This window comes from Pongo abelii, chromosome 8 (genome assembly GCF_028885655.2).
Source record: "Pongo abelii isolate AG06213 chromosome 8, NHGRI_mPonAbe1-v2.0_pri, whole genome shotgun sequence".
Classification (NCBI taxonomy): domain Eukaryota; kingdom Metazoa; phylum Chordata; class Mammalia; order Primates; family Hominidae; genus Pongo; species Pongo abelii.
This window is the reverse complement of record NC_071993.2, coordinates 4,458,736-4,602,914: the sequence shown is the minus strand read 5'-3', so window position 1 is coordinate 4,602,914 and position 144,179 is coordinate 4,458,736. Positions and strand designations below refer to the sequence as shown.

Sequence of the window (144,179 nt, the reverse complement as noted above, 5' to 3'; positions counted from 1 at the left end):
CCAACAATTCAGAGTCACCTAAGCTTTGCAATATAGGCCAGCACCTCAAAGGGTCATTTAAAATTCTGTAATAAGAGACAACTCAGGTCTTCTTGATTTTCATCAACTATTTTCTAAAATGTGGTGGGAATCAATGACTTTTAGAAATTGTGGTATAAGGGGAAGACGTGATACATAAATACAGGGAAGAAAAGACAGCAATCAGGCATGGAAACATAAATTTGAAGAAGACACATACTAATGAACACACCAACAAATAAAATACTTTTAAGACAAATATACTAAAGACATAGTTTTATCCCATTGAATAACCTAAAATATGCAAGGATAATTTTTAGATATGTTTCACAGGATGATATGCTGTTATAGACTCAACCAGGCTGCAGAATGAGATCTGGGTTTTAGATCCAGGTGCGTAGCCCTGGGAAATCACTGCACCTTCCTGGCATTTGATGTGATGTTCGGTTTCTGTGAGTCCTGGAAATGTCTTTAAGGTTTAAAATATTGATCTTCCAATGAAATAGTTCTCATTGGTACAAATACAATTTCGGATATCACTTTTTTAATGGGTGAACTATTTCCGCTTTTGGTGTTATTACTACATCATCGTAACATTACTGCTCCCACCAAATTTAGGAAAATTAAAATTGCCACCGATGGATGGAGTGGTTATTTTAGAAAAACTTCTTCAAGTTAACCATGATTTACAAAAAAATAATTTTGAATTTGTTATCTGTTTCAAGAATTTGCATAAAGTATTTTAGTTCAACAATGGATATTATATAAAATGTACAACGCAGCAAATCTTCTCACTTTCTTCCAGTTATCCACGTACTATATTAAGCTACGTAATTCACACCCCAATTGACAGCTACAAAATAAACTGTTCTAGAAATCTGAAACCTTTGTCTAATAATTCTCGCCATATGTTTCTGGTAAATAAATAACGGAAGCTGAAAAGAAGTGCCATCTTTGCTCTTGTATCAAAAGAACAAAGACCTAGTATCCTTTCTGCTTCTTAAAAAAAGTCCTTCGCATCATAGATCAAGTCACTTACATTCGAAGAAAGCCAGTATTAATATTTCCTTTTCATTTTATAGTGCTTAGAAAGTAATTCAAAGGATTTCCACACATCTGCAACTTAGATGTAGATACACCACGGCCCCTAAAAATGCAATCCTAGCATTCTCATGCTTTAAAAATTATCCAAAGGACTGTCAACCAACTGTTTGTCCTAAATCATCTGGCTAACCGACCGATGACATCAGCCCAAATTAGTAAAAAGAGAAGTTAAAATCTGGCTTTGCCGTTTAACAGTAAGAGCAATAATGATTTTCCCACAGTCTTTTCGGCTATTTCTTTAAAAAGCTCACCTAAATTATGAGAAATCTAGGCAAACAATCTAAAACATAGCTTAACTTTTTCGTAAGTCAACAAATGATAGGACACACACACTGCAACTCAGGTAAACAGAAGTAGAGGCATTAGGTGGGTTCATTTTCTTTTCTTTTTTTAAAATAAATTATCTTTTTAAAAAAATTATACTTTAAGTTCTGGGATACGTGTGCAGAATGTGCAGGTTTGTTACATAGGTATACATGTGCCATGTTGATTTGGGGCACCTACCAACCCATCATCTAGGTTTTAAACCCTGCATCCATTAGGTATTTGTCCTAATGCTGTCCCTCCCTTCACCCCCCACCCACCGACAGACCCTGGTGTGTGATGTTCCCCTCCTTGTGTCCATGTGTTCTTATTGTTCAACTCCCACTTATGAGTGACAACACGCGGTGTTTGGTGTTTCTGTTTGTGTTTTAGTTTGCTGAGAATGATGGTTTCCAGATTCATCCATGTCCCTGCATCATTTTTCTTACCCACTCCAAGCACACCCAGGTTGCATCGTCCCTGACAATTATACTCGAAAATATCTTCCCTGATGAAAAAACAAAAACAAAACAAAGCAACAACAAAACTCAAACATGAACGTGTTGGAACTTCAGTTCTCTGTACATAAAATAAAAAAAAAATATGCATTATGCAGGTGTATCTCTACTGGGAATAATTTTTGTTAATGTAAGAAGAATATCTGCCTGAGTGATGATACTGGCAAGCCCCACAGGCTGTGCATGCATTTGCTCGTTTTCTTCCCAGTGACGTCATGGAGCACCGTTTGTCAGCATTTCGTGTTTCTCATTTGGCAGTAATAATCTTTCTAAGTTTGACAAGAATTAAGTCGTTTCAAATGGTTTTCAAGGCTCACTTTCAATTCATGTTTTAAATTGCAGTATATGAAGCATGTAAAACACTTGTTTCAATGAGAACATGATGCTTGCATTTAGTATTTACACAATATGAAATAAATCATGTCAGAATTAATAAGGTCTAATTCTATTAAAGTCAGAAAAGATTAACGTAGGTTCCCTCTTCTAGGCAGACTCACCCGATACTCTGTGAATTATTCTTGACAGTGTTAAAATTAGGCTAAGCCTACAAATAAAACAGACCAGCAAGTACATTGAAGTAATAAATTAAGATATTGTGTAAATAAAGGTGTCTGTGGTAGAAGAAGCCAGATTTGATTGAAAATCCTTACTAGATTTGTTACTAGGAACATACTTATGACTGTTTCTCCTGATAATCTCAGTTGCCTCTGAACTGAGCTTGTTTCTTGACATGCGTTTTTTATTAAAATGTAATATTTATACATGGGATATAAAAAAAAGTAGTGGTAACTAGGAGAGACTATGCCACAGCAAGTGAGCATGATTTAATAATATAACAAAAGAGATTTTGCTTGTCAGGTTAATTAACTTGATCAGAAGTAGCTACATGCATATTAGCTAAATGCATAACTTCATCAGTTTGTATAGTTAGTGAAAATGTGGATGGGTGATTTAACTTGAATTATCCCTTTTATTTCCACATTTACTTTCATTTGTTTTCTTGTGTGGATTAGTACTCAGGGGATCTGTTTCCCTAGAAAGAAAGAAAAACAAAATGTCTGTTTAATTTAACTTTTCACTGAATGTTTTCTATGAGGCACACAAAAATGTTATTTTAAAATATGCTTATTATTCCAATTGGTAATAAATGATATTATTCCTAAATTTCATTAAAAATATTGATCAAGTTGGGAGGACTGGGAAAGAAGGAAGAAAAAGTAAATGTATCTGAAATAATGAGGAACAATATAGGAATTTTACCATGTTATTAATAGGCAAAGTACTTAAACGGTATTATAGATATTATCTTTATGATTTACATATTACATATACATTACTCAAAGCTTAGTGTGTATGTTTTTATTTAAAATCTCTGAAATATTTTATGTAAAATTCATTATAATCCAAAAAAATGTAGTTAACTCACGGTAGAAAAGTTCGTAAGTAACTATAAATAAACCGTGATTTTATTTTCCCCCAAAGAGCATGCTTTGGAAGCCATGGGTTAATGCATGGCTTTAAACATTAAATTGAGAAGAATAAAATGAGGAAATATGTAAGACTATAATTGCAAGGCTTATGAGGAAGTTGCTCGTAGTTTACATTGTAATCTCATAACATATCTGTAACATAAAATATCTCTGAAGGATTCAAGTAACACTTTGTAGGAAAATGTGAGGGAGACCTACAGGACAAGTGGATGAAAGTCAGAGAAATACTCTTCCCCCCAGAGTGGTGTGCAAAGCAGAGGATACATGACATATTTTTTAAACAGTTGGTAGTTAGGATATGGCTGCTTCAAGGACTATAAGGAATATGGAAAGTATAAACGACATTATCAATGCCCTCACTAAGTTTGTACTCTAATATGACAGGTAAGATTTATTGCCTACAAATTAGTGATGGCGATTAATAAGATGACTAAATAAGTCAATGCTAAGCATCAAGTGTTGAAATCAGTTGTAGTTGGGGATTTTCAAGGCTGAGTGACTTTGGGCATTATGGTAATATTAGGGCATTAGAGTACAGAGGTGGGGAGGGAACCTGAGAAAACCCCTATGAACAAGTATTTAACATCAATAAAGTAAAAAATGCTTCCTAAATGCACCTCTGTGTATGTAAAGAGATGTCCCACAGATGGCAGTTCATAATAAGGAAAGCTTGGAGACAAACTTGACTTTCAATAACAGAGAAATAATAAATAAAAGGAAATGTTAATCCATATCAAGTAATTAGCTAGAAGTTGAAAATTATACTTTCCATGTTAATACTATTCAGTTCTTTGGGGCAAATTGTATTACCTATGCTAAGTGACATTAAAAACCAGGGTTAAAAACTTTGTGTGGAGCATAACATTTTTTTGTTTTAGACATGTGAAATTACTTCTGGGTCAAGATGTCAAGTGAGCTCTACCTGCAACTGCTCTTCTCCACAGCAAATGTCCACACCTGCACGTTCACACCTGCATACACAGGCACACACACAGCACACATGCATGCCTGTTGTTGTGATGGCTGCAGAACTCAAAATGGAAGACTTACATGGAGCAGAATTCAGGAAAGGAACATCAACATTGAATAGGGCTGAACTGACAGGGCCATGGGTAGCTTCTGAGAGTGATAAAGGCATCAAAGTTAGAGCTGTGTTTCACTTATCTGTTACCAAATTAAAAGCCACTCCAAACTTCGTGGCTTAAAGCAACACCCTAGTGTCTGACAGCTGGAAGTAGGCTCAGGTGGAGATCTCTCTGGTCTCACTGGTGTCTCTCAGCTGGCTACAGATGCCCAACTGGGCCTGAATGACCAGGGGTCCACATTTGTGTGTCTAATAAAGGTGTTGTTGGTCTGCTGGGTTACATGTCTCCAGCAGGCTGGGGCTGACTTCACGTCATGATGGTCGGGCTCAAGAGCAGCAAGAGGGAAAACATGCCCCAATCCACAAGTACATTTCAAATGCCTGCTTGTGTCACATTTGCTAATATCCTGTTGCCAAAGCAAATGCCAGGGCTGTGTCAGTTTTGGAAGGGAATGCAGAAGGGCAAGGATACAGAGAGGTGTGACTCACTGGGAACTATGAATGTACCAGGAAATTCCAGATCCCAGGGAATATCTGATGTTGCTGTAACTGCCCAGAGTAAGATCTAGGAAGAGCCTCTGTGGTACGATTTGACTAGAGACCAGCACTGTGGAGGGCAAAGTTTGGCCCTTCTAAAATCACCGTAAATAAAATTGAGCACATTGGGAGGGGAACACTTTGCTGTTATATGTGTCATGAAATAAAAATTATAAAATATCTTAGTGAGTTTAATATAATAAAGCCTACAGTCCAAAACAGTACAGATTACATATCTGAATGGAAACAATGGAAAAATGTGAAAATGATTTTAAGTCAAGAACAGTCATAGTACCCAAAGATGTAAAGGAAAGAATAGTAACCATGAATACAACAACAGCTATATACAAAAATACCAGCTGAGAGCTGGCACGGTGGCTCACACCTGTAATCCCAGCACTTTTGGAGGCCAAGGCAGGTGGATCACGAAGTCAAGAGATACAGACCATCCTGGCCAACATGGTGAAACCCATCTTTACTAAAAATACAAAAATTAGCTGGGCATGGTGGCACACACCTGTAGTCCCAGCTACTCAGGAGGCTGAGGTAGGAGAATTGCTTGAACTTGGGAGGCAGAGGTTGCAGTGAGCTGAGACTGTGCCACTGTGTTCCAGCCTGGTGACAGAGCGAGACTCCATCAAAAAAAAAAAAAAAAGTTGGAAATCTTAAAGTATCACCACAAAAATACAAACTTCAATGAGTGCCATAAAGAGTCATTTTGGCACAACAAACAGAAATAATGAACAAGAAATTAGAGAAACATGAGAAAAAAATCAAAAAGACCCAATATATATCTTTTAGGCAATCCAGAAGGAGATAATAGATACAATGGGCAAGCAGTCGTATTGAAAGAAAAAACATGCTTGAAAATATTCCAGAATTTAAGAAATAAATGATTTTTTTGGCTGAATAGCCAACTGAGGGCCAAGAAGCGTTGAAAAATTGTGTGCTTGTGTGTGTGTTTGTGTATGTGTCTATGTAACTAAAACTAGAAATGAACGTAGCAAAACACAAGTGGCAAATCACTAATTACATGAGCTAACATTTTTTCTTTATGTATGCCACATTTTCTAACACTTTATTATGAGTATATGGTGCTTTCATATTCATAAATATATAATTTAAATATAAAAATACTAATGCCAATGACATTTGGCAGGAGGATGAGGAATAAATGAAATTTGAATGGGGAAGAAATCTATGTTAGGACCTATGTTAGTCTCTGAAGGTGTTGAACAATTTGGAAAAATGAACCCAACAGCACTAAATGAAATAAGACTTTTTTTTTGGTAGTTGAGCATCTTCTAAAATTATAGAATCCTATCAGTTTCTAATAATATAAAATCAAATCATACATTTCTCAATGTAAACCACCACTTGAAACTCACAGAGGCCCCAAGCCTATTGATAAAACAAATATAACCCTGGATTTTCCCCTTTGTAAATCTTATAATACCTGAAAGGGCATAAAGGTACTTCCATTTATCAAAAGAATTTTATTAGCAGCTAATGATGAACATGCTCCTATCTCTTCCAAGGAATGAGGCAGGACATAGCTTTTCTGTTATTGATTGCCAGCTTTGGGACCTACTTAAGATGAGTATTTAATGTTTTTCCACTCTCATTTTTCCTTGGTGATAATTTTGGTTATTGTGCAGCTAATATTCATTCCTGGCACCTTCCACTCTGGGCAGAGTATACCTCTCCAAACCACTTTTGTGTGTAACCACGTAACTTACCTTGGCCAATGCAGCGTTAGGAGATGTGGTGGAAGCAGAAGATGTACACGCGTTTGCATGGTATGGCTTTGCTCTTGTGCTCTGATGGTGTGCCATGGGAAGAAAATGCGTAATTGGATACTACACCACCTTCAGCCTTAATGCACCACTAGCACACATGGAACAGATCTGAATCAGGTCTATAGCTTGCAGCCAGTCCTTGAACCAGCAGCTCAGACAAGAACTGTCCAGTCAGGCATGAGCTGGATCAAATAGTGCTCTACCTGAAGACCCTCAATATGAAAACATATGCTTATTGTTGTAAGCCAATTTTGTGGGATTTTTTTGTACATTATTATGACTGTAGCTGACTAATAAATCCTTTCTCTTCTCTTTCCTTTATCTGTCTCCTATATGGACTTTATTATTAGAAAAAAACAACAAACAAGATCCGAGCTGAAATTAAACGAGGTAAAAGGATATTGCACTTCATGGAAAAATGAGCTTAAGCAAAAGTGAATGTCAGACATGATTGAGTATATAGGTGCTGAGATACCATTATTCTCTGCTTATCTGGACACATTGAGTCTGTCTGTGTCACCCAAGTCCAAATTGTTTTGATTCAGTAATGAAACTGGAAAGACTTATTAATGCCGTATGCTAAAAACTATTTCATATTTTGCTTTCAATGCTGAGGTCTTCCACAGTTAGGGAAATCCATCTAGTCTTTCAAGGTGCCTGCAGACATAATTTTTTCTTTTTTTTTTTTTTTGAGACAGAGTCTCCCTCTTTCCCCCAGGCCAGAGTGCAGTGGCGCGATCTCAGCTCACTGCAAGCTCCGCCTCTTGGGTTCACGCCATTCTCCTGCCTTAGCCTCCGGAGTAGCTGGGACTACAGACATCTGCCACCGCGCCTGGCTAATTTTTTGTATTTTCAGTAGAGACGGGGTTTCACTGTGTTAGCCAGGATGGTCTCGATCTCCTGACCTCGTTGTCCGCCCACCTCGGCCTCCCAAAGTGCTGGGATTACAGGCGTGAGCCACCGCGCCTGGCCCGGACATAATCCTATACTGGATACATTGCTATGTCATGCCGGTTTGAAAGTTGAGGCACCCAGATGAAGGTCTGTAGGTGGAGTCTTGGCCTCCTGGTGCCATGGTACCAGTCCCTCCAGGCCCTATGACTTTCTGAGTCAATAATTGCTAGGAAGGGTTTTCAATCTATTCCTTCCCCACTGACTCCTTCTCCAGCCCCAACCTTAAACTACCAATTAATACATGCATGATTGTTACTTCATTGGGAGTAGGTGAATTCCCTCCTTACTCACCAATCATCAAATGGATTAAAGACATCAAGACAAATTAAATCAACAGCTGTGGCACTAACATCTGTGCTTCACCTTATTAGCTAGTAAGGATGTTATGAGACTGTCTAGCTGAGACTGACTCATGACCTCACAGCAGTACCTTCTCACTCAAGAATACAGCCCTTAATTCCTCATCTGAATGTCATGGTATCTTCCGTAAATACTCTCTGTATCCTGAAATGTCACAACCACCAGTGTTAAATGTCTTAACATGTGCCCTTTGGTTTGTCTGCATACTATATTGGGCTATTTCCATCTACTCACATGACAATTATTACAAAGCATCTGGCTTTACTCTTTCTCATAGATGTTTTAAGTAGGAAATTCAGGTACCAGCTTCAAACTTTCTCTCTTCTGAGGAAGAGAGCCCAGTGTGTTAGTAAAGTTTAAAAATCTTTCCTTTGGGGCAATCCCAGTGACAAGAACCAGTGATATACTGGGAGTATGTCCCATGAGCTTCTCTCCTTAGCTTATTTTAATCTGGATCACTTGGCTGTAATACATAATAACCATAAGTGTAACTGCTTTCGGGCAGTTCTGTGAATCTTTGTAGGAAATTATTCAACTCCAAGGGTGGTCTTGAGGACCCCAAATTTACAAATTTTGTAAGATGTGAGATGGTCTTGGGACCCCCACATTTTTCAATTGGTGTCAGAAGTGAGAGTCCTCTTGGAAACTCCTTAACTCTACAGTTGGTGTCACGAGTGAGATTGTCAGAAGGAGATGCAGGGCTGGCTTACATGCCTTCTTGCGTGTGTGCTCACACTCAACATGAAGTGTTTGGAAGGGAAGCTTCCTACTAGATAGATCCCTCCAACTCTGTGGGTGATCTTGGGAAGAGGGGGTGGGAAAAATGCTGGTATGATTATACAATGATTTCCCACATCACCCCAACTTTCTTTTCTTCTACCTAATGCAGCGGTCCTGAGACTAGGGCTGCAAATCTGGATGCTGGCAGCATGGATTATCCTGTAGCAAGAAACTGAAACTATATTTTTCTTTTATACCAGAATTCTAAGGGACTGATGGGGTGGACTGTGCATTGATCCCTTCTGGGAAAACTGGGATTGATAAAGAATATAGCAATATTGTGTGATTGAAATAGCTCGCTAATTCTGTACCTCTGTAACCCTAATGTACACAACTGAGCATGGATTGAGTGGACTTGCTAGATTGGAATTACTGCAGGCTATCTAGACCAGTACAGTCATCAAATTCAATGATCCTTCCAAAAATGGATGTTTGGGTAAATGTAATGATAAAGGAGAAAAGGAGGAATAACTGGGTTAGGCAGTGAGGCAAATCTAATACTATATTGATGTCTCCTGAGAGGTTCTGATCACGAGATGATATTGTCTTTTAGCTCAATTATCCTGGATGTCTGAAAAGGTGAGACCATATATTGTTAAGAGCACTCCTGATCCTGGAATTGACACGGTGAAATGGAAGCCTAGAATCTGGGTGGCATCCCTCTGGGAGATGTTGTGGCTATGTAATATCACAAGAAACTGGAGTGATTGTTAACAGTGGAGTGAGACTCTACCAATGGACCAGTAGCTTTTGACTTACTTTTCAAGTTACATTTACTACCACAGTGTGATACATTATAACACTGGTTTTGCTGGTAAGAATCTAATACAGATATTGATAATAAAATGTATTGGGAAATAGAATTAAAGCCTTCACAGGAGAAAATACCAAAAAAAAAAAAAAATGACTGGCCTGGGGAAAAGCTGAATTTAGCTAACCATCATCTAATTTCTATGTTAAGTAATTATGAACGAGTTTGTTGTAAACTTCAAATAGCAATAGATAGAGAAGAACAATGAGTTATCAAATTATTACAAAAAAATGAAAATTTATGCCATGGCTTTATAGGATGAATTAATTGCTTCTACAAATCTGTTCTTGCCCAATACTGATTTCTCCAAACGTTAGCCATATTCAGATGGATACTATTGATATCAATGTTACACTAAATGTAGATGCTCAAACAGATATGGTTGTTTTGTTGTAAAAGGACCTTGGCCAAGGGACATGGATAGTAGTAAAAAAGCTAGCCTTTCCCAAAGAGAGGCCTGTTCTTTGCCTTTGCCACCCAGGAGGTCATCTCTAAGCCCTCAGAATGTCCTGTCTGATAAAAGTGTCTTTTGTACCTGGGAGTCTTGGTCCACACCAGATTGTCTAACAGTGTGATTTTGGGTGTTGCTTTGGGCCATGCAGTGTCACCTCAATGTTGGGAGGGGTTGGACTCTGAAGATGAGCCAATCAGTTGTTGGTCAATGATGTGTATGTGGCCACTCTAGACACAAGGCTTGGGACCTTCCTTGGTTGGCAACGCTTCATGTAAATCATACCCATCATTTCTTAGAGAAAGCACTGCCCGTAATCCCACTGGCAGAGGGCTGCTGCATACCTGGGACTCTCCTGGACTCTGCTCCATGCACCTCTTCCTTTGGCTGACTTCGATTCATGTAATTCTGCTGTAATAAACTGTAACTGTATCACAGCTTCCAGTGAGTTCTGTGAGTCCTTCTAGGAAATTATCAAACCTGAGTGTGGTATTGGTGACTCCCTAACTTCACAGAAGTATGCATAATTACGTATGGAGTACTGCTGCCAAAAAACACATACTTGAATCTAATTATGAGAAATAATTGACAGTTCCTGAATGTGGAACGTTTTATAAAAACAATTCGCTGGAACTCTTAATTATGCCAAAAATCTGAAATGAATAAACCAAAGAGGTGGAAAGATTTTTTCTAGTATAAAGAGTTATAACATTCAGAAGAGAGAAAACTGCTTCTCCTAAACACAGAATAAAAGTCTTTCTGTTCAGATAGTTTAGGCCAATGTAGGTCACATGCCCACCCTTGGACCAATCAGATGCACCAAGGGGTGGCTGTGCATCACCTGGCATAAGCCTGAGTTTATGAACCACTCCTGGTAGAGTTAATGAGGTTGTTCTGGTTTGCTCAGCCCATACAGAGACTACCCTGGGAATTGAGGCTGGAGTCATGTTTCCTTATCACATACACTATAAGGAGGAAAAGAGCATAGGCAACATCTCTATCCAAGGCATACCCACACTTTATTCTGATTTTAGGTTCAAACACACAGAAACAGCCAATGTCCACTTTCTTCTAAAACAAGTGACACTACAATCATAGAGGTATGTTATGATACTTGGACTCCAACCACAGAGACCAAATTTTAATATAGATCAACATAAACCAAATGTTATTGTGACAACGAAAGATGAATAATAGCTATTTAAAAATCATTAATTAACATGGCTTGGCAACGGACAGTTTTTGTCTAAGATACCACTGGTATTGATTAAAAATATCTGTAGCCCTTAGTAGCATGCTTCACCATGGGTAATTTCCCTCCAGTTCACTCATATATATATTTTTTCCTAACAGTTGGCAGGTAAGAGCAAGTTTGAGATATGTTTTAAATTTCTAGATTCAATTTAACTGAGAAATATCAACTCATTGTCTTGTATCAATTTCTTTAAAAGTCGTACTCCCTTGAATCCTTTTTTTTTTTTTTTTTTTTTTTTTAAGATACAGGGTCTCTGTCACCCAGGCTACTGGAGTGCAGTGGTGCCATCAAAGCTCACTACAGCTTTGAACCCTTGGGTTCAACTGATTCTCCCACCTCAGCCTTCAGAGAAGCTGGGACTGACTATGGGCATGAGCCACCATGTCTGGCTATTTTATTTTATTGGTAGAGATGAGGTCTCACTATGTTGTCCAGGCTGGGCTTAAACTCCTGGCCTTAAGCAATCCTGCAAACTCAGTCTCCCAAAATGCTGGGATTACAGGCTTGAGACAGCATGGCCAGCCCCCTTCTATTTTTAAAATCATTTTTAGAATCCTTGAATTTTAGCATTAGAGGTCATCATAATGACTATAACAAATCAGGATATGGGCAAAACACAAGTCAAATCAATTGTATACCATTCTACTGGCATCAGAGGCTAAGTGTAGCCTTCTCCATGAACAAAACCTGAGAGGTGGTTCACAGAGTAGGAATTTACTCAGGTTTGCCCTGGGCCGTGACCTGCCCAGGGTACATAGAAATGAATCTAAACCTCAGTGGTGGGGTTTAATCTGGCCATAATTTTCTTTCAGCCTACAAGCCAGTCTTGATGGTTGCTGTCCTTTTATTTCTCTTCATGCAACGTAGAGTTTGACAGTTTAATTGATCCATCTGTATTTCTCAGGTCAAAGAGATATTCCATTGCTAGAACATTTTTTAGAAGTTTTAATACACATTTCTATATTGTTTTCTTTCCTTGACCCTCCACCCTACAATCTTTTCTTTTACACAAAAAATGAATACATGAATTAAAATTTTGATTAACAAACCAACAAATAGTAAAAAAAAAAGAATAGTGCCTTTTCTTAGGCAACAGATGGTGCAATCCTTGTAAGATTGCTTTCTTGGGCTGTGAGCTCAGGACTTGCCTGTGGACAGGCTGGGCTTTTGACTGTAGAATGATTTACTCCGAAATGACATGCACGCACGGGCTTGTTCCACTTCCCTTCAACCACATTTTATTTACCTCACTCTTTGCAGCATATAATATGGCATGTTGGAATTCCAAAGAATACCTGTCTCTGTATAGCCTGCAATAAATTTTCGTGAGGCATCATTCTGAAAAGATAAATGTATATGCTGATAACACAGTAAATGTGCAGTGCCTAAGAAACAGATTGGAGGCTTGGATTTGGCATATATGTTGTCACATGTATGATATTTCCTGATTTGTTATAGTCACGAAAATGACCTCTGATTCTAAAATTTGATGATTTCAAAAAATAATAGAAGAAAATAGAAGTGATTCAAGAGAGTATAACTTTTTAAAAATTGGGTGAAAATAAATAGATGAGATGTTTCTAATGTTTAGGTTGGACCTAGAAATTAAAAACACATCTGAAACAAAATAATATTAAAAACAAAAGTAAAAGTAGGACTTAGAAATGCACATTAAAATAAACTAGGAACATCTTAGTTTAAAGAATTCAAATATATGATTGGAAAATACTAAAAAAAAAAACCATGAGATGATTAGCAAATTAATATAAAGTTTTAAATTACATGAACCTAGGACTACAGCCAGGAACGATGCAGTTGCCACATGGGGTGAAATGCTGAGACCAGAAATGATAGATTTGTTGCCAGCTGAAATGACTCCAACAGCTTTTAAAAATTTTGCGATACTCACTTAATAATATAAAAATAAAAACGACTATTATTTTGAAACATTTTATTAGAAATAAATTCTGTTAGCAATCCTACTATTTTGAGTAATTATGGCTCTGATTAACCCAGAAGAAAATATGCACACTAAACTGGTTTTATTTTTAATGATAAAAAATGTTTTTTTGTTAAGATAAAAAATTTAAAGTCATCAAGCTTTAAAATATTGTCTGAAATTCAAACATTAGGAAAACAGACTAAAATACACCATGAAAGTGGCTCGTTTTCTTTTATTGGGGGATTATACATTCTCTATAAATCCTCAAAATACAAGTAAATGTCAATTTGTAATAGTTCTTTGCTACAAAATGGAAGACTGGTCATAAAAGAAAATGAAACACAGATATCTAGTGTTTCCAGGGGAACACTTGAGTAATATGATGAATAATGTTAGTGAAATCCATTCTGGGAAGCGTTTTGTAACCTGATTTTCTCAGTAAACATAAAACATTGACTTCTCCATCTGACAAACGCTCCTATCAATGGATTAAACACACCATGTGCTCCCATCGTAGCCCTGATAGCATGACACAAAACACAAAAAAGGTGAAAATACTTTCAATCTTTATGGGAAAGGATCAACTGACTTTTAACCTGCTCAATCCTCTCACTGATATTCGATAACAATTTATCCTTTAAATACTACTTAATTTAGACTTAATTTATTTTCTGGCAGATGACTCCAGGCAAAGAGCAAGCTTGAATTCAATAAGAACCCATTTTTCCTTCTTGACTTTCATCCTTTCAAAGAATAGATAGCACAAATTGGTGGAGAGTTTTTAAACTTTATTTGCCATGTCATTTCACAAAGATGATTAGAAAATCAAGCCAAAAGTGTAGATCATCTGTTCTCAAAACATGTCAGACTTCTGGTGATGGTGGAAACGTGAAGTAGTAATGTGAACAATTACAACATAAATACATTGTAAAAATACTTATTTGAAGATGCTACAGATAGCACCTTTATATCTATATTTAGATACATAAATATATATATATACATATTACACACATGCACACACACACACACACACACACACTCCTATGTAGATGGACAGGTATAATAAATATCCTAAAGCAAGGAGGAGAAGGGAGATTGAACTTGACAACTTCTCAAGTTCTTGGAACTTGAGGAATGATTTTGGAAGAAGGAAGAGATGAAAGTTGTGACTTCCCAGGACACTTCTACTCAATTTTTGTAGCCACAACTGCAGACAAATAGTGCTGGGCAAAAACCACAGCCTCCTTGGTTCAAGGTGCCAGACAGATTTCAGGACTGGAAATGAAGCTAGAAAATTTAAAGATAAAATCCAGGGCTGCACGAGAACCATAAGAGCAAACAAATCTATAATTGATAAGCCCAGAAGATTAAGAGGAGATTTTGCATTTACCAAATAAAAATAAGATAGCAAGAGCAGGAAAAAATCATAGCACATAAAAGATGTTGTGGGAGTTTCAAATAAAGATAGCAGAAATGGTGACTGATTACAAGGGTGAAAAGATAAAGTTAAGAAAAACTGGAGGGGGAGGAGCCAAGATGGCCGAATAGGAACAGCTCCGGTCTACAGCTCCCACCGCGAGCGACGCAGAAGACGGGTGATTTCTGCATTTCCATCTGAGGTACCGTGTTCATCTCACTAGGGAGTGCCAGACAGTGGGCGCAGGTCAGTGGGTGAGCGCACCGTGCGCCAGCCGAAGCAGGGGCGAGGCATTGCCTCACTCGGGAAGCGCAAGGGGTCAGGGAGTTCCCTTTCCAGGGGTGACAAACGGCACCTGGAAAATCGGGCCACTCCCACCCGAATACTGTGCTTTTCCGACGGGCTTAAGAAACGGTGCCCCAGGAGAGTATAGCCCGCACCTGGCTCAGAGGGTCCTACGCCCACGGAGTCTCGCTGATTGCTAGCACAGCAGTCAGAGACCAAACAGCAAGTCGGCAGCGAGGCTGGGGGAGGGGCGCCCGCCATTGCCCAGGCTGGCTTAGGTAAACAAAGCAGCCTGGAAGCTTGAACTGGGTGGAGCCCACCACAGCTCAAGGAGGCCTGCCTGCCTCTGTAGGCTCCACCTCTGGGGGCAGGGCACAGACAAACAAAAAGACAGCAGTAACCTCTGCAGACTTAAATGTCCCTGTCTGACAGCTTTGAGGAGAGCAGTGGTTCTCCCAGCACGCAGCTGGACATCTGAGAACGGGCTGACTGCCTCCTCAAGTGGGTCCCTGACCCCTGACCCCCGAGCAGCCTAACTGGGAGGCACCCCCCAGCAGGGGCAGACTGACACCTCACACGGCCGGCCAGGTACTCCAACAGACCTGCAGCTGAGGGTCCTGTCTGTTAGAAGGAAAACTAGCAGAAAGGACATCCACACCAAAAACCCATCTGTACATCACCATCATCAAAGACCAAAAGTAGATAAAACCACAAAGATGGGGAAAAAACAGAGCAGAAAAACTGGAAACTCTAAAATGCAGAGCACCTCTCCTCCTCCAAAGGAACGCAGTTCCTCACCAGCAACGAAACAAAGCTGGACGGAGAATGACTTTGACGAGCTGAGAGAAGAAGGCTTCAGACGATCAAATTACTCCGAGCTACGGGAGGATATTCAAACCAAAGGCAAAGAAGTTGAAAACTTTGAAAAAAATTTAGAAGAATGTATAACTAGAATAACCAATACAGAGAAGTGCTTAAAGGAGCTGATGGAGCTGAAAACCAAGGCTCGAGAACTACGTGAAGAATGCAGAAGCCTCAGGAGCCGATGCGATCAAATGGAAGAAAGGGTATCAGCCCTGGAAGATGAAATGAATGAAATGAAGCGAGAAGGGAAGTTTAAAGAAAAAAGAATAAAAAGAAATGAGCAAAGCCTCCAAGAAATGTGGGACTATGTGAAAAGACCAAATCTACGTCTGATTGGTGTACCTGAAAGTGACGGGGAGAATGGAAACAAGTTGGAAAACATTCTGCAGGATATTATCCAGGAGAACTTCCCCAATCTAGCAAGGCAGGCCAACATTCAGATTCAGGAAATACAGAGAACGCCACAGAGATACTCCTCGAGAAGAGCAACTCCAAGACACATAATTGTCAGATTCACCAAAGTTGAAATGAAGGAAAAAATGTTAAGGGCAGCCAGAGAGAAAGGTCGGGTTACCATCAAAGGGAAGCCCATGAGACTAACAGCGGATCTCTCGGCAGAAACCCTACAAGCCAGAAGAGAGTGGGGGCCAATATTCAACATTCTTAAAGAAAAGAATTTTCAACCCAGAATTTCATATCCTGCCAAACTAAGCTTCATAAGTGAAGGAGAAATAAAATACTTTACAGACAAGCAAATGCTAAGAGATTTTGTCACCACCAGGCCTGCCCTAAAAGAGCTCCTGAAGGAAGCGCTAAACATGGAAAGGCACAACCGGTACCAGCCACTGCAAAATCATACCGAATTGTAAAGACCATCGAGACTAGGAAGGGACTGCATCAACTAACGAGCAAAATAACCAGCTAACGTCATAATGACAGGATCAGATTCACACATAACAATATTAACTTTAAATGTAAATGGACTAAATGCTCCAATTAAAAGACACAGACTGGCAAATTGGATAAAGACTCAAGACCCATCAGTGTGCTGTATTCAGGAAACCCATCTCACGTGCAGAGACACACATAGGCTCAAAATAAAAGGATGGAGGAAGATCTACCAAGCAAATGGAAAACAAAAAAAGGCAGGGGTGGCAATCCTAGTCTCTGATAAAACAGACTTTAAACCAACAAAGATCAAAAGAGACAAAGAAGGCCATTACATAATGGTAAAGGGATTAATTCAACAAGAAGAGCTAACTATCCTAAATATATATGCACCCAATACAGGAGCACCCAGATTCATAAAGCAAGTCCTGAGTGACCTACAAAGAGACTTAGACTCCCACACATTAATAATGGGAGACTTTAACACCCCACTGTCAACATTAGACAGATCAACGAGACAGAAAATCAACAAGGATACCCAGGAATTGAACTCAGCTCTGCACCAAGCAGACCTAATAGACATCTACAGAACTCTCCACCCCAAATCAACAGAATATACATTTTTTTCAGCACCACACCACACCTATTCCAAAATTGACCATATACTTGGAAGTAAAGCTCTCCTCAATAAATGTAAAAGAACAGAAATTATAACAAACTATCTCTCAGATCACAGTGCAATCAAGCTAGAACTCAGGATTAAGAATCTCACTCAAAACCGCTCAACTACATGGAAACTGAACAACCTGCTCCTGAATGACTACTGGGTACATAACAAAATGAAGGCAGAAATAAAGATGTTCTTTGAAACCAACGAGAACCAAGACACAACATACCAGAATCTCTGGGATGCATTCAAAGCAGTGTGTAGAGGGAAATTTATAGCACTAAATGCCCACAAGAGAAAGCAGGAAAGATCCAAAATTGACACCCTAACATCACAATTAAAAGAACTAGAAAAGCAAGAGCAAACACATTCAAAAGCTAGCAGAAGGCAAGAAATAACTAAAATCAGAGCAGAACTGAAGGAAATAGAGACACAAAAAACCCTTCAAAAAATAAATGAATCCAGGAGCTGGTTTTTTGAGAGGATCAACAAAATTGATAGACCACTAGCAAGATTAATAAAGAAAAAAAGAGAGAAGAATCAAATAGATGCAATAAAAAATGATAAAGGGGATATCACCACTGATCCCACAGAAATACAAACTACCATCAGAGAATATTACAAACACCTCTACGCAAATAAACTAGAAAATCTAGAAGAAATGGATAAATTCCTCAACACATACACCCTCCCAAGACTAAACCAGGAAGAAGTTGAATCTCTGAATAGACCAATAACAGGATCTGAAATTGTGGCAATAATCAATAGCTTACCAACCAAAAAAAGTCCAGGACCAGATGGGTTCACAGCCGAATTCTACCAGAGGTACAAGGAGGAGCTGGTACCATTCCTTCTGAAACTATTCCAATCAATAGAAAAAGAGGGAATCCTCCCTAACTCATTTTATGAGGCCAGCATCATCCTGATACCAAAGCCTGGCAGAGACACAACAAAAAAAGAGAATTTTAGACCAATATCCTTGATGAACATTGATGCAAAAATCCTCAATAAAATACTGGCAAACAGAATCCAGCAGCACATCAAAAAGCTTATCCACCATGATCAAGTGGGCTTCATCCCTGGGATGCAAGGCTGGTTCAATATACGCAAATCAATAAATGTAATCCAGCATATAAACAGAACGAAAGACAAAAACCACATGATTATCTCAATAGATGCAGAAAAGGCCTTTGACAAAATTCAACAACCCTTCATGCTAAAAACTCTCAATAAATTAGGAATTGATGGGACGTATCTCAAAATAATAAGAGCTATTTATGACAAACCCACAGCCAATATCATACTGAATGGGCAAAAACTGGAAGCATTCCCTTTGAAAAGTGGCACAAGACAGGGATGCCCTCTCTCACCACTTCTATTCAACATAGTGTTGGAAGTTCTGGCCAGGGCAATTAGGCAAGAGAAGGAAATCAAGGGTATTCAATTAGCAAAAGAGGAAGTCAAATTGTCCCTGTTTGCAGATGACATGATAGTATATCTAGAAAACCCCATTGTCTCAGCCCAAAATCTCCTTAAGCTGATAAGCAACTTCAGCAAAGTCTCAGGATACAAAATCAATGTACAAAAATCACAAGCATTCTTATACATCAATAACAGACAAACAGAGAGCCGAATCATGAGTGAACTCCCATTCACAATTGCTTCAAAGAGAATAAAATACCTAGGAATCCAACTTACAAGGGATATGAAGGACCTCTTCAAGGAGAACTACAAACCACTGCTCAAGGAAATAAAAGAGGATACAAACAAATGGAAGAACATTCCATGCTCATGGGTAGGAAGAATCAATATCATGAAAATGGCCATCCTTCCCAAGGTAATTTACAGATTCAATGCCATCCCCATCAAGTTACCAATGACTTTCTTCACAGAATTGGAAAAAACTACTTTAAAGTTCATATGGAACCAAAAAAGAGCCCGCATCGCCAAGTCAATCCTAAGCCAAAAGAACAAAGCTGGAGGCATCACGCTACCTGACTTCAAACTATACTACAAGGCTACAGTAACCAAAACAGCATGGTACTGGTACCAAAACAGAGATATAGATCAATGGAACAGAACAGAGCCCTCAGAAATAACGCCACATATCTACAACTATCTGATCTTTGACAAACCTGAGAAAAACAAGCAATGGGGAAAGGATTCCCTATTTAATAAATGGTGCTGGGAAAACTGGCTAGCCATATGTAGAAAGCTGAAACTGGATCCCTTCCTTACACCTTATACAAAAATTAATTCAAGATGGATTAAAGACTTAAATGTTAGACCTAAAACCATAAAAACCCTAGAAGAAAACCTAGGCAATACCATTCAGGACATAGGCATGGGCAAGGACTTCATGTCTAAAACTCCAAAAGCAATGGCAACAAAAGCCAAAATTGACAAATGGGATCTAATTAAACTAAAGAGCTTCTGCACAGCAAAGGAAACTACCATCAGAGTGAACAGGCAACCTACAAAATGGGAGAAAATTTTCGCAACCTACTCATCTGACAAAGGGCTAGTATCCAGAATCTACAATGAACTCCAACAAATTTACAAGAAAAAAACAAACAACCCCATCAAAAAGTGGGCAAAGGACATGAACAGACACTTCTCAAAAGAAGACATTTATGCAGCCAAAAGACACATGAAAAAATGCTCACCATCACTGGCCATCAGAGAAATGCAAATCAAAACCACAATGAGATACCATCTCACACCAGTTAGAATGGCAATCATTAAAAAGTCAGGAAACAACAGGTGCTGGAGAGGATGTGGAGAAATAGGAACACTTTTACACTGTTGGTGGGACTGTAAACTAGTTCAACCCTTGTGGAAGTCAGTGTGGCGATTCCTCAGGGATCTAGAACTAGAAATACCATTTGACCCAGCCATCCCATTACTGGGTATATACCCAAAGGACTATAAATCATGCTGCTATAAAGACACATGCACACGTATGTTTATTGCCGCATTATTCACAATAGCAAAGACTTGGAAGCAACCCAAATGTCCAACAATGATAGACTGGATTAAGAAAATGTGGCACATATACACCATGGAATACTATGCAGCCATAAAAAATGATGAGTTCACGTCCTTTGTAGGGACATGGATGAAATTGGAAATCATCATTCTCAGTAAACTATCGCAAGAACAAAAAACCAAACACCGCATATTCTCACTCATAGGTGGGAATTGAACAATGAGAACACATGGACACAGGAAGGGGAACATCACACTTCAGGGACTGTTGTGGGGTGGGGGGAGGGGGGAGGGATAGCATTGGGAGATATACCTAATGCTAGATGACGAGTTGGTGGGTGCAGCGCACCAGCATGGCACATGTATACATATGTAACTTACCTGCACGTTGTGCACATGTACCATAGAGCCTAAAGTATAATAATAATAATAATAATAATAAAAAAATAATAATAATAAAAAAAAAAGAAAAAAAGAAAAAAAAAAAAAGAAAAACTGAATTAGTATAAAAATGAAAAGAAAATAAAAATGGTTAAAATATATGAATACAATAAAATAAGAGTTTTGATCTATTATTTCCAAAATGCTTCTTGTGTGTTTGTGTAATTAAGGAGATAAATTAATCAAGAAAATACTACATAAAATTGCTAGAATGGAATAACTTAAAAATGCCATATTAAAATTGTGCATCCAGAATCCAGCAAAATGAATGCAATGATCTCAATAAAAGCACATTTTTGTGAAATCTGAAAATACTGAGGATGAATAAGACTCTAATAGCTTACAGAGAGAAAATTTAATTTTCCTTTAAACAAATAAAAATAAAAAATAAATTCATACTTCACTTCCACTTGAATTGGAAGAGAAATTAAAGTTAATTCACACTCCCCGTACTTCAAAAACACTGGTAGCCAGAATTCAATGGAATATGTCCTTCACGTTATAAGATAATATTTTTTGAGATAGGATATTGTTCTGTTTCTCAGGCTAGAGTACATTAGCGCAAGCATGGCTCATTGCAGCCTCAACCTCCTGGGTTCAAGCAATCATCCAGGCTCAACCTCCCGAGTAGCTGGGACTATAGGCACCCACCACCATACCTGACTATCTTTATTTTTATTTTTTGTACACATGGGGTCTCACTACATTGCCCAGGGTAGTCTTTAACTTCTGGGCTCAAGCAGCTTTCCTTTCTCAACCTCCTGAAGTGTTGGGATTAGAGACATGAGCCACTATGGCCAGCCAGAAAATAATTTTCATCTTGGAATTTTCTGCTCAACAAATCTGTCAAATGAGGAGAGAATAGAGGTATGGTTAGACATGCAATGCCTTTTCAACCCTTCTTGGGAAGCCGTTTACATCGTCGTCCTTTTTGCCTTCCACCTTACTGAGTCCTCTTTATGTTACTTCCAAAATACATTTCTTGTCAGTCAACTTTCGCTGTCACTCTCTCCATTCCATGCCACTTTTCTCTCTGCACCCTACCTAGAAACCCCCTTTTTGTTTCCACAGAGCGTCTCTCACTCCTTTTTCATGTAGCATTGTGCAGCTTTCTAAATATACTCATATTCACTCATCTCACTAGGCTACCCCAGAACTTTTAACAGATTCTTACTGTATTTGGGATATTATCCTATGTTTAATGTAGTTAATAATGCTCTGGTAGTATGGTTAGAATCTTCAGGGGTGGAACCTACTTTTCCGGAATCACTTGATTCTGTTACCCCCACCTCCGTGTCTTCCAAACATGGAGGCCTAACGTTTTCTTGAGCACATAAAACTCTTTCCTTCTATAGGATTGTATCCCATTTTCTCTACTCAATCTGATTGACTCCACCCCTAATTTGTAATCTTGTCTAATTCTTGCTTATTCAAACTTCATGTCTGCCAGTGTGCTGGGCTTTTGATTAAAGCAGTTCTTACACACACGTTTGACATGTAGCATCGTACCAGGTGCAGAGTGGATGCTCAATAAAAATTGGCTGAATAAATACATAAATTATTTTGTTTCTTTAAAATCAAGACTGCTCTGTCTGCCTGGCCATGGTGGCATGGTGGCTCATGCCTGTAATCCCAGTTCTTTGGGAGGCTGAGGCGGGAGGATGGCTTAAAGCCAGGAGTTAAAGATGAGGTTGGAAAACATAGTGAAAGCCCATATCTTAAAAAAAAAAAAAAAAAAAAAAAAAAAAATTAGCCAGTTGTGGCATTATGCACCTGCAGTCTCAGCTACTCCAGAGCCTGTGGTGGGAGGATTATTGAAGCCCAGGGGCTGGAGGCTGCAGTGAGCTGTGTTCATGCCACTGCATGCACTCTGAGATTCTCTCTAAAAATAAAAAATAAATAGAAGATAAAAACATGAAACAAATATTGCTGTCTCTGAAGGAATAAAAAACAGGATGGGTATTTTTCATATGTATTAAAAAAGGTAGTTAGCCCTGGGAAGCTTATGGCTAATTTGAACAACATATTGGCAAGACTGAAAGCAGTTCAATGCCACTAGAAACACACTTGAACTTTATTATTTCCTCTTTGGTTTCTTTTACCCATTCCCTTTGTCTTCTTTCTTTTGATTTTTCTGGCATTTAAAAAATTTAATCATTATAAACAGATTTGGCTCTATCTCAAGTAACTTAGATAGTTAATGAGATTTAGGTTAAATTGGCCAACAATATGATCATTCCAACTTTATAGGATTTATAACAAGTACGTCACATTCCAACTCCCAGTACAGTGAGGATTTTATAATGGCAGCATCTCCTTTTCTATTTCTAGCACTAGCTTCTTCCAGGGAGTGAGTGGCAAGTGCAGTGTGGTAGGTAGGGAGCAGAAGCCATCTGTATAATATTTATGTATAGTAATATCAGTAGACACTTTTAGTTGAATACTCATTATAATGATGAAAATAAATTGTATACTTTTTATTAAAGAAATTTCAAAAGTACAGACTAGTTACAAAAATGGTACGATGAACCACTGTGTATTCTTCACTGAGATGTATTGTTTATTTCTCTTTCTTTCTGAATGTTGTTTTTAATTTTCTTTTCTTCCCCTTCCTCCTCCTTAATCTCCTTTTTTGTAGTATCATTCTCATTGTTTTATCATTGCCAACTCACTAGAAAGTAAGTGGCAGACATCAAATTCCTCCAACTGTGTAGACTTCATCATCAGTCTCCTAATAACAAGGCCATCATCGTAACCATCTACAATATAAGTATCAGATTCAGAAAATATATCATAAATGCAAGTTCTCTTCAGTATTGTGTCATTCAATTTTATATAACATTCATATATAAAATAGATCTTCCCTAAATTAGTTTTCTTAAGTTTCTTTGTTCAAAATATTGAACTAATGGACTTGGGCTCATTAATCCTGAGTGTTGTGATACTATTTTCTAGATAAGTAGTGCTCACAGTACAAAGTCCAATTTCCAGTTATCAAGAGAAATTCCTTGTTCTTCTTTTTGTATAGTTAATCAATTACTTTTCAGCCACGTTGTAAAAATTAAAAAGACAATTTATCATGATCTAATAGTATACATATTATAAACTCCATATTCATATTTCACTAAATACCCTATTAAGGTTGCAACTGAAGATGCAATCTAATATCACTATTTTTTTAACCTACTATGCCTCCTTAACCATTTTCTGGAATACCTCCTCAATCTTACTTTGTCTTTTATGACATGTATGTTTTTTCAGCAGTACACATCAATTGAAACTTCAAACTGTCCCTTCATTTGTGGATTTCTGATTGCTTCCTTATGACTAGATTGAGGTTTTCGTTGCTTTATTGTTGGTAGAAATACTATGTGAGTTATGCACTCTCAGCCCACCACATCAGGAGAAAAATATTTGTCCCATTCTTGGAATGTTAATTTTAATCACTGGGCTATTGTCATGCTATGGCTTGATGGTTTGGATGTATTCCCAAAGCTTATGAGTTGAAACCTTAGTCCCCGATGCAGCTGTGGAATAGGTGGGACCTTTAAGAGGTGATTAGGTCATCAGAGCTCTACCATCATGAATGGATTAATACTGTTATTGTGGGCGTGGGCTTCTGGTGAATTTATAAGTTTGCCCTCCCTTTACTCTCTGTGTCGTGTACTCCCTTGCCCTTCCCCCTTCTGCCATAGGAACACCCTAGCCAGATGCCAGTGTCATGCTCTTAGACTCCTCAGCCTCCAGGACCATGAACCAAACAAACTTCTTTGTAAATTGCTCAGATTATGGTCTTCTGTTATAGCAGCACAAAGTGGATTAGGATAGATGGTATCTGTCAGATTTCTACACTGTAAACTCACCTTTTTTCTGCATAATGAATTAACAATCTTTGGAGAAATATTTTGAGGCTGTTGAAATATCCTGTTCCCATCAGACTTTGTACTAAATGGCTTTAACATTTGCTGATGACTTTGGCCTAAATCAATTATTACTATTGTGCTTGCTAAATGGTGATTTTACTGCCTCCGTCATTCCTTTTACATTTATTAGTAGGCATTACACCACAAGTAAGGCTTTTCATCTCCACTACTACCACTTTTTGAAGTTAATTTAATCCTGTATCTTGAAATCAGCATTATAAATATTAAGCTATGGCAAAACCAGGACAGAATATATATCTGGCATGTAATATATTGTGTGGTCCACTGGAAAGAAAACAACCAGAGTTTATTTCTTATTTTACTAAAAACTTGAATTTTTAAAAATCTCTTCATATATTTAATTTTTAGTTTTTACACCTACCCAGTAAAGATTTTATACCATTTAATATCTAAGTTTTCTTTCAGTTTTAATGGTCTTTAACTCCTAGAAAAATTCATTCTGTATTTATGCACCTTAAAGGAGCCAAATAAAATTTTTTCTTTTCAGTCTTATTAATAACCAAGTTGATTAATTGCAATTGGCTAAAAACTGTCAAAAAATTCCCTAACCCCATTAACTTATTTTGGATCTCATTAAACTTTTAAATTCTCTTGCTTTCCCTTTCCCTTGTCTATTTTGAGCTTGTTTTCAGCAGTGTTTCTTCTCTGGCAAGCATATTTGGAAAATGCACAGATTGAGCACCAGTGTGGGAGGAATTATACAGCTAAAAAACATCCCACGAAATGATCATGGGTATTTCAATTTGCCTGAGGATTAATTATAGCCCTATAATCCCCATATCAAGGCAGTCTGTGAGTTAGAGGCTGGGCTGAGAGAGTTGTCATCCTAGTAATGACATTTAAGGCGAGTGATTTACTAAAACAAAATCTGTACCAATTTCAACCTAAATTTTAAAACAAGTCATCTAAGTACTAAGAAAAATGGTCCCAGACGCACTCCTAGCAAATTATGTACTATAAATTGTAAGCCTATGAGAAAATGTGGTTGAAAGCTGAGGGTTGACAAAATGTATAACTTAGGGAACCATTTAGGAATGATAATTTTAACATCATTACTAATACTTCGCAAGAAGCCAGAGAGCAGAATAAAACATCATTCTGGGGATAATACAAGGAATATAAAATAGTTAAGCATATATTAAAGGTTTAAAATGTTAATCCCTTAAACATCAATGTATTTGGCTGTTTCTCTTGACATTGTTCAAACAATAAATTACATATGTACAAAACAATTTGTTGCTTTCATGACTGTCATTTTTTAAACTGTAAATTTTACATCAAAAAGCATTACAGACAGTTTACAATTTCACTGTGATTTTCCTAGAAATAAAATATTCAAAAAACTTGTGATAAATGGTCACTCTGTTTAATCTATCATCTATGTTTGATATGTATATGCATACATGTGCATAAATATATCTCTATAAATATATGAGCATAATAAATCATTTTTATTGAGTATTTCCTTGAAAGAGGTGCTGAGCACTTCACAGGAATTATGATTTTATATAAATTATGCCCTTTAGTCTTTTTAATATGTGTATGAGATACCTATGATTGTTGTTTCATTTTGAGTCTAGGAAACCAAATTAAAAAGTGATTAAGTAAGTTGTTCAGAGCCAGATCAAACTGTAGAACCCACTGGGATACAGGTTATTTGTGGTCAAATTTCATGTCTTTTGTTCTTAAAATTTATTTAATCAAATGGCTTCATATGGACAAATTTCTTTTTTTTTCTTCCAAGGCATACTTACACCATATATATGCAAAATATACAATTTGCATTTGTTTTTACATTTACATATATCTATATTATACACCCACAAAAAACATTATGTACATCTACATTTACTGTTTGTTTCTTCAACAGTATGAGGAGGCCAGACGGCCCATGTGGGCTGCCCTATACACAACTTGATGAAACCATGGAGATATTCTCTAGGCAAAGCCTTGCGCTCTAGGTCACTATGACCTTCAAACTCTATTAGCTCAAGCTTGTGGGAATAGGAAGGAAAACATTTCTCTGTGGTCTATTAATGTGAAAATGAGAGGGGCTGACTCTACCTCTGTCCTGTGTTTCCCAGTTCTTATTGTGATGTCACTAGCACAATATATTGCTTGTGAATTAGAGGTTCAAACAGTATTCTTTAAGACAACAACCCAAAAGCAACAAATGTTGTCTCCTAGCTGGGATTACAATGCAGTCTTCAGTAGGTCATTGTATTATTCCATCAAGCCAGCTGTTCCACAGTGACAAGGTACCTGGCAATACCAATAAATTTCATGGGTGTGAGTTCTCTATTGCACTTTCTACTGCTATATAATGAGGTATGTGTTAGTAGTAATTAACAAGACTTTTCGAAAGTCGATGAATAGTAATTCTGGTAGACGTGTTGCAGAAAATAAAGGAAAATCTCTATTAACATGTGTAAAACCAAGGACTTCTCTTTTCATAATTAAAAGAGTTTGCTGTAATCAACTTGCCACCAGGTAGATGGTTAGTTCTTCATGGAATAGTGCTATAAAGGATAATTAGTAACCATCTCTCCTTTAAAAACTGAGCCCTCAGCAAGGGCAATAACCCAACAACCTTGGTGGTAGTATTCTATTTTATTGACCCTACACAAAGCCTCTAATCCTGCTGCCATGATCACTTTGTTCATGAACTATTATGTAATTGTGGGTAGCTTTGATTGACAGGCATATTCTGTGTTACTTTTCCACCTGATTACTGAGAACTCCTCTGCAGAGAATGCTTTCTGTTAAGCATTTACATGAAACAGATTTCTTTCCATCCTTCGCCCACTTCCAAAGGGCCAACCAAGCTGCCTCTTCCAGAAATATTCTTGTTGCTAGTTTTCTTATCTTTGCTAAGACTGTAGTAACATGACTACCCCATTAACCATGATCTAGGGGTCATTGGAGATTATTTCAAGTAATTTAACTTTATACACAAAATACACAACCAGATATAAAATCTGAAGTTGTACTCACTGAGAGGCTTTCCTTTCACTACCATTTTGAGTGCCACTTTTAACTGAAGTTGTATTTGACATTCATTTTCTGCTAGTATCAGCGTAACAGATAGAGCCATCTCTACAGCAGGGCTTTTCCTCTTCTGTTAACTGATCATTGGAAACTCCCTGTGATGCCAAAGATTGCAACTGGACAAAAGTGGCAATGAAATTCCTATGTATTTAACTATTTTGGTTCTCATTTAACTTGTGTTGTTGAATTGGTGTAATGGTTGAGGGAGCAAGAGGCAGTAAAGTGGAAGGCACAGGTATCATGAGAGCACTGAGGCACCAGGCTATGAGGTTTACTTGTATCTTTCATGTCTGTTCTCAGATCGCATTATACATACGATTTCCATTGAAACTTGGAATTCTGCTGTGCACATACAACCTTATGATTGCAAAAGACGATGCTTACTTCATGATATTGGTTTTAGGATCAAAGTCACTTCAGGTGACACGGCCAGGTGTTCAGTCTTCATTAGAATTGTCAGTAGCAAGCCCAAAGAGTACTTGCTGGTAGCAGAGTGTATGGTCTTATACCAAAATCCTGGGGTTATGAGAGCTTCTTAGAAAACCACATAACATCTGTGTCTGTCATGAACATCTCAAATGAAAAGTAGCTTACACTGGACCTTAGAGCCGTTTCTAAGAGAAGACTTTTATCACTCCATGCCTCTCTTAAAACTGTGGGTACTACTAGTAACCCGGTTAAAGGATTGGTACACAGAAACAAATGCAGCTTGTGTTGCCTTCAAAATCCAGATGCCCCATAAGATTAGCTCCTTTTTCTTTCTTCATGAGCTGTACAAATCAAAGCAATAGGTGTCTAGTTTTAGAGATAAATTATTGTCATACTCAAGAACTGTGGACACTAGACACTTCACAAGTATTGCAGGTTTCTGAATTTCCATGAGTTTGATCTTTTGTCCTCGGGCATGCAAGTACCTTACTAAAATATGCAGGGCACTTGCTATTTCCTGCTCAATAGATTTAGTTAGTATAGCTACCATGAACTCAATGGATTGGTGTAATACTCTATGAAGTAAGGCAAACAATGTCCTCCCAAACAGTATTATAACAAAGAGAAAGAGAACTGACAAACTTCTAAGGTGAAACACTGAAATGCATCTCTGTCATTGCCATGTGAATGTGAACTGCTTTTGAATATCTTTGCTGATGGGAATTAAAGTATTTACTAGGTCAATAGCTATATACCTGGTATTTATCTAGTAAACATACCATATCCTGAACCTTGGCTGCAATGGACTTCCTCACCTATTTATGTTTACAAAAATTTACATTCAGTCTCCAAGATCAGCACCCAGCAAACAAATCATTTAAATGTGGATGCTGTAAAAACTACAAATGTTGTGGCTTTCCAGTATGTGGTGGTGGCACTAATTCTGCAATTCTAGCAAGACACAGTTCCAGTTTTGACTTGCTATTCACATAGGCTGCATCCATTCAGGGACTTATTTCTGGCCTTTCCTACCCAATACTTCTTGCTCCACTGATCCGGAAACCAAGATGAAGATTCTGCAGGTTTCAGTCTCCTGATTTGGGTTTGCACGCTCACTGTGAAACATGCTGGACCAAGTCTCTACCTCTCATCTGACCTCTGTGAGCCCCTGCTCTGACCAGTGACTACTGTGTTTTGTTTGGTTTTGACTTTGAGTATTAACATCAGTTCAGAGCTAGTATTTAATATTCAATGAAAAATCATGGCATTTTCTCTACGCATCACATACTGACACTTTGGTGCATGACAGCCAATCCCACGGAGAAGGCTTAGAGGAAGAGTCATAATACACACATGTGGCTGTTTTGCAGGGATCTTTGTCAAAGAAGACATAGAAATGCCTTCAATCAAGGTGCCAGGTCTGTCAAGTGGATGTTAGTCTTGAAATTCCCACAATGATAATAACTGAGTTAGCTTTCTGCCCATTAGACTCAAAATGGTCCCGCTCATATATCTTAACAAAGCTCCCGATTATTTCATTCTTGGGACCTGATCATCAATTTCCCATCACCACAGACCCTTCCACTTATCATGGTTAATGTATCTACCTTGCTTCTGATGGAAGAGCAGCCCTGCCTGGCCTTTTCAACGACAAGATTGGGTTATTTCCTTCAGATCCAGGTCCCATGCAGCCTCTTACAACTTCATCCGCAGGTTACAGAGGACAGCAACCCTGGAGTTCTTCCAGGATGAGACGTAATTCACTTTCAAATGTGCCTCTTTTGACTTGATTATGAGAGGGTCTTGTTGACTGTGGCCTACCACTGAATCTGAACTTCCATAACAAACCTAGCATGTTATTAAAGCTAACTGCTGTTACAGTACGTCCTGAATCTTGTGATAAATGCACTGATATGAGTAAATATGAACCAATCCAACATTATGTTGCATTTCTTTAGCCTAATACCTTTAGAATATACTCTTATGCATTCATTTTAGACTCTTAAACTTCTCAGTATATACTTGTCTATCTGGAGGAGTTGGGATCCAGCTTTCATTATAACACGCAGGAAAATGACCATTTTGAAGACTATAGATAGATAGATACACACATATCGTATATATACACATTATGTATATATACATATTATATATCTTTTCTGAATCTTATTAGCCATCTCTATAAAAATTTATTAATATTTTTAAAGTAGTTGATTGATAGATCAAGAATAATTATGGGTGTATGTCTATACCCATAATATAATTATGGGCTTGTGTGTGTGTGTGTGTATATATAAGAGAGAGGGAGACATATAACCATATATCTGTGAGTATACGTCTCTCTCACAATGTGTGTATATATATTATATATATTATATATGTATATATAGAGAGTTAATTGATAGATACAGACTAATTATGGATATAGACACAGTTCTTTTTAATTTAAAATTATTAGTAAAATTTTATAGAGGTAGCTAGTAAGATCCAGAAGAGATGTACAATATGTCCAAGTATTCATAAATGTAATTAGTATGGATGGGATTCAGATTCAGTTCTTGCTCAAAACATTGTGCTACTCACCACTAAATGAGTAGTGGTGGTCTCATATGAAAGTTGATTTCCTCCATTTTCAACATAATGATAGGAGCAGATTGTATCTGATTTAAAACCTTAGAGATAGATTAAAAAAAACAAAATATCAACATAAAATTAGCATTGACTATACTGGATCATAAGTGACAAATTGTCTGAAAAGTGCAGAATTGTTCCTAGTGTTTGAAAATAGAAAACTAAAATTCTGATAATAAATACAACTGTGCCAGCATTGAGAACTATTTAAATTGGAACAAATCAGATGATCCTTCCTAGAATTCATAGTTGAAACCTCATGTGTTGAATCAGGCTAAAAGATGGAAAAAATAATCTCTCAAAACATAAAATATTTAGAAAAGGAAGAAGAGAATTATAACATAATTTCATAATTTGGCTACTCAGACAATGTAGCAAATCATGGCAGGAACAGCCAATCATTGGTTGTCAAAGGAATCAGTGAAAAAATCTCAAGAAATACTATCCACGTTCAGAAATAAATGCTTAATACCCTGGGATTATAAATAGCACAAATAGACTCCTCTAGTCGGTTTTATTTTTTGCATTTTTTCAATTTTGATAAGGAATTTCAGACTCAATTTGGTTTTATTCAGCAAAGACTTAAAAAAAATGTATACATATTACAAGGCTATGCCAAGAGTCGTTGCTCCTATCTCATGGAGACATGTGTTGGGAAATATAGGGTCTCTCTGGACATTCTTGTGAATCATTATATTGATGACATAATCAGAGTGAAGGGTGTTGGAAGGCTGTGGAAATATTGCATCGTATTATCCAAATCAGGAACAATGAATTCATGCATAATAGAAGGAAAAATTATCTTAAATGTTAGCAAAATGTTATGAACCATTGAAGCACTTAGAAGATAAAATACCAAGAAGAATTAAGTAAAATAATTTTATTGTGATAGCTTTCCAAAATAAAAGTAAGTAATGTGTGTAAGAGAATTTTTTTCCCATTTTTAGTAATACTGCTTGAGTTAATAATGAAGTAACTTGAAAAGCAAAGATTTTGCTTAGGAAGCACAACACTAGAGTCGGGGCAATTAGGAACAGGTGCACAGCAGCACATAACTTTAGTAGTCATCTCACTAAAATATGACTCACTCTCCATGTAACATTGGTCACCAGGACCATCATATCGCAGTCTATCATATCGCAAGTGATCCCTGCAAGGTCAGAAACAGACAAGTGGCAAAAGAAGCAATTCGGTCAATGATTTACCTGCATCCCAAAACTGACCCCATTAAACACAGAAAGTGTAAACAGATTAATTCCTATGGAGAAGAATGTATTCCAGGAACTATACAAAGCCAAAGCAAGCAAAACAACAACAACAAACAAACAAAAACAACAACAAAAAAACTAAAACCTCACCAGGGCCGGGTGATTTCACGGGGGCAATATTCTAATTCCTCATATATCAGCTAGATTCTATTCCTGAGAAACTGTATCTGCATTACTGTTTAACAGCGTACCAGAGGTATTAGTCAATGAAATTAGGCAAGATAAATTAATCAGAGGATTGATAATTGATAATAGCAACAAGAAAAACATTCTATATATGCAGATAAAATGATAGTATAACTGCAAAATTCGATATAAGGAATGATAAAACCAACTCAAACAATGAAAGAATTTAGTAAGTATTACAAATAATAGCTTCCATATCACAAAAAAATAAGTTAAAAAGATACAATAGTAGAGACTACACAATTTACAATCTCAATAACGATGGTTCTCCTTGAAAATAAACTTAGTGAATTTGCTAATAAACTTTTTAAAATGTGCAAAAGTAGCAGGAAGAAAATTTAAAATCATCCCTGAAAAACATAAACGTAGATTTGAACAAACAGGAAAACATTTATTATTCTCAAAGAGAAAGACTCCACATTATATACCTGTTAATTCTATGAAAAGTTAAGTTACAAAGTTAACACAATCTCAATAAAAATACAAAAAAGCCTTTTTAAAAGTTAGAAAACAGGCTTCTGCTTCTTCTAGAATTTTGCTTACTGGAAAAACTAGAGTAGAAATACTTTATCTTTCTAAGTGTAATAAAAAATCTTGAAACATATACATACATATTTTTTATGTAAAGATTCTAAAGAAGAAATGGAGAGAACAAATCAGGCAGACCCAGGACCTCGGGAACTGAGGAACTTCGCAGTGGTGGGTGTATCTGTCCATTTTTACACTGCTATAAAAAACTGCTGGAGACGGAGTATTTTTGCCAAATACTTGTCACCTCAATGTAATCATGAGAAACCATCAGACACATTGAAATTGAGGGACAATCTACAAAATAACTGACCAGTACTCTTCAAGAGTGTCAGGGTCATGACACACAAATAAATCTGAAGAAATTCTCCCAGACCAATGAAGACTAAAAAGACATGAAAACTAGGGGATGGTGAGTTAAGGAGACAAAGGGTAAAGGTGAAAAGATGTGGTTATCTCAGATGAATGTCTAGAAAGTGAATGTAAACCATGAGTTAAACAGGTAATAAATGAAGTTAGTAACATTGTATTGTGTACTGAAAATTTGCTAAGAAAGTAGATATTGAATATCTTCATTGTAATTATCTAATATCTTAGTTATTTATCTGTTTATTCATGTGCTAGAATAAAATTTCAATGGGAAAGGAAATCTAATCTATCATTTTTACTACTATGCCCCAAATCCTAGAAAGTGAAGGTTGTAGTAATTGCCTATTGAACATTTTTAATTCATCACAGAAGGTGAATCCACTTTTGGTAGCATTGTATACTTGTACAATTAAAAAATAAAAAGAAAATAAGTGCAGGTGCAGGAAGACTTGCAGATTTGGTGACTGAAGAAAAACACAGCTCCCATCTCACGGCAAAGTCATTAATGAATCATAATGCAAGGGAAGAGAAGTAGAAAATTTGGAAAAAGACATATTATGAAATAGCACAGAAAGCCTGCGAGGGTTAGCTGACTATAATATAATATTGAGTGACCATTTTGTTTTGAAATTTATGAATATATGGTGACACTTAGCTGCCAAATTTAATGATGTTATGCAGTATTGGTCATTATAAGCACAATGAAGACAGATTTCTGAATCATCTAGGATTAAAGTGTTTCTAGGAAGAAAAGGAGGGAATGGAAGTGAGAATATTTCCAAGGGGATAGATGTATTCATGAACCAGGCAATATAAACCAGATAAGTCAAGAAATAAAGATAGAAGTAATTGATAAAGAGAAAATGAAGGGTCTGTATGAGGTTGCACTTTTTTATGTGGCACTTAAGCAAAGGAAGCAAAGCAGTAAGAGATGATTGTGATTGGAGAATGGGACAACTGGATTTTTCATATAAGAGTGTTAGCAAATTCAGGTAATTTCTATATGTTGGTGGCTCAGAAATTGTGGAGGAAAGTCATGACCATGAGCACATAAAGGAAGAGATAGTGCAACATTTCAGAGAGGCGTGGCAAGAGCACTGAAGTCTCTAAGAATGAAATGAAGTGTTGAGACGGTGAATCTAAATCATTAGGGAAATGAGTTTTTGAAGAATAGAAGAAATGAGCTGAAGCTTATTTAATGACAGAAAAAGTAGAAACTCTGAAAATCTGTAAAACCAGATGTCATAATTTCAAAGGAGCAGTAGAAGCTTTGGAGATCGGTGTGGAAGGTGACACTGAGCATCAGGGAGGACAGGAGACCCACCTCTGGAACTGAGGTTCTGGGATGCAGGAAAACATGCAGCTTCCTGCGAAAATGGCTACCAAGGATGCTGAATCTCCATCATGCTTCCTGGTTGCAGTTAATGCCAGGAAGTGCAGGGAAATTCTGAGAAGAGATTGCAGGTATAGGGATTGTGCTGATCTTCAACCAGAGTGTTGCTCCTGGAATTTTCTTGTTAAATTCTACTGCTAAAAGACAATTGTAATGGCAAACGCCCAGGAGAATCCTCATAGAGAAGCCATGACAGCAGAAAGTAAGGTTAAAGACACACCCAGTTACCACTGTTATTCCAGTGCAAGATACGAATCCTGAGAGAAAGGGTCTTAAATGCATAAAAGGGAAAGACCTTCATTACATGTTCTATATATTTTTTTGATTCCTTTATAATCTCTGCTTTAAAGCCAAGTAAAGGACAACTTGGTACTTTTATTGTCTGTTACCCTAACACTGCATATGATAGAATAAATATACTCCTTTAGCATTCATGTTTTAATTCATATTAGCCCTATTATAGCAACAGATTGTTCAATGTAGTGGATGAAATAACTCATAGTTAATTAGTGGTAGAAACAGAGTAGAATCCAACTCCCCCCCTTACCTCACGGCCTCTTAGAACACTGCCCCAGTCATTGTATCTCACTTAAAACTTGAACCGATTTTTACAATTACAACTTAATGACTCACCTTTGAGTAAAAATTCAAAATCAAACTAATGTTTCAATAACTACAGTAACTCTAGTTAGAATTAACTAGAATTATTATAGTTATTAAAGCTGTCAGAGATAATTAAAATTTCTGGTATAAATGTCTAATTAACTTCTCATATGCATGATATTGCTTTAATACTTTAACCACTAGTAAAATTCTGATAGCCCCAAGGGCTAAGATTCAGGTTGAAAAATAACTGAGGAGGTGAACCACCAAAGAGAATTTGGCAACGATTGGTTGGTGCAAAAGTCATTGCGGTTTTGCCATTAAAAAGCTATGGCAAAAAATATATATATATATATACAATTACTTTTGCACCAACCTATAGAACCAGGTTATTGAATGGATGCTGAGTGCTTCTTAAGCATCTGAATTCACTCATTCAACATGTACCTATGGAGCATCTGCTTGGTGCCAGGTCTGCTGCAGGCACTTGGAATTCATCTGCATTTGGATCAAAGACCTTTGCTCTCAAGCAGTTCATTTCTAGCAGGTCAGGAGAGGACCCAGGGAACCCTGATAACAAGTTCTGAATATTTTAGGAAAATGACAGGGCACATTAGAAGGTGGCCAGCCATGTGTGAAAAAGACAACCCCGAGCCAAGAACACAGATGGGGGAGAAGCCAACGAGGTATGAAGGAGGATTTTGCAGGGTATATTCAGGATAGGTCTTACTGAGCTCTCGAGGTTTTAGCAAATAGTTGTGTGATAAAGAGGCTGACTCCATTTTTTGCTGCTTGAAAACATTTAAGCCTCACTGGCCAAATGTTGGTCCTGGGCCTCTCTTCAGCTTGTCCCACATCTGGACAAGCTGAGAAGAAAGCCCAAGTGCTCCCACTTTGACACTGGCAGGAGATTCAGATCACACAAGCCCCCAATCTGGGCACCTCTACCCAACCCCACCCCCCTGCTCACCACAGTAAAACCCCCAGCTATGCACCTTTCCTTGCTCTTTCACACCGTTTGAGATCTGCTTAAGAGGTTCGCCCTGTTCTGCCATTATGTAAATACACCTTGTTACACGTCTTGGTGTGTGTGTGTGTGTGTGTGTGTGTGGCATCATTGCTCTCAACATTGAACCAAATTTTGGGGCCGCGAGTCCACCCTGTCTTTGCAGGGGTTCTTAACAAGGGACAGCTAGGGGGCGAGGTACCTGGCACATTCCTGGAACAGTGCAAATTGGCATCTGCCTGAAGTGAGGGGAAAAATAACCAGATAAAGAATCAGATTGTAAATGATGGGGATGGGGGATGTTAGATCACAGGAAGCTTTTTGGCTTTTTTAACAACATAGATTTTACTCTGAATGGAATAAACAACCATTGAGGGGCTTTGAGCGGAGGATGAGCATGGTTTGCTTTTGTTTACTTAGTTTACAGTAGCTGAATTGAGATATAATTCATATGCCATAAAATGTATTATTTTCAATGCCTACAATTCAGTGGCTTTTGGTATATTGATAAAAATATGGAATGTCCCATGAATTTCCATGTCATGCTTCCGCAAGGGCCAGGTTCCTCTTCTCTGTATGTTCCAGTTTTAGCAGATGTGCTGCTGAAGTGAGCACCTGAGGTTGGCTTGTGCGGCGACCCTCTCACTGCTGCGGAAGGAGCCAGGCTGTGGAGCAGGGGAGCCGGAGGGTGCGTGTGCGAATCCAGTGACAGAGGACGGTGTTTCCAGCTGCAATGGTGAGTAGCTGGGAAATAGTAACAATCCATGAGGTTCTGGATCTTCCAAAGGCAGAGACAACAGGATTTCCTGATGGGTTGTGTGTTGCAAGTGCTGTTTGTTCTGTTCAAAATTAGGACGTCCTAGACGGGACACGGGAACTGAAAGGGCAGCCAGTTACCGCCCACGGACGCAGAAAAAGGAAGAGCTGTTTTCTGCTTCTAGTGACAGGAGAAACTTGATACGGTGCAGATTTTGTGAAACGAAGGAAGGTCTCCAACTTCCAGGCCCGAAGTCCCTAGACACACATAGAGCCGAGGGGTGGAGCCACTAAATTTCCCTGAGAGAGAGTACCACTAGCCCAAGAACCAGATAGAGACTATGTCCACAGCAAGCCACTCAGTACAAAGGGAAGCAACAGACAAATGTCCAAAAACCAGTACATAGTGATGACCAAATAAATGTATGGCTACACACCGTTTTAGGAATTTATACTGTGTTACTGCACTGCTGCTCTATTTTGCTTTTCTCTCCCTATCTGTTGCTCTCTCTCTATTTTTCTGTCTCTCTATTCCTCTCTCTCCATTTCTCCCTTTCTATTCCCTCTTGCTATCTCTCTCTGTATCTGTCTCTCTCCATTTCTCTGTCTCTTTATATCTTCCTGTATATTTCTTCCTGTCTATTCTCTCCCCTCCAGCTTTCTCTCTTTCCCTCTGTGTGTGTGTATCTGCTTGTCTGTCTCTGTTTCTTTCTCTTTCTCTCTATATATATTTATTTCGCTCTCTTAATTGTTAAAGCACTTCTTTGAAGGCTGTCTAACATTATCTCGGCTCAATAAAAGAGACAGGAGAGTTTCCACACCACAGTAGGTATTGGTGGGAGGATCAGACCTCCTGGATTCTCTGTCCGGCCATGGCAGCGCCAGGTTTGCGGGGTGCCATATACCCCCAGGAGTTACTGAAATGGCAATGAAGTTGGAAAGTGAAAAACCAACAAGGAAAATTTGAGGACAACCAAGGTGGACAACCCCCCCGCCATAACGAAGGTGGACAACCCCCCCCAACCAAGGTGGACAACCCCCCCCAACCAAGGTGGACAACATCCCCCCCAACATTTTTTTTAGGGCTTTTGATTACCACAGGCCTTATTTTATATTGCAATTAAGAAGACTTGAAAAGTACCTCATCAAGGCCAGGCATGGTGGCTCATGCCTATAATCCCAGCACTTTGGAAGGCTGAGGCAGGTGGATCACGAGGTCAGGAGATCGAGACCATCCTGGCTAACACAGTGAAACCCCGTCACTACTAAAAATACAAAAAATTAGCTGGGCGTGGTGGCAGGCACCTATAGTCCCAGCTACTTAGGAGGCTGAGGCAGGAGAATGGTGTGAACCCGAGAGGCGGAGCTTGCAGTGAGCCAAGATTGCGCCACTGCACTCCAGCCTGGGTGACTGAGCAAGACTCCATCTCAAAAAAAAAAAAAAAAAAAAAAAATAGAAAAATGTCTCATCAAACAAGCATGCATAAATGAAAGCATTGGGGAGTCAATTGGGTATAGTTAATTTTTATTTACACTCTCTCTCCACTCTGGCTTTATTTATCGGCAAGCAGCTGGAAGGGTACAATCCACTAGAGGGTAAATCACTAGTTCTGTGTGAACAGGAATATCTTTCTAGTACATTGTTCAAAAATAGATCACAAGTGAGATTGACACAATTCAGAGCAGCTTGTTTTCCTCCTTAAATGTCATGGTAATGTTCTTCCGTCTCGACAAAGTCCAGGTTGCACAGCTGTGCACAAAGGCTGGGGTTCTCAAGTTCCTCTGGCTCCCACTTGAGGAAATGCTGTGTTCAAATCCAGAAGGAAAATGCCAAGATTGAAGTTAAGATGAAAAAAACACCAATTAGGAAAACAATCTGCTAAGCCCGTTATATCCAGTTCAACAACCATCCTTTATTATTTGGGGACATTAAAACTAAAAGGGCAGTTGGTGCTGTTATGAAAGAGTAGATTGATTTTTAAATCCTCCACACACTCAAGACTTCATTGCTTCTTGCCAAAACACAGTCATCCTGCACTGAAACAGAACTGATCTTCGAAGTTTGATGAAATACACAGGGCTGGCTGCATTCCATTGGAGAAGATGCCTTATAAGGTGAACAGAACCCAGAGTTTGTCAAAGATGTTATGATATACCGGGGCTGCTGATATAAGAATATATAGAGTAAGAATTGAGACATAAATTATGGATTTTAAAACTTCTTGAATTTTTTTAAGATCTATAGATCATGCATAAAACTATACTTAAAAGTAAGGGAATGACAGCTATTGTCATTCTAAGTCTTCTCAAAGTAAAGATTCTAACGTGTATCTTCTGGGATCCAAGCATTCTCAAATGCACACGAAAACAATTGTAATCCATACCCAATAACATGAAAATAAGTCAGAGTGCAAATTCCTTGGGAGATGTCTTGAGGTGTTGATAAAGTTTTGATATTTACATACAATGTGTTGTAGATTTTTTCTGTATTTGCATTGTGTTGTGTGCTATTTATTAAACATAAATCAATTTCAGTTTCTCTAAGACAAACATGAAAAATTCTGATAGCCATTTCTAATAGAAAAAGTATCCCACCTGTCTCACCTTTCAGAAAAGCTTGAATGGAAATGCCCAGATCAAAAGTATGATTTTTTTCCTTCTTTGAATTTTGCTTTTTGTGTTGGTTTGTATTTATTTATTTATTTTCTCATTCTGAGTTGACTTTGCTGCTTGGAGGAACTGCTACAAAGGAGTATTTTATCTTAAATTGCATTTAGACTTGGTTTTAAGAAGAGCTAACGACATGAGTACTAAGCGTTAGAATTGGTGCACACTAGTTAAGTTATACCCCCATAAAGGTGTTGAATTAGGAGTTTTTAAGCAGGTTTAATGTGTACCCAAATCTTCAGATTGTCTTATTCATTGTTAGAGCATTTAAGCGTTTCCTTAATAAAGGAGTTTATAACAGAGACAATTTGGTACATATGTTTCTAATTTACTCACACAGCTCATTGAAGCCTGATTTTGTGGAGGAAATATCACGTCCAAGAAGACGTTGGGAGGCACTTTTCTTGGAAAAGGGAAGTAATGTTCTTTTATTTTATAGTTCACAAACGGACTTCTAAAGATTTGAATGTATTTCAAATGTATGAAATCACAAAGTTCATGCATGTCCTAAATTTGGCCAGCCATTCTTCTATTTCTATTAGAATGATGTCACAGTGTGGGACTCAAGGCAGAGAAACAACCAAACCTCTCCACCGAAGAAGCAGAAATTGAATTTCCAGTATTCCTTTCTCTTGCAACTCCCTTAGATTGAAGCCAAATCGCCTGCGTGCAGACATTGTCGATCCATGATGTCATATTTCCCAGTAATTATAAAATCAGGTTACAGCTCTGAGCAAATTTAGTAGTTTTTACAATTCATTTTAATGTTTTTTTAGAGATTTTATTGTTCTGTAGAATCCTATCAACTCTCAGTAAATAGTGTGTTTAATTTTTGGAAGCTGTCTTTTGGAAGCTAAATCATGCATTCCTTTCTGGATTATTGGAGAGAGAATGTGATGTTGAGTTTAAAGGCTTGAAAGTCACAGATCTAGGTGCTTCCCACATTCTCGGCTCTGTGATCTTGTACAGAATATTTTGTCTCTGTGTTTCAATTTCTTCAACTATAAAATGGGTGGTAAAACTCACCCGCAATTTTGGTGAAACAAAGTAAATGAGACCATGCCTGCAAAACAAGGAACAGCAGTGGGCATTCCTAGTCCCTTGACAAATGCCAGTTTCCTTCTTTCTTACTTAATCTCACAAGGAATCTCCCTATCATTATCAATAATAATCCCTATAGTGAGTTTTACCAGATAACAAAAACCTACTTTTAATAACGTTTCGGGGAGTAACATTTCTATGGCAACTGATATTTATCATCTTATTGGAGAATTTAAAGTGTCCAATGAATAGTGAAACTACATTTTAAACTAGAATTTAAGCATATTTAATTAAAGTTTTAATCATGCATGATAGACCTTTGGCCTCTCTACAAAAAAGAGGAAAATTGGAGGGCGTCTTGCCACACTCCTCTGTTTCTCTCTCCCTCGCCGTTCCTTTTATCACAGCCATTTCCCTAAGAATCGTACGAGCCCTGACAGCACACAACGGAAGCTAGGTGCTACTCCAACCAGAGCCACTGCTGGGAAGGCCACTGCGTGGCTGTTGAGTCCAGCACAAATAATTTTTTTGAAAGAGACAAGATTGGAAAGGGTGTGTGTGGATGTCCATATGTATGGTAAATTTTAAAACTGTGTTTTCCTAATACTTCCACGTTTCCACAATAAGGCCGCGAGCACCCTGCCCAGGTGACCAGGCACCTGCCCAGCATGATGGGGTGCTTCCTGCCATAGACTCCCCTTCTTGCCCTCCCCCACTGGGACCTAGGGACACTCAAAAGCAGGATAAAACCTCTCAGGCCTTTTCCATGTTGCATTTCACCTGACCCCCAACAAAGTGACTTACCCACGGGTTCTCTCTCTGTATGTGTGTCTCTCTCTCCTTCTCTGTCTGTCTCCCTGTTTGTACCTCTTTCTCTTTTTCTATGTCTCTCCCTCTGTCTCTCTGCGTGTGTCTCTCACTCTCTGTTTCTGTGTGTCTCTCTCACTCTGTGTGTGTGTCTCTCACTCTCTGTCTCTGGGTGTGTGTCTATCTCCATGTCTCTTTGTATCTCTCACTCTCTCTCTGTCTCTCCCTCTCTGTGTCTCTCTCTCAGACACTCTCTTTTCCTCTCCCTGTCTCCCTCTCTGTCTCTGTCTCTCCCTGCCTCTCTCCCAGCCTCATAGGCTTGGTGCCTCCCCGACCTGGGCACTCGTCCCATCTGGGCCCTGTGTGTGTGTCCTGCCCTGTCCCTGTCCCTGGCCTTGAGTGGGGCCCACCCTCTAGTTCCACGCTCCTCTGAGTGTAACTTCCTGGGCTGTGTTGGAAGGATCCTTAAAGCCCCCACATGGGCTCCTCTCCCATCTACCACACACCATAACTTAACACAGTGTGAAGTCCACCCTAGGGTCTATATTCTGCATCCTCTCAACCTAAGGTTTCACTGACATGAGCCATAGCCCTGGCGTACATTGTTCTTGTTCTGAGGAGGCACAGGGAAGTGGCACCGCCAGGCACAAACCACAGAACTGGGCTCCCGCATCCTAGATACGAGCTGCTCTCTGTCTCTGTCACTGTCGCTGTCGCTCTCTGTCTGCTGCCCTCTGTCTCTGTCGCTCTCTGAGGGGCCTCTTAAGCTGCTGCCTGGCCCCGCTGCTCCAGCACAAAGGCCTCCGCTGGGGCCACGTTCCACCCTGTGTCCCAGGCATCTGCAGGCCTGGGCGCTGACGGCCACGCACTGCTCTCCACATTTGGGATGACCTCAGATGGGAGATTTTTCTTCCCTTCTCCTCCAGCCTCTAACCTCCATGTACTCAGCCACCCTCTCTCTCTCCATCTCAGAGGACTAAGCTCTGTCCATGCTGCTTGGAGAAGGCAGTGTGGACCAGCCAAACAGAGCCTGGCCACGGCTGCACAAACAGAGGGAAATCTGCCTCTTATTAGCTGTGTGCCTGCAGGTGAGTTTCCAGAATGTCCTGGCCCTCACTTCCTTCTCTGTAGGGTGATGAACATGGCCTGCACCCAGCTAAGGGGGGCCATGGGCATGACAATTACACATGATTTAAGATTGTTTCTCACCTATGTGCCTCTGTTCTGCTCTTGGTTCTTATATGTCTACCATTTCCTACTGCATCAATGGCCTTTGTTAAAAATATGTTTTAACTTGCAGCTAGTAGTATTCAACTTTATAAATCAATGTGGAAAAATCCCAGCTAAGACAGCTGTCTGCACAAGCGACCTGGAACAGACCTTGCAAATGCAGCATTCCATATAGAGACAGTGCTTCCAATCTGTCCTACTCATGCTCTGGGCAAAAACGCATGTGCCAATTGTTACTCACATGACAGGGACTACCCCTGACAATACTCGGATGGCTTGTTCACTCAAGCAGGAAAACTGAGAAGGATTGAACAGTCAGTGAGCAAATTTCCAATCTCTAGTAGGGTGATTATAAAACGAAGACATTACAGAGGAGCTCAGAAAGTAGTTTTCATTCTCCCTTCAATGTGGAATGGATTATAGTATAGTCGGGCAGGAGGAGTTTAAAAAGGGTCACCTTTTTGGTCCCATTTGTATCTACATTTATGTATTCCATGTACATTCCCATGGGTTTCACCTTCTTTTAGACTCCCTTTAGACTAGTTGTTCCTTTAGACTCCCTTCCTTTAGACTAGGTTATGACATCCTATTTGTGTGAAGCCCTATTAGTATTTCTGGATTTTTGCTTTTTATTTATTTATTTTTTTTTTGAGATGGAGTCTCACTCTGTCACCCAGGCTAGAGTGCAATGACGCAATCTTCGCTCACTGCAACCTCCACCTCCTGGGTTCAAGTGACTCTCCCGCCTCAGCCTCCCTAGTAGCTGGGATTACAGGCACCTGCCATCATGCCCGGCTAATTTTTATAGAGATGGAGTTCCACCATGTTGGCTAGGCTGGTCTTGAACCCCTGACCGCAGGTGATCTGTCCACCTCGGCCTCCCAAAGTGCTGGGATTACAGGCATGAGCCACCGCACCCGGCCAGCTTCTTAAATTTTTAAGCACAGGTTCAACCCATTCTTTCACAATGGTAAATTGGAATGAGAGACATTAATCAATTTTTTTCTGCTAGTCATGTTGTTTACTCATTACCTTCTCTTCTTTCCTCTTATGTCTTGTCTCTGTAAGAATTCTTTTCTTCCGTCTTCTCGCTTCTGTTTGGCTGTAGCAGTGATGAGGGGATAGGTGAAAAACTGAAACGGCAGATTCCAGTTTTTATTATTGCTGTTTCCCAGTTGTCACAACAACTAAACCAAACAAGAAAATCACATAAATGGTTTAGAACAGGATTTCTCACCCTCAGCACCATTGACACTGTGGGCAGGATCATTCTTTGTTGATAGGGGGCTATCTTGTGCATTGGAGGATATTTAACAGCATCCTGGGCCTCCCCCAACCAGATGCCTGTAACAAGCCCTCACCCATCATGAAAGTCAAAAAGTCTCCAGGCATTGCCAAATGTACCCTGTAGGGGCAAAATCAGCCTCAGTTGAGACCCACTGGTTTAGAATCAGTATCTTTTCATAAAGCAATGATATTCAGAAAAGGCATTTTCATATGGAGCTACTTGAACAGCCTGGTATTAAATGGTATCTAAAATAGTTTATTACAACAGTAACTACAATAAGAGCTCCCCTATTTTGGGCACTCACGATACACAAAACAGTATGTTGAATTCTGCACATTCATAATCTAATTTCATCCCTAAATGACACTGAATACCTCTATGAGGCTTGCATAAACCTAGGCATAATGCACAAATACATTTAGAGTCTCCATTTCTATCGCCTCGTGGTCACACTGCTACTCACTGACATAGCCTCAACTTTCCTCACAGTATTCAGCATCAATTGTTTCTTTTTTAAATACTTTTAACTGATATAACTACTGATTTATATTAGAGTGGATAGTCGTTAAAACAGTTACCCGAAATTTCCTTCCTTAAAAATAATCCTGCTGTTTTATTTTTCTGTATCCTTATCAGTGTTGGGCAACATATTTTTGTTTGTTTGTTTGTTTGTTTGTTTGTTTTTGAGAGAAAGTCTCACTCTGTTGCCCAGGTTGGAGTGTAGTGGCATGATCTTGGCTCACTGCAACCTCTGCCTCACGGATTCAAGCGATTCTTGTGCCTCGGCCTTCTGAGTAGCTGGGATTACAGGCACCCGCCACCACACCTGGCTAATATTTGTAATTTTAGTAGAGACAGGGTTTCACCATGTTGATCAGGCTGGTCTTGAACTCCTGACCTCAGGTGATCCACCTGCCTCAGCCTCCCAAAGTGCTGGGATTACAGGCATGAGCCACCACACCCAGCCTGGGCAACACACTTAGTTGACTCTCTTTTCAGTGTTCTACAGAGATCTTATTAAGTTGTATATTTAAAAGTATCCTGGCCATGTAAACTGTCACTTTGGGAAGTAAACCGACTCTGAGGGTTGCCTTGGTCTATGGAATCATTAGTAGAAAGATACTTCTTCATTACACAAGTTTTCTTCTTCACTGGTGAAAACTGAATTTAAGAATTCATTGTGGGATTGTTGAAGAGAGAAATCCACAATGTATACAATTCCTGTTTTATATGTCATGTGGCTCATTCTACATGCAAGAAAATATATTTTTATTTTCATAGAAAACAATCACATTTATCTAAAATAATTCCTCCAGAATTGGGTCACATTCCAAAAAAAAAAAAAAATTCTGTCAGTGACTTTTCCAGCTAAGAGCAGGAAGCTCATAATTCACTGTCAAGCCACTGATACACTGGTGGAAGCCGAAATTAAAACTGTGTCTGAAGACAGATTGACACTCAAGGCCAAGTCTCTACCATCGCCTGCAATTGATGATAGAATTTAGCTGCACAGGCTCATCTGGACATGTTGAAAAATTATTTCATATCCTGAACTCAAATGATTAATAAGTATTTTATTCCTCTCAATATATCACAGACATATTGAAGATATATGAACAGGCTTTTCTATGTCCAAAGTGCATCAGTAAAGAATTTTCTATATGTTAAGAAAAAAGTGGCTCACAAGTTGTAAATGTTAAACATGCTACTGAATTCCTAAAGGAAGATACAAGAGCTGTCTTCTCCATCAAAGCTACTGGGCTTCCTTGTGTTCTAATAATCATGATAATTAGGACCTATTTCCAGTGTATTCTGCTTATCTGCCTTCTCAGTCACTGTCTAGAAAGACGTAAAACTTTTGAATAAACAATAAATATGTTCAACCATGGGTTTAATGGACCAATTAAAACTGTACCCAAAGCCAGTAATATACATCGCAGTTTCTGGCCTTACATTTTACAAGGAAGAATAAAGAGTACCATAGACATATTTCTGCTTTGAGTGTGACACACACTGAACAGGGTCGCAGCATTCATTTCCCAAAGTAACCTCAAATGAAGGACTTGATAATATAACAAACAATATTAAAAAAGAAAATTATTTTAAAAAAAAATTCACAAGAGATTATGGATGTTCCTATAAGCCCATGGACATTCCTCTGCACAAACACAATTTGTAATGATTATTGGTCAATAATTCTATATTAAATTGAAGAAGAAATATTTAATAATGTGTAATATATTGCATATTTTAAGTCTTCTGTATATCTAATATTTTGCTGAACACTTAGAGATAAGACAGTCATAATATCTCATCACTCATGGGATCTTCATTTGTCTTAATAGATACCAAAATATTGGATTTTTTTACCATCCTCTAACATAAAATAGATAAGACAAAGGATAAAACCTAGTCATCATTAAATGTATTGAAACAATAGTGTGAAGATAGTTTTGCAAAAGTTCTGTCATGTATTCATTCAATAAAAACAATTGCAAAGCCTCTAAAAGTATCTATGTACTGCTTGCTGTGCCTGTCACTAGGTTTAGAATGTTAAAGAAATCACACAAGTTCTCCTTTGCTCTCATGGATTATCTGTTCTACATTGAGAAGACAAACTTGAGTATATACAAAAGTGTGCAGGATGATCAGCATGTGGCATTGTGATAGTGCAGACAGAGTCTCAGCTGGGTATCCCTTGGCAGCTGTTTTACGTGGCACAGGTAAGAGATGAGAGCTGTTAGATTTTGCATTCGCTAAACACAAACACAAAACCTGGTGGGATGCAAACTAAAAATCAAAAATTGCCTGCCAATCCTGCATCCCACTACAATTTAAAAATAAAACACTGGCTAGACTGGCACACAGTAATGAAGATAAGTTATCAACAGAGGTCTGCGTTTGTTGGCCAACTGCTTGGGCCATGTCCTCCCCATTGTAGTTAGCCTCACCAGAAGCACATAAACCTGGGCCCGTCCTTTGGCCTTCCCCTAAGGCACATTACCAGACCTGGGAGGTGCCATCTAAGAGAAAATGAGTTCACAGGTCAAATGACCATAGTGCTGGGGTTACAACCATGACCAAATGACAACAAATGAAGCAACATGTAACACGTAAGCCTGAATTGTTGTAATTGACAAGAATTTTAAAATTAAAACAAAATCTTTAAAAGGATAAAGGAGGATTTTTTTAATCTGAAAAATAAACAAGAAATAATAAACCATCAAATAGAACTATTAAGTATAATGTGTAGTATTTGAAATGAAATAAACGCTGGGAAAAAAAAGACGAGTACAGCTGAAGAATGATGGAGTTGAAAGATTCAACTGAGGAATCCTCGGATAAAACAGAAGAAAAGGGTAAATATTGACATGTAGAAACATCCACATCTGGTTAACAGGAGTCCTATAAAAGAAGAAAAACTAAAAGGGAAGAGGGAGTGTTTAAAGGAAGTATGATGAAAGTGTTTATCTTTTACAGCAATGGAGTTCAAACTTGAAACAAGGTGTCCACATCACCTAGAGGCAGTTGGGACTGCCAGACCCAGAGATTCTCCCTCAGTGGATCTGATGTGGGGAACAAGACTGCGATTACAACAAAGCTGAAGATTCTAGAGACCAACTTTGAAAACCACCGTTTCAAAGAAAAAAGAAAGTCATTTGATTAAATGCTGTACAGAGAATTGAAAAAAAACTGCTCATGTACACTTTCTAATAAAGTGAGGAATATGTGCTGCAAGGTTCATTTAAAGGCATTCGAAGATACAGAGCAGACTGCCTGCAAAGGGAAAAGTCATACTGATACCACTAGATGCAAGAAAACAATTAAGTAATATTTTAAAATTAACTGAGAAGGAAAATGTAAAATTTTGAATCTATAATGTTTTAGCTAACCAAATTGTTAGGTAAAATAAAGCCAGAGCACTTATGTTCTCAGCCATACCTTTGAAATATCACTTTTTAAAATCAATTTGAGAAACACTTTCGAAGACATTTTCAAATAAAAGGAAAAATAAATTCATAAGAATTTAACCAAAAAATACAGAAAATAAGATTAATTAAATTTATTAAAATCTATCTTTTTGTCTAAAGAAGAGGTAGATTTAAAAAATGTATTCACAACACCTGCAATGGTTAAATTTATGTCAGCTTGATTGGGCTTTTGTGCCCAGTTGCTTGAATAAACACTAGACTAGATATTGCTGTGAAGGTTTTTGTTTTTGCTTTTTAAATGTGATTAACATTTACAATCAGTAGGCAAAGTAAAGCAAATTAGCCTTCATAATGTGGTTGTGGCTTATGAAGTCAATTTAAGGCCTTAAGAGTAATAATTGAGGTTTCCTAAAGGAGGAATTCTGTCTCAAGATTGCATCATAGAAAGCCTGTCTGAGTTTCCAGCCTGCCTGGCCTGCCCTGCAGGATTTAGGACTCAAGAAGGCAACATCAACTCTTGCCTAAATTTCCAGCCTACCAAGCTATAGACTTCAAACATGTGTGTCCCTGCAATCTAGTGAGCCAATTCCCTTAAACAAATGGCAAATCTCTATCTTCTATCTATCTATCTATCTATCTATCTATCTATCTATCTATCTATCTATCTGCCTGCTTACCTGCCTACCTATGTGAAGCGACCTAACAATTCAGAAGAAGCTAGAAAAAGAAACCTAGGTATAGCCACGTGGTGTGGAATTATGTGTGTATGGATGAAATAAATTTGACATGAGAACACACTAGTGTATTTGCAATGAAGGAAAAAGGTACATAACAATATATCTACAAAATTCTAAGGATATTTAAGCCTCAATAGAATTTTTATGTTAAAGGTAAACAACTTAAGAATAAAAATAGGTCCTATGACTTTTAAACTAAAGGAAAAAGATGTATCCAATGCAAAGTTGAAAAGAAGACAAAATAAGAAAGAACATCCAATGCAAAATGTAAAGTAGTGAGAAACATATGTCTCAATATAACAACAAAAAATCAGATTTGATTTTTAAAATCCACCAATATTTGACATAATAGAAGCAAACAAATAACACTGGAAGCTAAAGAACAAAAAATATTATATATTGGTAAAAAAATAAAGCTAAAGACATAAACACTTTAAACATCAATACATATACCAATATTTACAAGACCTGAGAGACTTATAGAAAAAGGCAGAAAAACAACAAATGTAATTTATGATACTCCTCCTTTAAAAGCTTATAGATTAAGAAGACAAAAATAAATAAGCAAAAACGTAGAATATATACATAACATAATTTATAAGCTTAAACTATTGTGCCTGTATAAATAGGCATATATGTAAAATTCTGCAGGTCACAAATAAAAAAATGTTTCTGGACATTTATAAAAATTAGTCATGTAATAACCACAAAGCAACTTTCCAAAAAACTCCAGTAAGTCAGTAACATCGCTCAGTTTTAAATAAAACAGTAGCTTAAACATTTTCAAATGACTCAAAAAATAATGTTATTAAATTACCATTGGAGTCAAAGGAAATCAAAAGAAAAATTATAGCATATTTAATATGAACTAATAATTAAACACTATGTGTCCAAATATAAGTGAAAGTAGAAGTAAAGTTAAGCTGATACCTCTAAATGTATTTTATCAGGACTCAAAAACTCATCTTTTCAGAAAAAGAGAGGATATATCAATAAATGAAGCAAATAGTGGAATAAGAGAAATAACATCAAAAACAAAATTGAAAACAATAAAAATAAAATAATACAACAATATATTTAACACAGCAATTACATAGATACACATTTTAATATATGTAGATAAAAATTGTTTAGGAAGACGTTGAAGCTTGCATAAACTAATAAAAGTATAAATACATTGATATGCTAATCAAAACATTACTTTTCCCCAAAGCCTCAGAATCCCACGTTACTTTGAAACAATCCTAAAATTAGAGAAAAACTAAAAGGATAGGAAAAAAATCTGTTTTCTACCCTGAACCATCTGAGATAAAGTTGTCAGCCGGGAGCCCATCACCACCAAATACTTTAGTATCTTTTTCCTACAAGCAAGGGCATCCTGCTACATAACCTCAATACTCATAATCCTCAAAGCCAGGAAGTCAGCGTTGATGCATTACTGTATCTGACCCTCAGGTCCAAATTCTCCAGGTGTTTCAATGTTTATCATAGTAAAGGAGCCAGCTCAGGATCACAGGTTGCTTTTAGTTAATCATTTCCCTTTAGGCTTCTTTCGTCTGGACAAGTTCCTCATACTTTCCTTGATTTTCTTGATTTTGATAATTTGAAGCTGACTGTGGGATGACAGTTCTCCGGGATTTCTTTGGTTACTTCATATCTTGCAAGGAAAGACACTGACTACTTTTGTTCCAGATTATCATTTTAAAGATGATTGTTTAGCAAATAGTTTTGGAAGATAAATAGAGTTTCTCGCTCTGGACATACTTACTGACCATTGTACTGCAATTCCTTTTCTATCAACCTAATAAAAGATTCAGGTTGCCTGAGCTCATGGTTCCTCTACGGTAATGCAACCTGCTGCATGTGCAGGTGTTACTGGTCCTCTTTGTGCTGCCTTATGGGAAATGATCTTAGGAAACCAACGCAAAAGCAAGTTCTCTTGCTCCTGGGAGTGCTGTGTGTAATGAAGTCTTTGTCTCTGACCTAGGAGTCTTATGTCTTCTGCCGGCGTCCATCACAATGTAGCAAGCTAACATTTTAGCTTTTAAGCAGAGTAAAATCTCAGACCCTCACAGTTCTTAGAACTCAGAGGCCAATTATTTGGTAGGACATCCCTCAATTTGGTTTTGACAGGTATTTTCTCATGATTAGATTTAGGAAATCCCTTAATTTGGTTACATATCATAAAACTGTCATATTAGACGTTATGCAAAACTTCTGACATATTCCTTTATGACTAGAAACTAGACAATAATGTTCACAATCCCTTCTGCTATGCTGGAAAGAAAGAATTACAATAGTTATTCTTTGCAGATGATATGGTCATCCACATAGAAAAGCCAAAGAATCAAACAATTATTAATATTAGAAGAAACACAATAGTTTATCAAGGTCATTTTACAATGACCAATTTACAAAAACTAATAATATTTATCTTCACTAACAGTAAAAAGTTAGAAAATAAAATAATATATAAGATATTTGCATTCATGGTAAAAACTGTAACATTTTAAAGAATTTACTAAAGAAAGAAGTCAAAAGCCTCCCTGGGGAGAAACACTTTATGTATTAAAGGAACTTACAGATTTGAATAGATGGAGAGACATTCAATGATTCATTAGCATTTTTAGTTTCTAAGTATTATTAAATGATGATTAGCCACATATTAGAAGGTCAGTTCCATGTAGGCCTATCAAACTGTTAAGTGTTTTCTTTTTTAGGAAAAAATATAGTATACATGAATATTTATCCTTTTTACCCATCTCTAGATTTTTTTTTGTCTTTTCCTGTTTCAGTGCAGTGATCCAGGGTCACCACCATTGCCAACTCTCTTTCTAACAAATTAACAGCATCTAAAACACAACTGCCTGTGTGTCTGAGTGAGTACAGTGTGAAAAAAGTTTCGGTCAATATTAGTTTGTAAATCAGAGTTCTAATGGGATGTCCATCCACTTTACAATCAAGTTAACAAGAGAGTCAGAGAGAGGAGGAAGAGGAAAACATGTCATGGTGACATCCTAGGGTGATGCCAGTGGTTATTTAGCTTGTAACCAAATGTCACCTGCCCCACTATTTCACCCAGCTTCTCCTCATCAGAGGGTGCAGGAGTGGGCACCACAGGCATACATGTGTAATTGACCATTCCACGTTGCCACTTCTCCCTGCTGGTACCCTCCTGCAGCTGTTAACGGTGGAGGGAGAGCTAGCCTAATGAATTATGACGGGAACATTGCTGTGGTTTAGAATTCCATATGGGAAACACTGTCGTGATTTTGGGGGGATAGAATTAAAAATTAATATTTTAAACATATTAAACCCATATACTTTGATATTTAATATTTTTATTATTAATTTTAAAATACATAAAGCTTCTGACAAATTATTTTTAATTATTTATTTTGATATTCATGGAGAGAAAATATGTGATAAAGTACTACTCTACACTGAAATACTTTATTTAAAGTTATTGAATGCTTTTAAGCAAGGTAGTTTAGAGAATTTTGAACTATCTATGCAGTGGTTTTTTAAGATTCCTAGAGAAAAATTATGCTAAATAACAGGCTTTTTGAGCACTGATAATGATACTAAGTTACTTATTCAAACGTGTCTTTCTGCCAAGACCAAGTTCCTTGAGAGCAGATTCTTAAATGCAGCATCTTGGTTACCTTTGCTTACTTATTTTTTAATTTCCTTATGTTTATCTTTGTTTACTTACACCTAATCGGTGCTCAATAGACTTTGCTGAAACAAAATGATGCCTTGTGGTTGACCAGTGTCTCATTACCAGGCAGCTTGCCCTGGAGAAAAATAGAGCAGTTGGTTTAAATCAAGACGCTCTGAGAATTAGCTAAGTGATTTACCTCTGCCAAGTAGGAACTATAAATACTGTCAGACTAAAAGCACCCGTTGCCTACCTACTGTGTACTGAGCATCATTCAATTGGCACACCTACTCAATAATTGTGAACAGATGGAATTAGCACATAGAAAAGAGCATGTGTTTTTCCCTCTCCATCCACACATACCAACCTAGAAAAATAGAATTCTCCATCATGGTATTTTTTTTTTTCTAACAAGGACATCGTCAAATATATTAGTCAAACTTGGAGTCCCTCCAACACTAAAGCGTACTTCTAAATTTAGAACTAATGAGCTCTCTGTGTGTACCAAAGTAGAAAGCACATATTCTCTCTGTTAGCATTGAGGCCTTTTATTCAACATAACTCTATTGCGAAAGAGAATATAAATGTTTCTTCTTTAGTGTTACTGGCTTGCAAAACTCAGTCATTGGGAAAAACATGAACATTAGGGAAGAATGATAGATTTGTAGAGAACATTCATTTCAGAGAATGATAGAATCCTGCGTTTAACAGGTCTTTAAAGATCCCCCCAGCCCAGTGCTTCCTAACAGCTAGAATTCCTTTTAAAATGACACTCTGGGTGATCACCAGTGCTCTACTTACCTCCAGTGTCAAGGCATCTCCATCCACATCTGAGTTGCTTCAGTGGAGGGTCCCCCTAGCACAAAACCAAACTCATTTTTGCTATTGCCTCCCTCAGTGACTTCTCAGTTTACTTTTTGGGACACACAGATTGAGGACTCTTTCCTACGACACTTTCCTCGTGCTTGATGACAAACAACTACCGCATGTTCCCCTCTCCAGGTTTCTCTTCTCCATGCCAAAATCTTGCATTTCTTAACCCTTCCTCAGTGCCTCAATTTCCAATTGCTTCATCCTTCTGGCCACATTCTTGCCATGTTCTCAGTAATACAACTTATTAAAGATGGATATCATGACATTTAAAAGAAGTTAACTGTGGCAGAAATATAAAAAATGAATTCCTAGGGAAGGTACTCAGGTCCCAGCTACTTGTTACAGCAGAAATGAGTGATTTTTAAAATTACACGAGAGTAAATCCATGACGATTTTACTTACAGAATAAAAGGAAGTAATAATATTTGAGAACAGGGAGATGAAAGACCCAGGAACACCTTCGAGACCTACTTTGGGAGGTTAGTGGAAAATTATACTCTTAATTTTAAACCAGAATATAAAGAATAGGGTCAATTTACCTGTAGGAAGAAAGACATACTTCATTGAATGTGTTCTGTCAAATTCTTATAAAATTCCCAGGTAGATGAGTCTATAGAATAGTTAGCCTATCTATACCTTGGTTATAAAGGAAAGCATCTTGTAGCCTGGTGTCCTCACCCAAGACAAGCCCCACAGCCGTGCTTAAGGAATTTAGGGTGCTGAAATGTAACTGAATTCTTTTCACGAATGTCTGCTCTTTTTTGTTGAATCACAATCACAGACACCATCATCCAGTTAACCTTTCAAGTGATAAAATTGATACTTTTCCATGACTTCTCTTTTTTAAAAAAATTCAATCAGTTGCCAGATTTCCTCAATCTCAAAAATGTCTATCAAATCTACGCTTTGCTGCATTTGAACACCATTGCATTAGCTCCTCCTCCAGCCACCAGTCTTTAGTGTCTTGTGTTGGTCCATGGTTTCCTACCTGTCCTCTTGACGAAGAGCTCTTTCCCAGTGGGGATAGGGCCCAGCTTGGATAGTCCTGCAAGAGCACAGAGCTGAATGCTCAATAATTTTGTGAGCCTGTGAGACAAGCGCTAGCTTGAAACTGACCATAAGAAGGGACAACACACTCTGGAGCCTACTTGAGGGTGGAGGGTGGGAGGAGGGAAAGGAGCAGAAAAAAAATAACTAATGGGTCCTAGGCTTAGTACCTGATGAAATAATCTGTACCTCAACCCCCTGTGACATGAGCTTACCTATATAACAAACCTGCACATGTGTCTCTGAGCCTAAAATAAAAGTTAAAAAATGGCCAGGCACCATGGCTCATGCCTGTAATCTCAGCACTTTGGGATGCCAAGGCAAGCAGATCACCTGGGGTCAGGAGTTCAAGACCAGCCTGACAAACATGGAGAAACCCCAAGTCTACTAAAAATACAAAATTAGCCAGGCATGATGGTGCAGGCCTGTAATCCCAGCTACTCGGGAGGCTGAGGCAGGAGAATCACTTGAACCCAGGAGGCGGAGGTTGCAGTGAGCTGAGATCATGCCATTGCACTCCAGCCTGGGCAATAAGAGTGAAACTTCATTTCGGAAAAAAAAAAAGAAAGCTAAAAAAAAAAGAAAATTGTGGTACATATGCACAATGGAGTACTATTCAGCCATAAAAAACAGTGAGATTGAGTCATTTGCAACAACACGGGTAGAAGTGGAGATCTTTATGTTAAGTGACATAACCCCAGCAGAGAAGGATGAACATCACATGTTCTCACTTATTTGTGGGAGTTAAACCTCAAAATAATTGAATTCATGGACATAGAGAGTAGAAGGATGGTTACTGGATTATTTGCAACTCAACGGATGAATGCTTGAGGGGGTGGATACTCCATGCTTCATGATGTGCTTATTTCACATTGCATGCCTGTATGAAAACATGTTATGTACTCTGTAAATACCCTACTATGTACCCATAAAAATTAAAAATTTAAAAAAAGAAAGACACTGACCATAGCTGGAGTATTCACAGCATGAAATCTATAAACACTACAAATTAGGACTTTTTTTTTTTCTTTTATTAGAATACAACTGATCTTGAACTTCCAGTCCAACTGCCCCCTCGGTGTCAGAATTATCTTCCTAAAAAAGCAAAGACAGTAATACCAGTATCCACTATCAAAATGAGACATGGGAAATGCTATTTTTATCAGTGTAAGGTCATGACTGAAATACTGGTGAGCAAAGAGGTTATATATATATCATATATATATATATCATATGATAGCATATATATATATCATATATATATATCATATGATATATATATATGATATATATATATATATATATATATATGAGATAGAGAGAGAAAGACAGAGTGTTGCTCTTGTCACCCAGGTTGGAATGCAGTGGCATGATCTCGGCTCACTGCAACCTCTGCCTCCAGGGTTCAAGCGATTCTCCTGCCTCAGCCTCCTGAGTAGCTGGAATTACAGGCCGTGCCCGGCTAATTTTTGTATTTTTATTAGAGATGCGGTTTCGTCATTTTGGCCAGGCTGGTCTCGAACTCCTAACCTCAGGTGATACACCCACCTCGGCCTTCCAAAGTTCTGAGATTACAGGCATGAGTGAAAGCACCTAGCCTGATTTAAATACGTTTACAAACAGAGCACTCCACATACACATAGAGAGACACATGCTCACACATGTTCTTCATTGTAGAACTTCAAATGGTGGCAATTCTTGGTAAAGCAGACAGCGGGTTCAGCTTCAGGGATGGTGGAAGTCCTTCTGCCCAGGTGTCCCATTCAATAGCCTCTTTACCCCTGACCTGGATTCTTTATTAAATGTTTCCATGTGCCCTGTGTCTTATTTATCTATTGATGTCTCATAAGGTTGACATATAGAGAAGATGGTGATTCCTAGTCTCAAGGTAGAATTCTTTCATCCATGTGTTCTCCAAGGACAATTTGTTTTTCCAAAGTGAAAATCTGTGTTATATTCTGTTTCAGAGGAGGCGAAAAGATCTCTGGTAAATTGGTTTGCTGAAAGTCAGTTGAAATCGATTTTTCAAAACTGCAAGGCCAATTCTGGTGTTTCTGAGATGAAGACAAAGAGTTCCCGGACACTCTGTGCCTCTGTCCAGTTTTCTTCACATGACTACATACCCCAGTAATTAAATCTCCAGAAGTTCTTTGTGCAGCCAGGCAATTTCTGTTTGAACTCTTGGCTAGTTTTAACTATTGCCCCATCTTTAACTTTACTTATAAATGCATAATTTATTAAAAATTGCTATTATAATTTGGTCTAGTCTGCTCAGAATATCTTTCTGCTATCCTCCCCCAGGCCAACTAGTTAATTTTTGTTTGTTCTTTATTTAAAATAAATTTCTGAATTGCTCTTATAGCTCATAATTACATCAGCACCATTGCATTTGGTCTGTCATCATTCACATATTTCACTGCTTTCAGAACTCTGCTGATTTCCTCTTGTCCAATGAAATATATGCTTCAACATCTTGTTAAAATGAAAATGATTGTATGAGAAGCTGGGATGAGGGAGAGGTGTCTGCATTATTCTGCACACCGCAGTTTGACAGCCATCGGCCTATCGGTCAAGCTAATAGCCAAACTCTTTAGTATGAAGCATGCTTTTCCTTCAGCATCCATCTCTAACATCTTACCTACCTTTAAAATCCCATTTCCAGCTACACTCATCCCAAATTCCTGAAACACTGAATTGCTTATTTGTTTCCTGCTCTCTAGTCGCTGGGCATACTAGAAGTTTTTACATTTTCATAAATTCTTATCTCTGCTTGTGATGACTTCCTCTGCATCACTGCAACCAGATATGGTTTCCAAAGCCAGCTCCTCAGAAAATCATAATAACTAACAATTACTGAGTGCTTTCAACATGTGAGGCATATTGTTAGGTCCTTCCAGGGATTACCTCATTCAATCATACCTACATTTTAAAGGAGAGGGTTTAAGAGGAAGAACGTGAGGCTCTGGCCCACAAAGTCACCTGCCCATGTTTACGCAGATTCAAATCCTGTCCTGGAGACAGGAGCCCAGGCAATTTATACACTGTCTTTATCACTCTTCATTGCTTTCTCTTGATATATTTTCTTCACAGCAATCATCACTTTCTAAGCTGATTTTTTTCATGTCTTTATTTAGAGGTTTTGTTATATTTTCCCCTATCAGACTATGGTTTACTATGATATGAACTTCTACTCCTGGGCTTCTGATAGTCTTTTATACATGGAAAAGACTCAATAGGTATTTCTTGGATGGATGGAGGAAGGGATGGATGGATGGATGGACACATGGATAGGTGATGGATGGAAGGATGGATGGATTATGGATAGAAGAATGGATGGATGAAAAGATGGATGGAAGGATGGATAGATGATGGGTGGAAGGATGGATAGATGATGGGTGGAAGGATGGATAGATGATTATTGTTATCTGGGTCTTTCCTTTTAATGGGAGAAGTAATACAAATGCCTAGACAGATAAATAAGCATTTAAGTCACATTCAGATATGGCTCACATTTTTCTCCTATTTTCTCTCCATATGGTAAGAAGTTTGAGGCAACACTTTGCTTCTTAATGTGTGTTCTGCAGAACAACAGCATCAGAATAACTTGGGAGATTATTAGAAATCCAGAACCTTAAACTTCTCCCCAGACCCACCAAATCAAAATCTATATTTTAACAAAATTCCCAGTTAGTTCTATGTGCACATCATTGCACACAGTTCATGTGACTAGTGCTTGTTTTTATCAGGAAGTAGCATGAAAGAGCTCAGACTTACAATTGATTTGCTAAACATACCTGAAAGCACTTTTGAATTGAGAAGCTTTAAATTATTTCTGTTTCAATTTAGAAATAAAACAATCATTTTTCCTGTTAGGTCCCTACCTAATGTAAAAATAATAAAAAATTATGTACTACACAATACTAAAAAAGCACTAAGAAAACCATATAAAACTAAAATGAATTAAATCCTTTTTAGTATTCTAAAAAGCTGATTTCAACTAAAAATGCCATTCCTCAGCATTTCTGGTTGACTAAATACCATTTTAAAAATCAAAGTCATTTTCATAAATCTCCTTATGTACTAAAAATGTGACTTACTAAATATAATTTTCAAATCCAATAGGAACAAATGAAAGAAAATTGGACTGCATTATTTCATGTAATTTATGCAATTGTTATCCTTATGCATGTTCAAATTTTATAAAGATAATAAATACAGAATAATTAACTTTAATTTTTTTAAATTTAAATTATTGGTATGTAGTTATCAAGGCAATGTTAATCACATGTATAACATATTGAATGTATGCATACAATTACACAACTGCCTTGACTTCTATAAAAACATACTATTTTTTCAAAAAATAGACTTTATTTTTTATGGTAGTCTTAGGTTTATAGAAAAATTTCAAAGAAAGTAGAGTTCCTATCCTTTCCACTTTTTCAAGTTTCTCTTTCATTAAAATCTTGCATTCATCTGGTACATATGTTACAACCGAGGGGGCAATATTGGTACATTATTATTAACTGAAGCACACAGCTTATATTAAGGTTCACTTTATTTTTGCTATACATGCTTTGCATCCTGCAATGGATCCACCATTATAGTGTTCTACAGAATCGTTCCACTGCCCTAAGAATCCTCAGTGCTCTATCACTTCCTCCCTGCCTTCCCCTAACCCTTGGCAGCCACTGATCTTTTTACTGTCTCCGTAGATGTATCTTTTCCAGAATATTGTAGAGTTGGTTCATACAGTCTCTAGCTTTTGAATACTGGCTTCTTTCACTTAGTTATATGCATTTAAGGTTCCTCCCTGTCTTTTCATGGCTATGTAGGTCATTTCTTCTAGTGCTGAATAATATTCCAGTGTCTGCATGTACCAATGTTTGTTTATCATTTATCTACTTAAGGTCATCTCGGTTTCTTCAGTTTTTGTTAATTATGAATAAAGTTCTTTAAACTCTTCTTGTGCAGGTTATGTTTGTACACAAGTTTTCCACTTATTTGGAAAAATACTCAGGAGCATGATTGCTGGGCTTTATGATAAGCCTATGATTAGCCTTGTGAGAAACTGCCAAACTGTCTTCAAAAGTGGCTATAACATTTTGTATTCCCACCAGCAATGAATGAGAGTTCCTGTTGCTTCACATCCTCATCAGCATTTGGTGGTGTCTGTACTGTGGATTTTGGCCAATCTAGTAAGTGTATAGTGGACTCTCATGGTACTTTTAATTTGCGTCCACCCACTAACATATGAAGCCCAACATCTTTTCCTATGATTAGTTGCTGTTGTGTATCTTCTTTGGGGTGGTGTCTTTTGCCTACTAATAATTGGGTTTCTTGTTTTCTTATTGTTGAGCTATTTGCATGTTTTGAATACTAATCCTTTATCAGATATGTGTTTTCCAAGAATTCTTCTCTCACCATATGGCTTATCTTTTCAATCTCTTAACAATGTCTTCACAGAGCAGAAATTTTTACTTTTAATATCATCTGACTTGACAATTATTGTCTCATGGTTCTTCCTTTTGTTGTTGTATCCAAAAAGTTATAACCAAATCAAAAGTTGCCTAGATTTTCTCCTGTTTGATTAGAATTTTGCATTTTTACATTTAGATCTACAATCCATTTTTATTTTTTTTGTGAAAGGTGTAAGGTCTGTGTCTATAATTTTTTTTGCCTGTGGATGTCTATGTCTAATTTTTCTAACCCTAAAATACATTGAAATAGCTTTGATTTTCAATGTATTTTTGAAAATATAATTTGTAAAGAATTAATTGCTTTTAAGGATATTCCAAATACCAAGTCGTTCAATATTTTAATTTGCAGGTTGCATAGCATTGGCTCAGTTCTATATTTTCAGACTAATTTCAGAATAAGTTCAAAATTTGTAACAAAGCATGTTATACATTAAGTAATGCAATTTTTATTGAATCTACCTGACATCACCAAATTTTAGAAACTAGCTACTGTAAACAACTCTAAGTAGTCTTTCACAAAGTAGTGGAGTAGATCAAGATTCTCTTTTGCCAAGTTTTCCTCCTGAGACTCTTTACCTCTGCCTAGACGCCGTGTATTGTTAGGAAGTTAATGAGCAAATTAGGCTTGCTTACCCTATAGGCTCATTCTAACTATCTCTTGTTAGCAGTTTCTTGTACTTGTTGCTTTATTTTACCATGATTCATGGACTAGAGGTTCATAAAATTACTTTCCTCTATCTAATTTTTATAATGTATGGTTATTTGACTGATGATAAAATATTAATACAAACCCTAAGCACCGTTTTACTGAGTAATTACTTTCTATGCTTATCTTATTTAATCATGAGTATAATATCATTATTGTCAGGATTAAACAAGATAAGCATATTGAATATGTTTATATTGAATATATTGAATAATGGATTATACTGTTATATCATTTGTATGGCTGAGGACCCTGATACTCAAAGAAGTATGGTAATTTATGTAAGGTCACATAGTTAATTAGCACTACAGTTACATCTGACCCAGTCTGGCTGGCTCCAAAGTTCTTGGTCATAAACTCTAAAATCTGATTAAGGGAAGGGAATGGCCTTCTATGAACAACTTTTCACCCAAAAGGACAATTGCAATGCTCACAATTCGGAAACTTCAGCAATCCAATAGAAGTGAGTATGTGGATGCTCATCCATTCTATTTTTGTGTTTAACCTGAGATTTTTTTCAAAAGATAGAATGGTGGTTGTGGAGTGAGTTTGAATGAAAAAAAAAGTCTGTTTTATAATTCTGCAGCTCTGAAAATAATCATAATCTTTAGGAGTAGATTGCATGCAAAATGCCCCATCATTTCAAATGTATTTTGAATTATCATATGTGTCTAGAATCCTGTGGTTGTTTATAAGAAATGTGTTGCTGAAAATAGGCATTGATCATAACCACACTCTTTGTAATGCAGTTTTATTTATAAAAATAAAGCAAAAACAAGTACTTTTACTCTTTCCTTGAAGTGTTTGAAACCATTGCTTTACTGCTCTACTTTGAAAGATCATTGTTTCCTTAGACTTTAAAATGATATTCAATACTGTCATTTAGAAATGGCTTTGTGTTTAAACATGAAAATTTCCAAGCAATTAGTTCCTTTAGTGGACTAATTGCTGTTGCTATTTAAAACTAAAATTAAACAATATAGCTATTTCAGTTTGATCAGAAAGATTTATGCTTTGAAATAAATTTATAAAATTTCATAGGGAGATTCTAGCTGCTTTTTCCTAAGTACATATGACATATTTTGGTTAGCTTGTACTTAGGACTATTGGACTGATTATTAATAATCTAAGATTCCTTTAGTAAAACTTCAATGCAATTGATCCAGAAAAAACAAGGCTGTTGATTGATCATTGATTTTTAAACTTCACATACCCTTTATGTGCCATGTTATGGATCTGTTGCAATCGTGCCATTGGAAATATGCTAATTAATAAACTTTTCTGATTAACTTCTTGATATATCCTTGACCCAGTCATCATTACTGCAAAATGTTAGAAGTCCTTCATCATATTGTACAAGTAGTCTATAAAGGGTCTGATAGCCACTGAGAAGCAAGCAAAACCATTATCTTTGAGACATACGGGGAATGACATCCATGTGGATAATATTCAACAGGGTCCCCTAAGATTAATAAAACTAACAAGGGAAAAGCCCCCTCCATTCACGTGTTTACAGAGGTAAAAAACAAACAAACAAACAAAAAACAGCTCAGGAGTGGGGAGGCTAGAGGGCAGAATGCTCTTGCATGGAGAAAAGGAGATATGGGTCTTATACTTAGACACTGAGCACTCATGGGAATATCAGCAAAGGGTTAACATCTCTGGGAGATTCATGTTTCTTGTGAAAAATGAAGGCATTAAACAATCTGATTCTAGAGTCCACAAAACCCTGAAAATCTTGAATTGTATGATTTTTTAATTTGCTATGCCCCCTACCCACTTTAATCCAAATCTCTGGCTGCACACACAGCAAACTTTGACCCAGTCTTGAGGCAGCTCTATTTCTGCCCTCTTGGGAGCTCTCCCAGCAGCTGGGAAGGGATAATCATTACCAGTGCTTAATGTTTCTATTCTTTGTAACAAGCAACCGACTCTGATGACCTAAGCTGTAACGGAATTTGTACAAATATTGAAGAGTCCATAGAATATTTAGGAGAGTTCAGGAACCATGTCTAGGAATCCACACAGCCAGAAACACAGACAGACATGCTGCAGCACAGCTCAGTGAGGCCACAGCTGCCACTGTTGCTGCCATCAGGGGCTGCAGCCTTTACCCTGACACTCCAGGGTAGGATGCTGACAGTTGCTGCTGGTATCACTTCCACTGCTATACCCAGAAATTGCAGGGTCTCTGCTGCGGATGGTAAGCAGGCTGCAGGACTCTGTATCCTGTGCTGCAACCCTCTGAGTGAGGCTTAGCAAATGTCTACACACCGTTCTTATGGAATGGACTAGGGATACCTCCAGTTCAATGGGAACTGCTGTTTCACGTAGCCCAGGTTAAAGGGTCACTTTGACTCCATGTTGAACATGGAGAGTTATCTTTTTTTCTAGGCCCTTGTTAAAAGAAAAAAAAAGAAAGGCAGCCTTGTGCCTGACAGAGTGGCTCACACCTGTAATTCCATCACTTTGGGAGGCTGAGTTAGGGGGTCTACTTGAGCTCAGGAGTTCAAGACCAGCCTGGACAACATAGTGAGACTTTTCTCTTCAAAAAAGAAAAGAAAAGTTAGTTGAGTGTGGTGTTGTGTGCCTGTAGTCCCAGCTACTTGGTAAGCTGGAGCAGGAGGATTGCTTGAGCCCAAGAGGTCGAGGCTGCAGTGAGCCATGATCACACCACTGGACTCCCACCTAGGTGACAGGGTAACACCCTGTCTCAAAAAATAAAAAATAAAAAAAAAGGCAGCTTTCCAAGGCACCTGATAAATGGATTCGAGCAGTATTTTCTAGGTTCTGACTCCAAAATCACACAGCTCCACCAAGAGTAGTCTGCTTCTTTCTTTGTGATGCACGTACAAAGTGTAATAGCTTGTTCTTTACCTTGAATGGGATGTCTTACCATACTCCCAATCACTGACTCCTAAAATAGTTACCAACACCTGGGATTCCTCAATCTTAAGTAGAATTTATTTCTCACCATCTGCTACACACTTATCTTATGATAGCTTCCAGAATCCTTGCCACTTTTCTCCCAGGTCTGATTAACTTGATGCCATCATTTTTGTGAACCATTGCAACTTTCTGCAGACTTTTCAAAAAATTCTGTCCCATTCATCCTATACTGTGACAGACAGCAAGAGAGGTAGTGTAAATGTGGAGATAGAATGCACACTGCTGTACCTTCTGAGTGAATGAGCAAGGTTTCCTGCAGATAGGGAATGAAAAGAAACTGTTTGTCAGATACCAAGGTCAATGGAGGTTCTGGATCTGTCAAGCAAGGATGTCACATCAGGCACAGCGCTGCAACTGGGGAACCACTTGCAGGTTCATGGCATTCCCCAACATCTGCCACTGTCCATCTGCATCATGCATGGGCCAGAGAGATGGCTCGCAGTGGAAACCAGCGAGGACCACCATGCCTGTATGCTTATGTCTTTGAGGGTGGCATGAATTTCTGTTCTTTCCATTGGGATGATGTACTGTTTCTGATTCACCATCTTGGTGGGGAGAGGGCAGTTTCAAGGGTTTCCACTTGGCCATTTCTTTGACAATTGCTCATACTCTATACATCATGGAACAAATGTGAGGGATCTTTCAGATGCTAAGTGTATTCATCCCAATCGTATACTCAGAGACCAGAGAGATCACTCACGGCAGGTCTGGAGATGGCTGTGCCCAGGACACGGTGGACACAAAATAGGACCACAGTCATGACATGGCCTTGAGATACCCATCTCTAAGAGGAGAGCCATGTTGGAATTTGGGGTTCTCTGGTATTTGAGGTTTCCTGCTTCAGCTGACTCTGTATGGAGCAGTCCTTGTGAAATCTGTCTATCTATCTCCTTCCCCAGGACCAACTCACTCCAGTAGATGGCTGTAGATGCCTTGGTGAGGAATGAGTGGTGGGTATCACTATTGAGCATACTCAATACTGGGCCATTGTCAGGTCCTTCTTGAAGAGATCAAGCCCACCTTCAATTGATAGAATTTGAAGCTGAGAAATGAGTCAGGTCTGGAAATGGGCCGCAGATCATTATTTTGCTTTGAGTTAACTGATGTAAGCCTTTAACTCACCTACTCTTGGTGATTTTCTACAGGTGTCAGGCAAGACCCTAATAGGCTTCCCGTCAGTCTCACAACCATGGCCCCTTTTCCAACAGGCTTGGCCAGAGGTCTCCTGGTTGTCTTGCTGTTGCCTGTGCTGCCAATTTGTGTCTGTCACTTGTCATTCTCATTGATGTTAGGGGGCTCAGTCCCATAGCACCACACTCTGCTGTCACAGGTCCACAAAGCACAGCTAACACCAAGCTGATTAACAAAGCTGGCATGAGCCCAGCATCCTCTCTTGATTTCGTAGCTGGAACGTCCCCTGAATCACCCCAGGGCATAGGGTCAGCTGATGACTTCTCTGACTTTAGGTAAAAAGTCCTAACTAGTATGTCTATCTACCTAAGATATCGGACTCTTTTCTCAATTCCATCAAAGCAATTCTAGCATCCCCACCTCAATAGCTCTGTGCCAAATTCCGGGAGACAGAACAAGACTCAAATAGATAGGACAGTCATTGAATCATGAATCATAGAATAATTTCCCTCACGTCCATTAGCTCTTTCTTATTGTCTTATATTCAGCCTAATCCAAACCTTGATCTGATACTTTCAGAACACATTCTGTCAGTGTGTATGAGCTGTTTGTGGAAAGCTTTGGTGAATAATCCCCTTTCTCCTAAGCCAGATACATTATTCCTCAGCTGGCCCATTCTGGAAAATGATTTTAATATTGTCCTGCATGGTATTGGGGCAGTGGCGGCAGATATGGAGGAGGGCAGCTATCATCTTGTGGTGCATCCCTCTCAGGGGAGACAGGTGCACATTCTCTAGGCACAGTGAGGCTGCTGTCTCCTCGCAAGGGCAAGAAGGACTTTTGTGAGGGCTGAGGGAGCCCAGGGGAATCTTATATTTCAAAGTAACCAGAACATTTTCCACCCAAATCCTAAAGGATGGTGGCCCCGTGATATGTACATTTAACTCAGCTGTAGAACCCCTCAAAACAGCCAGGAAAAAAAAGACTCTAATCACCACTGCTGTGCCCCATGTGTTATCTTTGTTGGAGCAGCCTCCATCCATGGTATGCCATCATTAATCCAACGGCTGCACTCTTTCCCAGAAGCAGTTTACATGCTCTTGGGAGAGACAGGAAGCATTTTCCCCATAATTTCCCAATCTTTGCATTAAGGCCTCTGGACTTTGTGGACATTCTGCAGAATGTAACATTGGTCCACCATATTCATTATTCCATATTAATCAGCCCAGATGATACACAACTGACAGGTACATTTGAAGACGTAGTAAGCTGTTTATATTTCAGAGGATGGGGGATAAACCCTGTGAATATTCAGTGACTTGCCACATCAGTGAAGATTTTTAGGTCCATAAAACTAAATATGTAGAACCTTCCTCTTTAAAGTGAAGAAAAAATCATCTGATAGCTTCCACCTATAAGAAAACATAATACCTGGTAAATTTCTTTAGGTTACAGATGCAGATGTTTTATGTGAGAAAACTCTGTTCCAAACATATATGACGTGATGTGAAAGCCCATTTCAAGTGAGACCCAGAACATGCAAAGTGGGGGCTGCATTGGAAGTGGTCCTGCTGCTTATAACCCAGAAAACCTATAACCATAGAGGTCTTGCTGGTGGAAAGATACTGATTGGCATTTGTGAGAAGCCTTGAAAGGAGATGCTCAGTGTGTACGCCAAAGTCCTGAAACAAGTCCATGCCATCTGAAGTGAGGAATTATATACCACTTGAAAAATAGCTCCTAGAACTCTACAGGGTCCTGGGACACACAGAGCACCTAAGAGGAGGATATCAGGTGTGGCTAGGGTTATCCTGCATGAGATGGGTTCTGTTGGACCTACTACATCATAGGGTCAGCCCAGCAGCAATCTATTTTAGGATAGATGCAGGGCCTCTGGGACTCAACAAGAACATTGCCAGGCACACACATAAGCTTCAATACTGAGTGGACCAGACTCGCATAAAGTTCACCACCGCTTCACTGGTACCATTTCCAGATGGAGTCACCCTGACAGAGGAGGGTAGTCCCTCTCTGGAAGGTTCTTTTGCTTGTTAAAGGTCATGCCTCTTTTTTGACTGCAGCTCACATGCAAGGACTGGTCAATATGGAATATTAAGGCCTAAACCCTTTGCCTCAGTTTGGAACAGTTCCAAAGGACCATTTCTTTTTCAGAACTTCTGTGGAATGAGCAGAGTCTTTTGTTGTGTTTATATGATTTTCCAGTTCTCCTTCTGCGCAATACTGCTTTCTCAACTCTCACTGATGTCGGTCTCAAAGGTACTCCACTTTAACCTCCATGCACACGTCTCAATTTCCCAGAGCACCTGACACAGGACATGCGACATACGCCTGGTGTACAAACATGCAGGTGTGCCTCCTATTATGAATTAACCAAACAATTCCAATCTGCAAGGCACTATGCTGGGCTTGAACCTACGCACCCTGGTGCCAGGAACTGTGCCAGCTTAGGTGCAGAGACAAATGAAATGCTGGGCACAGAGCAGGCCATCAAAAAGTTTTGTTGAATGAATAAGTGGAGGAATCTACCCATCCCTCAGGTTCTGCTAAGTACCACTGCCTTTTTGGAACATTCCCTAAAACTTAGTTGGACATGATCTTTGTTTCCACTTTGTTTCTAGTTAGGATTCGTAACATATGTGTACATAGGTGCACCACACACACATACACACACAATTTGTTTTGGGCTGTCTAAAATGTGCAGCTTAGTGTTTCAATAAGACTTGGGAATTCGTAAATATTTACCAAAGAACAAAGAGGAAAAGGAAGAGTAAAAAGACTACATTGTAAATGTCTTTGAATTTCTAAAATTGCTACCAAATTATGAAGCCTCTTGCAGCCACAGTTCCTTCATGCATAAATCACCAATATTATTTTCCCTGCCAGATCTCTCAGCAAGAGCCTCTCACACTATACTCATTGAGCTTGTCTCTTACAACAATGTACATATGGTAAATATCAGCTGTTGATGACTGTAGTCCCCATCGTGGATTCTAACCCTCACTCACAAAGCTGGCGGAGGCTTCAATGAGACATTATTTTTCAGTAATATACATTTGCTATCATTCTCAACATTATCATTCAGACTTTATTCTTATGGTCTTTTGATATTTCTCATTTCTGTTCTTTTTACTCTGTATTACAATGGGAAGGCCAAATATTTTACTTATTACAAACACACACACACACAGACACAGACACACACACACACAGACACACACACACACAAACACACACACAGACACACACACAAACACACACACAGACACACACACACACAAACACAAATACCTGTTTGCTTAGAATTTCTGTCTGAATTGACATAAAGGGATCAGGATTGATTCCAAGAGAAAGAGCTTTCTCCTTTCCACAAGAAAGCAGTTTGAATGGCCTCTGAGTGTCAACAGGCCGACAGAGGGACAGAAGAAAATCTTTGGTTTTTCTTTCTGGCCTAGAATGCCAACCTCCTCTCTCCAGGGCTCAGTTCTTTTAGAGAATGCCTTTTTATCTCCCTGACACATGGAGTTGTAGTTCTTGTGTTGTATTCAGGGTCCAAAGAGCTGTTATTGCAGAAGTGAACAGAGAAGACGAAACATGCATCATTGCTGAAATATTGTTTGGGGAGTAAAAACTAATCTGAAAATGGCAATTAGGGAAAAAAACATGGAGAGAATGGAAAGCTCTTTGGAAATGAAGGATGATGGATCGAGAGTGGACAACAATGATGAAAAAGACTCCATATGGTCAACAGAGCTTTGGAAACAAAAAAGCTTTTATCCAAGAAAATAGCCTTTTTGTTCCACAGTTATTTTCTTATTACACCAGCAAAGGTAGTAAGTACCTTGCATCTTTTATACATGTCTTGCTTTTAGTCCCTATATGATCTCCTTTATCTGAGGCAGTGACCAGATGGTCAACTACCTGGAAGTAAGTGGTGCTGAGGCCATTAGGACTCGAGGATCAAAGCCACAACCTTCATTGCGGCAGCTTCTTTCACAGAAACATGTCATTGGTAACTTGGCCTTGGCTGCCTTTATTTACAGGACAATGCATGGTTTTATCTGCACTTGACAAAGAGAACACATTGCACAGAAGCTCTAAGAGCATTCTGGCATTTGGCTTGAGGTAATTCTTCTGCCACTCTACGGGGCTCAGGATTCTGATCCTGATGCTTTTGGAAATCTAAGGATGAGCTGAGGATTCTTACAAAAACAAAATGGAATTTCCAAGGTAAATCAAAAAGATAAACCAAGACAGTACCCCTTTACCTCATTTTCATTAGAAATATCCCAATGGGTTACCTTTCTGCCATTCTCCAATCTCTTGTTTCTCAGGATAATCTGACCTACAGCAAGAAGTGAATTGTCTGTAAGCTTATATAATTCTTATCACATTTACTACAGAGGAAGATAAACAAAGCACCTTGGCCAGGCATTGACTGCTCTGTGATCTTCCTGTAAAGCTGCGTTATCACTGGCATTGGGCAGCCTCTGCTTAGCCACTGCGGGTGATTCCTTCCTCCAGCACCTGATATGGCACCTGATGCCTGCACACAGGCTGTCCCTACCCTCTCTCCTATTACAGTCACTTCTTTGAATGAAGAGACCTGCCTTTACAACCTTCACATGCTGAATACAATACCTCACACTTCTGAGCCCCATGAGTGACTTTTCTGTTTCATGAACATTTTATAGGAGTTAGACATCACTCTGAAAATGCATATTAAATAAGTCTCGAAATGCCACAAGCAAATCCTATGCCTCATGTGAGGGTAGAAGCTGAGACACTAAGGAGGTTCTCTGACTCACGCTGAAATATCTTAGTCCAGGAAATTTTTCTTGATAATAAAATTGCGACAAATGCTTATGCTCATTTATGATCCATGTTTTACAGAACCTACAATTCATATCCTTTTCTTCTTCCTTCCAAAGGGACACTTGCAAAGTTAATAGTATAAAAAGAAAAAAGTAAGACAGAAAAGGTTATACATTATTAATAAAACTTGAAAGGCAATGGCCCGTGTGCTAATCTTTCAGTAAACTGAAAATGTTTCAATATGCACATTCATGAATAGTAAGTGCTTTGAATTTTGGCAAATGTTATATAAAAGATGAGAACAGAAAAGAAAAAGTCAGAATAGTAGAAATACAGACTTCTGGAAAACAAAGCAATGCATTTTTAGCAGGTCATCTTTGGCAGTCAGCATTGTTTCCTTGAATGGTCACTACACTTTCACCAAAATATTACCATAAAAATTTTGTTTATGTTGATAATATCTTATAATCCAAAGTATCAGACCAGGGATCATCCATCTTGTAAAGGGTAATGATAAGGGCTCACAAGTTTTAGAACTGTAATTTTCAAGGCATTAGAAAACTAATTCTTGATTTCCATTATTATAAAAGCAAGATTCCCTTTTCTTTCACTAACCTTGCACACCTACACATGTACATACTCAGAGAGACTCACACAGGAGGCCTTAACATAACCAGATATTGGATTAAAGCTCAAAAGCTCAGAGCAGGATGTTACGTCACTACAAGGTAGATGTAGTTCAATTTACATGTAAGTCATACATTTTAATTCGATTGTCATGGGAAATTAAAGGGCAGTTTTTGCATAAGCACATGTTATTCTACAATTTTTAAATGCAATTAGAATTCTGGCTTGCAAGAAAAATTTTTCCTGATTTGAAAGGTCAAAATTTGTGTCATATGTGGGTTTCCGAGCAATCTGTATTCAATAGTTTTAAACATTATGATTATCATTGAATATAAATTCTAGATATATGGCAAAGTGGCTAAAGATGTTGTACTTTTGTGTCAGGTTATAGATGTTAGAATCCATTTGCCTCTAAATTTCCTAAAGGTTTTGTTCTGGGATTAATTCCGTAAAGATGATTTCCCATGTTTTCCTGTTTCACAACAAATTCTGATATACCTTTTATTTTATCTTTGAAAAAATATATGTATTTCACTTATAATCTCTTCTTGTAACTTATTTGAAAACATTCTTAAGATATTAAAGTTAATTTTTAAATGAAGATTTTGACCACTACACATCCTGCTATCCCACTGGCAGGACAAAAGGATGGAAACATAATGCTAAAAATGAAAATGGTAAATATAAAAAAATACAAAAGTTAATAACTCCAACATGATACTATTATGTCACTATCTAGGGAATTCCATTTTAATCATGGCTTATATGAACCATTTGGTAAATGATATTTTTTAGCTACTTTCTTACTCAAACTTTCCTTCAAGTGCTTGTGACTGACAGCAAAATCTGAACAAAAAATTATTATGACCTCATTGAAAATCTATAACATTTTCTCACTCAAAATATTTACTTGATTGATATGTAAGCCATTACTCTTTTTCTCCATAAGCTATACATATTTAAATAGACACCAATATGGCTGCTTTAAAAATTATTGTTCTTTCATTTTAAAAATGAATTCCCAGATGCACTTTAAAGATTACACTTTCAGTAGCATTTATCCTTTTTAAAGCTGTAATATGAACACAGGCTGAGATTCTCAGCTAAAAGGCCCAATAGAAATGAACAGGGTAATTATAATTATTTAAAAATGAGTAATTCTTAGCTGATTACTTCCTACAAGCATAACTAATCTAATATTTCCCTTCCCATGAAATAATGGTTAAAATGCTAATTGTTAAGGCTTTATTAAACTTAATTGTCATTTGTCTCAGCTGAGTTCATTAATGATTAGCCATATCACTCCCCATTTTTGAAAAGAAAAGTCTTATGTAGTGATGACTGAGCAGGACCATGGGACAATGCCCTCCCTTCTTCCCCAGTTTCTCTTTATGCCTACAGAGACATCAGAGAGGAAAGGAGGGAGGAAGAGGAAATTGAGCTTAAAAATACATAGATGTTTTAATATCATGTCTTTATGCCCTTGGGTAGGAGGAGTGAAAATGATTTAAAAAAATTACCCTTTGCATCAAAGCTGCTAATTTAGCAGAACAGGCCTCAGTATTTCATTAAATGAGTGCAGGCATAGGCACAGGCAAAACAGTGAAGAAACAGTGAAGCCGGCATGGAGTCCAGGACGAGGAGTTCTGAGCCTCTACTTGTTTCTCTGCACAAGCCATAAGGAAATATGGACCCAAATATGGCCATGCTTTGAGCATAATAACCCCAGCTCCACTCCCCAGAGCCCTTGTCAGTACCCTGGCTCACCCACACGCATTTTTACAATAGCCTTCTTCAGCCTTGGCTCTGTAGTCTGAGTGCTGCTCGCACAGCATCAAGCCTCTTCATGAATGGACACTTCTGAGAGGCGTAAAATGAATACACTTTTTTTCTTATAAACTCTGCCAATTCCATCTCATTATTCCTTATCATCTTCTCCTGTACCCTCATCCATCTCCCTTTTCAGTGTTCACACCCAACAGATATTTGTAGACATTTATTATGGCTTTCCCTGGTCGTCACTTAGGGAAGTTATTCATATTGAATTCATTTAACGTGTCTTCATAAATCAATGCAAACAGCCCCTTAATCATTTTCATTGCTTTTCCCTAAACTCTCATCAAGTTTGCCCAGTCTTGCACACACAATTAGGAATCCAAAGGCCAAATAAATACTCTAATATATGGGTACATCAGATCCACTGGGAAGCTGCTATTCTTTCTTCCTTGCTTAAGGTGATGATCTTATGTTTACAGTTGTAAATTTCATGAATTCCCTGAAAAGAATCTGCCATCCTTCCATATAGGAGAATTTTAATTCCCCCAATCACACAGTTGGTTAGCTAGGCAAAAGCTTTTATTACCAGTGAAGAGATTAAGGTACCCAAGTATCAGCTAAGACTTGGGCGATGTGACATGTGTATCTATTGGACACCATTATATTATAGTTGAGTTCACTTTAATATATAAAAATATACACATTGCTCCTTTTTCAGAAAATTATATTATCTGGAAATATCTAGGTAAATTTAACAGACCCAAGAGATTATGAAAAGGACATGTTTTTATATTATGTTTTGGAGCCAGTAGTAATTATGATAAAGACAGTTGAAAGCTGCATAAAAGCCAGTATAATACGAATCCTAAGAGTTTGTCACAGCTTAAGAAATTTTTTTTTTTACTATTTCTCGACATATACTATTCCTTTTATTTTGAAGTTAAGTTATCCCTTCAAGTTGCTGCTCCCATTCTCATATTGTCCCTGTGCCGAAACCACACACACACACAGACACACACACACACACTCGCACACACACACGGCCAGAAGGATGTCACACCTCTTTTAATACCTTTTTTAATTGGCTGCATCTATGTGCATGTGCAAATATTTCCAAATCAGTATTGCTGCACATACCTGATGGTCACAGGTTAAAATTAGGTACAATGGCCAGGTGCAGTGGCTCATGCCTGTAATCCCAGCACTTTGGGAGGTGGAGGCGAGTGGATCACAAAGTCAAGAGATCGAAATCATCCTGGCCAATATGGTGAAATCCTGTCTCCACTAAAAATACAAAAATTAGCTGGGCATGGTGGTGCATGCCTGTAGTCCTAGCTACTCAGGAGACAGAGGCAGGAGAATCGCTTGAACCCGGGAGGGGGAGGTTGCAGTGAGCCAAGATCACGCCACTGCACTCCAGCCTGGTGACAGAGTGAGACTCCGTCTCAAAAAAAAAAAAAAAAGAAAGTTAGGTACAATGTATATCACTTGGGTGGTGGAAACACTATACCCCAGATTCCACCACTACCCAACATATCCCCACGTATCAAAGCTTCACTTGCATCCCTGGCATTTATATGAATACAAAATAAATAAATAAATAAATAAATAAATATTGCAACCCCAGTTCGGGACACACTGGGAGGACTGAGAAACAAATACTTCACTCAAAAGAAGAAGACTTGGGTTTGAATCAAAGCTTTTCCACTCAGTGTGTCAACATTTATTATGAAACACCCCAGTCTGACTGAGGCATCATCACCAGTGATCTCAATTTAATTCCAAATCCCAAACCACAGGAAGAGCCAACAAGTGCAGACACAAAAACAGCAGAACACTCAGGGAATCTAACAAGCCCCCTGTAAGCAGAGGTGAGAAATAGGAAATTCTGGTTGAGCTGACACATGTGCTTACTTTTCATATTCTGAAAAAATGCCACTTAACTGAACTTGTATGTATCAAAAGAGAGAGCATCTAGCTCTCCTTTAAGCTTAGATGGTCTTCAAATAAGAATAAATCATCCTTTCCTTGACATTTTGATAACCTTTGGGGCTTAAATTGGACCGGCCCTGACCGGTAAAGAGAAGCAGGAAAAATCCAAATTGTGTTAATTTCCATTGAGGAATACCGGTGTCAATTGTTCTTCTTTCAAATGACAAAAATATCTGTTGCAGTAAAAAAAAACTTCTATATATTTGTGAGGAATAAAAATCCAACCTATCTGATATTTTCATTCAGAAGTATCATAAGCACATTTTAATTCCTATAGAACAAAATATTTTAAAACTAATTCATAAATGCTAAATGTGTCCACTGAAATTTTGGCTAATTCTGGTTACTCTGTATAAATGCTTTTCTTCTTTAAAGTGGGGACCTAAAACTCCCTATAGTTGAAAGACTAGATTTTCTGAAATGTCTCAAATTTTAATTTGTAATCCAGTGTTATAGCTGTGATAACATGCCACACTGATGTCTTAAAAAACTAATTTATATAAATTGGGCCCAATTTATATAAGAGGATAAATTTTATCCTCTCTTCAAGAAAATGCAAACAAATAAACAATTTTAAAAAATCCTTTTATTTAAAGGGGTGTGTGTATGTTTATATACACTAGAAGGTAGTAGAAAGAATTTTAAAATATGTAGTATTTTAACTGAAAGTATAGGAATTTTAGAATATTATAAAACTTATCAACTTAGGCAAAAAACATATTAGCTAAAACAAAATAAAATACTAAAAACTAATTTTTATCAAGCATCGACCATATACTAGGGGTGTTTCTTAATCCATACTGTTCACTGTGGCAGCCCTTACTCTTATGGGATTGCAGAAGAGTTGAATTTGGCTATTTCCAACTGAAATGTGTTATTCAGCGTAAAGTACAGACTGGATTTGGAAAACACAGTATAAAAAGGTAGGTAAAATAAATTCATTATTTTTATTTTTATTATATGTGGAATGATTATATATATTCAGTTAAATAAAGCAAATGCTAAAATTAATTTCATTTTTTTCCCATTTTTAATGTCATCCCCAGAAAATCTAAACTTCTCTGTGCTACTCTCCTCATCTTCCTATAGGGCAGTGGTGTTGAAGCGCTTTACCTCGTCGTCTCAGTTAAACCTGACCACACTCTCACGTGGTAGGTGCCATCGTGTCCCGTTTTGCAGATGACTAAACTGAGGCGCAGGGTTGGAGCCCAGCTGTCCAGCTGTAGATCCCATGGCTCCTGGGCTCCTATAGTCTTCAACAATTTTCAAAGTCATGCAAACGTGCTCTAAAGGACACAGTAATACACAGTAATACATTTAGTCATGCAATTTTTTTTAAAGAAGCGATAACTGCAGTGTGCTTCACTGTTGAAATCAGAATCAGAGAAAATGGATTCCATTCATGCTTTGCATTCAGCATCTGCGTGGTTTCACAGGGATCCAAACTCAATGACAGCAGCCCACACTGGCAACATGGTTACAGGTTCAACTTCCACTCTTCCCCAGATTCCCGTTTTTAAATGGCTGGTCAGAGGACAACCTTTCCCTCCAGAGCAACCCTAGTCTGACCCTTTGGTCCCATGGGGCCCTTTGCTGAATGCACACAGCCCAGGTCTGTGCAGGCCAGTGACAGATGTGCTGCCTGAGAAGGGCTCACCTCTGAGGCTCCCTGGGAAGGGCCTGGATGGTGCTGTGAGCTCCAGAGCTCCATGGGGTGGCTGAGGCCCTGCTGAGACTGCATCGCTTTCAGACTCTGTCTTTGCTCCAAACTGCATCATTTGCTTCCTCATGGCTTGCTTGTGAGTCCCTCCCGTTACACTTCCTGCATGCAATGTCACAATCTGTTTTCTGAGGAAATGGACCTAAGACAGATGGACTCCTAGTTGTTCAGTAGCAGGAGGTTTCTCAGGTGTGAATTGCTGAGCCTTAAATAATATTGTACCTTAGACTCTGGTCTTCCAGTGCACACCAGCTCGTCAAGGTCAACCTTAAGATCAGCCTTATCTACGAGACACATTGAACTTGGTTTTGATTTTTGAGACAGGTTCTTGCTCTGCTGACCAGGCTGGAGTGCAAACACAGTTCACTACAGCCTCAACCTCCCAGAGCTCAAGCCATCCTCCCATCTCAGTCTCCTGAGTAGCTGGGACTCTAGGCGTGCCACTATACCTGGCTAATTTTTTTAATTTTTGTAGAGACAGAGTCCCAGTATGTTGCCCAGGCTTGTATTGAACTCCTGGGCTCAAACAATCCTCCTGCCTCAGCCTCCCCAAATGCTGGGATTACAGGCATGAGCCACTGAACCTGGCCTGGGTCATGTTGTTAAACGTGATCCAAATGTAATCCTTATGGTGTAGTCGCAGAGAATTGCCGTTGGCCTTTTCCTAGTCTCCCTTTATGGATGATGGGAAGAGGAGGATTCACTTGTCCTCCTGGGATGCCTCAAGAGCCGGGGCAGCTGTGTGGACAACATATCTCCAGGGTATTCAGGAGCACGGGAGTCTCAGCCTGTGGTCTCTCCCTTGTCCGTAGGCCTCCTTGGAGAATCACTGCTCAATCAAGTGCTTGGGCAGGTCTCCCACTGTGGGAACCAAGTCCTTTCTGGTTCTCGTGGTTTTTCAGGTACTGTCAGTTCTTATTTGGGGGATCTGCATGCTCTGTGGTTGCCATAGGTGAGTTCGTGCCTGTCACTTCAGTTTTAAATAACTGACATGTTTGCTCATTGGCAAATTTGACACTGATTCATTTCCTGATAATTTAAGGCCAGCAGTAACTTAAAGAATTCTTTACAATATCATCCACATCCATGTAGAGGGCCCAGGCAAAACGTGCCTCTCGCAGCCTTCCTGGGAGCCTGTTTCTATTTTTCCTGATTGCCTCAACTGAGCTCAGGGAAACAGATTCCCCCTCAAGTCTCTCCTCAGCAGGCAGTTCTTTTGGTGAATTATCTGATTTGTCCTGTTCCATTTTCAGAACACAGTTTATACACATGCAGTATATCCAGTCATCCCAACAAAGTTTTTTAAAAAAGGAAAAGGGAAAAACTTCCTCTCAGGGATATCTTACACTTACCGGATGCAATAAATTTCCACAACAGAGAAGTTCTCTTCTTACAGCTCCTGAAATCATAACAAAGAAGCCTATTAGTGTCTGTGAACTTCGGCATTACTTCCCAATCACCAACAGCTTATTTGGGTTGCATCTTATCTCCTCTGAAGACTATTGGGATCTTCAAATACCAGCTCCTTTTTCCTAATCAAAACCAGAAGTCAGTGTTCCGAGTATCTGCTAATGAAGAGAAAATCAGGGCATCATTTCTAATTGTTTTCAGCCCTGTGACTACAAACAAGTACATGCAGATTTTACCGACTCTTCCACAATCTTAAGGGTCCTGATTTTTTTTTCTTTTTTTTTACATTTTACTTTATATCCTAGGAAGCTGGCCCCCTGAGGATAGTCCTAGTCATGGAATGAAGATTGATAACTGGGATACTTAGTGCAGCATAGACTGGGTGATAACAGGGAAATCCATTTATCCCGTTCTCTGATCCTTGCTATGATAAGCTTTAGCAATGTGGCTTAGGTAACTGCTGTTAGAGAAGGCTACCAAGGCTATTAGAAACATCAACATATTCTAAGGATCTTCTCTGCTGATCTATTCCAGAAACTGGAATACTCTCAATCAATTCTCTTTCCCTTGCTTCCCACATGCATAAAGGCTGTCCCGATACATTTCTCCCCATTTCTCCTCTATGTCTTTCAAATCTGCCAACTTTCCTTCATCTTGTCTACTGCTACCTTAGTTTGGACTGTTACTATCTATAACTTAGGTGATGGGTTTCCTCACACCTAACCCATGACTCCCTCCAAAACTTTCATCACTCCATAACCCGAGCATCTATCCAAAATGCAGTGTTGTTCATGACACTCCTCCCCGTCACTTACCACCTATGATGACCTACTATGCATTTTACAGGATAACAAATCCTTAACTTCTGGCTCCTGTTTACCTTTATCCTCATCTGGTATTATTGCTCTGCTCACTTCCTACACTACAGCAGCACTGGTCCTCTCAGTGCCCAGGGCACCCCATGCCCGCATCCACTATGGGGCCATTCTTCCCTCTGCAGTTACCATCCTAACATTACTTCCTAGTTATTGCCTATAGTCCTGCAGACTTTAGGACACACATATATCCATGAAACTTTCTTCTGTCTTGGTAGGTTTCCTTCATTACTATGCAATTTCAGGTGACAATCATGTTTTTGCCTTCAAAACATTTCTCTCAGTTCATGATACACCATTGAAAGCAAATATGTGGTTAATGTCAGTCTCCTCTAGACTGTGTTCCTCATGAAAGCAGGATATAAGTCTGGCCCAACTGGTGGGAATTTCACTTTTTTATGATTATATGTAAAGTCATATACAGTTGTTTTTAAAACACTTCTTGACAAAATGAATAGGAGCGTCTGCAACAAAAACATCTCCTAAACAAGCCAGAATGATTTTTACATGTCTTCTTAGAGAGTATCTAACCCAGTGTGTTATTAGTCAGTTTAGGCTGCCATAACCTGGGTGAGTTAAGCAACAGAAATTTATTTATCAGGCTGGGCATGGCGGCTCACACCTGTAATGCCAGCACTTTGGGAGGCCGAGGTGGGCAGATCATCTGAGGTCAGGAGTTCCAGACCAGCCTGGCCAACATGGTGAAACTCCATCTCTACTAAAAACACAAAAATTAGCCAGGTGTGATGGTGCATGCCTGTAATCCCAGCTACTTGAGAGCCTAAGGCAGGAGAGTTGCTTGAACACCTGGGAGGCAGAGGTTGCAGTGAGCCAAGATGGCACCATTGCACTCCAGCCTGGATGACGGAGTGAAACTCCGTCTCAAAAAAAAAAAAAAAAGAAAAGAAAAGAAATTTAATTTCTCATATTCCTGCTGGAGGCTGGGAAGTCCAAGATCAGGTGTGGGTACTAATTCTATCTCCAGGGCCCAACTCTCATGACGTCATCTAAATGGATAATAGTAACATCCCAAATACCCCACCTCCAAATACCAACACATTGGGGGTTAGGGCTTCTACATAGGAATTTTGGGGGACACAAAGTAGTCCATATCTCAGTCCGATGATGTCTCTCGTGACATGTGCCTTTCTGTATGGCTTCATTAACTTCTTATAGCCTATGTTTTTCATATTACTGGGCTAATACTTAAGCAGAATATAATATTGGTGAAGAGGTTGAGGTTGAATCAATCGAATGAAAGAAACTAAGATGACATTGGAAATCTGTACTTGAATTCGCCTACTTTGCAGTTTTGCTTTTAAGTAGGAAAATTGGACATGAATCTTGGGTCACAGAGTCATGAGCTTAGTGATCTATCTTATACGTCTGCTTTGTCCTTAATATAGCATCTCAAATCCTCCAGTGAACAGTCCCATTGTCTTCCCAGACACTCACACATGTCTGTGAATAATTCATTCTCTCCTGTTCTTCACTTATAAACTCAGCCTCACTTCCTCTAACCAAGGACATCAACATTTTCATAGAATGTTAAACTGAAGTTATCTTCACAGGTCATCTAGGTAAAGCTAATAGAAAACTTAGTGACGGGCATGTAGATGACTCTAAATAAATATTTCAATTGATTAAATAGTTGTTTTCACCAGGGCTCAGGAAACACTATTCAAACATTTTAGCAAGGAGTGGCTGAAGGACTTGACTCTGGCCATGAAAAGGAACAGAAATCGGCTGGAACTAGCATCGACTCGCCTCTTTTGCTTTTTTTTTTTTTAATTTTTCTTTTGAGACAAAGTCTCACTCTGTTGCCCAAGCTGGAGTGCAGTGGCGTGATCTCAGCTCACTGCAGCCTCCACCTCCCAGGCTGGGACTACAGGCATGTGCCACCACACTAGGCTAATTAGGCTATTTATTTTAATTTTATTTTTTTTGGAGAGACAGGGTCTCAGCATGTTTCCCAAGTTGGCCTCGAACTCCTGGACTCAAGCAGTCCTCCCACCTTGGCCTCCCAAAGTGCTGGGATCACCCACCCATCCACCCAGCCTCTTTTGCTTTCTTGATCTAAAGTAGACATGAGGCTAGCAAAGCTTATCCATTTTTGTTGTGCCTTAAACACACAAAAAAAGATGCTTGAAACTGTCACAGCTGGGATGGCACCAGGGAGCAAATGACACATGGGAAAAACGCGGGTATCTCAAAGCCTGTGGGTCACAGGTTGCTGAGATGCTGACGCAGTGGCGGGCAGCGCATCCTCTAGGCTTCTTGAGAGATGATCTTAGGAACAAATGGATTCTTAACATGGACAGTTCTTTATTCAGGCACAAAAAAACACTGTAAGAAAAATGCTGGCACCATTTAAAAACCTTATTATTAACTTTGTTCACAAACAGCATAAGGAAGAAATATATAAAAAGTAGCACTGAAAAAATACTTTGAAGTGACTGCTGGGAAAAAAGCTTATTGTAACAAGTATAGAGAAGAGTATGGAAATTTTAATGGAAATAGTAATCTAGTTTTAATATCTATGTTACATATGAAATGATTTATCATTTGTTAACAAAGTAAGGCTAAAGTTTATATTGAAGTTAATGCATATATTAATCATTAATTATTGGCTGTAATCAATTCTTTGTAAAACCTTTTTCTACTTGTCTAACCAAGCATGTCCATCCTGATCCTTATAGAAGCCTTCACTTTTTTTTTGCTTGTTAAACAGATTAAAAAAAAAAAGCCTATCTGAAAGACCTGTAAGGGCTCTGTGTTATATTCTGAATTATGAGCAATCTAGCATGGCCGCAACATTATTAGAATGGCTGTGATTCATCTGAAATTTTTTATTAGAGAGATTATAGGTGGTGACCTCTATAACTGCAATACTTGAGCTCTTCATCAAAGTAACTTTTCAAAACTATGATTGAAAACTAGAATCAAAATCAGAATGACAAGTAGGACACTGAGTTTTATAGCACAATTCCAAACAGGAACTGAGCAATTAAAATGGTGAATGATGATAGCAGTTAGGGTGCTTTTGGCTTCAGGGCAAACAGAAGTTTCAAAGTGTCTTAACTGTAGCGATTTGCCGTATTCTAGTTTTTCTAAGGTTGGTGAGAGTTTCCATAAGGAAATATACTTTCGTAGAAATACACATTCATAGAAATGAAATACAGAGAGATATTTCCAACATTAACCCAAACCATTTTGATTGTGCAATACATTGATAGCTAAGTTGGAAAGGAAAGAAATAATTTCTGCTCCTTTAAGTACCATTGTCTATGACAATAATTCAAGGCAGGCTCATCAAGTCTAAATTCCTTATGCATGCATCCATGGGGGTGGGTCAACCTTGATAAAATGAAAAGATTCCTGGCCTTGAAGGGGTCTGGGAGTGAATTGCAATCATTGCTGCTGGCTTTTTAGAGGCAGCAAAGCTCAGTGGATACGAATTTAAGTTTTAGAATCAGACTTGCTTTCTCTTAGAAGCTCAGTGGCAATTTCACTTAGTGTGTCAAATCTTCTTGCTCCTCTGTTACATGGGGGTAGCAACACTTGCTAGAATGTGGCTGTGATGGCTGAATCTGGCAATGCACTTGGAGCACTGGCTACACTGATCAGACAGCAGGGCCCACAGGAGTGGCTGAAATGTGCAGAAAACGCAAGGGCAGCTTTGTTCTGTTCAATGGAAAACAAGATCACACAAAAAAAATGTCATTAGCACCTACAGTACTTTAACATTAGCAGTAGCTTTTTACTTTTATTTTTATTGTGTGCATTAAGACCCTATAGCATGCACTAAGATTTCCAGAACACCTTTCAGACCTCAAGATCTGTGAACAGTGAACAGTGAGGATAAAGAGCCATGGATAAATAATTGTGATCATTTCCAAAGAAGAGCAGAAAAGCTGTTAGATTAGGTGAGATGGAATGGATCTCACCATTCTATTCTTAGTTGTTGGATTTGGTGGATAGAATCTCCATGGCCCAGTAGATCAAGAAGAGCAATAAAGAAAAGAAATGGCATTCATAAGGGTATGTAGGTTAGAAGGGTTCTCTAGAAAGTGGAAGTTATTTGTGATAAGAAAATTGAGGCTAAATTTACAAAATTTAAGCAGAGACAAGAGAGTTGAAGCTCATGATCTTGCCACTAAAAATCCATATTCTATGAGGTTTTCTTGTTTAAGCATAAGATAATTTAGAAGCAAATGTCACTGTAGCTCCAGTGTGTAATAGACAGAAAACAGACTTTTGAATTAGGAATATCTGGTTGAAAATCTAGCTCTACTTCATATTAACTATGCGCTGTTGGACAAATAATTTGGACTTCCCAATCTTCAATTTCCTCATCTGCAAAAAGAGGTGAACACTTACTAGGCAGAATTATGACGAGGATGAAATGAATTAGCAGACATGAAACACCTAGCGCAATGCACTAATATGCAGTGGGTATTTGGTGGACATTAGTTCTAATTTATTCATTTATTACATATCATATATAAATTATTACACATCATTTCATTATATTGTAAATCTAATATTTGGACTGGAAAATAAACAATAGCCTTTCAAATAATAAATTGAAGTTATACTTACATTTACAATATCATGTTTAAGTTCTAGAAAGCACCTAGTGGAATAATTAATTGTGAAAAATATTATTCCTTAGTGCATTTCTGCCTGATTGAATTAGCTAGTATTTGAGTATTGGTGTTCAAAGTAGACCGCAATACTTTAAGAATATCATTTAGCCACTCAACTTTGCTTTTGTTCTTATTCAAAAGGTGAAAGGTGTGGGAATGAAGAGCTGTTGGATATTTAATGACCTCTCTGAAAAGCCACCAACACAATATCTTCTCAAGTAACAACAAATTATTATGAGTTTTAAAATAGGTTTCTATTAAAGGGGTATCTTAATCTGTTCAGACTGCTATAACAAAAGAACAAAAGGGTGGCTTAATCAATAAAAATGTATTTTTTACAGTCCAAGAGCCAAGCTCCAGTAGGTTCAGTGTCTGGTGAGGAATCTCTTCCTGGTTTGCAGATGACCATGCGTTTGTTGTGTTCTCACATGGCCTGGTGTGGGGAGGTGGTTAGGAAGCTCAGTCTCTCCTTTTTCTTCTTATAAAACACTAATCCTATCATGAGGGTCTCACTTTCATGACCTAAATACCTCTCAGAGGCCCCGCCTCCTAATATCATCCCATCTGGTTTAACGTTCAACATATGAATTTTGGAGAGAGACATAAACGTGTATGTCTCTCTATACGCTGTGTAAGGATCACTATCAAACTACTAAACATAATGATAACCCATAAAGCGGTTATAGTTATGTTTAGTAGTTTGATAGTGATCCTTACGTAGCATTAATTTAAAACAAGCATATAATTAAGTTCAAGATAAATTAAATGGGGGAAGAAAAATCATCCTATCTAAACTAAAGTCTTAGTAATTTATATAGTTAATAACAGTTTACTAGTTAGTAAAAATTTTTATAATAAGGAATCTGTTTTTCATGTGGCCAACTATATATATATATAACTATATATATAAATATATATATAACTATATATAAATATATATAACTATATATAAATATATATGTAACTATATATATAAATATATATAACTATATATATAAATATATATATTTTTTAATTAACTGAAAATCTAAAATAATGAAAATACAGAATAGGTCATGCTTTTATAAAAAATAGTATAAAAATTAAGTGACAGATACCGATGCCTGAACTAATCAGTAGAACACTATAAACTTGTGCTATGGAGAAGGAGGTAGGAAAGAAAAAAGAAGAGTGTGTGATGCCAATTAGGTCTTTGAAAAATGAAATCAATTTCAAAAAGAGCAATTTGACATCATATATGTTGGCTGTAGTTAGTATCCATCAAAAACAAAATAAAAACAAAGACAGCAAATATATCACACAAATAGGCAAAGGTCAGCACAGCTACATAAAGCACAATTTCCTGGCAGCTCAAGCTGGAGATTTTTATGTCCCTTCAGAACTTTGCTTGACTCATTGGTTTAGAGTAAGATTCATTTAAGTGATTATTTTTGAAGGAATAGGAGCAGTGGGGCCAAGGCTACCCTCGATAAATCATGCAATGAGTTTAAGTGTTACTTCACTAAACCTTTGAAGGAAGGTTTAAAGAAATGTACTTAAATGCTTAAGCCAAAGGCTATAATCTCCATTTGGATTTGTCAATTTAGCAAAAATGTTAAATGCTGGCATTCTATCAAGAAAGAGAGAGAGAGAGAGGAGAAGGAGGAGGAGGCAAAGATGGAAGAGGAGGAGGAGAGTGGAGAGGAGGAGGATGGTGGAGAGGAGGAGGAGGAGATAGAAGGAAGAGGAAGAAGAGGAGGAGATTGAAGGAAGAGGAGGAAGAGGAGGAGAAGGAGAAAGAGAAGAATGAGAGAATGACAAGCTAACGAAGAAACACCCAGACAGACATGCTGTCTTGCATCTCTTTCATTGCCATGAGAAGAATATTGACACTAGCCTGCTGATTCCAGAGGTAGGATGAGAGACATGGAGCAGAGCTGAATCACCCCAGTGGAGCCCAGTCTGGTTTGGAGGATTAATATCTAAGTACCGAGTGCATGGCTGAGACCTGTCAAGATCAGCAGAGCCTCCCCACCAAGCCCAGGGTGCCTTCTGAACCTCAGAAGATGCAGAGATCTGTGACGATGCATGATTGCTGCATTAAGCAATGAAATTGAGGGAAGGTTTTGCTGAAAGGCGTATTATAGTTATAGCTGACACATAGGTAAATGTCCAACACTATGAAGTTAATTAAAAATTTGAGTACATCTATAAGTTGCATAATATAAAATGCATACATTAAATGCATTATTTAATATGATAATTTATGTGAATATTTAATCACATTAGAGAAATGAACTTTACATATTACATATTTAGCATCCAATATAACATTATAAGTAATAAGGTATTTCAAAATAACCAGCTAGTTTGATTTTGACTTTCTAAAAAGAATAAAATAGATATAAAGACACATAAATAGTAAAAATATTAAATAAGTGTATTAAATACAAAGAAAAGTCATTCAAAATAGAGTTTGAATAAGGCTCTTTGATCAGCATTATTTCATCACCTTTTTTTAAAAAATGATATATTGCCTACAAAATAAAGGCACAAAAACTTAAAATTTTGAATTTGTATTAAATATTTTTTTCTTATGATTCCTACAGGGTATTCTTGGACATAATTTATTAAAATCTCCATTCCTGGAGATATTCAATAATTTATTTAGGTACTCTAGTGGAATTTTTCAATTTTTGATATATTGAACAATTTACTTCAAATTCAGTTGCTTAATTATTAAAATCTGCATTGTGGTTTATACGTTTTCCAGGTAAAATATATCATAATGATCCAGCTAGATTGTCTGATATACCTTCCAGTTCTAACAGTCTAAAAATCTATTCAACTACTTTAGATACCTTTGGGTTTTCTTAGATTGACCGTGAAAAATGAGCTCCATTCTTCTGTGGAGAAGGCATTCATCCACTTTGTGCTGGGAGTCAGATGGGGACGGAGAAGAATTTGTTTTCCAACGGTGAAGTGACTCCAACAAAATGTACATCTTTATTATCCAGCACTATCAATTTGGATAATTTGATGATAAGGCAAGTAATGAAAATATCATCATTTGCAAACAATCACTAATGGAGTACTTATTTTAGGACACAATTGCCCTTTATGTAAAAAAAAAAAAAATTAAAGGCTCACCATAAATGTTATTACATAAATTAGTCAAACAGGTATCATTTAAATGATTAACCTAGGAGTGATATTTTTGCAAACTTACCAACAAGTGACATGTTTATTCATTCATTCCCTGTTGGAATCTAAATGCGGATCTCAGAGTGCCTTTGGGGATTTTTGGGACACTTTTAAATTTTTTCAGATTATAAGATTTCTTAGAAATTATGATGTGATCATCTAGGAGCTGCTGTGTACAAATAAAGGTGCCAGGAGTATTTATGGAAAAGCAGAAAAAAATTAAAGTAACTGAGGACTTGTATTTCTAGCTAAGATGCAGTCACGGGACTTAGATTTATCCTCTCTCTTACAATAATGAAAAAACAGATGCAATATTAGAGGCAACGAGTTTTAAGACATTGGACAGCAGGCATCAGAGTGGAGAAATCTTAGAGGAATGGGAAGCCAATGAGATAAACTCCAAATTTCTGAAGCGTATTTCCTGGAGACGGTTCCATGCAAAGCTCAGAGATGGGAAGCCAGGAAATGCAGCATCCTACTTGACTTAAGGAGACAAAAACCTGGAGAGGCCAATGCAGCTAAACCACACAAGGCTAAGAACTAGTGAAGAGAGCTGGACAGAGAGACCACTGAGGATTTGCAGAAGGTCTCTCTTGCCTCTTCAGCTGAAAACTGATCAGTGCAAGGGTAGGAGGAAACTACTGTAGTCTGGGTAAAGAACCATCTAATGATTCGGAAAGTAATCCCTGAAACTCACACAGAGCCAGACATATTTTCTGTTCCGAAAACCAAGAGTAGAAATCTTATAGTTTATAGGTCACTGGGTAGAGTACTTAAAAGGGTTTTGCCTCAAGGAGAAGAAGAAGGTTAATCCTAACTAAATGCTACCCTGGTCCTATCTGACAAAGATTAAAAATAAGAACCCGAGAGATTGAACTACTACCAAGAAATGAAACTGCATCTTAGAATAGAGCTCAATAATATTTATAGGAATGCAAAAATTATTCATGACACAAAAAGATAAAATTCCAAATGGTTGTTATTCAGTAAAACATTACAGGCATTCAATGAAAGGGCAAAATAGAATTCATAATGATGAGAAAGACGTCAATAGATGGAAATGAACACAGAAATGACATATGTGTAATTTATAGACCAATATGCAGAAATTACAACCGTATTTCATATATTCAAAAAACTAGAGAAAAATATGAGCATGTTATATACAGACTTAGATAATATTATAAAAGACTCTGACTAAACTTCTTGCAAAAAAACCACAATGTCTGAGATGAAAAATCTGGATCTCCATAATGAAATAAAGAACATTAAAAATGGTAACTGTGTAAATAATGAATTTTTTATTATACTACACTACACACACACCTCAAAGAGATATAGTTTATAAGTCAACAAGGAAAATTATCTAATTGAATAAGTCAATTCGAATGATTAAATAATGAAATTATTAAATTAACCCAATAAAAGAAGAAAAAATAGGAGACAAACAAAAGATTAATCAAACAGGAAAAACAAGGAATACAGTAGATTTAAATCCAACTGAATCGATAATTATGTTAATATGAATGGTCCAAACAGAACAATTAAAAGGCAGGAACTGTAACACTGGCTAAAAAATAAATAGGCAAATATAGAATGCCCACAAGGGACCCTTTTTAAATATAAAGGCACAAATAAGCTACGAGTAAATAAAAGAAAAGTTATACAAAGTTACTATGGATTAAAAAATAGTTGAAATTGCAACAAAAGCAAAAATGGACAAGTGAGACCTAATTAAACTAAAGAACTTCCGCACAGCAAAACAAACTATCAAGAGAGTAAACAGACAACCTACAGAACAGGAGAAAATAGTCACAAACTATGCATTCAACAAGGGTCTAATATTCAGAACCTACAAGGAACTTAAACAATTCAACAAGTGAAAAAACGAAATAACCCTTTAAAAAGTTGGCAAAAAGCATGAACAGGGACATCTCAGAAGAAGACATACAAGGGGCCAAAAAACATGAAAAATGTTCAATAACACTAATCATCAGAGAAATGCAAATCAAGACCACAATGAGATACCATCTCATACCAGTCAGAATGGCTATTATTAAAAAGTTAAAAACAGTGGAGCTGGTGAGGCTGTGGAGAAAAGGGAATGCTTATACACTGCTGGTAGGAATGTAAATTAGTCGAGCCACTATGGAAAGAAGTTTGAAAATTTCTCAAAAAGCTTAAAATAGAGCTATCATTTGACCCAGCAGTCCCATCATGGGTATATATTCAAAAGAAAATAAATTGTTTTATCCAAAAGACACGTGCACTCACGTGTTTATTGAAGCACTCGTCACAATAGCAAAGGCATGGAATCAACCTAAATACCCATCAACAGTGAATTGAATAAAGAGAAAGTGGTATGTATACACCCTGAAATACTATGCAGCCATAAAAAGGAATAAAATCATGTCCTTTGCAGCAACATGGATGACAGCTGAAGGCCATTATTCTAAGCAAATTAATGCAGGAATAGTACAAGAAATACCACGTTTTCACATATGAGTGGGAGCTAAATATTGGATTCACATGGGCATAAAGATGGCGACAATAGAGGCCTGGGTCTATTAGAGGGGGGAGGTTCTACAAACGACTTATTAGGCACTATACTCACCATCTGGATGACGAGATCAATTGTACCCCAAATCTTACCTATCACACAACATACTCTTATAAGAAATCTGCATATGCACTCTTGGATCCAAAATAAAAGTTGAAATTTTTTTTTTTTAAATAGCTGAAATGACTATACTTTTAAGCAAAGTAGATTTTGAAGTAACCATTATTCTCAGGGATCAAGAAAGTCATTTCCTAATGAAAAAATGGTTCTGGTCATCTTCCCTCTGGCTGTATGTGTTCATCAACAGAGTTTGACTTCAGATTAACTGAGATTAAAGTTTTCTTCACCACTGAAGAAGCTCCCTGAATAACAGCAGTGGGTACCTATCTGTGTTCTTCCATGTTTATCATAGATTTTTCCTTCTTTTGTTCATAGAGCTTTAGTTTCACTTTGGAAAACGTCCTTGCCTCCATTCTGTGCAGTCTAGTAGACTCAATCTATGTGTCCAGTCATTGACGACAGGCTTCTTTTCCAAGGCACTGAATCCATGTAGAGAGGGACAGGGAGGGAGTGAATAGTTGATGGATTCATGTCAATGCCTTGGGAAGACTGCTCATTAGCTCTGGCTGACCTAGTTCTGATTCTTTCCGTTTATTCAGTTTTGTCTTCAATTTTGTCAGCTACATAAGCTGACATATGTCAACCCTTCAACTCTTACTTATAGTTCTTTCTCAATTTCTCATCAAACTCCAGCCAAACTCAATTTCTCATCAAACTCCACTCGGTCTTCCCTCTTTTCTTTGTAATTTCCAAGCTCCTTCTTCTCAAGATCCTTGCAATCGGTGCTCCCCCTACCTGGTGAACATTCCTGCAGTTCCAACTACATCTGGTTCCTTCCCATGATTTGCATCTTAGCCCAAACGTTACTTCTTCAGAGAGGAATCTTCTGACTGCATTATCTACAAAGATATGCTCACCTACCTAGCACTGCTGTGTTTTTCTTTGTAATAGGTGTCAGCACATTATGGCCTCAGGCGAACCACAGCCCACCAGATGGTTTTCTAATAAAAAGTTTCATTGGAATACAGCCACACTATTCATTTGTTTAGTATTGTCTATGGCTGCTTTCACTCTTGAAGTGGCAGAGTTGAGTAGTTGCAACAGTAATAGTATGTCTTACAATGCCTAAAATCTTCCCAAACCTTTAAAGAAGCTGATTCCAGTGTCATGCTATTCCATGTATTCACTTATATAACTTATCACTACCTGCCATTATCATATTCGTATTTTTAGTTGAGTGACATCATTCCTTCCCAACACTGTAAGAGTTATGGACAGTGGGTAACTTGCCTGCTTTTAATAAGCTATGCATTCCTAATACCTATCTAGTGCCTGCTGAGAGTAGAATTCTACAAATATTTGTGGAGTGCCTGAATGAATAAATGAGTATAACTTACGAAGATGTACTCAACAAATACCACCCATGCCATCTCTACTATTTCATATATACTCTAGATGGCATGTTCTTCTCACATGCAGTTGAATGGACTATAAACAGGTGTCTAAATCAAGAGTAGCCAATAAGTAGACCAGCCAAAATTCCATGACTGCTGGCAAAAAGATCAGCTGGATCAATGGATCAATTAGATATTTTTCTCAGGAATCTGAAATTGAGAATGTGGCTCAGGAGTTGAACTTGTCTCTGTTCAGAAGTGTCTGAATACGACTGAAAGTTTTGGTTTTTATTTATTCTTCCATTAAGCCCACTTCTTCCACGAGCTAGCTTGGGTATATATATCTTACATGCTTTCAAAGCAATAAACTGAAACACATCTCAAGCTAAAACTGAGCAGAAATACCCATATATAATAAAAATAGGATAGAATAGCCACCTGCATTCTCATGGAAAAACTAAGTGCTTTAAGAAGTTACAGAACCTGGTAACACAGGCTGCAACGTGGGTTCCCATGGCAATAGTAAAACGACTACCCAGTTGACTCTGCCTTTGTGAAAAGTGGATTGTTGGTTTGAAGCAATTGGTACTAATTGATTACTTAAAAGTCCAATGCCTTGTCATTAAAGTTGACAATGAGAGGAAAACCTTCTAAGCATGCTTACAGTAGTGTTTTTGTTTTGTTTTTATTTTACCCATACAAAAATAAAATTTATTATCAAATCATCTTATGTCCTTCAAATGAAAAATAAAAACAAGCATGATGTCATTTCTTTCTGGGAGCTACCTTTACTACTGTTAATGTCAAAGATTAAATAATACAGTAATTAAAGAAAAGTTACTCTTAAAAGTATGAACTAATCTCCCTAATTTGTGTTGCATTTTCTTCTCCTCCCTGAAGATGTATCAATTAACAAAACTGTCGTATCATATATATGATGTATATATCATATATAAAATATGAGCTATATGTGACATATATATCATATATAAAATATGAGCTATATGTGACATATATCATATATAAAATATGAGATATATATGATATACAGTATATAAAATATGAGATATATATGATATATAGTATATAAAATATGAGATATACATGATATATATCATACATAAAATATGAGATATACATGATATATATCATATATAAAATATGAGATATACATGATATACATCATATATGAAATATGAGATATACATGATATACATCATATATGAAATATGAGATATACATGATATACATCATATATGAAATATGAGATATACATGATATACATCATATATGAAATATGAGATATACATGATATATATCATATATGAAATATGAGATATACATGATATACATCATATATGAAATATGAGATATACATGATATACATCATATATGAAATATGAGATATACATGATATACATCATATATGAAATATGAGATATACATGATATACATCATATATGAAATATGAGATATACATGATATACATCATATATGAAATATGAGATATACATGACATATATCATATATGAAATATGAGATATACATGACATATATCATATATGAAATATGAGATATACATGACATATATCATATATGAAGTATGAGATATACATGACATATATCATATATGAAGTATGAGATATACATGACATATATCATATATGAAGTATGAGATATACATGATATATATCATATATGAAGTATGAGATATACATGATATATATCATATATGAAATATGAGATATACATGATATATATCATATATGAAATATGAGATATACATGATATATATCATATATGAAATATGAGATATACATGATATATATCATATATAAAATGAGATATACATGATATATATCTATATAAAATATGAGACATAGCATTTATATCATATAGAAAATATGAGATATATATGATATATATCATATATAAAATATGAGATATATATGATACATCTCATATATAAAATATGAGATATATATGATATATCTCATATATAAAATATGAGATATATATGATATATCTCATATATAAAATATGAGATATATATGATACATCTCATATATAAAATATGAGATATATATGATATATCTCATATATAAAATATGAGATATATATGATATATCTCATATATAAAATATGAGATATATATGATATATCTCATATATAAAATATGAGACATATCATTTATGTCATATAGAAAATATGAAAGATATATATCACATATATGTATATGATCATGCATGTTAAATTGGGGCATACAAAATTCCTATATGGGAACATTTAAAGGCAGTGAGAAATTTTTGAGAAAAATGTAGATTTCAAAACACATAAAATTAACAATGGTTTGAACAAATTGTGATTTATTCTTGAACATGAATGCTAAGTATTCTAGAAAACCACTTAGGGTAGAAAATGTGTCACATACAATTCAAATTTCACTAACAATGAACAAGATTAAAACGTGCCTTGTTTCCTATTGTCTTATAAGAAAATATCTTCTAAAAATTTTATATGTGATTCTGCAAGAAAGAACAGGATTTTGCCACTATTGCATTCCTAGGTTTGGTCATCATACAGCTTACTTTTATTTCAAAATTCTTTACTCATATCAAATAGCTCATATGTCTGGGGTTTTCTACTTTTTATGTTTGCCATATTTCTTATATAATCCTGGTGACTATTTAACCAATTTTCTTGTTTTTTTCTTTTGTTTATGTATTCTTGGCCATCTACTGTTTTGATCTACTTCTTTTTTATCTGTCATTTTCATCTTTACTTTTTTTCCACATTAACCCTAAAAACAGATTGACTTGTTTTATATTGTTTAAACACACTTCCCACTGATGTGCCAAGTAATAAAAAAGGAGAAGAAAAACCTAATCTTAAGAATCCAAATCAGACTTGTTATAATGAAACTGATAATTACATATTTTGTTCAGAAACAGTCCTTCAAAGAAAAAGAATCTTTTACTATGCACTTAATTAATTATAATCATAAATAACGGTAAAAATATCCTAACAAAGTATTTCTAGATTTATTACATAATTTTACGGTGGGCCCAGGGGCCCCCAAAACAACACACGAATTAAGTCTGAATAATTAAGTTTGAATAACAATAAGTTTAATAATACTCATCACCAAACAATAGAACTACAGTTTATCGTCTACACTTGAAAGGCTCCTAATTTTAACCTGTGACCATCAGCTATCCACAGCAATATTGATTTGGAGATATTTACACATACACATAGATGCAGTCGACTAGAAGAGGTATTTAAATGAACAGACAGCACGAATACACTCAGATGAACGTGCACGGGATGCGAGATCTCATATGAACGTCAGGGAAGACTTTCTGAATGGTGTGACTCATGTACTGAGTCTGGACTTTGGAGTTAGCCAGATAAAGAAGGGGACTATATTGCAGACAGAGTAAACATTAAGTGGGAGGAACTGGGACTGTGATGTCATGGTGCAATCTACAGATAGTGATTAGTTCAGTAGGCTGGTGAATGTGATCTTCATCTGGGGGGACACTCATGTCAGAAATCAGATTATTCCTGCTGCAAGAGCCATGCGAAGACAGTGGGTTCTTTCCCTAAAAACAAGAGGAATCATTGAAGAGATTTCACAAGTGAAGAGTTATTTTTAAAAAGTAATGAAAAAAGGCGGAACACGGTGGCTCACGCCTGTAATCCCAGCACTTTGGGAGGCCATGGCAGGCAGATTACCTGAGGTCAGGAGTTCGAGACCAGCCTGGCCAACATGGCGAAATCTCATCTCTACTAAAAATACAAAAATTAGCCGGGCGTGGTGGCCGGCGCCTGTAATCCCAGCTACTTCGGAGGCTGAGGTGGAAGAATCGCTTGAACCTGGGAGGCGGAGGTTGCGCTGAGCCGAGATTGTGCGACTGCACTCTAGCCTGGGTGACAGAACAAGAATCCTTCTCAAAAAAAAAAAAAAAAAAAAAGTAATGAAAAAACACACCAGATATAAAGTGAGAAGACTGATGGGCTGGTTCAGAAGAAGCAGAGGTAGAACAGCGAGGTTCTGGACTGAGAAGGGAAGATGGGGCTGAGATGAGAAGGGGGAACTCAGGTGCGTGAACCTCCCTGCAGGGCTTGGGAGCTTCGGGGGTACGGGAGGAGGGATGTCAAAGTTATAGGTTGACTCCCAGGCATTTAGACTTCTGCCTGTTTAAGCACTCTTTCTTTTGACATTAATTTTAATATTTTGAGATTGTTTTGTCAAGTATATTTTGTTTGTTTACTCTTTTATTAGGACAACAACTACTTTAGATCTTCTCCCTACCTGTTTGTGGAGTCACTTGCTGGTGAGGGTCTATTCCTTACCTTCTACCGTATTTTATAACTAGAATGCTTTCACTGAACCTGAATATAAGAACAATGTTATTTTGACATATGCCTTGAGGTTGTGGAGAAAAGGGAACACTTATTCACTGCTGCTGGGAATGTAAATTAACTCAACCATTGTGGAAAGAAGTTTGCAGGTTTTTCAAAAAACGTAAAACCCAGCAATCCCATTGCTGAGTTTATATCCCAAAGAAAATAGATCGTTCTACCAACACATGCACTTGTATGTTCATCGCAGCACTACTCACGATACCAAAGACATGGAATCAACCTAAATGCTTATCGATGGTGGCCTAGATAAAGACAATGTGGTACAAATATGCAGCAATAAAAAAAATGAAATTATGTCCTTCACAGCAACGTGGATGCAGCACGAGGTCATTAATCTAGGCTAAGCCAATTAATGCAGGAACAGAAAGGCAAATGCTGCGTGTTGTCACTTCTAAGTGGGAGCTAAACATTGAGCACACTTGGACACAAAGAGAGCAACAACAGACAACGGGGCTGCTTACGGGTGGAGGGTGGGAGGACGACGAGGGTCAAAAAACTACCTATCCGGTACTGTGCTCACTACCTGGGTGACAAAATCATTTGTCTACAAAACCCTAGTGACAGGCAATTTACCATGCAACAAACCTGCATATGTGCCCCCTGAACTGAAATAAAAATTGAGAAAAGAACAAAGCAAAACAAAATATATGCCTTGAGAATTGAGTTCAAAGTGTTTTGGGCGGGGTGGGGAGGGTCAGGGCAGGGAAGAAGAGTAGGAACTTGCCGCAGCTTCGATAGGCATAGGACAAATACAAGGACGAAGCCACGTCTGTCTCAGAGTCGTTCTAACTCCTGTGGAAGTGGGTCCTCTCCCCTCAAGGACGTGAGGCTGAATTCACCTGAGGCATGACAGGAGGGTGTGCGCAAAGCAGCCTCACACAACAAGCAGGGGTAACTTCCCCGGGATCCAGGCAGCGGTTTTCCGACATCTCAGCAGTGAGCAGGGTCCGCTGGGAAACTCAGAGGCACTTGGAGGCTTGCGTGTCCTTGGGCTTGCACAGACAGAGTGGATTCCCGGGGCTTGGTTTTTCTGATTATTCTTTTATTATTATTATTATTATTATTATTATTATTATTTTATTATTATTTCTTAAAGAAGCTCAAAAAGTACAATGACATGTGTGTAAGTCTCCCTCTATGTATTTCCCATAAGGCTACATTTATCACTACATTTGTTTAAAAAAAAACAGATTGTGTATTAACGTCACAATTTATTCCAAGTATCCAGCTCACTTTCTCATTTTCTACGTTGCTTTGGGAATCTCTTTCCCCTGTAACTTTGCCTCTACATGATTTCCTGGATTCATCATGTTAAAACAAACTTATTTAAAACATAGATGAGCATACCTACAACGTAACAATGCCTTTCATCTATTTCCTCTTCAACTAATGATATTCAGAGCATGTATAGTTTTTCCTGGACTCTTTTACAATCATTGCATTTTTTCCAAGTAATATCATGGCTAATATAAATTTATTGTTTATTATTACACTGCACATTTTCATTGCCTTAAATGAGAATTTCAGCATGCTTTAAAGTAAAAAGAATGTGAAATGATTTCCAAATATATATTGTCTCACAATATGCTATGGAGTTGAATGATTTCTTATTACAATTCTGAAACAAAATCTTACTGTAGGTGCTGAAATAGAAAATATAGTTCATGATTCTACTGTCTAAAAAAGATTACAGTTGGCTGACTCTATAACATCTCTATTATTGGTTCTCGGCAAATTTCTCTCGAGGGTACTTTTCTGGGGTTGTAAATGTCTATATCTTGAGCACTGTGGCATTGAACAAAGTGATTTTACATGAAGTTTTTCTGGAATCAATAAAACATCAATGTTTCAAGTTGACTTAGAGAACCACAAAGATTTTAGGAGATCACTACTACCAAAAGCTTCTATTGACAGTATTATCAGACTTTACATTTAATGATGATCTATTTCTGAGTTATTGTATTAGGTAATGTATAAAATTTTAAAAAATGGTTTCCTGTATTCTTAACCTCATTCATTTTATGTACTTCAGACCCAAACATTCTGTTCTCTCCTAAATATCTCCATATGTTTCCCTTGCCTATGTAGCAAAGCTCAGTATTTCCAATTCTGAACTTATTGACATACTCGTGAAAACATAGCCTGAGGCATGAAGATTCCAAGAGACAATTTCCAATTAGAATATTTATTTTTCCTTGGCAGTAAATAATTTACTTGGGGAAAGAGCATATATGCATAGAACAGCTATTAAGCAGAACATAAATGAGATTGAATTGCAGGACAAGAAAACAAAGGGAAACTGTTTGCAAAGGGATGGCGTGCATCTCTTTGAGGGTATGTGAGAAAACACCGGGTGGAGCATTTCACTTTGTGCCAGTGGCTCTGCCTCCAGGCTGAACGTGTACCACTTCCGGAAAGGGCAATCCAGAAATACCAAAATTACAGATGTTTTTACACTTCTGACCCTCTCATTCTCTGTTCCAACAACTAAAACGTAGGCGGCAAGTGTCTGTGGGTTTAGAATCCAAGTGATTTCTCCTGACAGTCCCCATTCTATTTCAGCTCTGCTTGATGGGTCCAGCCACTCCCGCTGTTTCTCACTTCTTCGTCTTTGACTTCCATGAGGCCTATAGCCTCAGACCTCAGTCCAGATCCTCACATTCATCTTTTAGATGCGTTCACATTCTTAAATCTCAGTACATCCTACGCCTCAAAAATCTTCAGTGGATCCACACTGCATATGAATTATCAGTTTGGTGATTTTATCACTTTGTGATGTGAAGCCAGGTTTTCCTTTTTCACTTCTGTCATAAGATCAAGCATCTGGGGTTCTGCCATGTTGGACATGGAACGCCATGTAGCTTTCACTCACTCTATTTATTTCCTCATCCTCCAAACACCATCTTCTATTTCTGTGTATTGACATCTGATTTAATATCACACCCTGGTTCAGTGTCATCTTCCACAAATGTGTTTGTAATCTGACCTCTGGTCTCCCAGCACTCGTCAAACATTTTCCCAGCACAATGTTCTGACTTTAAGAGAATATATTTCCCTGTGCATAATATTTTGCTGATGCATGGCTATGCATTCAACTAAATCATAATTTTAGGCAAGAATCGGGCTTTATTCTTGGCTGTATTTCCCATAGTTTTCACTGAATATTAGATGAATATATAAAGGAAGGAAGAAGAAAGGAAGGAAGGAAGGAAGGAAAAAAGGAAGGAAGGAAGGAAAGAAGAAAGGCAGGAAGGAAAGAAAGAAGGAAGGAAGGAAGGAAGGAAAGATTGCATTTGTTATAGAAAATAGTGAAGGGTACATAAACACTTGAGAAAACCCCAAATCAGTTTATATTTTTGAAAATTGCATAATGCAATCATTTGAAAAATAAATGGCTAAATTAGAGATTAAATTGATAATGAATTCCAGATTACATTACTAATAAAACTGTGGCAAGGAATAGATTTATGAGATATTCTGAAATATTCTTTGTGTGTGTGTGTGTGTATCCGTGACAGCCTTTACTTTGTTATTACTGATTTAATTATTTTAAAACCCTTATTAAGTGCTCTGTGGGTTCATAGTGGCACTTCTCTAAAAATCTGAAAGTCAATGTAGTCTTTTAAACTACAGAATTGGTGCCCTTTGTCTTATGAAGGGAAAGAGAACATAAACTCACTTACTCTTATGTGTATGGAAAGTCTTAATTTCTACAAAAAGAAAGTGGTTGCCCTTTAGAATTATGAACAGATAAGCGTAAATAATTCCAGATTTTTAAAATAGATTCCCTTAGAACTTGGCTGTTGTAGCGCATTTATTCTATGTCTTAGTACATTTCAGCTGCTATAACAAAATACCGTAGACTGAGTGGTTTATATACAACAGAAATTTATTTCTCACAGTTCTGGAGGATGAAAAGTCCAAGATCAAGGCAGCAGCAGATGTGGTGACTGGTGAGATCCCACCCTCTGGTCATAGATGGCACCTTCTTACTGTGCCTTCACATGGTGGAATGGGTGAAGGAGATCTCCGGGGCCTTTTTGACAAGGGCATAAGTCCCATTTATGAGGGGTCTCCCCTTCTGACAGCATTATAACGTATAAATTATATAACATCCAGACTATAGCATTCACCAACAGAAGGTGTTTCATAAAGGTAAAACAGTTTCTTTACCTGAATGAAGGTTGAGTGTCCCATTCTTTTAAAATCAATTAAAAGATGCTTACTTACATAGCATCTACTGAGTCTAAGGCTCTGTGACCTGCACAAGGATATGATAGCAAACAAGACAGAGTCTCTACTCTCTCCCGACCTTTGTGAATGACACCTACAGTACAATTGTCAGAGGCATTTGAACCAGAGCGACTCCATCTTGAATAGGTACTGGATAAAATAAGGCTGAGACCTATTGGACTGCATTCCCAGAAGGTTAGGCATTCTGAGATAGGAGGTTGGCACAAGATACATACAGGTCACAAAGACCTTGCTGATACAACAGATTGCAGTAAGAAGCCGGCCAAAACCAAGATGGTGACCAGAGTGAGCTCTGGCCGTTCTCATTGCTCACTATATGCTAATTATAATACAGTAGCATGTTAAAAGACATTCCCCCAGCACCACGACAGTTTACAAATGCCATGGCAACATCAGGGAGTTACAGTATATGGTCTAAAAAAGGGAAGTACCATCTGTTCCAGGAATTGCCCACCTTTTTCCCAGAAAACTCATGAATAATCCACCCATTGTTTAACACATAATCAAGAAGTAAGAGTAAGTATAAGCAGCTGAGGAGACCATGCCGCTCTTCTGCCTATGGAGTAGCCATTCTTTATTCCTTTTCTCTCTTAGTAAACTTGTTTTTACTTTACTCTATTGACTCACCCCAAATTCTTTCTTGTGGGAGGTCCAAGAACCCTTTCTTGGCATCTGGATGGTGACCTCTTTCTGGTAGCACAATCTTGTAAATGTTATAATAAGGATTAATGGTTATAGTGTTAGTACAGGATTTCTGGAAGAAATGATGGAAGGACTGATACAGAAGATGGGACCTAAAATATTAGAATTCATAGAAATGAGCAGCAAATGATATCCCAGATAGAGAGAATAATCTTTGGGGGAGCCTAGGTTGGGAAGTGAGCAAAATACTTTGGACAAACAGAAAGTCATTTTGTGTCTGGTGTAATGGGATGTAAATAGGTGAAAGGAAACTGGAAGAATGAGTAGGGCTCAGATAAGAGCAGAACTTGTGACTTTACCCTGAGGACAACAGGGAGGTGACTTAAGTAAATTCCCTAGGACTGTCCTTGGAGAATAGATTGCAGGAGAGCTGCAGGAAGATTAGAAGCAGGTGTTGTCATCACAGGAAGGTGCAGTAATCTATTTGACATACGATGCTGGCCTGAAGTGGTGACAGAGGCAGGGAATAGAGAGAAATTAACTGAGTTGAGCGATCCCGAAAGGTTTAGATACAAGCCTGTGAGACCATCAATTTTTCTGCTGAGGGCAGAGAAAAAAGACTGAGTCAAAGATGAGACTCAAATTTTATCCTAAATAAATTTTTGTCATCTGGACAGGCTGCAGAATCCATGTAAGAAGGAAAAAGTAAAGTAACCTTCACTGTTTTAATCCACTCATAATGTGGTGGGGTTTTTTGTTGTTGTGGTTGTTATTGCAGCATAACAAGTAACTTTCTAACTGATACAAGCTATAAGGAATAAGAGCTGTGTGTGTGTGTGTGTGTGTGTGTGTGTGTGTAAAAAACAATAACATAAAAAAAAAAACACTGAGGTGAATGTGATTTTGAAGGTAGGTTTGTCTTCCATATAAGCTATGTTGTCTTCATCCATCTATGAGACTATGACAAAGCTAATAATAAATCAATGGGAAAATTTCTTGCTGGGTTTTCAAGCAAAACAAGTTAAAAGGGTTCCACTTAATTTATGAATGAAGATGTCCTGTGAATTTAGCTACATCCTACTGTGAGAAAACAACACCTCCTCTGTCCCTCTCCTGCCTATTTCTACTTGATTTGTCTCTGCTGAAACTGGTGGCTGTCTCTTGACAGGAGGTGATGCATTATAGCCAGGATTTTCCTTGCATTTTACTTCTGCAGGAAACTGTAAGAATCAGCTATTTTTGACTCTCATTTGCAAACATAATACTATATAACATTGTCAAAAATGAATCTTTTTGAAAGCTACGGCATAATCTGAAGTATCACCAAAAACTAGTTTTCTTGTCAAATACAGTGAAATTGAACTGAAAAAAATATTCTTTTAAAATAAAGCAACGGAAACATGTAGCCATCTGACAGTGAAACTAAGCCAGACTTTATCCTTCCAGGGGACATTACTGCCATTGTTTCTCCCCTCCTCCTCGACCAACGACATGGAAAGTGCCACCCCTTCCATCCTCACTCCCCTCACTACTGAGAGGACGGAGCCTCGCTGAATATTTCATGAGAATCTGACTTTCCTTTAGGGCTTTGACCTATTTTTCTTCTGGCTTACAGCTTGCACTGGTCCTGAAATATGTTAGAGTGGGGCATAGAATAGGCAAAGTAGTCTCTCCCCAACTCTTGGCAATTGGATAAAATGAGTTCAATTTTCTTACTGGTTCCTGTCTAGAGATAGACAGAACCCACTCTGTCTTCAACTAGCACAGAATAACTGACATCTAAAGACTAGTCCAGTCATGGTTATGCTAAAAATAATTAGCATAAGCAATGACAGAGAATGTATTTACTGTGGGGATATGAAATATTAGAAAAGTTAATTTTATCATCTTATTTGATGGAAATTTGATTGTTACAGAATTGTTTGTGGGTATACAATAAAAAATATAAAAATTTCTACTCACACACTAACAGTATATTAAGGACGAGAGTGAATTTTTCCTTATATGGCACAAGGCAAAGAAGAGAAAAGAAATCACATAGTGCCGAAGATGGAGGGTTGAATTGTTAAGTTATCATTTGAAAGATAAGCCATGTGGGCCCAGGGGAGCTTTATCCCCTTTAACAACATGTATGTGAGTGGTTATTGTAGTGTAGTTTTGTCAAGGGAACTTAGTAATGAGATAAAATAACAGCTGTATATTTTGTAGAGAAGTTTGCTTAGGAAGGCAGTTGCCATGGGAACACCTGGCAATAGCAATTTGATTTTGTGTTGTACGAAAGCGATGAGTTTACTTTGTCTAGATAATTTTCCTCACGCTGGCAACTTCTGGGGGAAAGGGAACTAGCCTTTTCCAGAAATTTGCATATTAAAACGACCCACTTCATTTCACAGTAGAGGTGGAGAAGGCTTTATTGACAAGCCTCCTCACCAATGAATCACACACTTATACCAAAAAATGCACATGGTGTAAATTTACCACGTTTCGAAAGAGCTCTGACTGCCTCAGCCTGTGCTCTGGAGCTCTGCGTTAGGCAAATGAGTCACGTTCAATTATAAGTCCTCAGAAATTTGCTTAAAATCTTTGCAGCTGGGAGATGTAAAAAACCTTATGAATGAGGAAAATCGAAGTGAATTATACTTCACGGGGAAGTCTCTCAATGAAAAATGTGGTAAACAGGCCTGGAGGAAAAAAAGGAAACAGATGCTGACTGATAAGAAATGCTTATTTTAACAGGGAGACACCAGCATGGATGTGCCGGGGTTTAAAGAAGGACTCAGCAGATCTGGTTTTTCTCTCTGCAGGTGGCTCGGCTTCAGTGAACTGAAATATCTTGATCAAAAGATAAAATGCATTTCACCTCTGAGAGTGAAAACAGGTGATCCTTTCATTCAGCTCTAGGAATCCAAGATGGCCTTACACACACATACAGAATGCAAATCGATCGCATAGCCTGAGAATGTCTACCCTCCCATGTCAACCCACATTGCACCAAGGAGGGGACAAAAGACAAACAAACTCATATGGCCATCCCCAAGGAACCCCGTGCCCTAGGCCTCCACGACCACTCTTAGTAAGAAAATTTTCTACTTTGCAGATTCCTTGATAAAGTCAGTTGAATCTGACACAGGTAGAGATTAATGATCATGTCCTAGGCTTAGAAAAAGGTCATCTCCCTAAGAAGATCCAAGGTCTTTTGGTCAAAGAAAAATGCAGAAGATTATGGGAAGATAGAGGAAAAAAGATTAGATTGCTTTTTAAGTTACTGCTGGAATTAAGAAACTTTAGATGAGTAATCTTAATTATTTTATTAGAATCTGTCTTTCAGGACTGTGTCTCTTTTCAAAAGCAGAAAGTTATTAATCTTGCTGTATGAGCTTGCTTTTTTTTTTTTTTTTTTTGCTTTGAGCCTGGAAAGAGAGGTCTAGGAGTTTATCTCCCTTTTGTCTTTCTTTGCCTGTTTCCAGACACAGTCATTTATCTGGGCATCAAATATGAGAAGCTCCCTGTATTCATGTGGTGGAAACCAACTCTTTGTGTTTTTTAGGGCATCCTTTGACAATTTAAAGTCATATTATAGGAAACTGCATCTGATTGTGACTGGGAGTTTCAGTGTGATGATGCATTGATTTCGCCCTATCTTGAAATAGTTTGCACGGGCCAGTGTGGGAGTATAAATGGGCATTTCAGAATAATTACAATAGTGAACAAGTATTTATCACGCATTATGTGTCTGACACTGTGATCCCTCAGTGTTATTTCATTGTATCTTCAATATAAGATGGCAGATCAGTACTATTGATACCTCCACTTTAGAGGTAAGGAAACTGAGGCCTTAGAACTTGCTCATGTTCTCGAAGTGGATTGTTTTAGAGCTGGAATTTGAGTCAGGCTGCGGGACTTGAGAACCTGTGTTCCTAAGCTCATCACCATACACTGCATAGTTTGGAAGACACTCTAGATTACTCCCCTTCCCTAATAATTACCCCCATCCAGCCTCTGAAAATGGAAAGCTGCAGAGTGTGGCCAAAAGTTCTAGAGAATATTGTAGCTTACTTAATGAATCATACTTCTCTGTATATATTTTGTTATTCAATTTTGTAATTAATCTGGAATTTACCCAGATATTCCAACATCTTGAAAGTCCTAATGTACTGAAGACGTTGACCAATTTAACTGTAGCCAACCACTTTTTATAATTGTTTCCATTTGAGGGCCTCAAAAATATTTGAAACAAATAAAATCAGGGCTGTATAAGAATGGAATATAGGGCCCACAAGAACATAATAATAGAAATTGAAGTTCAACTAGAGTCCCCTTAGCTTCAGAAAGCTTAACTACAGATAGAGTAACAAGCTGTTATTTATCTTTACTTTGGGCGTCATAAGAAAAAGTGTTTAGCTTGGGATGGAAATCACACAAACTATGCAATGAAAGATATGTTCTGCTGGAGCCTCAGGAATTTAGTAATGGAAATGCCTTCCAAAGAGAACCTTCCGAAGGAATAGCTTGCTTGGAAGACAGAGCTCAAAAATGTATGGCAGAAGGTCAGAAGGATTAAGTTCGGGGATTCTGTGATTCTATAGATTTTGTGATTTATGAATTTATTTCCACATCTAACAGTCCTCTATTTCATATACCAACACTTTTTTTGCATTGTCTCTTATTTAATGTATTTTTCTTTTTTTTTCTTTTTTTTTTTTTTTTTTGAGATGGAGCCTCACTCTTGTTGCCCAGGGTAGAGTGCAATGGCATGATCTCAGCTCACTGCAACCTCTGCCACTCGGGTTCAAGTGATTCTCCTGCCTCAGTCTCCCAAGTAGCTGGGATAACAAGCATGTACCACCACGCCCAGCTAAATTTGTGTTTTTAGTAGAGATAGGGTTTCACCCTGTTGGTCAGGCTGGTCTCCAACTCCAAACCTCAGGTGATCCACCCGCCTCAGCCTCCCAAAATGTTAGGATTACAAGCATCAGCTACCACGCCTGGCCTATTTAATAGATTTTTAATAAAATTTGAAAATGATTTGACATGTCACAATTTTCTTCTTAATTCTGCATTAAAGTAAGAATTAATTTAAATTCTAATACAATAAAGTATCTGCTCCAGTTAAAAAATTAAAAGTTATACATGATAATACTTGTAGAATATTGACTTTAGCGAAATGGCCAGTGTTATTTTAAGGGAAAGTTCTCTTCTCTGACATGTTTTGTTATCTTCAAATTACTCACCCTACCTCCCTAGTTCACTGAGTGTAAAAAAAAGAAAAGAGATTAGTAGCAGATTCAGTAGGATTTCAGAGCCCAAGAGGACAAAATAAACTGGTGCTAATGCTGAAAATTTCACCCATCTGTGATTGCTCCTATGTCCAGGAAATGCCTTTAACTCTTCGGCTTAGAAATGCCATTGGCTGAGATACATGAGGGCAGATGCTGCACCCTGCTTAGGTGCTATTTGATTAGGCCCATTTTGCTTTATGGCAAAGGTCTAGCAAGAATCCACTTTCTAACACAGTGGATAAGAGCTGTTTCTATAAACACTCCAAATGTATTTTCTTGTTGAAAGCATGGTGTGCACTTCAAAAAGATTGCTCACAATTGAGCAAGGCATCCTTGTACAAAGCTCTTTAAGATATAATGCCAGACTTACTTCATGGGGGGCTGCTGCTGAATGCTGAAATGAATTACGGGAAGTGTTATGAGGATGCATGCTGAGACTTTAGAAAATGCAGACCTCTAGACCTGCTTGCCAAATCCAGACCTATCCTGGCTATGTTACTGTTTGCCACTACCTGATGAACTTTCCCCCATCCCACATTCATATATATAAGAAAGTGTGTGCGTGTGCATGTGTGTGTGTGTATATATATAAAACAGTTACATATATATAGCTATGCATATATAACTGTATATACACACACATATATGTATAGTTACATTTACATATATTTATGTATATATTTATGCACACACAAGAAGGCATCTCTTAGGGTGTCTTGGTGTGTGTATGGGTATATATGCCTGTGTGTGTGTGCGTGTTTTCTGGGTCACTGAATCTAATAGTTTCTTACAGATTTCAGAAGCAATGCCGTATATGTACCTTAATAAACATTAAAATTCATGTCGGCTTTGATGAAATGTGAAATTGGAAGTATTCTGTTTTAAGAACAGTCTTTTAATGCACTTTAATAATTGGATTTGATAATAAATAATGATTTTCATTAAACAGACATGTTTCCATTACTATTAAAGTTGTGAAGTTTGCGATTCACAGATTGGAGGACTTTCCCGCTCCCGTTCCCCAGTCCTTCTACTGACCCTTCTGCAAATCCACATGATCACGTGGGTGACTCACAGCACCTATGACAGTTCTTTATGAACTGAAACAGAGGGTTCTTCTCTTTAGAGGACCTAATCCCAGAGCATCCCCAAGACTTTAGAACTGTGACTAAAAGACGGATTCAATTTCTTTATCATAGGCTGGATCCTCACCATGTTTGAAGCTCTGGGTGGCCTTGACTTCTGCCGTGTGGACCAGTAACAGAAGCCAGTTGCAAAGAGAGAAGAAGTCAACATACAGAGAGAGAAGTCAACATACAGAGGCTGTCTTTTGCCAAGACCTTTCATTCCAGATGGGTCTTTGAAATAACGCAAAAGAATCTGTTACTCAGGTTTCCTTTTTTCTTCTTCAAGTGCTCTTCATTCCGAAAAACATAGAAAAAATACAAAAATAAAAAAAGATTTTAAATGTAAAAAATGTAAAACAAGTTTGTGACAAGGAATTATCACAGAATCATGAGTGCAAGCTACCATTAAAATAATTAGTAAATAATGGCATGTTTTAAGTCATCCTCAAAAAATTTGTGAATGTTCTAATTAAAAACAACAACAAATATTTGAAAAAGCAAATTTATAAGAAACTACATCTTAATAACTTCACAGTAATTTTAAAATTTACTTAAATATAGTAACATGAAAGAGAAGCTATACAAGTCTCAAGGAATTTCTACAATAATTCCTTCTAATGACTCAAAACACTAATAGTTTTAGAAAATTGAGTAACACATTTCTGATAAGCTAAGCAATATCTTTTTTTTTTTTTTTTTTTTAAGACAGAATCTAGCTCTGTGGCCCAGGCTGGAGTGCAGTGGTGTGACCTCGGCTCACTGCAACCCCTGCCTCCAGAGTTCAAGTGATTCTCTGCCACAGCCTCCTGAGTAGCTGGGGTTACAGGTGTGTACCACCATGCCCAGAGAATTCTTGTAGTTTTTTAGTAGAGATGGGATTTCACTATGTTGGCTAGGCTAGTCAGGAACTCCTGACCTCAAGTGATCCGCCTGCCTTGGCCTCTCAAAGTGCTAGAATTACAGGCATGAGCTACCACACCTGGCCAACACCTTTATCAAATGACTTTTTTTTTTTTCTGTTTAACGAAGACCGTGAGCTAACATTTGGTACTAGGTAAGAAGGCAAGTATGTATTTATCATGGAAAGTCTTATCTTGCATATCCTTAAGCTATTAAACATTGCCCACTTTTTGTAATCTGACTCACCTATTTAAGCTACTATATATATTTTTATTATTTGTGGCATATTCCAGCATGCCTCTGATACTCAGAAGAGTGTTATTTAATTTAGTTTAGTTTTATTTTTTAACTTTTATTGTAGATTCAGGGATACATGTGCAGGTTTGTGTTCTCATCATTTAGCTTCCACTTGTAAGCAAGAACATGTGGTATTTGGTTTTCTGTTCCTGTGTTAGTTTGCTAAGAATGATTGTCTCCAGCTCCATCCATGTTCCTGCAAAGGACATGATCTCATTCTTTTTTATGGCTGCATAGTAATCAGTGGTGTATGTGTACCACATTATCTTTATCCGTTCTACCATTGATGGGCATTTAATTTGATCCCATGTCTTTGCTATTGTGAATAGCGCTGCAACGAACTACACATTCATGGTCTTTATGGTAGAATGATCTATATTCCTTTGAGCATATATACATTAATGAGATTGCCACGTGGAATGGTAGTTGTGTTTTTAGGTCTTTGGGGAATCACCACAGTGCTTTCCACAACAGTTGAACTAATTTACACTCCCGCCAACAAGTGTATAAGCATTCCCTTCTCTCCACAACCTCACCAGCATCTGTTATATTTTTACTTTTTAATAATAGTCATTCTGACTGGTGTGAGATGGTTTCTCATTGTGGTTTTGATTTGCATTCCTTTAATGACCAGTGATATTGAACTTTTTTGTATATGCTTTTTGGCCACATGTATGTCTTCTTTTGAAAAGTGTCTCTTCATGTATTTTGCCCATTTTTTATGGGGTTGTTTGTTTTTTATTGTTGTTGTTAATTTGTTAAAGTTCTTTATAGATGCTGGATATTAGACCCTTGTTAGATGCATAGTTTGCAAATATCTTCTCCCATTCTGTAGGTTGTCTGGTTACTCTGTCAATAGTTTATTTAGCTGTGCAGCTCTTAAGTTTAATTAGATCACATTTGTCAATTTTTGCTTTTGTTCCGATTGCTTTTGGTGTCATTGTCATGAAATCTTTGCCAGTTCCTATGTCCAGAATGGTATTGCTTAGGTTGTCTTCCAGACTTTGTATAGTTTGGGGTTTTACATTTAAGTCTTTTATTCATCTTCCATTGATTTTTATAAATGGTGTAAGGAAGAAGTCCAGTTTCAACTTTGTGCATATGGCTAGCCAGTTATCCCAGAACCATTTATTGAATAGGATGTTCTTTCCATATTGCTTGTTTTAGCCAGTTTTGTTGAAGATCAGATGACCATAGGTGTGCGGCCTTGTATCTGGGCTCCCTATTCTGTTCCGTTGGTCTATGTGCCTGTTTTTGTATCAGTACCATGCTGTTTTGTTTACTGTAGCCTTGTAGCATAGTTTAAAGTTGAGAAATGTGATGCCTCCAGCTTTGCTCTTTTTGCATAGGATTGCCAGAGCTATTTGAGCTCTTTTTTGGTTCCATATGAATTTTAAAAGTTTTTTCTAGTTCTGTGAAGAATGTCTTTGGTAGTTTGATAGAAATAGCATTGAATCTGTAAATTAATTTGAGTGGTATGCTATTTTAATGATATTGATTATTCTGATCCCTGAGCATGGAATAATTTTCCATTTGTTTGTGTTATCTCTGATTTCTTTGAGAAGTGTTTTGTAATTTTCATTGTAGAGACCTTTCACCTCCAAGGATAGCTGTATTCGTAGGTATTTTATTACTCAGAAGAGTTTTCAATGTATTAAAATTATTTTCTATATCTCTATCTCAAGGTTCATCTGAGCTTTATATGTTAAAGGTGTCACACAAGAAGGCATTCTTAAGGAACAAGAATTACACAAATATTATATCAAGATTTTTACAAAATAACTTCCAATAGAATAATCAATCTTTTTATCATTAGTCATCATGTAATAAATACCTACAAAGTACAGGTTTGTACTTATTCTTCCTTTACAATACAGTTCTCACTCAGGGTATCTCCAAACTACATGAAATAAAAAATCTGAAATAAAGACGTGTAAAATTTTTAGATTGGGTATGTTGCTGTCTTAGTCTGGTTTGTGCTGCTATAACAGAGTACCCGAAACTAGCTAATTCCAAATGACAGAAATTTATTGGCTCACAGTTCTGGAGGCTGGGAAGTCTAATATCAAGCTGCTTGGCATCTGACAAGGGTCTTCTTGCTATATCATCCCATGGCACAAGGCCAGAGAGCAAGAGAGGACCAAACTCTACTTTTTCTAAGGAACTCACCTGTGAGTTAACAGCATTAATTCAATAATGAGGGGAGAACCTTCAGGGCTAATCACATCTCATTAGGCCCAACCTCGTAACACTGTTGCATTGGAGATTAGGCTTGCAACACATGCCTTTTGGAGACACATTCAGACTGTAGTAAATAGGAAGAGTCAACATTGTCACAATGTAAGTTCTTCCTAACTTGATTCATAGATTAAACATAATCTCAGTAAAAATCTAAAATGTAATTTGGTACATATTGAACAATAAACTCATTCTATAGTTTATATGCAAAGGCAAAACTCCAGAAGAGCCAACACAATATTGAAGGAGAAGAACAAAGCTGAATAACTAACACTATCCAATGTCAAGACATACTCTAAAGTTACAGTAATCAAGACAGTGTGGTATTGGTGAAAGAACAGACACATAGATCAATGAAACAGAACAAGGAACTGAGAAAGAGTTCCACACAAATATATATATATTCAATTGATGTTTAAAAAAAGAAGAAAGGCAATACAACAGAGAAAAGTCTTTTAATAAATGGTGCTGGCATGACTGCTCATGCACATGAAAAAAATGAATTTAGACACAAAACTTACACCCTTCACAAAAATTGACTGAAAAAGTATCATAGACCTAAATGTGAAATGCAAGAGATTAAAACCCCTAGAAAGTTACAGAGAAGAAAATCTAGATGACCTTGGGTGTGGCAATGACTTTTAGATACAACACCAATGCACAATACATGAAATAAACAATTGATCACCTGGACTTCATTAAAATTAAAAACACATTATCTGTAAAAGACACGGTCAAGAGAATGAGAAGATAAGCCACTGGCTAGGATAAAATATTCACAAAACACATATCTGATAGACATATTAAAAATATACAAAGAAGACTTAAAATTTAACCATGAGAAAATGAACAACCCAATTTTTAAAAACGGACTAAAGACCTGAACTGACATCTCGCCAGAGCAGATGCACAGATGGCACACATGCATGTGAAAAGATACTTAATGTCATATGTCATTAGGAGATTGTAAATTAAAAGAAAATAAGACACCTATTAAAATAGCAAAATTCAAAACACTGACAACACTGAATCCAGGTGAGGATGTAGAACAACAGATTCATTGCTGGTGAGAACACTTTTGTAGACAATTGAGCATTTACTTATACCACTCAACACACTCTTACCATATAATCCAGCAATTGTGCTTCTTGTTATTTACTCAAATAAGTTGAAAAATTATGTCCACACAGAAATTTGCACACAGATATGTATAGCAGCTTTATTCATAATTGTCAAAACTTGCAACAAACCAAAGTTTCCTTCAGTAGGAGAACAGATACACGAATTGTGGTACAACCAGACAGTGAAATAACATTCAGTGCTAAAAAAAAAGATGAGCTCTTCAACCATGAAAAGACATGAAGAAAACTTAAATGCATATTACTAAATGAAAGAAGCCAATCTGAAAGGCTTCCTATTGTATAATTCCAACCACTATGACATTCTAGAAAAGGCAAAATTATGGAGTCAGTGAGAAGATAGGTGGTTTCCTGGGGTTACAGGTAGGGAGGAATGAACATGCAGATGAGAAAGGATTTTAGGGCCATGAAACTATTCTTAAGGACACTATAATAATCAATGCATGCCATTATAAATGTATCAAAAGCTATACAATGTACAACACCAACAGTGAACCCTAATGTAAACTGTGGGCTCTGGGTGATAATGATGTGTCAGGTCAATGTAAGTTTTCAATCATTACAAATGTACCCCTCTGTTGGGGGATATTGAGAATGAGGGAGTTTGTGCATATGTGGGGGCAGAAGGGTATATAGGACTCTCTGTATCTCCTGATAAACTTTGTTGTGAACCTAAATCTGTTCTAAAAATTAGAGTCTATTAAATAAAATACAACACTAGTAAAGGTAATTATCAGGGGAACCTGCCCCTGATAATTCAACATAAGTTCTTTTCTATTTCCCTAAGTGTTGGCCGGTATGAGAAATAAAGGGAAAGAGTACAAAAGAGAGAAATTTTAAAGTGAGGTATCCGGGGGAGACATCACATGATGGCAGGTTTCGTGATGCCCCCTGAGCTGTAAAACCAGCAAGTTTTTATTAGCAATTTTCAAAGGGGAGAGAGTGTACGAATAGGGTGTGTGTCACAGGGATCACATGCTTCAAGGGATCACAAGGCAGAAGGTCAGGGCGAGATCACAAGGTCAGGGCGAAACTAGAATCACTAATGAACTTCCATGTCCCGCTGTGCAGGCATTGTCATTGATAAACATCTTAACAGGGTTCAAGAGCAGAGAACCGGTCTGACTCGAATTTGCCAGGCTGGAATTTCCTAATCCTATCAAGCCAGCAGCTCTGCAAGAGGCCAGGGCACGTTTCATCCCTTATCTACAATTGCATAAGGCAGACACCCCCAGAGCGGCCATTTTAGAGCCCCCCCACTGGAAATGCATTCTTTTCCCAGGCTGTTAATTATCAATATTCCTTACTAGGGAAAGATTTCAGCGATATTTCTCTTACCCGTTTTTCGGTAATAAGAGAGATATGGCTATGTTCCACCCCGCTCCCAGGCAGCCAGACTTTAAGATTATCTCCCTTGTTCCCTGAACATTACTGCTATCCTGTTCTTAAGGTGTCCAGATTTCATATTGTTCAAACACACATGCTTTACAAACAATTTCTGTGGTTAACGCAATCATCACAGGGTCCCGAGGCAACATACATCCTCCACTTACAAAGATGACGGGATTAAAAGATTAAGGACAGGCATAGGAAATTCTAAGAGTATTGATTAGGGAAGTGATAAATGTCCACGAAATCTTCACAATTTATGTTCAGAGATTGCAGTAAAGACAGGCATAAGAAATTATAAAAGTATTAATTTGGAGAACTAACAAATGTCCATGAAATCTTTACAATTTATGTTCTTCTGTCACAGCTTCAGCAGGTCACTCCATTCGGGGTCCCTGACTTCCCAGAACAGGGAATTATAGAATAAAATACTTTTTAAATATATTAATATATTTATTTATATTCTCTTAACTTGTGTGATGAATTGCATAAAACAATAACTATAAAACTGTATTTTTACACTATTAGACTTATTTAACTATATAATAAATATGACAAAAGTAGCAGAAAGAAAGGATTAAGGAATGGAGATTTACTGAAGCAATCTTTCTATATTTTGCTGGGAATAAATTAAATTAACCTGAAATAGATTTTGATGAATCAAAATGCATGTTGTAATCCCTAAAGAAACCGCTAAGAAAATAAAACAAGTGCTATAATTTTGGAGGACTACAAGGGAATTATATTGGTTATGTTATAAAATATCCAGTTAACACAAAGTAAAATATTAAAATAAAAACATTTCATAAAAGACATGGCATGTTTTGTGTAGAACACAAAATGCAAAAAGGTGAAAATAAATCCAGTGTCATTAATACTTACATTAAATCAGAAAGGGTTTAAGACTCCAATAAAAAGGCAGAGCTTGCCAGACTGGATAGAAAAACAAGCCTTAACTATAGGCCAAGTACAAGACATAAACTTTAGATTCAAAGGTTGAAAGTAAAAGGATGGAAATAAGATATACGATGCAAACTATAGTAAACCTGGAGACATAATTATAGAAGAGTCAATTCAACAGTACCTTATAACAACATTATATATATATGTATAAAATATACAATATATCATATGCTAAGCCATATATAAAAATCTCAGTAAATTAAAAATGATTGAAAGCATCCAAAGTGTGTTTCCTAAAAATAACAAATTTAAATTGTAAATTAAAGAAATAAGAGAGAAACAGTTAAGGAATTAACAAATATTTAGAAATTAACAAGACTTTTTTTTCTTTTTTTTTTTAATTTATTTTAGTTTAAGTTTCAGGATACAAGTGTAGAACGTGCAGATTTGTTTTATAGGTGTGCGCCATGGTGGTCTGCTGCACCTACTGACCCATTCTCTAAGTTTCCTCCCCTTGACCCCCACCTCCCAACAGGCTCTGGTGTGCATTGTCCCCTCCCTGTGTTCATGTGTTCTCATTGTTCAACTCCCACTTATAAGTGAGTACATGTGGTGTTTGGTTTTCTGTTCCTGTGTTAGTTTGCTGAGGATGATGGCTTCCAGCTTCATCCATGTTCCTGCAAAGGACATGACCTCATTCCTTTTTATGGCTGTGTTGTATTCCATGTTGTATATGTACCACATTTTCTTTATCCAGTCTATCATTGACGAGCATTTGGGTTGGTTCCATCTTTGCTATTGTAAATAGTGCTACAATAAACACACGTGTGCATTTGTCTTTGTGGTAGAATGATTTATACTCCTTTGGGTATATACCTAGTAATGGGATTGCTGAGTCAAATGGTATTTCTGGTTCTAGATCCTTGAGGAATCTAGATCCTTGAGAAATACTGTCTTCCATAATGGTTGAACTAATTTACATTCCCACCAACAGTGTAAAAGCATTCCTGTTTCTCCACAGCCTCTCAGCATCTATAGTTTCTTGACTTTTTAATAATCACCATTCTGACTGGCATGAGCTGGTATCTCATTGTGGTTTTGATTTGCATTTCTCTAATAATCTCTGACGTTGAGGTTTCTTTTTGATGTGTTTGTTGGCTGCATAAATGTCTTCTTCTGACAGAACAAGACACTTTTAAATAACTCATAAGTCAAAGAAGAAATGCAAGAAAAACTAGAAAATATTTTTAAATGATTACCAATGGAAAGGCAAAATATGAAATTGATGAGATGAAACTAAGGCTTCCCTTAGAGAGAATTTCATTTTTACAAATGATTACATTAGAAAAGAAGACCTCAAATTAATAACTTAAACATCCAATTAAAAAAAAAGAAGAGAAAATTATACTCAGAGCAAGAAAGAAGGAAATATTAAAGGTTAAAGAATCAATGAAATTGAAAACAGAACAATAAGAAAATTGATGAAATCAGATGATGCTTATTTCAAAACATTAATTAAACTGACAAATCTTCAGCTAGAATAACCAAGAAAAAAATTCAAAAAATTCAAATTATCACAATCAGTAATGAATGAGAGGGGATAACTATTGACTGTTCAGAAATTTAAAAATATCATAAGGAAATAATGTTAACAACTTTATTTCAACAAATTAGACAACTTAGTTTAAATAGACACATTTTAGAAATACAATTTATCAAAAGTCTCTCAAAAATAAATAGAAAATCCTAATAAACCTATAACAAGTAAATAATTTGAATTAGTAATTTAAAATTTTCCCACAAAAAAAAGCCAACACTTAGATGGTCTCACTGATGAATTTTAACCAGAATTTAAGGACTTCACAACTCCTCCACAAAATACAGTAACAGAGAATAATTCCTAACTCATTCCATAATGCAGTGCTACACTGTACCATAGATATGTTCCACTGAACATAGATATGTTCATGAGATATTCCCAAAAGATATTAGTAAAAAAAATCCCAAAAGATATTAGTGAACTGAATCTAGCAACATGTGAGAACGGGATTTTACAGTATATTAGTCTGATCTCACACTGCTATAAAGACGTACCTGAGACTGGGTAATTTAAAAAGAAAAGAGGTTTAATTGACTCACAGTTCCACATGGCTGGGAGGCCTCAGGAAACTTACAATCACAGGGAAAGGGAAAGAGGCACGTCTTACATGGTGGCAGGTGAGAGAGATCAAGCAAGAGCAGGGAGAACTGCCTTACAGAACCATCAGGTCTCATGAGAACTCACTCACTATCATGAGAATAGCATGGGGGAAACCATCCTCATGATCCAATCACCTCCCAGCCAGTTCCTTCCTCAATGAGTGGGGATTACGGGACTTACTATTCCAGATGAGATTTTGGTGGGGACACAGAGCCAACTCATATCATACAGCATAAGCATGTTAGATGCATGAAGAATGCAAGATCATTTTAACCTACAAAAATCAAGTTATTCCAGTACACCACATTAATAAAGTAAAAGATGAAAGGCAAATGACCAAATCTATAAACATACAAAAAGCACCTCACAAAGTTCCAAATTTACTCATTATTTTTTTTAAATCTTCAACAAATTAGAAAAGGGAATTCCAAACTGATAATGATCATGTCTAGTAAATGTACTACTAATATTATACTTAATGGTGAAAGACTAAATGCATGTTTTAAGATCAGGAAAAAGGCAGTGAATGGTATTTGTTCTTGCCACTTCTATTCAATATACTACTACTAGAGGTTCTAGCAATTACTATGAGACAAAGAAATAAAACTCAAGGAATTTAGATTAGAATGAAAGAAGTAAAACTCTATTTCTCTATATGAATAACATGATCTTATCTGTAGAAAATCCTAGTGACTACACTAAAAAATTACTAAATCTAATAAAAATGTTCAGCAGGTTTGTATACATGAGATATCTATATATCTAAATCCATCTCTATAGACAGCTTTTGTTTTCTGTATCTCAATGAAAATTCCAAAAGTGAAATTAAGAAAATAAATCCATTCGCAATGACATCAAAAATAATATACTAACCAATAAGTTTAAATAAAAAGTGCAAGACTTGTACATTGAATTCTATAAAATGCTGTTGAGATAAGTTAAAGAGGATTTGTATAAATGGAGAGATATTTCATGCTTATGGATTGGAAGACTCAACACCATTAAGACAACACTTCTGTCCAAACTGATCTATAGATTTAATTCAATTCCTATCAAAATTTCAATGGCTTATTTTGCAAAAATTAACAAGCTGGTCCTAAAAGTTATTTATTTATTCATTTTTTGTTGAGACAGGGTCTCACTCTATCACCCGGGCTGGACTGCAGTGATGTAATCACGGCTCACTGCTGCCTCAACCTCCTGGGCTCAATTGATCCTCCTGCCTCAGCCTCCTGAGTAGCTAGGGATACTGGCACATGCCACCACACCCAGCTAATTTTTTAAAATGCTTTTTGTAGAGACAGAGTCCCACTATATTGCCCAGGCTGATCTCGAACACCTGGACTTAAGCATCCTCCTGCCTCAGCCTTCCGAATTGCTGGGATTACAGTCATGAGCCACCACACCAGGCCCAGCCCTAAAATTTACATGGACATGGAAAGCACACAGAATATGAAAAACATTTTTGAAATGCAGAATTAGAAAGTATAAGTACTCTGTGAATTAGAGAACTCACACTTTCTAATTTCAAAAGTTACTCTAACCCTACAGTAATCAAGACCAAGACCATGTGCTACTGGCACAAGGATACACATGTAAATCCATGAAGAAGACTTGGGAGTTCAGTGACAGTTCTAGTGTTGATATTTGACAAAGTTTCAAGGCAATTCAATTCATAAGGCACAATGTTTTAAAAAGTGTTTCTGAAATATTAGACATCTGCAAACATTGACTTTAGATCCCTGAGAGTTACACAAAAATTAACTAAAATATCACCATAGACCTAAATGGGACAGGTAAAATTTTAAAACTTTTAGAAGAAAACATAGGAGAAAAATCTTTGCAACTTATCTGGAGTCCAAGAGTTATTAAATACGACAATGAATGCATGGCCCATAAAAGAAAAAATATAAAGTAGATTATATCATTATTAATATTTTTGTGCTTCAAGAGACAGAATTAATAAAATGAAAAACAAAATTGTAATTTCAGTGAAAATATTTGCAAATAATACACCTGATACAGGACTTGAATATAAAAAGAACTTTTACACCTCAATAATAATAAGACAAAAATCTCAATTTAAAATAATAGTTGAAAGACTTAAAAAGACATTTCAACAAGAATTCATATGAATGGCTGTTAAAAAAGAAAGAAAAAAGAGACTCAATATTGATTATTAGGAAATGCAAATTGAAAAACAAGAATGCTATAATCAAAAAGACTGATAATAATAAGTGTTGACAATAATATATAGAAACTGAAGTCTTCATATTTTGTTGATGAAGATGTAAAATGATAGAGCTGCTTTAGAAAACAGTGCAACAGTTTCTCAAATAGTTAAAAATGGAGTTACCATATGATCCAGCAATTCCAAGTCTAGGCATCTACCCAAAAGATATGAATACACATGTCCACACGAACATTTGTAGCCAAATGTTCAGAACGGTATATTCATAAGAGCCCAAAAGTGGGAAAAATGCAAATGTCTATCAAATGGTGAATGGATACAAAATATGGTATACCATACAATGGAATGTCATTCAATAATAAAGAGTAGCAAAGTACAGAAATACATTACCATGCAAATGAGTCGCTGAAACACTATGCTAAATGGAAGAAGCCAGATGCAATCCTGGATATGTTGTATAGTTTCCTTTATATGAAATGTCCAGAATAGCAGAGTCTACAAAGAAGAAGGTAGATTAGTGGTTACCTGGGGCTGGGGGTGAGAATAGGGATTGACTGCCAGTGGGCATGAGGTTTCTTTTTGAAATGATGGAAATGTTCTCATAATATATTGTTGGCACAGGTCAGTAAATAGACCAAAATCATTGCATTATTATTTAAATCAAGATAATTTTATGGTACGTAAATTGTAGTCCAATAAAGCTGTTATTTAAAAAAGAAGAAACATTGACTTATCACCGTTTTATTTTTAGACTAATAAAGTTGTAGAGCTCATCAATGGAAAGTATCAGTGTAAAGATAAAAATATGGATCAAAGGGAAAAATAGAATTGAGAACTAGACACCCATATGGACCTTCAATTGATATCTTACAAAAGTGTCAAGGTAAGTCAATGGGAAAAGATATTACTTTTAATAAATGATGCTGGACCATATGACATTTCTTAGACAAAAAACAAAATGATAAAATATTTAATAAATGATGCTGGACTGTATGATATTTCTTAGATGAAAACCATAAAATAAATTCAGAAGTTGTGTTTGATGTATTTTAAGGTTAAAAAAATTAAATATATAGAAGCTAATGAGAGTGAGCTCTCTCACTGCTGGAGAAGGAAGTTTCAAATAAGCAAAGGGAAATGGTTAGAATAAACTTTGTCGTGTTGCACTGGGATGGAAGATACCAGCATAAATTCAAAGAAAAATATATATACCAATATATAAATTCATAGGAATAAACACAGAAATGAATATATATGTGTGTATACATGGGTTAATATACATATATATGTTTTTTGTTTTGTCCGCTGAGAGAACTTCAGAAATGGCGACATTTCCATAGCAATGAACACACGATGTGAGGTCACAGATCTGGTTTCTAAAGAGCATTTTCCTATACAAGAAACCAAAGCCCCTTAGAGAAGATTCTAAAGCTGGGGAGGAACAATACTATATAAGCCTGGAACATCTTGTGAAGCTTAATTAGGGTAAGAAAGTAAAAAGAAAAGAAAGAATAAGTCGGAGGCATGCAAAAAGGCGCAGGAAACACCTGAAAGAGCAATGACGGTCAATGCTGGAACAATCCGAGCAGCCGGAAAATCAATACCCGTGGGTGCATATTGATATAAATAAACAAGGCTGGGCACGGTGGCTCACGCCTGTAAGCACGTTGGGAGGCCGAGGCAGGCGGACCTCTTGAGCCCAGGAGTTTGAGACCAGCCTGGGCAACACAGTGAGGCCCCATCTCTACAAAAAATATGAAAATTAGCCGAGCAAGGTGGCACGTGCCTGTGGTCCCAGATACTCGGGATGCTGACATGGGACCATCACTTGAGCCCAGGAGGTCAAGGCTGCATGCAGTGAGCTGTGATTGCAACTCTCTATTCCAGCCTGGGTGATAGAGTAAGACTCTGTCACTAAATAAATACATAAATAAAAATAAACAATAAAAGAGGATAAGAGACAAACCTCTCTAACAAATGAATTTCCGTAAATAAAGGATAAGAGAAATAGAAAATTGCCATTGAAACAACACAGAAATACTTGCTGTGGGCAGGACCAAATAAATGTTAAAATGAGAAAGCGAGCAGGTGAAAGTATAAGGAGCAACAGAGTATTCAAAGGACCTTAAAATGTCTCCTATACAATTTTGTGGCCTACTAAGAGGAAATAGTACCTGTATAGTAACGAGGCCAGCCAGACCCACCTTAACCAGGAATCAAGGTTGACACCAAGCATCACGGGATACCTTGATGTCCTGAGCCCTGATTGGTGTGCCCAGAGAGCTCTTGACCTTGCTGGGGTTCTGAACAGCCGAACGCACCACACAGTCTCTAACTGGGGGCTGCTTGACAACAGCTCTGGCTGTGCTCTTCCTAAGTGTTCAGGCCACAGCAGAGACACTGATGGAATTGGAGGAGACTGAAAAGACATATTATCTAAATATAATGTGGGCTCTGGGACCAGACCGGGAGCAGAAAATGGACACTGGCAGAAATATCAGTGAAATACAAATAAAACCAGCAATTTAATTTCTGACATTGCACCAGTGCAATCTGAGTTTGCTTAGTGGAGTTCTCTGTACTCTCTTTGCAACCGCCCTGTGAGTCTAAATGTGTTTCAAGTTATTTTATTTTTTAAAAAAACGGCATATAAGTGCCCTCAAAGCTGGCATCTTCTCTAAGGAAGCGTTGTAAGAATTGAATGAGCTTGTAGATCAGGTATCATTTTTATATGTTTAATTAATTGTAATTCTAATAGTAATTCATGTTTTATTTAATCTGATTTAAAATCTTCTGATATTCAACAGCAATTGCCTGTGCATTATTTAATTGACAGTCCCTGCCACAACTGTGTGTCTCTATGTTTATGTGTAGAGAGACATTTTAGGAGTTATTAATTTGTTTAGGTGTTATTAGCCTTTTAAATTAATCCATTTTAATATGTAATGCCAATTCAATACTCATTTGGAAAAGGAAACCGTAAGCATCCAAATTAAAATCAATCTTACGATATTGCTGAAATCTTTTTAAGTACATGTTTTTACTTCCGTTAACCATGAGTTAAAAATTAAATTGCATTTCTAAAATGTTTTAATTCTGCACTTGTGTAATAAGACTAACCTTATGAGCAACAGGTCATTGGAGATTCATTGTGCATAATTCCTATTCAATATGGGGGTTGACACTCATTTTTCCCATTTCTCCTGAATATGTCAGTGAGCTCTCCCATCCCTACATATGTTCTGTTTGGCTAAAAGACATGAGACAGAATGAGTCTCATTCCTTTATTTTAAATTGAAAAGATAGACCTGGTAAGGGGTCATTTCATTTGAATTACATAGTGTCAAGTTCGGGGATTAAAGAGAATTTTCAGTTTAATATTTTACCTGGCACCCAATACACTAACCATGGGAAAGAGAAAATTTATTCACTCTTTTTAGACAGAACAGAATGTTACGAATTTGTAACAATACGTTTGGGTCGGTCTAAACATAGTGACAATAATTAGCTTATTCATCTAACCAGTCAGTTCAGTTAACTTGTTTAGCATTTTCTTCTTACCCTTATATGATGGGATATCTTCCTGCATTTATTCAATTCATTATTTTCCACAGCATTGCCTTCTCCAAGGAAGATAATAAACCTGTGTTTGCTGTTATTTTTTCCTTTGTTTGTTTTGTTTCATTTTGTTTTGATAGTCATTATTTGCATGTTTTGTGTTTTATCAATGAGCCAAACAGTAAATTGAATTATGTTTTCTTTTTCCAACCCATTGTTTTAGCCAGTTCTTTTACAATGAAATACTGCTTTACAGAAAGAAGTATTTCATTGTAAAAGAACAACCCTGATCATTCTGTGGCAAAGGTATGGTGATAGAATCAATAAATAGCATTCATAGAAACAAAAAACGCCAGTTAAAGAAATCTTTCTGTCCCAAGAGTGGGAGGTTGAGGTGTGTGTCTAGAATTTTGTGGTGGGAGCTAGAGGGATATGGCAGCAGGCTGATATGTATTTAAGTCTTAGGCTTATCATGCACTGTTTGAAAATGTTATGCTTACATTGATAAGAAAAATAATTAAGATAAGGCTTCCTGAAATAGAGATATTTTCAAATTCTCTTCTGGACTTATGATCTAACTCCTGAAATCCCTGTTGTATTTCAGGTTAATTTAGATTTGTTGTGTTCCAGGAACAGTTCAATAGTCATCTATAAAGCATCATTGTGAAGGGGAAGGACTCTCTGGGAGTCAAGCAATTACCTTGGAGTCCAATTCTGGAGTTCTCTGCAGTTGTGAAAAGGAACAGAGGCTCCTCTTTCATCATCGATTTGTGGGGATGGACTGATTAATAGGCTTTTTATTTTTTTAACTTATGCTTTTGCAATAAACTGACTCTCCTAGGTCTCTATTTTATAGCATTGTAACTCTGTATAAACAAAAAAGGTGGTGTAAACATCATTGCTGAATGTAAATTACACAGAAAAGACTTGATGTTTTGCTAAATAAGAGGAACTTTGTGGAAGTGAGATTCAGTTAGATACTGAGAAGTAGTTCTCTTTAATAGACACAATGCCTTTTGAGGGAAGTAGAATGAAAAAAAAATGCCCTGAGGATATCAATGGCTTCTTAAAAAGTGGGTCAAATGAAATAAGTGACTATAATTTTTAAAGTAAATTTCTACCTGCATGATGAAAACAGTAAAGATGTTTATCATACTTTACAGGACAAGTAAAAAATGTATTATTATTCATGTTAAATATTTATACCGTTTCTAGGATCTCAATAGCTGGCAATGGGCATTGTATACATAAAAACTGATCATAATCTAACAAAGTTGGCATTGAAACAGGAAATAATTGAATTACAAAGAAGACATACTAACTGAAAAACTTATCTTCAACAGTAAGCAGAAATCTTATAGATGTCCTCAGGAGTTGGCTGCAAACAGAAAGATTTAAAGAATATATATATTTTTTTATTTAGAAAGGGGAAAAAAAGTAGTAACCTTACTATTTTGTCCACAAATAGCATCCTTCTAAAACATATGTAGTGCTCTGCTAATTAACGGATAATACAAAGAAATGCTTGTGAATATAAAATGTGAAAAACAAATGAGTTTATGTGCTGGGAAAAAAATGAAATTAATAAAACAAAGGACATTATTTTGGAATGAAAATAACATTTTGAAATAAATTGAGTTATAATTCAAAACAGAATGTTTGGAGACATTCTTTCAGTTTTACAGTGATCAGCAATGAGCAAACAGTAATGAGTATGAAGGCAATTGTACTCACACAGGAACAGCGCCATTGATTGTTTCAGAAAGATACTGATAGCTCCCATCTGGCGATCATACACATACATATCTGAGAGATACTACGTGTTTAAACGTGGATAAGGTAAAACGTTAAATCCTTAAGGTGTTTCTGCGGGAGGCCAGGGTCATCATCCCCAGTCTATTCTCAAATAAACTGCAATCACAGTCATAGTTACTAGGTGACTTGTCGAAATTTGCACAGCCAATAAAAATGTCTCAACAAACACAAAGCAGACATTGAATTATAATCCAGCAAACTACAGGACTGGACTGAAATGATCCCCATGCCATTAGCAAAATTTATGGGTATATATGCACAATCAGTATACATTTGCAATCAGAAAAATGACATATGTTTTTCTAAAAGTTCACGTATCTAAAAAGTTTTGCAAAAAGCTTCATGTGAATTTTCCAGTCCAGGCATTCCAGCATGAGCTTTTGCCCTTCGTATCTGCAGGAATACTAGCAATCTCCAAACCACTGTTCTAGCATCTGAAAACCATGGCACCAATGTGCCTACTGCTGACATGAAAGAAACAAGAACTAGGGATCAGATGGACTTGGGAGGTACTGATGTCTGCTTCTCCTCACTGAAGTCTTCTTACAGATGTCGCTAAAATGCCACCAGAAGCAGCAAATTTACCTCCATCAGTAGATGAAGCTTTCTTTCTACTTCCTAACCAATGGATATTTTTAAAAAACAGATCCTCTTTATATTGAGAGAAACCCATTTGTGTTTGAGAATATTCTTGGCAGTGCTGGCTTCACGTGGCTTAAGGACCAGGTTGGAAGTGTTCTCCTAGATATTCCATCAGGGAGGGTCAGAAGAAGGAGGACTTGCAGGAGTCAAAACCAGGTCAAGTATGGAGTAAAAAAGTCCAGGAATACTCTATGCAGGGAAGGGATCCTCCCTCTTTCTCCACCCACTGCCTGGAATTATATCTTGATGACTGGATGTCAGCAGCCATACTGAACCATGAATATGGGAGCCACACAGAACAGGGATGACAAGCAGAAAGCAGAAAGGCTTTAAGCCTTCATAGAGTGCCTGTAAGACATCTAGATTGCCAGCTGATGGGCTTTTTTCTCTTGTAAGGGAGAAAACAACTGCTTTTTTTCAAAATTATTGCTATTTAGGACTTCTCTGTTACATAAAGTCAAATGCAATTCTGACACTTAACAAGGGGAATGAAAAAAGGGTTGGAAACTCACTCTCATGTTTGAGTATGGCTAAGGACTGAAAGGGCATTTCTGAATCAGTAATAGCTGCCCCAGAGGGAGGGTGAGGCTGTCCTTGTGCATCTGTAAGAGAAGACATAGGGACCATCTCCCTGTGAGACATCCAAAAACGTTTGCGCCTCTTCATGTCCTCCTGATGAAACTGAAGTTCCTCTGCAGCAGGCACAAAGGGCTCCGGTTGCCTCAGACAGTGTTCACTCAGTTCACTGAGTCACTCTGCATGGGAGCCACCAGTCTGCTGATAGTCCCTTAAAGTGCAGTCTTCAGAAATTAAGGACTCCAGACATGCTTGTACACCCATTGAGTGGACGGCAGTGCCCGGCAGGGGCAGGTAACCAGACTCAGGACCTTACTTGCAACATTAAACCACACTAAGCCCAATTCCCTCCAGCTCCTGGCCTCCTGACCAAGCTTGGCTTGAGCTGCTCTGCTTGTAATCTAATGGCTGGCTTTCCATTTACACTTCTGCATCACCTCTTGTTGAATAATACTTTTTATTTATTGTGGAGAATATTTCCTTTCTTGTTACTTCATCAAAAAAGTAGCATTCTCCATTGAACTACAGAGAAAATGCATGAAGAGAGGACTAGACCAGCAGCCTGTGAAGGAGGCATGAAGGAGGCCTCCACAGGCTGGTGGCAGAGTCACGCAGCCATCAGAAAACGACACAAACAAAGCAGGCCTGCGGAGCGCTCATCACCATTTCACTTATATACATTGTCTGATTATTTTGCCTACAGTCATATCCTCTTGTGAGCTAGGGCCTTGTTTTCTTCCCTCCCTGCATCTATATACAGGCCTAGAATGGTGCCTGACACTCAAGTGACACTCAGAAAACATTTTTTATTACATAAACTGAATACAATTATTAATGGATAAATGAATAAATACATCTCTTTCTTTCCTAGCAGAAATAGAGGTGCATGATATCTACTCATTCCTCAGATCTATAAAGTCTCAGGTAATTAAGAAAATGAGTTTTTTTCAGGCGTGACCTAGTATGAATCAAAACTGGCATGTAGTAATCCCTTTCCCAAGTGTTTACAAACCAGGGATTAAAATCAACATTCACTCCCTTGATTTCAACATAGGAGACACTCTTCTTATTTCATTCCTTCTTTGAAACTGCTTTTTCCTCAGCTGTAGGATTGTCGTCCCTGTGCTCTGTATAGGAATATGACCCTGCACTAACGTCTGCATCTCTGTGTCAACACGTGCTCTGGCTAGAGCTTGTAAGTTACTCCCGAAGTATTATTTCACTTGGTTAAATGATCAAAGCCATGTTGTAAATCAGGTGTTGTTTTTATATTCATTTTAGCATACAATTTATAAAACATCTGACCTAAGAGGGCCTCAGTTATTTGTCAAGTTTACAATTGTTGGCCAATGAGGAAGGCAGGAGTCAGAACTGTGAACATCATCGCGTGCTTCTCCCATGAGGAAACACTTTTAGGGGTCAGCACTGTGCTCTTGCGTTCAGCTCCTTCAGGGCGTGTCTGGAGGAGTGGGCTTACAGTCACATGGTGGTTTCTGGGCTCAGAGTGCAGAGACTTACACACACTGAGAGCCTGGGGGTATGCACGAGGGCCGGTGGCCCCATCCAGGCCCTGTCCTGCCTCTGAGAGAGGTGAAGGGGGACAGCAACTCAAGAGTCCTGCATGGGGGTAAAACTGCTCAGCAGGGCACAGGGCCTGGGAGGAGGCCAGAGAGGATTGTGGGCACGCACAGGATGCCTGTGAGTTCTCAACAGTGGTGACGGCCATGTGCTCCTGATCACAAGAAGACATTATATCGGACCCAGCGGCGGCTGTCACAAAGCCATATGGGGCAGCATGGCGGCCTTCTGCAGGTGTGCGGTCGTGCTCCCCAGGACCCACAGCCCCGATGGCCAGAGCTCACTGCCTTCCTTCAGATTCTCACCCTGGTTCTCAGGCTTCACACAATACACAGTATAGGGCCACATCTATAATTCAACACACACACACGTACCAAGTACAGGCACAACCCGTTCTACTGTTTTCGCTTTATCACATCTTGCAGATTATGGGAGTTCTTTTACAAACTGAAGTTTTGTGTTGTGGAACAAGTCTCTTGCAACCATTTTTCCAACAGCAGGTGCTCACTTCGTGTATCTGTGTCACATTTTGGTAACTTACAATTTTTTAAACGTTTTTGTTATTATACTTTTAATAATGCAATAATATTATTATATTATATATCTCTGATCTGTAATGAGTGATCTTTGATGTCACTATCGTAATTGTTTTGGAGGCACCACAAACCACACCCACGGAAGACAGTGATCTTCATCAAAGTGTTGTGTGTTCTGAATTCTCTACCGATGGGCAATTCCCTGGTCTTTCCCCATCTCCTCACACCTCCCTATTTTCTGAGACACAACAATATTGCAACTAGGCAAATTAGGAACCCCAAAATGGCTTCTAAGTGTCTGAGTGAAAGGAAGAGTTGCATATCTCTCACTTTAAACCAAAATCTAGAATCAAAATCTTCTGTTAGGGCTAATGCGACTGGTGACTTTCAGTTGACTCCGAAGCCCATTGAGTATTCCAAAAACCCTAAGGCCCTTAAGAGTTATGCTAAATCTACTCTGCCTGTGTGCTGTAAATAGAGCAACACCCCTGGATGACAGTGCCTCTGTGTGCAGCATGGCTTACAGAATGTTTTAAATCCATTGTTGAAGCCTACTACTCAAGAAAAGAAAAAAGAAAAAGACTATTTTAAAAGTATTACTGCTCACTGAAAACTCACTTGGTCAGCCAAGAGCTTAACACTGTCTTCATGTCTGCTAATGCAATATCCATTCTTTAGCTCATTGATCAAGGATCTAGGAGTAATTTCAACTTTTAAGTCTAATTATTTAAGAAATATATTTTTATAAGGCAATAGCTGCTATAGACAGTGATTCCTCTGATGGGTCCAAGCAAAGTAAATTGAAAACCTTCTGGAAAGGATTTACCATTCTAGATGAGAAATTGAGAAAATTCTGATTCATGGGGGAAGATCAAAATATCAACATTAACAGGCATTTGAAAGACGTTGATTACAACCCTCATGGGTGACTTTGAAGGGTTCAAGACTTCAGTGGAAGAAGTAACTGCAGATGTGGTGGAAATAGCAAGAGGATTGGAATCAGAAGTGGAGGCTGAGGTTGTAACTGGATTGCTGCTCTCTCATGAGAAAACTTGAATGGATGAGGAGCGGCTTCTTATGGCTGAGCAAAGAAACTCACTTCTTGAGATGAAACCTTCTCCTGGTGAAGATGCTGTGCACATTGTTGAAATGACAGCAAAGGATTTTGAATATTCTATAAACTTAATTGATAAAACAGACGCAGGACTTGAGAGGCTTCACTCCAATTTTGAAAGAGGCTCTACCGTGGGTAAATGCTATCATGCACCATCTTGTGCTACAGAGAAATCTTTCATGAAAGAAGTGTCCATTGAGCCAGCAAACTTCATTGTTGTCTTATTTAAGAAATTGTCACAGCTACTCCAACCTTCAGCAGCCATCAGCATTGAGGCAAGACCCTTCATCAGCAAAAAATTATGACTCACTGAAGGTTCAGATATTTGTTAACATTTTTCAGCAATAAAGTATCTTTAAGTTAAGGCATGCACTTTTTTTTTTTTTTTTGCCATAATGCGATTGCAAACTTAGGCCATAGTACAGTGTAAAAAAATAACTTTTATATGTACTTGAAAAATAAAAAAAATTGTGTTACTAACTTCTTTGCAATATTTCTTTATTATAATGACCTAGAAATGAACCTGCAATATCTCCAAGGTGTGCCTGCAAGCAAATCGTTTCTTAAGGCTTTTTTTACATAGAAGTGAAATCCATAAGTAAAACAATTAAACAGATTATTAAAGCAAAAAATGAGCTCAAAATAATCAGATTTTTGAGTCAAAGGTATATTTTTTAAGCTTGACTATGCAGGTAATTACCCCATTTCTGTATTCTGCTTTGTGAACACAGATATTTACTTAAATAGATGTGCTTTTTTTCATATACCAGACGAGTAAACACCACACTCTCACACACATTATTGCTTCTACCAGAATAAAATTCCATGTGTTGCCATCGCCTTAGGAACACCGAGTTTGAAATATCTGCACCATCTGGAACAAATGGCTTAACTTCCAGCTGTATTCACTTAGCTCTTCATCTTGTCTAAGTGGAAAAGCCGAAGGTATAAGCGTTTCCCTTGTATAGAGTGTGGGATAGACTTGGAGGTTTAATCTATACTCTGTCTATACTTGGGAAGCCTAGACTGAGCTAAAGATATTTCCCCCCATGTCCAAAGTAATCATTTTTCACTTTTTCACAGCAGGATTGCTTGAATGTCTGGTCCAGCTATGGCCATCTCTCTCGGAAGGGATTACATTTCTGCGGGGCTTCAGAATTCCTGCAATGCTTTGATCTTGCTGAATCTATGGCATGATTGTAACTGTGAGTCATGCTACACAGATTACTACAAAAGGGATCATGATGGAATGGTGGACTGTGGGGAAGGGAACATTGATTCTGAGACTCGTAACTCTTTTCAACATTTTGAAACAGAGATTATTTTCCTTATCTTGGACACGAAGACAGCATAGCATCGCAGCAAGGAGCGTGGGCTCTGCATCCGTGATCCTAGGTGGGAATCCACCTTCTGCAGCTCACCAGCTCTGTAACTGTGGGCTCACCTTTTCTCTTCTTGGTACCTCCTTTGCCTGCTCTGTGAAATGAGGACAGGATTAACACCGATTTCATGGAGATACTTTGAGGGTTAAAAAGGCAATTTAATGTAAAACATTTGGAACAGTTACTGGTTAAAAATTTAAGCATTCTATTGATACTAGTTGTTATTAGAAAAGCTACTTTTTTTGTTGTCTTTTCACATTATGCTATTCTAGAATGAGTTAGTCTGCACAGACTCTCAATACACATCCCTCAACTAAAAAAAGCAAGGGAGTGGGATATCAAACTTTTTGAACATATGCATCTAGTTGTAATTTTTTTCTTATTTGAGTATCACAACTTTCTGTGATATAAGTATTTTTACTCTTATTTACACATGAAACAACTAAAAACTGTGCAACTTATGTAGAATGCTTTATATGCTATGTATAAACACTATATCAAGATTATATTAAGAGATATAATTCTACAATTCCAGAGGAGATAAGCTTACCAACTCCAATGTATGTTTGTCAAAATTAAATTATAAGAGTATTATCAATTACTCATTTTATGATCATGTACAAATTATAGTTGGACACATTTCTAATAAAATTAATTAAATGAAATAAATAAAAAGTCAATTAAACAATCAAAAATAGTTGACTTAGATTCTTGTGACTTTCACTGTTGATGGCATGATTGGGCCATTTTAAAAACACGATTATTTTCTATCTTTTAAAAAATGTTACATTTTAATGTCAGCACATAGGTAAAAGATGGTTGAGAGTAAAAATAACCCTTTACAAATCCATAAATAGCCCCTACAATATCATCAATATACCACATTTTACCACATTTAGAGTACTGCACTCTCTGGAGAATTCTTTTGGCACGTCAAAGTTTGAACTGGAGAGGGAATAAGATAATTTTACATGTGGATAATTGGACATTGAAGCCACTCTGCCTTTAGGATAACAATAAGATTTTGAGTGATGGTTTAGGGGTGGTTTTGAGCTCCAAGCGTCTCTCCCTGCCAGCAGGATATGTATTATTCTAATATTGTCTGTATCATTTTCATGCAAGGTTACGGACTTTTTAGTTACAGAAAAGATTAAAAGTATCATATAATAACACTTTGCATAGACAGTATTACATTCTACATGCTGGGTGTATATTAAATTTTTATATGACAGGACTCAATTTTTTTTCTGATATCTCATGCCTTTTTGAATTCATTCATCCCTTCCTTAAACATAAGTCTAATAAAATCAAGGTAATTCTGCTAACTGTGTCTCATCTTTGCTTCGTATTAATTTAACAGTTGTACTTATGTACTGAAATATGTGTCTACCTTGCCTGCAATGCGCGGACTGAGATTTTATAGCTACTGCATTCTTGGTGCTTGGTTCCTGTTGGTGTGTCATGCTCTGATAACCCTCATGATTTGGGTTTAGAGGTATTTCTCCCATCTGTCATGGCTCTTTTAGCAATTTCTTGTTTTATCTGCCAGTGTCCACTGTGTGTGCCCGCTCAGCTTCTGCGACACAGGCAGCTGATTGAGGCAGCAATGAGCTGAGGGCTCTGCTGTTTTGAGGGTGTGTGGAGAAATTGAAGGACCGCATCCAAATGCAGACACCAAGGTTGTGTACCAAAGGAAGCCTGGCTGAAGATGTTTTGAAACTATAAAAGCAGGCTTTTCAAAACTCTGATGCTTATAAATAAATGAACAGAGTTCACACATCACATGTACATGTTATAGGATATGCTTTACAATAAAAAAGATAAACATTTTCTTGTAATATGGAGACCCTAACCATTGTTTTAGAAAAAGTCATTTTAAAAGAATTAAGATTCTGTTTTGTTCATGGAATCAGCATGTACTTACTGAATATGTCTTGGCTGCTAGGTACTGAGCTTATTACTAAGGGGCCACAGGTTAACTGGGAATGGTTCATTCCTTCAAATCAGCCTTAATTAGTGGGAGGGCATTGAGGCCAACCTGACCAAGAAAAATCAAAATACTGTGAAAAAAGCAAACGTAAATAAAAGATGTATGGCCAGTCAAATTAGTGATTTTATTCATGGGTGGAAATGTTCATGGTTTCCTCAACTTCTTCATTTGTCCTCATTACCTGATATTAGGATACTATGAACACTGCATCCAGGACAGCATGCTTATTTTATTCAAGTCCAAGAAACAGTATACATTCAAAAACTAATCTGAAGTAAATAGTTTTGAGCAAGGAGTATAATACAAGGAGTATAATTGTGCTTCCTTTGTTAAACAGTGTTTCCCAGTTTTCTGGCATATGTAAATTGATATTTTTTAGTAATACTCGTGTTTTTACTTGCATGTATGTGAACTCCATGTTGAGTGAAACTCAAGAACTAGTCTGCATGGATTTTGCTCTCCTATCTGCAGCAAATGTGTGTACCACAGCTTTGCGAAAAATAAGTTCTGTAAGCCCAACATATTTTTTTCCTCTATATACTGTTCTAAGTCTCATAAACAAAACTAAGAGGAGTGATGATGCTTGCATTTGACTTCCAAGGTTGAGGTTATACAGTCTAAAACAATGTGTCAGTGAGTGGATGGAGACACTTATTGAAATGAAGATGCTTTAGAAACACTATTTGGTTTGGGGAATGCTAGTGATATAGAGGAACTTTCAATAGAGGCCAGAAGGAAAAAGGGCCATTTAGAACAACAAGGACATGGAAGAAAAGGATACCTCCATTTGAAGCAGCTGGTAGAGGATTCCACTATGAAAAAGAAATATCCAGATGATACAAAAAGTTGTCTTTTGATATTTATTGGAAACTACACAAGGACACTGTTTCATTTTCAAGAAAATACAATGATCAGTGTAATAATTCATCAGAACTATCATGCTTTTTAGTTCAAAGCATTCTAACAATTTTTCCACGAGTAAACGTAAAAAATAGATAACCCTCTTTCTGTTTTAATGAGATTCAGCATCTGTTTGAAAGAAGATTGATAAATATTCTTTCTTATAGACTTCCTGTCACATGACTGGTCCAATATGCGGGCTGGAGGTTGAGGATATTTATGACCAACTTCCTAGATTCTCTGACAAGAAAAGTTCTCATTGGTGATTCATATTTCCTACAGAGCTAATGAAATGAAGCCTATTTAAAGGTATCTGCACACTGTACCAATTCTTAACAAATACGATGAGAGGCATGGGATTGGAGATGATACGTACTAAAACGTTATGAAACATTATGTCCAAACTTCACATAAGTTTATGTGTTGTGGCATTTTATTGGCTGTAGAAAGCCTGATGATGTCTTCATTTTCTCCGTGAATCAACTATGCTTTAAAAATCTAAATTATTTCATTAGTTTCATGTCAAAATACGATAATGACTTTCTCCACACCACACAGAATTTTAAAACTTATTATAAAGATATAACACAATGCAGTGACTACATTAAACTTACATAAATTTATACAAAGTTTAGTGTATGATTTAAATAGTTGACAGTCAAGAAAAGGTCAGAGCAATTAGAGGCAGGATTTGCCACTGCAAACAGGAGCAAGAGCTAGAACTCTTTCCACAATCTCATGATTTAGTGGATGAATCCTAACAGAAGTCACATGGCTTTATTTCATGGCCAGAACCACCAGGCTACTACAGGAAAGCCAAAAAGACTAGACAGAGAAGAATGTTTCCTTAGAGTAAAGGCAAAATTTCGACATTTAAAATTTGTTTTCTAACAAATGAGATATTTTTAGCTTACACTGAGAAAATTAAGAAATTCATCGGACGTGTCATTCTTACTCTCAAAACAAGGCCTACTTTGACTGTAATATATGTTTTCTAGAAGTAATAACATCAACTTTTAAATTCATTTTAAATGTTGATATGTAAATAAAGTAGAAACATGGATATGCTTTACCCAAACTATTAGCATTGTCTTCATACTAGAAGCTCACTTTAAAAGATAATGAAAACTTAATATAAAAACATAGACAATCATCAGAGCTTAAATACCTAAAATTAGTATGTTTGTGTAAAATTTCTGCTTATTAGTTTGTTTCGATAATAATCTTTTTTAACAACTGGGAAATTATACTTTCTACATTAGTTTCTGTAAATGTAGAAGTAAAAGACCTCCTTGTCTTAAAAGAATAGGTAGACTAATATAAAAATATCAAGATTAAAAACTAAAAAAAACTAACATAGCTGTACCTAGTGAGTTGGCTAATGTCAGCATAGTACATGCTGTTTGCAACATCTCTTCTCGTGAAATATTTTACGAGTTATGGTTCATGTAAAATTATTGCTTAATTATAATTAAACATGGTTCACCACAATGCAATCCATTTGTTCATCCCATTTGTTAATTCATTTTAGAAATAAATATTGAGCTGCAAAAATGTGCATTGTGCTATTCTAGTTTCCCTTATTGAATCCAAAGGTCTTAACTGGGCTGCTACTGTAAAAATGGTAATTTTTCCAATTTTTCATATTGTTACCATATATGTTTTTAAAAACCTAATTGCTCTATAAATTTTGTTGCAATGTGCATTTAAATGTTTTTGTGATTATCCATATTAGGAAGGAGTTCAACCTATCTTAAAGAGTAACATTCAAATTGCAAAGTTGGTGTCATGTGCACAGTTCCTGTTTAATAAGTACTCATTTATCTTTCTGACTGCAAAATTAACATAAAGCCCAGAGGGTAAATGCTTTATAACTATATTTCATTCTGGAAATATATTATTGAAACAACTTAATCAACAAGAAAAAAGACAAGAACAGCAAGAGTTCTAAACACTGATATAACTACTTTAGTAGTCGCCTTTTGGATTCCATTCAAAACCCATAACTTCAATTAAGTAGATGTATTAGTCCATTTTTGTGTGGCTATATAGAGATACCTCAGGCTGGGTAATTTATAAAGAAAAGAGGTTTATTTTGGCTCATGATTCTGCAGACTGTACAGGAAGCCTGATGCTGGCATCTGCTTCTGGGGAGGCTCAGGAAGCTTTTAATCATGGTGAAAGGTGTAGGGGGAGATGGCATATCACACGATGAGAGTGGCAGCAGGAGAGGGAGGAGGTGCCAGTCTCCTTTGAACAACTAGATCTCTGGTGAGCTCAGAGACAGAGAGAACTCACTCATTACCTCCAGGACAGCACTGAGCCTTTCATGAGGGATCTGACCCCATGACCTAAACACCTCCCATCAGGCCCTACACTGGGGATGGCATTCCAACGTGAGGTTTGAAGGGGACAAACATAGAAGACATGTAAGTAAAGAAATGCGTACTGAGAAATGGAGAATGCAAGAGAACAACTGGATTGAAACACAGTTTTTTTTTCATTCTTTATAATGACATCTTGTTATTAGAGTTGAAATAAAATGTGAAAGTAACAAATTTCTAATGACATATACAATGATCAAGCATGTGCTTGTGATTGATAAGCTTATGCATACATATACATATACAGTGAAATTTCTGTATCAGTGTGAATCCAAATCTAGGATAAAAAAGGTAGAACCTACTATATTTATATGTAAATAATGCCCTACAGGTGCCTTACCTAAATTATCTCACGTAAACCTTAAAAGAAAAAACCTATATGATGATTTTTTAAATTCCTTTTAAGTAGAAAAAAATTGAGAATCGGTTATTTGGCATAAGATAAAATGGCTAAAAAATGATAATGTCACAGTTTAAACCCAAGTGAGATGGACTCTCAAGGAATATCCTGAGCTTTCTTGTCAATGAAACAGCACATGGCTTTGACCAGCGTGAAAACTTGTACTAATCCGCTGTTGTTTAATTGCAAAATGATGACCTTTCCAGGGATGCCAATTGATGACAGATTGCTATCAGTTGGTGATCAATAAAATTCACTACAATAATATTATGACAATATTATAATAAAATAATAACTGATTTAGGCAAAAATCATCAATGAATGTCAAAATGAGTATGTGAAAGTTTAAACAGCAAGACTTGTATAGTCACAAAGTATCTCAGAACAGAATTCTCTTAAAAACAAAGAGTAAAATAGTGATGTGGCAGTGGAGAAACCGAGTCCACATCATTTAACATAATGATCAAAGTGAACTCTTCAGTAATGAAACTCACTGACAGCATGTGCTTCCTAACATGGTCACTGAGAAAAACTTTGTGTCATTTCTGTGGTATTACTATCAAAAATATAAAACCCAAATCCAGTCATGAGAAAACATCAGAGAAATCCCAAACTGAGGGTTTAATATACAGAATGTGTCTAATACTCTTCTAAAATATCAATACATTAAGTACTCACTTAATGAAATTGATAGGTTCCTGGAAACTAAGACTTAAAGCAAAATGACTTAAAATCATTTTTGCTCATCAATATCAGGAAGACATGATGTTGCAGGAAGGAATTTTATTTGAGGATCTTCTGTACATCATTTTGCTTAAAGTTGCAATTTCCAAGAACCAAGTGAGGACTAACTGTATATTGTAAGTGAAGACTTACTGTATATTGAAATATAAAAAGAATCAGCAACTGTTCTAAATTAAGTGAGGCCAAAGAGATGTGGGAACTGAATAAAACCCATCAGCCTGGATTTGCTTTGTCTATAAGTAACATTATAGGGAAAGTTGGTAAAATCTATCAGGTCTGTATAGGAAGGAGGAGTATGACCTCAGTGTCAGTTTCCTGAGTTGGATTATTATACTTCGATGTTGTAAGAAAATGCCTTATTTTCAGATAGTATACAGTGAATTATTTAGGGAAGAAGAGGTGTCATATATACAACTTCCTCTTACACATTTCAGAAAAAGAAAATGTGTACATATGTGCAGAGAGAAGGGGGACTAGAGAAAGCAAATGTAATAATGTGTTAACATTTGGGGATTCTGAGCGGAAAGTGTTAGGGAATTTTTTGTGCTATTCTTAAAACTTTTCTGAAAGTCTGAAATTATACAAAACTGAAAAAAAAGAGAGAAGCATATATTATATAGTCAGCCCTCTGTTTTCACCAGTTAATTTACAAATTCAACCAACCTTGGATCAAAAATAATCGGAAAAAAATTAAAATAATATAAATAGAAGGCAATACAGTGTAACAACTGTTTACATAGCATTTGCTTTCACTAGGTAGTATAAGTAATCTAGAAATGGTCTAAAGTACAAGGCAGGATGTGTATGTACGTTGTATGCAAATACTACACCTTTTGATATAAGGGACTTATCATCCTGGATTTGGTATCTGAGAGGGTTCTGAAACCAATCACCTGTGAATACCATCAGATGACTGTAGTGTTTACAGTGCCATTTAATACAAAAAAAAAGAATGCCTGCAATTTGATAAAACGTCACTGTTTTTAAAAATCATGCAGGTAAAGTTCAAATAGAACATTTGACTTAAAAACAAAAGTAATTTTATAAACCTAATATACCAAAATGGTTGCAATCACAGATCATCGTTCCTTAAAGCCTTGCTAGTTATTTCTCCTATATTTCTTTCTCTCCATGAAATTTTTGTGGGGGCAGAGGGAATAATTAAAAATAAATACTCATGATAATATGCCATTAATAATATTAACAAATTGTATTGACTTTTTACTGCAGAATATACTAAATGTTTTATATGTATTGTCTTATTTAATTTTCAAATCTCCTAAGGATTGGCACTACAATTACCTTTATTTTGTGAAAGAGAAACTGAGTCTTAGAGATGAAGAACTTTCAAGGACCAGCCACGTAGAAGACTGTGGCACAGGGAAAGAATGCAGAAACTTCCATTGTACCACCCATGCTTGCTGCAGTAAGTGCTTTCAGTGAGAGAGATCTACCCTGATGCGCTCTCAAATCAGACATACTTCCATTTTCTAAATGTTCAACTACATCTTCTGATTCAGCTGTTTCTTAAAATATTAGTATTACATTTTTTTTAAATTTCCACATGGAAATTTTATTTCAAAATATCACAATTCATTTGAAATTCAGAATTCTTTCTGAAGCTGAAAGTCTTTTATTTAATTATAGCTTATTTTGAGTTATGAAGCTTGTATGGCTCCTATACGTCCTTGTTCTAGTTTTTTGGTGTTTTCTTTTTTTTTTTTTCTCACTCTGTCACCCAGGCTGGAGTGCAGTGGCATGATCTCAGCTCACTACAACCTCCACTTCCCGGGTTCAAGCAATTCTCCTGCCTCAGCCTCCCGAGTAGCTGGAATTACAAGTGCCCACTGCCATGCCCGGCTAATTTTTGTATTTTTTGTAGTGATGGGGTTTCACCATGTTGACCAGACTGGTCTCCAACTCCTGACCTCAAGAGATCTGCCCCTCCCGGCCTCCCGAAGTGCTGGAATTACAGGTGTGAGCCACGGTGCCTGGCCATCTCTAGTTTTCTGAAAACTATTTTCAGGTTTCCTTATCCTTGCCTTCCTCTCCATCAAAAATCCTGAGGTTAATAAGAAATAATGTCAATACATTCCTGAGAGAAGTAATCACAGAGCTGATTAAAGTATATTCATTTATCCACGTTTTTCCAATTTTTAATCAACTTTTTTGGCATATAATTTTAAGAAAAATAAAAAGCACCCATTTAAAAAATGTAGTTAATGAGGCCAGGGGTACTGTCTCATGCTTGTAATCTCAGCACTTTGGGAAGTGGAGGCGCGCAGATCACAAGGTCAGGAGATCGAGACCATCCTGACCAACATGGTGAAACCCTGTCTCTAGTAAAAAAACAAAAATTAGCTGGGTGTGCTGGCACACGCCTGTAGTCCCAGCTACTCGGGAGGCTGAGGCAGGAGAACCACTTGAACCAGGAAAGTGGAGGTTGCAGTGAGCGGAGATCACACCACTGCACTCCAGCCTGGCGACAGAGAGAGACTCTATCTCAAGAAAAAGAAAAAAAAAAAAGCAGTTAATGAGTATTGTTTCTTCTTAAATAGACTTAATTTGCTAGAGCAGTTTTAGGTTTATAGAATAATTATACAGGAAGTAAAATGAATTTCCATATAATTCCACCCCCCAACACGCACCACAGTCTAGCTTGTATCAATTGTCTTCTGTAATGGACCATGCCTTTGTATCTAAAAAGTCATCACCAGATCCAAGGTCGCCTATATTTTCACCTCTGCTATCTTATCAAAGTTGTGTGCTTATTTTTGTCTGTTTCACATTTAGTCCTGTAGCTCTTTTCAGTTATTTTATGTGAAAAGTTTAAAGTCTGTGTCTGGATTCATTTTATTGTTGTTCCAGCCACATTTATAGAAAAAACTCTTTTCTCCACTGAATTGCCTTCGGTCTTTTATGAAAGACTAGTTGAGTATATTTGTTTGAGTCTATTTCAGGGATCTCTATTATGTTCCACTGATCTATTTGCCCATTATTTTTTGAATATCACACTTTCTGGATCACTGCAGCTTTGTAGTAAGTTCTGGGTCATGTGGTTTCCGTCCTCCAGGGTCGCTGCTCAGTGCTGTGTGGGTTATGCTGGGTCCTTTGCCTTTCCATATGAACTTTAGAATCAATTTTTCTATGTTAAAAAAATAATTTCCTGTGATTTTGATAGAGATTGTGGTGAATCAATACATCAAGTTGGGGAAAATCAACATCTTAATAATATTGAGACTTCCTATCCATACTGTGGAATATCCCTCCATTTATTTAGATCTTGGATTTCTCTTACTAGAGTTGCGTCATTTTCTCATATAAATCTTGTACATTTGTGTTAGATTAATTCTTACATATTTAATTTTTGTCTGCTGATATAAATGTTACTGTCATGGAATTCAAATTTCCAATTTTTCAGAGCTAGTATACAGGAAAGCAATTGACTTTTATATATTATCCTGTATCCTGCAACAATCTTGTTATAATTCCTTTCATGTTCCAATAGTATTTTGATGGATTTAGGGTTATTTTCTTACAGACAATCATATCACATAATACCATCTCCGCATAAGGGTAGTTTAATTTCTTCTTTCTTTCTCGGTATAATTTTTATTTCCTTCTATTGCCTTATTACATTAGCCAAGACTACCAGTATGATGTTTAATTAGAGTGTTCAGAGGGGAAATTCCTGTCTTGGTCTCAATCTTAGGCAGATGGTATCAACTTTCTCACCATTAGGCATGATATGTAATGTAAGTTTTTTGGAGATGTTCATTTTATTGGAAAAGTTCCTCTCTATTCTTAGTTTGTTGAGCATTTTAATGATGAATAAATGTTGGATTTTGTCAAATCTGTTCTTTCATAAATCGATGTGATAATATGATATTGCTTCTGTAGTCTGTGAAATGATGGATTATACTAATTGGTTTTCAAATGTGGAAACAGTCTGGCACACCTGGAATAAATCCCACTTCAGTGTGTTGTATAAATCTTTTTATACACTATTTAATTCAGTTTTTTAACTTATTTGTGATGGTTTGTGCATCTATATTTATTAAAAATGTTGGTTTATCATTTTAATTTTGTATAATGTTTTTCTCTGGTTTTTGTGTTCGATAATGTGGTCCTCATAGAACAAGTTAACTATTCTCTCTCTGGTACAGAAGTTCATTAAAAAAATAAAAAAATAAAACTCTTCTTTGTTTCTATTTTCTGGAAGAGATTCTAGAGAATTAGCAAACTTTCTTCCATAAAAAAAATGTTTGGTAGAATTCACCATGTGGCTGGTACTTTCTGTTTTGGAAGGTTATTAATTATTGATATAATTTCATTATTCAGTATTTTCCCATTCAGATTATCTATTTCTCTTTGTGTGTTTCCGTGGCTTGTGTTTCTAGTAATTTGTCCATTTCAGCTAAGTTATCAAAGTTTTCGACATAGTTTTCATAAAATTGTTTATTATCATTTTAATGTCTTTGGGATCAGTGGTGATGGTCCCTTTTACATTTCATGTATTAGCTCTTTTTGCCTTCTCTCTCCCTCTCTTTTTTTTTTTTTTGGCTAGCCTCACTAGAGGTAAAGAAGCTACAAGGAGTGAATTTTATTATCCTACCAAAGAACCAGCTTCTAGTTTTGTTGATTTTCTCTATTAATTTTCTTTATAAAATTTTATTACTTTTGGCCCTAAATTTTATTGTTTATTTTTCCTCTCTTGCTTTGTATTTAATTGCCTCTCCTATTTCTATTTTTCTAAGAAAAGTTTAGATTATTGCTTTTTGGATCTTTATCTTTTTTTCCTCACATCTGCATTCTACACTTTAATTTCTCTCTAAGGACTACTTTTGCTATTTACTGTATTTTCATTTAATTCAGAATATTTTAGCCTTCTCCTGGGAATCTTTCTTTGATCCATGTGTTACTTAGAGGTATGTTTTTTAATCTCTAGGTATTTTGGAATTTTCTAGCTATCTTTCTGTTATTCATGTCTAGTTCAATTTCATTGTAGTTTGAAAGCATTCTTTGTATGAATTACATTCTTTTAACTTTTTAAGGCCTGTTTTATAGCCCAGAAACTGGACTACCTTGGTGAGTGTTGCATGGGATCTTAAGAAGAATGTGTATTCTGCTGTTGTTGAATGAAGCACTCTATAGATGTCAATTATATCCGGTTAATACTTAGTGCTGTTGAGTTAAGCTATGTCCTTACTGATTTTCTGGCTGCTAAATCTGTTTCTGACTGAGGAAGTTGCATTCTTCTACTATGACAGTAGATTCATCTGTTTATCTTTGCAGTACTGTCAGTGTTTGCCTCACATATTTTTAAGTTTTCTTGTTTAAACAAATGCACATTAAGAATTGTTGTGTCTTTTTGGAGAGTTGAACCCTTTATTGTTAAATAGTGTTCCTTTTTATCCCTGGTAATTTTGTTTGCTGTGAAATCTGCTTTGTCTAAACATTGATTCATTTTTTTTTAATTAGTTCATACACACGTTTATTGAAATAATAACCTCTGCACAGAGACCCTTGCCAAGGCTCCTGAACAGGACAATTGATTCCACTAGGTAGACTGGCAGGAACTAAAACAAAAAGGAGCTGGATGTAAGGTATTTGGAGTGATAAATAGGTAGATTGGTAAAATCAGAAGTTATGATTACATGTCTTCAATTGCATACCTTAAGCAGAAACCTTTTATGGTACTATTATAGACACTCAAGTGCCTCTCTGTCCCCATACCTGTAAATGGATAAAATAAAGGAATCACCTCCAAACTTTGGGCATATTCCTGTAAGAAAGAAAAGAAGCATGAGAAAAAGTGTAACTCACGCTATTATATATCCTCCATATAATGATTCATTTTATTTTTCCACAAAAAAAGTCAAGTAAAAATAATGTTTCTCAAATTGTTTTGGTCATTGATACTATGTGTGTATTATGTATGCAAAAAATATTTTTAAAAATGGGAAGCCACTTTAGAACAAATAAAGTAGCCTGGGAACCATTGTCAGAACTGGTTTTATTTTTTAATTGAAAAGGATACAAATCTAAATTTGCATCCATTTCAAATTTACATTTGCCATTGGCATATTATTTATAAAAATTTGGAAACTTCTGAATTATTCCTAATGAATATGTAATTGATTTGGTAAAATATATACTTTACATAAGTAAAATTAGTCTAAATTGGTTGTGTGAATAGTTCCTTTCTAAAGAAATTGCTGATCATTTTTAGTTTACTAATGTTAAGGGTAAATATTTGAAACTGAAGGAAAACATTGTCAAATTATCAGATGTAAATAAATATTTAAAAGAAAAATTTGCTTTGAATTTACATTTCATGATTAAAGTGAAATGTTGAAAAATAATTAAAATGTTCATAAAATAATACATTTTATGGGCAAAATAAATCATACTCTTCCACCACCCTGTCACTATTTATTAAAAAATAGCCCACTTTATCTTTAAGATACTTAAGCTCATTTCTTGAAGGATACTAGGAAGAGACTTTAGTTCAACTCTCTGCAGGAAGCCGCTGGTGATGAGGGGGACATCTTCTAGCACAGCACAGGAGAGAAAAGTAGACAGAACGGAATTCCTTGATGTTAACATAATATAGAAGACCCCAAAGATCATCTAGTATCCAGATGCTTTATATAAACTTGAAATAGGGGGTTACTATATACCTGTTTTTCAATCCTGGACCACTTTATTTACCTATGCAAACATTACTTTAATAATCAAGATTTTGACCTGATTCACTTAAAGCTCACCTCAGAAACACCTGGAATTTAGAAAGACAAGATCCTACAAATTGTCATGTGCAGAATAATTATTTGTATTACCAAGGAATTTGTGCACTTCATTTTTATGAGATGATTTAATTATGTTCAGCTATAGAAAAGCTTAGAAGAAGCTCTTTATTAAAAACAAGATTAATACGTGAACTAAAATGTTCATTCTAAAAATTCAAAGCACAAAACTTTTAAATTGATGTAATAAAGCTGACGTCCAAAGAAAAAAATAACATTATACATATTAAAAGGATAATAAAAATTGCTTGATGAGATGAATCTATTCATAAAATTGTAGTGCTCTCTTACAATGGCCTCTTTAGGGAGTGAAATATTGTCATTGTAAAAGTCTCTGTACCCTGCACCATGGCTCTGAAATTTCACCGGCAAAAATACATATGTTTGGCTTTGGTAGAATTTGGCAAAAATTTATCTATTATGAAAATGTTCCAAAATATACAAACATGCAAAGGACAGCATAATGTGGCTGAATGCTTAGTTTCAAGAATTACCAATATTCTGTCCATCTGTTCTTCCCAAACCCTGGTCATGATATTATATCTTCGATAAACGCTTCAGGAAGTAGAGAGGATTTTTGTCTTCCGATACAATTTCCAGTCTTTCAGAATTACTTAAAAACATTAAAATATTTTAGCAGGAATTGATAACATATTAGCCAATTAATATCACTACAAAAATCAAAGGGATAAAATAATCACATTCCAACCAATACATGTTGGAGGGTTATTAGGTTGCAGTTGGTATTAGATTGGCAATAGCCCCTGATACAAATCTTACTAACGTTACTGCTTTGTCTGGTCTGAACCAGACTCTGGATGAGATGTAAGAACCAAAGTAGAGAATATTCATGCTTGCTGGCTTAGTTAAGCTTTTGTTCATCCATCTGACATCTCTAAGATGAATGAGTGCATATTCCCTGTTCCCTTAGAACTCCGAAAATAAAGAGCTCTTTTTCTGCGGTTGGAATCAATGGATAAACAAACAACAATTTTTCTATTGACTAAGGAAGGTAATGCTAGAAAATAACAAACTGGATTTAAATCTGACTGGCACGTGTCAAGTGAAGTAGGGTATCAGAACTAACTTCTCTAGTTTCTCTAAGCCCGTATACATATGCAAAAGGGATTTGAGCATTGGATACATGTTTTTAATGTTCAGGGTGTGGAATTTAGGCTCCGGAATGATCCAGGACATACATGATCTTAGCCTAAAATAAGGTGGAGAAGCCAGAAGGAAGAGTCAGAACATTCAGGACTTCAAGACGGATTAGATGGAGAGGGAGGCAAAGTAAGAGTCAACAATAAAGCCCAAGTTTGTGATTTCACAAACTGTGTGGGTGGTGATGCCGCTGAGATACAGAAGTCAGAGTAGTGGAGTCAAAAGATGGGTGAAGGTGGTGTAGGATAAGCAGATATGAGGTCCTTAAAAGTCCAGTTTTCCCATAGCATCATGGGTGTGGCTCTGAAGAAAGTGATTGGAAAAGGCATACCTGGGAAATTTGGGGATAGTTGTGCGTGTTTATGGAGCAGGATGGATATCATATCATAAGGTGGAAGAAAATGAGGCTGAAAAAGATAAATCAACACACAACAACTTATAAAGCACTGGGTCAGAATGATGTCATTGTTGAGACTCTGTATGAACCCTACTCTTCTGAGTTCTCCTTTGAACCTTATTTTCCGGATTTTCTTGTCACCATCATTGGCTGCATCCTTCCAATGAGTGATATTCAAATGACATTTAGCAGGTGAAAGGAAAAGCCACATTTTCTGTTGTGTTTTTGAATGCTGACCCGGGGTTGGCTTCCAGGTGCAGTGTTGAGGAAACCATATCCTGGTACACGGCAACTGAAGTTATGCATTTTTGCTTCTTTGCAATTTCTGCATTTCCAGGTTGGTTTTGTTTTGTTTTTGCTTTTAGTTGAATAGTACTGTGATTAAACTTGCATTTAATAAGACTTCACTGCTGACAAGAAATGATGAAAGATTTAGACAAAAGACATTAATTGCTCAGATACAGTTTATTTAGACGTTGGTGAATGATTTAATTGAGTCTTTCATCATACTTTTTTGATAGCATGGGAAATCTGTGGATTGAGTGAAAATCTTGGCATTTGACTTGATAGCATATCAATACTTATGTGAATGAAAGTCTCTTGTGATATAATACACATCTTTTATTTGGAACTATCTGGTTGCCAAGAAGTCTAATGAAAAGAACTAGATGATGTCCATAAAGTCTGTGACAACAATAATGTAGAGCAGGAATGCTTATAAGTCAATATGACAGTATAAAAAATGAAGCTCGGAAGATGTTAGACTTAAATTTGGGGCAGAAACCAACAAACTAAATATAACACATATATGATTTTTCCCCTCCCAAACATCTATTTCTTTCCAAAGAAAAGTTATTTTAACTTTATCTTGTTGCATATTCTTTTCAACTATAATGTGATTTATCAGTAAATGCTCAGTCAGTCTTGAAAATATTTTCTCAATGGTCTGTAAGAGAAATGTTCACTGATTTAACAGTATTCTTATCACAATATTGATTGTCTCAAGGTGCTGGGACATGGTTTGAAAGCCTCTCTCTACCTAACACACTTCTTCTGTTTCCTCAGACAAGAGACAATGCTGATGCTACAGCACTGGAGCTTAGAATTCACACGTCATTGATAATATGCATAACTTTTTGAAATATCTTCTAAGGAAACACTTCTTAAAATATTGGGGTAGAAAACTATATGCAGCTAGGCGTGGTGGCTCACACCTGTAACCTAAACACTTTGGGAGGCCAAGGCGGGAGGAATGCTTGAGCCTAGGAGTTCAAGACCAGCTTGGGGCAACATGGTGAGACCTCGTCTCTACAAAAAAAAAAAAAAAAAAAAAAAGTAATAATTAGCCAGAAGTGGTGACACATGACTATAGTTCCAACTATTTGTGAGGCTGAGATGGGAGGACCAACTGAGCCTGGGGAGGTCAAGAATACCGTCAGCTATGATCCTGCTGCT

General features: G+C 37.2%; 1 long non-coding RNA gene and 1 other non-coding gene across 8 annotated transcripts; both read right to left on the bottom strand.

The window, feature by feature from the left end:
* Nucleotides 1-36,873: 36,873 nt before the first annotated feature.
* Nucleotides 36,874-36,979, bottom strand: LOC112135295 (U6 spliceosomal RNA). Its single transcript, XR_002916597.1, has one exon. It is a non-coding gene; the product is annotated as a U6 spliceosomal RNA (small nuclear RNA).
* A 1,651-nt stretch (nt 36,980-38,630) lies between these two features.
* LOC129048499 (uncharacterized) lies at nt 38,631-119,043 on the bottom strand. 7 transcript variants are annotated; one of them, XR_008510868.1, is made up of 6 exons: nt 118,943-119,029; nt 117,129-117,233; nt 76,970-77,016; nt 52,538-52,619; nt 43,898-44,052; nt 38,631-38,924 (listed from the first exon to the last, which is right to left on the bottom strand). It is a non-coding gene; the product is annotated as an uncharacterized LOC129048499 (long non-coding RNA). The 7 variants fall into 7 exon arrangements; XR_008510867.1 differs by having other exon boundaries at nt 43,898-43,998; XR_008510871.1 differs by having other exon boundaries at nt 38,652-39,227; nt 43,898-43,998.
* Between the last annotated feature and the right edge of the window lie 25,136 nt (nt 119,044-144,179).